Source organism: Capra hircus, chromosome 5 (genome assembly GCF_001704415.2).
Source record: "Capra hircus breed San Clemente chromosome 5, ASM170441v1, whole genome shotgun sequence".
In the NCBI taxonomy this organism is placed as follows: domain Eukaryota; kingdom Metazoa; phylum Chordata; class Mammalia; order Artiodactyla; family Bovidae; genus Capra; species Capra hircus.
In genome coordinates, this window is record NC_030812.1 from 20,807,045 (window position 1) to 20,951,223 (window position 144,179).

At 37.6% G+C, this 144,179-nt stretch overlaps 1 protein-coding gene, 1 long non-coding RNA gene and 1 other non-coding gene across 4 annotated transcripts; all 3 read right to left on the bottom strand.

The window, feature by feature from the left end:
* DCN (decorin) lies at window positions 18,929-55,628 on the bottom strand. Of its 2 annotated transcripts, none has more exons than XM_005679813.3 (8): window positions 55,242-55,628; window positions 51,195-51,441; window positions 39,141-39,253; window positions 32,565-32,778; window positions 31,645-31,758; window positions 27,223-27,316; window positions 23,255-23,393; window positions 18,929-19,330 (listed from the first exon to the last, which is right to left on the bottom strand). In XM_005679813.3, the coding sequence occupies exons 2-8, from the start codon at window positions 51,406-51,408 to the stop codon at window positions 19,136-19,138; spliced, it is 1,083 nt and encodes a 360-aa protein (XP_005679870.1). In that variant the 5' UTR covers window positions 51,409-51,441; window positions 55,242-55,628; the 3' UTR covers window positions 18,929-19,135.
* Window positions 73,422-73,493, bottom strand: TRNAC-ACA. The gene has a single exon. It is a non-coding gene; the product is annotated as a tRNA-Cys (tRNA).
* LOC108636127 lies at window positions 78,906-83,553 on the bottom strand. The gene is made up of 3 exons (XR_001918151.1): window positions 83,470-83,553; window positions 82,248-82,308; window positions 78,906-79,930 (listed from the first exon to the last, which is right to left on the bottom strand). It is a non-coding gene; the product is annotated as an uncharacterized LOC108636127 (long non-coding RNA).

Sequence of the window (144,179 nt, forward strand, 5' to 3'; positions counted from 1 at the left end):
CTTACCAATTGAAGTGGTGAAATATGTTCAAGACATTATTACATGTTTGCAGATGGTCACTCTAAAGCACCAAGTCTCTGTAAACACATCTTACTGTATATGCAGAGCTCCTTAAACAGCTTATTTTTTAAAATTTAATTTTATTTGTTTTAATTGGAGGCTAATTACTTTACAATATTGTATTGGTTCTGCCACACATCAACATGAATCTGCCACGGGTATACACGTGTTCCCCATCCTGAACCCTCCTCCCACCTCCCTCCCCGTACCATCCCTCTGGGTCATCCCAGTGCACCAGCCCCAAGGATCCTATATCGAACCTGGACTGGCGATTCATTTCTTATATGATATTATACATGTTTTCATGCCATTCCCCCAAATCATCCCACCCTCTCCCTCTCCCACAGAGTCCAAAAGACTGTTCTATACCTCTGTGTTTCTTTTGCAGTCTCACATACAGGGTTATCATTACCATCTTTCTAAATTCCATATATATGCATTAGTATATTGTATTGGTGTTTTTCTTTCTGGCTTACTTCACTCTGTATAATAGGCTCCAGTTTCATCCACCTCATTAGAGCTGATTCAAATGTATTCTTTTTAATGGCTGAGTAATATTCCATTGTGTATACATACCACAGCTTTCTTATCCATTCATCTAAGCAGTGTATTTTAATGCCTTATTTCTTAAGAGTCTTTTGTGGTAGTGATATCTAGAGAAATTCACCACTTTACCGTTCTCGACAAAGCTAATCAAGACCACTAATGTCTTAGTGATTTACAATTTAGAGAGCCCTTTCTGTATGTTATTTGAACTGATCCTTATTAAAACTCAGTGAAATACAAATTACTAAGTCTATGTTAAAGATGAAGAAAATCAGACCTCATATACATGAGGGTCCAAATTCCTTGACTTCTCATCCCTGAGAGAGGAGATACTCTCTCATGTTTTCCATTTCCCGTTGGATACTCATTCTCTCACCAACCCTTGCCACCACTCCCAGCTCAAGTCTTCCAACGTACATGCTTTTTATGCTGTTGTTTTCACTGTAATACCTCCAGCATCTATCACAATGTTCTGCACAAAGTAGGAATTTAAATATTTGTTGAGTGAGTGAACAAGTAGATGAAGATAATGGTTTAATCTACTCACAACTAAAATATTATATATGCTGAAGAAGTCTGAATTTGATTCAGAATCTGATGAATATCTTTTAGGAATTAAACCATAATGTAGGTAGTTAGTCCTGGGATTATGTAAAGTTTTCCAAAAGACTCTGTGTTAATCCAAAATTCCCCACACTTCTTAGGCTGTGTAATGAAAGCATTTAAGTTGGGTCCTTTTGCCTCACAGTACATGGAAGCCCTGTGGCTCTACTCTCTGCAGGCTGTCTCAGTTACTCTTTAGCTTTTGTCATAATGTTATCAGAAGTGGGGTCTGGCTGCTTGCTGCTCTAAAGCCAATAAACAGGCAAGGTTAGTGGAAAGAAAAGGTTGATTATTTCAGAGGCCAGCTATGATGGGGCAGGGGCAGACTCCCATTCAAAGGCCAACTCTCCCCAACCCACTACCCCCACTCCCTAACAATCAGTGGGCAGGAGTGTTTATAGGCAGAGGGAGGGTCTACATGTAGAAACAGCACAGTCAGCTCTGACAGTCATCTTGAAATTGGTCACGCAGTGATCAGATCAGCGTCATCTTGACTGTTAAGTGCAGTTAATCTTCAGTTTCAGGGTTGATTTGTTCTGCTTTCTTAGAGGCCAGCTCTTGGAACTGTGGCAACTTATGTTATGGCTACAGTCTGGTCATCACGTAGTTAACTTCTTCTACCTGATGGGGTTTCAGAATTTGTGAAACAGCTCAAGGGATATAACTCAGAATATTATCGATAGCCCTTGAGGAGGCACTAAGGGTTCTTAACTGCTTAATGACTAAGCTGTCGTTATTCGGTCTTATTTGACTGCTTTCCTTTGCTTCTGCATTTTGTCACTTCTCTGATTAGACTTATTAAAGTTTTTCTACAGACAAAAGGCAGGCGGAAGACATGGAGGGACTGACTCTAGGGTGCTGCTCCATTTCAATAGCACCTATTACAATTTGCCTTTTATTTATTTCTCCTCTTACTCTGGGAGAAGGAAGTGGCAACCCACTCCAGTGTTCTTGCCTGGAGAATCCCAGGGACGGGGGAGCCTGGTGGGCTGCCTTCTATGGGGTCGCACAGAGTCGGACACAACTGAAGCGACTTAGCAGCAGCAGCAGCCGCTTATTCTGTGTGTGTGTGTGTGTGTGTGTGTGTGTGTATTCCTCAATGGAGTGTGATCCTACTTGCTTTTTATGCTGTTATTTTCACTGTAATACCTCCAGCGTCTGTCACAATGTTCTGCACAGAGTAGGAGTTTAAATATGTTGAATGAATGAACAAGTCCATGAACATCATGGTTTAACCCACTCACAGCTAAAATATTATATATGCCAAAGGATTCTGAATTTGATTCTGAGTCTGATGAAATCTTTTAAAAATTAAACCATAATGGAGGTAATTAGTCCTGGGATTATGTGAGGTTTTCCAAAAGGCTCTGTGATAATCCGAATTTCCCCATACTTCTTAGGCTCTGTCATGAAAGCATTTAAGTTGGGTTCTTTTGCCTCACAGCAGTATTAACCTTCTACTTCTCAACCAATTTGTGTTTCAATAATATCCTTACTACGAATCTCACAGATTTAAGTTTCTTATTGCCAGTTTAAAACATGATATTACCATAAATTTGCATGTAAATGATAAAGAATATAGGACTTGAAGACTGGGGCAGGATTATCTCCTTCATTAATTTGCTGGTTTTTTCCTCTTTTCTAGCAGTTTTTTTTTTAAACTTCTTTGAATTTTATAATCTTTATCATTATAATGAAGTCAGTAAAGTGTAACAAGCTTAAAAAAAAAGAAAAAACAACAAAAGCAATAGTAAGCAGAAAAAAGAAGTTACCATTTTAGACCTATGAAATACCATTTAAGAAAAATCTTTTCTTTGGCAAAATGTAGTGGAATGTTCAAAGCCTTTGATCCAGTGATCTCCATGTCTAGATATCAAAATAAGTGATTTATAATCAGGACAATAAATTTTTATACAATATATAATTTTTAAACATTATATATTATTTTATGGTAATAGAAAGTTGGAAGAGCGTGTGAGCCAATTCAAAGGAAGAATATTTTTAAAATTTTGTGAGCAAAACTAAAAATTGAAAGGTTCTTCCATAAAAAAATAAAAGAAAAAAGTTAGAAGAAATTCTAATTTAAAGGAAAAAAAAACATGTTTAAGTGACTATGGTAAATAAGTTCATATAATGGAATATAACATATTGCTAAAATTATACCCATACCCCAATACAAAATGTTTTCAGTGTTAATTTAAAAGATTAAAAGTTAATAAATAATTTTTTTAAAAGCAAAGAAAAAAGAAGAAACATTTTTATTCAGTAAAAGTGCAATATAAAAATTCATAATCTCTCTTTGCAATGATATAACTGTATGCTCTTGCGTCAGAATACATACCTAACAACGACGTGTTAAAGTGAAGTCACTGACACAATTATCTCCTTGAACTAAAGATTTCTTTATCTCTAGCCACATGATTTTACATAACCTAATATCAAAATAATCATCTAAGAAAATTCTTAATAATGGCAAATTCCTAAATACAAATACAGAATCCATTATTCTATGGGTTCTTTTTGTACTTTTGATCTAATTCTCTATCTTATTTATGTATTTTTATTCCAAAATTTTGTATTTTATTCCAGAAATAAAATGCAAAGTGTGCCTGTTAAAGTTATGTGGGCATTTTGGATAAAACCTTGTGTGTGTTCTCAGTCACTCAGTTGTGTCCAACTCTTTGCAGCCCCATAGATTGCAGCCTGCCAGGCTCCTCTGCCTGTGGAATTTTCCAAGCAAGAATACTGAAGTGGGTTGCCTTTTCCTTCTCCAGGGGATCTTCCTGACCAAGGGATCAAACCTGCGCCTCCTCCATCGGCAAGCGGATTCTTTACCATTAGCACCACATGGGGAGCCCAAAACTTTCAAACTTTTCATTTAATTTTCATACTTTGACAATCATAGTAGTTTCTAAAAATGAATTTATACTTTGTATTTCAAATTTGAGAAAAGATAAATAATTAAAATTTTTAATGCTATAAATTTCTTCATATCCCATTTTCAAATAATATGATAAATATGATACATTTTGTCAAGAATATCTTCCCTTATTTTCAGGCCCATGTTTATTTTGAAGAAAGTACTCTGGGTGCTCAGCATTTCCTCACCTCAAAAAAATGCTGTTTTAAATAGATGTACCATCTGATGACCAAAGGAAGCTTTTCAGACATTATGCCTCATGTAAACAGAAGCCAACCTCAAACAAATCCTGGCTCAGTTTGCAAAATGGAATCTTTTAGGTGACTGTTTTTAAACTTCATTAACTCTAATTTTCCATTTCATCAGTAATGATCAGAATTCCTGAGCACTGTTCCCTAAGGTATCTGTCTATCTAACCCACCAACATTTATAGACCCCAGGACAACAGATGTGATTTCCCCTCATTTTGCTTGCTGAAAATAATGTGGTGTTTCACCACAACTGCAGCTTTCTAGTTTCAGAACCCAACCCAGAGAATTTCATTTGGTTTTCTAATTTAATCCAGCTGTTGAAATGGAGACTTCTTTCTTCTTTGTCTCTTCTCCTTCCTCCCTCCTTTCCTTTCCTTTCTTCTTCTCTTCCTCTTTCCTGTCCTTCTACTACTACTATTTTTTCCACTCCTCCTCCTCCTCCTCCTTCTTCCTCTCTCCCTCTCTTCCCTACCCCCTCTCTTCAGTCAATTATTCTTTGGAAACTTCTGGCTAAATGGAAGTAATCTAGTTAAAAAAAAAAGTGAATTATCAGTATCACAAATCCTACCAGGACACACTTGTTTCATACAGCAGATACAAGAAGTGATGAAAGCTTTATTAAATGCTAATCTTATGTCACCTTGAACCTATTCCATACCCTGCCTTCTAGAATCCTGGCTACTCCCTCAGATTCTTCTGGAAGATGGTTAAAAAATACCTCTATTAACTGTTCCACTCTGAAGACCAAATTAAGGAAAAGAAGGTGAATAAAAACAACGAGTTTGCACAGTTTTGAATAATAATTTCAAACTTTCTGAGTAGCTAGTTGTGAGTGAGAGTGTATCATTAAACCAAATGGTCTTTGCTCTAGCATTCATTCATTAAATTAATTTTTCATTCATTTGCTCAAGATATAGGGAATGTCCAACTGTGTGTTTTCAATTAGCCCTTGTTCTTGGCATACAGCAAAGAACAAGATGGACAAGGTCCCTGCCCTCAAGGAGCTTGTTTGGGGGAAAAAGTAAACAGGACAATGTCAGAAGATAGTGTAAGTACTATGAAAAATAAAATAAGGTAAACAGATGGAAATTGATGAAAATATATCCTGTTTTATAGATGATGGGCATGAAAACAGCATTTGAGCACGGATAAAAGTGTCCTAGGCAGAAGAAAGAGCATATATAAATGCCCTGAGGTAGGACCAGCTTGGCATGTTACTAGTGAGAGTTAAGTGAAGAAATGTGGACAAGAAAGTATTCATGTAAAGCCTTACAGATCGTGTAGAAGTGGGATGGGGGGGCAAGTAGAAGCATGAAGATCACTCAGAATATGCCACATCTAAGATGAGGGATGATGGTATTGAACTGGTTGGTAGCAGAGTTGATGAAAAGGGGGCTTACTGAGAGGTACTTCGGATGTTATGTTTGTGACTTCCCTGGTGGTTCAGACGGTAAAAGCGTCTGCCTGCAATGTGGGAGACCTGGGTTCAGTCCCTGGGTCAGGAAGATCCCCTGGAGAAGAAAATGGCAACCCACTCCTGGATTCTTGCCTGGAAAATCCCATGGACAGAGGAGCCTGGTAGGCTACAGTCCACGGGGTCCCAAAGAGTCAGACACGACTGAGCAACTTCACTACTATTGATGGATTATCATAAAAGCTTCCCAGACTTTGGGTGAACTAATCAATGACTCTCTATCATATTGACAAGAAATGTTTATCTCAATAATGTGGAAGGAATGAAAATCATATTTCATTCTTTTGGACAAAAAGAAGTTAAGAATATTACTAATGATTAGTTGAAAAAACAGGTACACTAATTCCTACGTAATAAGTAAAACTGATACTCCTTGTTTAAAATTCTGTGGGTTTATTACAGTACACTACTGTGTTCCCTAGTGATTTTAGAAGGCTTTTTCTACTCGTATTTTTATCTATTCCTTCTAAATGCAGTTAACAAATATTTATCAATTGCCAAGCCTCAGGGAATTAACACAAAAGGGTACATAGGCATAGTCAGAAAATTTTCAAAACACTGAAAATTTTGCTCCATGTTCTTCTGGAGTCTGGTGATGTAGAGAAATCCAAGGCACATGTAATAGTTTTCCACCTATGGAAAGACTCTTATTTGTTGTTTGTCCCACATTATACCTGTGTGATGTTTTTGTGGTTGGTGTTATGTTCATTTTTGATATCCAAGTACATTACCAGGTTTCTTAAAAAGTCTTAAAAAATTTAACATTTTTTTTCCATTCATATTTCATGCCCTGGTAAGCTTCAGATTCCAGTCTTCAACTCAGAAGATGTTTCTCCTATTCTGCCTTTATTTTGGACTGTTTGACTTAGTTCATTTTTAAAGAACAGCACTTACCTATGGAATAGTTTCCTCTTTCGGTTTTTATCTGTCATCCCATTGATCTATTCACATCTTTGTCTTTTTCCTTTATTTCTGCAGTGTTGATTTACATCTTAACTGTTTCTAAAAATATCTTATTTTTCTCATCATGTCTTTTCATTTTTTAAGCTCTGTCCACCACCCAGTTCTCTCTTTCTCTTTGTCTTAGCACTGAAGAATTGATGCTTTCAAATGAGAAGACTCTTGAGAGTCCCTTGGACTGGCAAGGAGATCAAACCAGTCAATCCTGAAGGAAATCAACCCTGAATATTCATGGAAGGACTGATGCTGAAGCTGAAGTTCCAATACTTTAGCCCCCTAATGTGAAGCGCCAACTCACTGGAAAAGACGCTGATGCTGGGAATGTTTGAGGGCAAGAGTAAGAAGGGGATGGCAGAGGATAAGATGATTGGATGGTATCACCAACTCAATGGATATGAGTTTGAGCGAAGTCCAGGAGATAGTGAAGGACAGGGAAGCCTAGAGTGCTGCAGTCCATGGGGTTTCAAAGAGTCAGATGTGACTTAGCGACTGAACAGCAATAATATCTCCAGTTTCATACATGCTTTTTCAATTTCTATTTAGAAGTTTTCAGTTTCTATTTTCTTGATAAATGATTTTCAAAGCAGTGATCCCCCATGCCAATTCAGTTCTCCTTTTCATTATATATTGCAGAATATTTTCCTAAAGTTCTAGCTATTTTTACAATGCTTTTTCATCCTTGAGTATCCTCCATTCAGACTGGCATTTTGCCCATCAACAAACACTTCATATTCTTCTTCTTGTCTTTTTCTTTCTTTTGGCTTTCTAAAAAATAATTCTTTTATATATTGAGCAGGGAAACTAAGTGACATGCAACATTCTGATCTTTCATAATGATTTTTAGAATATGAACTTGCTGAACTAAGGAAGAAATTTCTGGTTCCATCATTTGGTCATTGCATCTTTCCAGGTACAATAAAAAGAGGAAAGTTTAAAAAATTACTTTGAAATTCAAAAGCGCATCATTTGTGTGTCTCTACCAGGAAACAAAAACAAAAAGCCTGTATAAGATGTTAAAGAAATGAATTGCCTCTCCATTTCCAAACTTACATTGCTGCACATGGAATACCATTTTTGCATGTAGCTTATTGAAACTCCAATCCATAAGTTCGTGCAAAAAAAATATTAACTAAGGCAAAAGTTTAGAGACTATAAAAGCTCTTGCTCTTTCAGGAATTGACTCTAGATAAATAATAGTGTTGGCTCTTTGACAACAGTCTTAGCAATATTTTTTTGGATCTATCTCCTTTAGGCAAGGGAAATAAGAGTAAAAAAAAAAAAAAATGAGACCTAATCACACGTAACAACTTTTGCACAGTGAAGGAAACCATCAACAAAATTAAAAGATACCTACTGACTGGGAGAAAATATTTGTACATAATATGTCTGATAAGGGGTTAATATCCAAGATATATAACTCATACAACTCATATTAAAAACAAAAACAACAGTCCAGTTAAAAACAATGAGCAAAGAATCTGAATAGGCAGATTCTGTACCACTGAGCCACCAGGGAAGCCCATACACATACCTACACACACGTATATACACACTCTGGGTAAAAGCACTTTGTTAAATATATGTATTGTAAATGTTTTATCTCAAGCTATCTCTGTAGCTTTTTTTATTTTTCTTATAATGTCTTCTGAAGAGGAAAAATTTTAGTTTTGATAAAGTTCAGCTTGTCAACTTTTTCTATTATGGTTCATGTTTTTTGTATCTTATCTAGGAAATCTTTGCTTACCTCAAGTCACAAAGACCTTATCCTATGATTTTTTCTAGAATTTTGTAGTTTTAGTTTTTACATTTATGATCCCTTTTGAGTTAAGTTTTACGTAGAGTGTAAGGTGGGCTTCCCAGGTATTCCCAGTGGTAAAGAACATGCCTGCTGATGCAGGTGACATAAGAGACACGGATTCAGTCCCTGGGTGGGGAGGATCCCCTGGAGGAGAGCATGATACCCCACTTCAATATTCTTGTCTGGAGATTCCCATAGACAGAGGGGACTGTCGGGCCACAGTCCATAGGGTTACAAAGAATCAGACACAACTGAAGTGACTTAGCATGCAGAGTGTTAGGTAGTGGTCAATATGCGTTGTGTTTCATGCCAGTATCCAGCTGTTCCGGGACCGTTTGTTAAAGCCTCTGTCTCCTTTGAATTGCCTTGTCACTGTTGGTGAAAATCATTTGGCTGTATATGCATGGGCTCATTTCTGGGCTGATCTCTTTTGTTCAATTGATCTTTATATCTCTCCCTTCACTAACGCCACACCACAGCATCAATAGAACTTGAAAAAATAAATAAGTATAAATGTCTGACACTTTCCTTGAAAAAAAAAAGCTTTTTATCTACTTGGTTATTTGTATTTTCATGTACACTTTAGAATCAGCCCATATATATATACGGGCTTCCCTGGTGGCTCAGAGGTTAAAGCGTCTACCTGCAATGTGGGAGACCTGGGTTTGATCCCTGGGTCGGGAAGATCCCCTGGAGAAGGAAATGGCAACCCACTCCAGTATTCTTGCCTGGAGAATCCCATGGACAGAGGAGCCTGGAGGGCTACAGTCCACGGGGTCGCAAAGAGTCGGACACGACTGAGCGACTTCAATTTATATATATATATATATATATATATATATATAAAACACCAAATCATTATGTTGTACAGTTGTCCTTGGTTTTCATGAGGGATGAGTTCCAGGACCTCCCACAGAAACTAAAACCTGTGGAGACTCAAGTCCCAGTCAGTCCTCTACATCTGCTATTCTGTACCCATGGATTCAATCAACTGTGGATCATGATATATGTTTTTATTGAAAAAAATCTGTGTGTAAGTGGACCTGCATGGTTCAAACTAATGTTGTTCAAGGGTCAATTGCACACATTAAATATAATGTCAATTATATCCTCCGTCCATGGGATTTTCAAAGCAAGAGTACTGGAGTGGGTTGCCATTTCCTTCTCCAATGTATCAATAAAACAGGGCAAAGATACATGTTTGCTCAGGTGAAAAAATAAGCTGAAACAACTTCTAATCAGTTTACTATCTGCAGAGTCAAAAAGACCAAAGTCAAAAAGTTCTAGCAACCTACAAAAAGGCTGTGTTTATATTATTAGCTGATTTTTAATTTTTGCCCACTAGGGTCAAAGGCATTCTTTCTCAGAAAGGAGTCCAAGGGGGGACGCTAGATATCTGAGAAAATGTAGGCCTTATGGATGTGACAGCAACTTTGACATCCCAGCTGTGTTGTACAGCTCAGTAATGAGTAGTTGTTTTCTGCACTAACTTCCCCGTTTCAGAATCTATGAACTCTATTGTCCTTCATCTTAGGTAAACAGATTGCTAGTATCTTTATCAATGAGAGTTTCTGAAGCTCGAGAAGAAATACCAGAGTGGGGAAAAAAAATCCATGTATCAGTCCAGCTGGTATGAGAAGGATCTTAATCAAAATAACAACATTCATGAACATCTGGTCTCATAAGCTTTGTTTATCATTTCCTAGACCTCAGAAAAAGCTTTGTGAGTTGTAGGTGGCCTGGTGTTTCTCACAGCGTTCCAGATGTTTTTTCCCCAAAGTCAAAGGCAGCCACAGGAAATTTGTTTAACATTATAATTTTTAATCATGAACAGAGACACAATACTTTTGACTTTCATTTCCTCTCAGAATCTTCTCAGATATTATCCTTTTATTCGCTTTTAAAGTTTATTGAAATAATAATATCTCACTTTCACATCCCATCGTTTTTGACTGCAGGAAATAAAATATACATTTTTTGTTTTTATTTTCTCCAGACCTAGCATAGTTCCAGTCATATTCTAAGTTTTCAATAAATGTGTGAATCAAGTGAATACATTAATGAATGAGCAAATTAATCAAAATTTTCCTTCCTCTCTTGGTGGTGATTTAGTCACTAAGTCATGTCTAACTCTTGCGACCCGATGGACTATAGCTTGTCAGGCTCCTCTGTCCATGGGATTCTCCAGACAAGAATACTAGAGTAGGTTGCCATTCCCTTCTCCAGAGATTCTTCCTGACCCAGGGATCCAACCACATCTCCTGTATTACAGGCAGTCTTCTGGGTTGCTGGTAGATTCTTTACCACTGAGTCAGCAGGGAAACCACGTTCTCTCTAATAAGCATGTTAAGATTGCAAGAAGATACCACCCCTCCACAGACAGACACACTCATACACACACACATAACTGGTGTTGCGGAAAGATGAGAAAAAGTAACTTGTTTCACAAGATATGTTTTATATTTTTCACGTGTCAATGCCAGAACAAGTGACTTCATGTGTTCTTCATAAACCGGTGATCAATATAAGTTATAAAAGAATCGTCTATGCTGGGATTTCATGAAATAATGACCAGTTGTGGAACTGGTTTGTGTTTTTGTGGTTTTCTAGTTAGATGTGCTGGTACAAGGCCTGACGCCCACTGAGACTGCCTGTAGTTTCAAAAATATACTTTCTTTATGGCACAGGACTGTTTACTCATAACTGTCAAACCACCAGCAAGTTATTAATCCACATTCAAGGCAGGCACCAAGCTGTATTTGTGTTAATGTGAACTCTTGAGAGAAACAGAAAGTAGACTGTGTTTTTATACAATTTTAAACACAGAAGAGAGAACACGGGAATTTTTTCAAAAAAATAAAATGCTTTCTCCTCAAGAGGTTTTTCCTTCGTGGTGTTGTTCAAGCAAGGACTGTTTTGGAAATGCTGACAGGATCTTAGCAAAGGCATCCAGAGGGAAACGTATAATATGTTTATTTATCTTAGAAACCACAAGAACATTGCAAGAGGCCAGAACTGGCCCTATAAAATGTGTTGCTAAGATGTACAGTATGACTGCTTTGTTTGGGTAAAGTCAAGCCATTTCTGTGCTGATAAAGGAGAGTAATCTATATTCTGACGTCTCCCAAATTTATGTCTACAACCCAACCCTCTCCCTGGAGCTCCAGATGCCTAGATCAAAAGCTTCTTTTATACCTCCTCGTCGAAACTGAATAGCCATCTTAAAAGAACAAGTCCCAAACCAGACTTTTCATTTCATCCACCCCAGCCTCCTCAGTGTTTTCCATCCCAGGCAAGGGTGACTTCATCCTCCCCGTGGCTCAGGCCAAAATTCTTGGACTCATCTCTGTCTCTCTTCTTTCTCTCTCACACCCCATTTGATCTCTCAGCCATCCAGTCCTCTGTAGCTTCAAAACATTTCCATATCTCGACCCCATTCTCACTTCCTTGTCTGATACTGAGCAGGTCAAAACCATCATCACTTCTTTCTTGATAAATAGCCCTCCTAGGTCCATCCCTGTTGCTCTACAGCCCATGCAACTTGAGGTACCCTTTCATAGACAGTTGATTCAAGTCAGTTCTCTACTGAAAACCTTTCAACAGCCTCCTGTCTTGCTCAGAGGAAAAGATAGTCTTACAGTCCTGTAAGATTTAGGTTCCCGTTGCCTCTCTGACCTCATGCCGTATCTTGCCTCTCTTTATTCATTTCACCTGCTCACATTTGATCTCTCTGGTATTACTAGAACCTACCACACATCTTCCTAACTTCTGGCTCCTTTTTTTTTGCTTTGCTTCCTTCCATTTTTCATAGCTCTGCTCAAATGTCACTTTATCTTAAGGTCTTATTCTGACCATGCTATATAAAATAGCAATTTCCCTTCTCATACTGCCTATTCCCTGGTCCTTGACTTTCCTCTGTTTTATTTTTCATGTGCAGAAAGTCTCCTCCCACTGTGACGTCTGCTGTCTTTGAGTGAGACATCGTTCATTGCTCTATGTCAACTACTAGGGCAATGTGAAACACACAGTAGGTCTTTAATAAATATGTGTTGAATAAATAAGGTGATATGTGTTGGCAGATATATCAGACCTGGATAGAAGGGTTGGATTATTTGATGTCTGTGTATATTTAAAAATTGATTTGTGTTCCTATACTTGTCTGTGAAGGCCTGGGAGTATGAACTTAGCTCTCATAGTCCCTATTGGAATAAGGTGTCTGGGGAGCAAGTTGTCTGTTCGTCAATGGTTAATCAATAGTTGAGAGTCGTGTACTTGGTAAGCAACTCATTCAGTCCTGTTCTGGTTATCTTGTATTGTGGAGGCGGGAGTGGCAGACATATGGACTTTCTCTTCAAATTTAACTCTATTGGAAGATTGTTTTACATTCCTGGATGTTTATGTTTGATTTTTAATAAGTTTAGTGTTTTCCCTCTCTTGATTTCTCTTTTTTTTCCACTGTTACACCTTGTAGTATGAAACTGACAGTCTGTCAGAGACCTGTGACTCGAAATAACTGTGATAGGTGGTGCATTGGAATACATGAACAGATCCCCTAAAAGAAATTCTTTTAGCAATGAGTATAGGAATTAAAAAATGAGCAGCAAAATCAGAAATGAAATATCAGCTCAACAACCTGTAACATGTGTGTTGCAGGAGGAGAGTCTGCAGGGCGATGAAGTCTTGTTAAGAGTGAACAGTGTACATTGAGGAGCAATCTTGGAACAGCCCTCACTGGAACTCTGGATGAGTGAGAAAGTGTTGTATAAGTGTTTTTAGTTTTTAGTTTACTTAAGGGATCAGGCGTTTCTTTGCCTGGAAGACAAGGCAATGAGATCCTGCAGCTGCAGCCAGAAGAAAACGTGGAATGAGGAATTGTATTATGGAGAAGGAGGAGGACAAAAGAGAAGGAAGGTGCAGGCATGACTCAGTAAAATGAGTGACCCAGGAGAAAAAGTGGACATCCAGGTTACTCCTAATTTATGTGATGAGAAAGACATAGGTTCTTTCATTGCCAGGTCAAGGTCATTGATGAGGAGTGCATTAGAAGAACATAAATACTGTGTTCTGGAAATTTGGGGGCACTTGAATATGATGAGATGACAGCCCTTAGGATAAAAAGGTGTGCAGCCTAAGCTAGCAGAATGTGTGGTTTACCCAGCCACAAAGGGTCAGGAGCAAATTCATACTTTCCAACCTCTTAGGTAAACCACACACAGTCAAACAAAAGTCTTAATAGAAAGACAAATAAATTAAAAATTTTATAAAGATAAAAAGAAAGCGAATGTTAATGGTTTAATTACATCCCCTCAAAGACAGTTTCAAGATCTAACCCCTAGTACCTGTGACTGTAATCTTCTTGGAAACAGTCTTTGCAGACACAATGAAGATAAGGCCATACTGAGTTTGAATGGGACTTAACCCAATACTGTAAAAACAGACACACAAGAGAAAGAGGCCATGTTGGAGACAGAGACAGAGATTAGAGTTATATTGCCTCAATAAGAAGGTTAAATAACTCTCCTAAGTCCTGTGAACAGAAAATGTTGAAATCAAGGAAATGAACTACATTTTTCCCTATTTCAAAGAAAAGATATTCAAAAATAAGTTGTGCTGATACCAAACAGTGGGATTCTGAAGGGTCAGGCCTCTTTCCTATGAATCAGGAAAAAAATAAAAATAGCTTTACCACTGGAAAACGTAAGTTTGAGCATCTGCCTTGCAGAGAAAAGTCCATGGTTCTCTTTCTATCCATCCCTCCCCCAGCTGTCGGTTAAGCAGCAGGGTAGCTGCAAACATTTCTTCTCTAAGAGGAAGGTCACAGCATGAGGGAGGCGTACTTGAGAGGACAGTATAGCATTCCAGCTCTGAAAAAAAATCTCCAGAGAGGACCTGGAACACCAAATTCCTTCCAGTAGAAATGAACTTTTCACTGTAGTCATGGGAGTAGGACCTCTTGAGAAATATGAGAGAAAAGAAGAAGAAGAAAGACATTTCTTCCTTCCTATTGAACGTTCTGGGAAAACTGGTATTTTGTGTACCGATAAGACTGTGGAAAGAAAAAAAAAAGCCTCTTTCCCTAATGTTATCCTCAGCTCTGTGTATACCATAGGTAACTATAAACCACTGCCTCTGCTTCAGAAGAAGGTAAAGAAGTAGCAGGTAGCCTTCCTTTATGCCAGAGGATCAGACAATGTGCTAGGTATACCTCTGAGTGGTTGAACTTACTCTCTGCCTTGAATAGCCCCCAAATCTCCCTGTGGAAGGCTCACACAATCATCAAAACCCATTTCAGTCCCTACCTGTGAAGTTTTTCAGGCTCCTCTGTTCTTATTCTCCTGCTCTTAGAAGAGGTGACCATCCCTCTTGTGAGCCATTGCTGTAATTTGCATACATTCCTATGATAAAATTTATCCCTCTGAATTTCTGTTGTTTGGTTAAAAGATTGTGTCCTTTGTTAAACTCTAATCACCTTAAAGTCAAAGATGGTGTCTTATTACTTGTATCTCCAGTGTCTGACACGGACCTAGTAAATATTTTTCCAAGAATAGAAATTCACTCTGTACCATGAAAATCATATTTAAAATCATTGTGATTGTTAAGAATATGATCTCCGTTATGATATCAACATATGGCTATTAACTTAAAATTCATTAAAATTACATAAAATTTAAAAGTAAGTTCTTCAATCCTTTTGCATTTCTCATGCTCCACAGTCATGTTTGGTTAGTGGATACAGGCCTGAACAGTATTGATACAGAACAGTTTCAAATTTGAACAGTGTTGTTGAAGAATATTTTCGATTTTTTATGAACAAATGTATCCTTTTTGAAAAGTGAAGACATGAATTTGAACTAGGAAGATTGTCCATTATTTTATATCCCTACATTCTATGGGAGATGTTCAGTGATTCCTCATTGTTGGGTATGATCTATTTTAAAGTATCAGAAGACAACATATTAAAGTGATGGATAATTTGCCTTTCTTACTTACAAGCTGTGCATCCATGGGAAAATTACTTGACTTCTCTGGGGCTCCATTTGCTCATCTGTAACAGGGATATTAAATAACCAGAGATAGTTCCCAGAGCTGTTGTAAATATTAAATAAGATGCTTTGTGTGTGTGCGTGTTAGTCGCTCAGTTGTGTCCAACTCTTTGCAATCCTATGAACTGTGGTCTACCAGGCTCCTCTGCTCATGGGATTTCCCAGGCAAGAGTACTGGCATAAGCAGCTGTTCCCTTTTCCAGGGGATCTTCTCGACCCAGGGATCAAACCTGGGTCTTCTGCTTTGCATGCAGATTCTTTACTGTCTGAGCCACCAAGGAAACTCCAAATAGGATGATTTATATACAGTTAAATCATAATATTCAATAAATTACAGTGATTATTTTTATGGAAACTGCACCTCAATACTCTAACCCATTAACACAGAGGAGCTTCTGAGAACCATGAATAGATTCCTTTCTTAGATTTTAAGACTATCACCTTTGGTTTTGACATGCTATAAACTATATAAATTTTTGCAAAAGCAAAGGTGATCAGCAAATTCTAACCTGATCAGGACAGTGATTCTGACTCTGCATTTCCAATATCTCAATTTCATCATCTGTGAAATGGAGTAACACAGACTTATGGAATTTTTGTGATAAGTAGACATGGTCCCCAAACAGCCAAATACAAAGGCTGGCAATTTGTTGTATGCACTGAATAAACTCCAGACGTACATGCCTATTTCTGCTACTGTTATTGTTGTCCTTATCTTTCTGCCAAGATGTCTGCAATACATTCAGTGCTAGTTGATTGAATAAATGAATGAACAAAAGAATGAATAGAGTATGATAAAGCAGTAAATAGCTCCTTCCAGTTATGGACTGATAACAGATTATGAATACAAATCACTAGCATAATCACTTCATGGGAGTCTGCCACATAATTAAACCGGTCCAACAGAGCTTTGTATATCCCAGGCAATAACTGGTATGAGGAGAATATGATTTTAACCAAAACAGCTTAGAGCTCAAGCTTTGGTTCTTATGACCCTCATAATTATGCAAATATTATTTTTGTTTTCTGCTATATTTATGTACAATACATAATTGACTGCCCATTAATGTTGACAGTGTGCGTTTTCTGTTTACACTTCGATTTTTAACACTAACCACATTTCTTTCAATAAGTAAACTGCTTTAGTCAAAGCCATTATAAAAGCAGCCTAGTGTTTCACAACGGAAAATCAGATTTAGCTGATCATTTGACAAAGTTTTGTCAAATATTTTTTTGTATTTATTAACACCTCTGCATTAGCACCTCTGCTCAATGCAGAAAAGTCTCAAATAATTAGGGTCAGAAAAACTGCCTGGGATGACCTACAATGCAAATGTAATGCTAAGTCGCTTCAGTCGTGTCCCACTCTTTACAACCCAAGAACTGTAGCCCACCAGGCTCCTCTGTCCATGCAATTCTCTAGGCAGGAACACTGGAGTAGTTTGCTGTGTCCACCTCCAGGGGATCTTCCTGACCCAGAGATCAAACCTACATCTCTGATGTTCCTGCCCTGGCAGGCGAATTCTTCACCACCAGGGAAGCTCATGCTTAGCTGAGGCTGGTGGAACGTGTTCAATGACCCTACAGATACAATTACAGTGTTTGGGCTAGTTATTCTCTGAGTGTCCTGAAGAGATCCATTCCCCTCTCCTCCCCACTGGGCCCAGGAGGAGGCTTAATCTCTCTAGTTTTCTTTAAGGGTTGTCTTCCCTTTAGGTTTGATCAGTGGGAGGACCTGAAGTGGGAAGGAAAGGTAGTTACCCTACTTCAGTTCTTCACCTCTGGTGAGTACTGCATCCCACCAGGATGGCTCCCTGGACGCATCCTCTCACTTAGCTCCAGGAATTCAGTTCTTCTCCTGTCCATCAGCCACATGGGTGGGAAGGCCTTTCCTCCACTGCCCACTCCTAGGTGCCTCACCATCCCTTGTTTCCTGTGGCTAACTCTGGGCACACTCTAGAACAGCCCTGTCATCAAATTGCTTTCATTTAAATTCTCTGGGATGAATACTGTTTTCTACCAGACCCTGACTTGTACAAAGATTAAAAGATAAAGCTCTGTTGCCAGGTATTTCCCAGGTGTTTGACTATGGGAAAGTTACTAAATTTCTCCTAATTTTAGTTGACTTTTCTACAAAATGGGGATAATGATAGTATTTACTCTACAAGGTTGTGAAGTTTGTATGTAATAGTGAGGGACAATCTCATGACTTTTCCTGGAATTTTGTGTTAATATGCTCTTGTCTGGGGGTCAATGATGGAGGAAGTTCATATTTCACAGCCATAAGAGAGGCCAGCCTGAAAACGTAATGCAGGAAGGCAAAGCTGAAAGAATTGATGAGAAACTCTGATAAAGGCTCATCTACTAACAAGACTGTTTTGTATTCCTCTTCATAGTTTAAACCAGTTTGGGTCGCAGTATTTACAATCAGAAAACATACAAGGTTATACAAGACATAAATTGTTCTCATGTGTTTGCTTATTAGACACTGATATCATACACGTACTTTTTGATAAATATTTACTCTTGGTAAAGCAGCCCATTCCCCAGGCTTGTTGAATGATCTGCTTTGATAGCTATTTTTAAATTCTACACAAAAGAATTTATAAAACCGAAGATTTAGCTAAGTGCACGAAATATTTCTAATACATCTAGTAAGGACAGAAATGTTTATGTGAGCAGATTGATTATACATAAAGTTTTAAAACCGATTTAGTGTTCAGTAACTGAAAATATTCTTTTTTAGACCAATAAGAAAAAGTCAGTTTTGTGCCTTATCAGCTTAACACTGAATATAGATTAAGTAAGTTATAATACACAAACATCAAAGGACAGGGGTAGAGTACAAATCTGAGAACTTGAAAAGATGTGCTGTTTTTATCAAGAAAGCAATGTCTATTCTCTTCAGCAGATTGAGTTTAGGGAAGATTTAAAATTACGCCTTTATACAATGGTAATTTTAAATGTACTTGTGAATTTATTTTTTTCAAAACAATGACATTAGCAAAAATTTTACATAGCCTGGATTGAATTCACACACTCAAATGAGGCTTTATCAATACTAATGGGGATGAATACATTGCTAGACTATGTCAACGGAGCTAATCCCCCGTCGTGAGTTACAGAAGATTGATACCATCTTTATTTGATTCTTTCTGGAAATTAAATGCTCTACTAAAATTGTTTACTCCAAATTTTACATTTAGTAAAAGAATAATATCTGCAATAGCTCAGTTAACATCAATAATAAGCTTCAAAAAAGGATTCTGAAAATGGCAGGCAAAATATTTTTTTATTGTAGGCAATTATTTAAACTGCATATTTGGCTTTATGCATAATAAGTCATGTGGGAAAAACATCCACATTGCAGATAGATTTCCAGTATCTAATTTTCTTTCTTTTTTTTTTTTTTGTATTTTTTCCGAGCAATGACATTAATGGGATTTTGCCAGGTTATAAAAATGAGGGTTTTCTTGGGAGCTACTTGTAGTTTCCAAGCTGAACAGCAGCGCGCACGTAGACACATCGGAAGGTGGATGGCTGGATCTCCCAGTACTGGACTGGGTTGCTGAAAAGGCTCACTCCTGAATAAGAAGCCTTTTTGGTGTTGTATCCGGGTGGGCAGAAGTCGTTGGAGCCGATTGCAGAGATATTGTTGTTGTGAAGGTAGACAACCTGCAACCCAAATAATGGCACATGGTTATTTTTCTCTAAATATACGGAGACTGTACAGGTAAACACTTACTTCTTTTTTAGCATGCTCATCCCTCAGTTTAAATATCTTAATACTAATCAAACCAAATGTTTGATTTCTCTCTCCCTTTTTAATCTTGTTCTTCCCTTCCTTAGTCTTCCTCATCTCAGTATATGGCATTTCAGTCTTTCCAGGTGATTCAGGCTAAAAACATTGTCATTATCCTTGACTCTCCCTGTCTTACACTTTTTGCCCTACCATCAACAAATCCTGCTAGTGTAACCTTAAAAAAAAAACCGTGTAATCCAGTTCTTCTCCCCATATCTACTCCTACAACCTCATGCAAAGCCACTATTATCTCCTTTTAAATTATTGAAGCTGCTCTGATCTTCCTGTTTCCTCTTTTGCCTTCTTGAAGTCTGTTCTTTCTTTCTCTTCTCTACCTTCTTACTTTCCTTCCTTCCAACCATTATTTTAAAAAGTAAGCAAGTTATGTCATCCTGCCTCAGTACCCCAGCAGCTTCCCATCTCACGCAGAGTAAAATCTAAAGTTCTCCCAATGACACATCCTACTTGATCTGGCCATCCTTCTGCTATGAGCTCATGCTAGAACAGAGTAGATGGTCAATAAATATGTGTTGAATGAATAAATGAATGATTTCATGGTTATTTCATAAATTGTGTCCACATGAAATATCTTCAGGGCAAAGATAAAATTTTAGACTATTTAAAGAATTACCTGAAATAAGGAAGGAATATAGTAAAGTATGAGAGGGTATAGAGTATTAGAATCAGAATTAAAAATCACAAACTCTAAGAAATACTTGAATGTCACCGTATTTGGAATAAGCAGACCTAGAAATTTTTAACAAAAATGTATTCTCTGTTACAAGTTCTATTCAATGAATATAACATTATAGTTCATTAGAAATTTTTTCTGAAATATATTTTATGATTATGTTTAAGACAATGGCAATTTGTTCATAGATTTTTTTTTTTAGCAAAACTAAATATCAGACTTAAAAAGAAGTTTGAAAATGAGTTTTTACTCAAATTATTTATATGTGAATTCTGAAGAATAGAAGTGATTGACCATAAACCAAGGCAAAAATATAATGGTAAAGCAATAATTCCTTAAGCAAGCTATGAAATCTATGAGGTCCTTCCTTAGAATAACTGACTTGAATTATTGTTCTACCCACCAGAATATTTATATTCATATCCTGGTGAAGAGTCTTAAGAAAAGGTTTATGAAGAGAACAATAGATGTCTTACAAAAACAGAAACAAGGGATATTAATATCAAAACAATATCTGTAAGGTTTGTGTGTGTGTGTATGTGTGCATGTGATTCTCAAACTGAAAATTTCTTGTTGTCATTTGACAGTCTCCATTGCTTAACAATAATTAAAAAGAAAGGAGAGGTGCTTGGTGAGAGTCTATGGATAATAGTTAAAATAAGAGAAGGAAATATCAAGTCATAAAGCAAGTGTTAGTCTGTGTAAAAAGGAAATTAAATTTCCAACTCATTATATGAGGTCAATATTTTCTTATAGCTAAACAAAAATCACAAAAAAGAAAGCTATAGTCAAAATATCACATATGAATATAGACAGAAAATTAACAAAATATTGGGAAATTATATATCACAACATTAAAAAAAAGACTTCACCATGGTCAAAACCAAACATGATTTTTTTCAAGGATTTAAATTTATTTAACTGGAAATCAATTAAGTTAATATAGCATATTAAAGGAATAAAAGCAAAAATCACATAATCATCTCAACAGAAAGAGAAAACATTGGGAAAAAACACACATTTCTGATAAAAACTTTCAGTAAACTAAAAATCAAAGGAAATATTTTTAACTTGATTAAGAACATGTACAAAAGACCTATAGCTAGCATCATGCCTAATGACAAAAGGTTGATTGCCCTTGTAAAATAGGGATAAAACAAAGATGTCTAATTTCTGGTTTTTTTAATTGGAGGTCACATGTACCCCAGTGTTCAAAGATGTCTAATTCCATCACTTCTACCAACATTGTACCATAGATTCTAGCCAATGCAGTGAAGCAAGAAAAGAAATTTTAAAAATTCAGATGAGAAAGAACAATTAAAATTCTCTTTATTTACAAATTACAAGATCCTGAATGTAGACTATCCAAAGGAATGTATTAAAAGTACTACAACTAAAAATAATTTTAGCACAGGATACTAGCACTAAGACAGAAGATAGATGCACAAAAATCAACTGAATTTCTACAAACTAACAAAAAGATTCAAAAATAAAATTAAAGGAAACCATCCATAACAGCACCAAAAATACACAAAATTTAGAAATAAACTTAATAAAATGTAAAACTTGCATACTAAAAATGCCAAAATATTGCTGTGAGAAAATAAAGACAAAATAGAGAGATATTCCATGTTTGTGCATTTGAAGACTCAAAGTCATTGCAAGGAAAATTCTTTCCTGAATGATCTGTAGATTCAACACAATTCCTATTGAAGCCCTAGCAATCAATCTGAGAAGAAATGAACAAGCCAGCCCTAAAATTTGAATGGAATGCAAAGAAACAAGAACAGCCAAAATTTTGAAAAATAAGAACAAGGTTAGAGGAACTTCATTTCTCATTTCTAAACATAATCAGAAGTTACAGTTATCAAAAGGTATAGTACTAGCAAAATAAAATGTGGTATATCTGTACAATGATGTGCAATTCATCAATAAAAATGATTGAATTACTGACACATGCTGTGATATGGATGACTTAAAATTACTCTGATAAGTGAAAGAAGCCAACCACAAAAGCCACACCTTGTATGATTACATTTAGAAATGTCTAGAAAAGAAACATATAAAGAGAAACCAGATTAATGATTCCCTGTGCCTGAGGACGAGATTGAGAACAACTAGAAATAAATATGAAAGAGGCCTATTTGGGAGGTAATCAAAATATTCTAAAACTATATTGTGGTGATAGTTGGATAATTACATAATTTAAAAATATTTGGACTATATGGATATAGAACAAAAAAGTAGAGTAGGTGAAACCGCTAAGAGCCTCGAGAAATGTAGGTAATATGACTACACGGATGCCAATTGGAAATGGGAAACTAAGAGCAAGGTCCTTCTGAATGCGGGGCCCTGTGTAAATGTCCATGAAATTTGCTGATATTCAAGAAAGATTTCAAAATGGCATGTTTGATAATTTTATCTCTGTGACCACAGTAAGACACACTATATATTGAGCTTTTCATATATATAATCTTTTAAAAATACACAATTTAAACAACATGTTTGTTTAATTTCCTCAAGATAACAATGGAAATCTTATATTGTTATATATGAAATCACTATGACTACTTAAAGTAATAAGCATGACTTACATTTACAGATTTATGAACTGTAAAGCTCTATTAGCATAGTGAACCACTGAACCATATCTTCTTATCTTTAAGAATATATGATAACTGATAATTTATATGAAGTTAATTCAGTCACACAGCTAGGTAAACATTGTCTTTTGACCTACAAGATGTTTGTTGAAACTCAAAGTTAAAACTATTTTATTTCATATGCATAGATTACAGATGATATCTAAACACTATGTATTTGTAACACTGATCTGTGACTTGAAACTACCCTGCTTCAAAAAAAATAAATTACATTCTGGAAGCAAGTAATATAGTAAGTTCAAGGTAGTAGTCCTAATTAAAAAAAAATTAATACTAATTTAAACCTATATATCTCACAGAACCAGAATGAAAATTCATGTAGAAACATTAAAAATATCTCTCTGCAAAAACATTTCTAAGCAGAATTTCCTGCCTCCAGGCATCCCAGTAGGGATGATTTGCTCCCTAGATATTCCTCACAATAGTTAGTGGTTTTATATTACCTGGATGTACTTATGGTCGGCCAGCCCACCGGGCACTTTGACAAGCTTGTTGTTGTTCAAATGAAGTTCCCTCAAATGAGGAGTGTTGGCTAAAGAGCCATTGTCAACAGCAGAGATGCTGTTGAAACTCAGTCCCAACCTGCAACAGAAAACAGAAATGAATGGATCACTGCACATGGATGCCTTCTTACAATAGGAAAGGCATTTTTTTGTTGTTTTGTTTTTGTACTATTACCTCTGCCTAATGTGATTTTCCCCAAACTATCTGAGCTTGGATACAGCCGATTTGTTCTTAAGGTTTCATCTCAGATACAGTCTGCCCCTAGTGAATGCTCATAGAGCACCCTGTTGTCACCCTCTTGTAACACTCAAGGGGCTGTGTACTTGTGTGTCTTGCTTTGAGAAGAGTGACTGTCTTGTATATCTGGTACTAACCCAGAGCTTGATGTGATCAAGAGTTGATTGTATAATGAATGCAGTTTACTCAACTGAGGCAAAATGAAAGGGACACTATTACTATCTGGGTCACTTTGTAAAGCAAGCAATTGTATTTGTATTAGACAAATTTATTTGTTGTAAATAAAAAGTGAAAGTTTGTAATGTCAACAAATCTACCTGCCAGAAAGCTCAACAGAAAATATGGTTAAAAGAGTCTATCAATGACAATCTGTTACTGTCAGAATAGGCCTGGTATCAATATTCCCGGCTTCTGACACTGATCTCTGAGCTATGAGCCTAGAGCCCTGATCTCTGACCCTGATCTTGCCCCTTCTTCCATTTCTCATACAATGCCACTCAAGGTTCTGGGTTGTATTTTTTTCGTTAAATGTTTAGCAAGTGTGAGTCTGCAGCTTTGATGTTCCCTCACAGTGCATGCTAGGTCACTTCAGTCATATTCAACTCTCTGCGACCCTATAGACTGGCGCCCACCAGGCTCTTCTGTCTATGGGACTCTCCAGGCGAAACTACTGGAGTGGGTTGTCATGCCCTTCTCCAGGGGATCTTCAAGACTCAGGGTTCAAACCCGTGGCTCCTGCCTTGCAGGCAGATTCTTTACCACTGAGCCACCACGGAAGCCCTCCCTCACAGTCAACCAGACTCAAAACTCAGAATAAGCTGACTTGAAGACAGAACCACTGGACCCAACATTCTCAGAATTAGTATCTGTCAGCACCAAGGTGCTGTCAATCCAAAAGGGCAGAGAGAGATGAGGCAACCAAGTAGTGGAAGAGAACCAGAAAGCTCAAAGGGAGAGGAAGCAGAAGAATCTCTAAAGTCCTTCAAATTTAGTGAAAAAGACTTGGCCCTTTTTGAAGAATGATTCCTGCTTGCCTTCAGTGAGTTGAGATTTTTGAGCCCTTTTGGGATTTAGATGTTGATATAGGGCTTCCCTGATGGCTGAGCTGGTAAAGAATCTGCCTGCAGTGCAGGAGACCTGGGTTCTATCCCTGGATTGGGAAGATCCCCTGGAGAAGGGAACTGCTATCCACTCCACTATTCTGGCCTGGAGAATTCCATGGACTGTATAGTCCATGGGATCTGCAAAGAGTCGGACACAACTGAGCGACTTTCACTTTAGGTAACCAAAGTCTTCCAATTTTCATCATGACTTGGTATTTGAAATAACTGAGATTAAAGTGTGCTGACTTTAGGCTATTGATAACACAGGCGGCTTGCCTTACTTGTTGATTATCAGCCTAGCACCTTGTCCCATAATATTTTGTCTTTCCCTCAGTCTTACACTTTCATCTGTTTCTGGTCTTTCCTTTTCTATTTCAGAACCTTGACTCTTAGTTCTTATAGCACTCCAAGTCCCATACCCGTTTGGACTAATACATTTCTTAAAATATAATACTCCTAATAATTTAATTGAAGGAAACTACATTTTCAATGGTCAATTTATATTCACTCATCAAATGTTTTTTAGAACCTATTATGTGAAAGACTTTTGTTCTAGGCTTGTGAGGACAGAGGAGACGTGGCTCAAAAACCATGATTCTTTCCATCAAAGAAAATTAGGAGAGAATATGGTTATATATGCTTAATAAGAAAAGGGCAGTTCACCTGAAAAACCACTTTATATTCTTACAGAGGGACATACAGGATTTTGGCCTTACTTGTTCCTAATAACTAACTGGAATATTTGCCCTGCAATAATATTCTGAGATTAGTGGCTGCTTTTTTCTCCTTTTCACAGTTTTGATTTTTAGCACCAATGTACCTCTCATGTTCCAGAATCAGGGAGGAGCAAACAACATAAGGATTTGATAATTTATGAGATAGATTTTTCTGAACTTGATTCCAAACAGAAATATATTTAATCAATTCAAGAATTGAGAAAGTTTTTGCCTGGCCAGTGAGGCAATTTTCTCTTATTTAATGACTGGAATTAAAAATCATTTTAAACAAAAATCTTCATTCCTATTGACCTTTTCAAAGTTTATTAGCTCTTTATGCTTCTGTTTGATAAAAAGTATGTGATGTTAATTTTAAAGTGTGGAATCGTAAAGTCTCCATACCACTTTCAGTACAAAATAAATTTACTTTTCTAAAATGGCACAATATTATGAATGATTTACCACATTTAGAATTTTATACTATTGCCAATCCCTACTACTTATACTCCTCCTAATACTACTAATAATAATCCAAGGCTTCCCTGGTAGCTCAGACGGTAAAGCGTCTGCCTACAATGTGGGAGACCTGGGTTCAATCCCTGGAGAGGTGTCGCGAAGATCCCCTGGAGAAGGAAATGGCAACCCACTCCAGTATTCTTGCCTGGAAAATCCCATGGACTGGGGAGCCTGGTAGGCTACAGTCCATGGGGTTGCAAAGAGTCGGACAGATCTGAGCAGCTTCACTTTCTTTCAAAGACACTGCTACACAGTGAGAAATGCAACTTATCTTCCTATATTTCTCTCTAGCTAGAGAGGCTTAATCAACATAGAAAGGTAGGTAACACTATTTTGAATATTATTTTCTCCATTAGAGACTAATTAAAATTGCTTTAGACAATGGATTTCTTATCATTTGAGGCACCAGGGTTATATATTGCAGCTACAGTCACATGCATATACCACCTTCATCCCTCACGCTCCCCTGGGTCACTGGGGGATACCCACAGACACAGGGGAAATCTGCATTACATAGACATCTGCTTTTACGTATTTCTCAAAGATAAACGATACACTTTGTATTTATTAATCCATGATGAAATTTATGTGCAAAAAAAGGAGTGAGCCAATTTGGCATAACACTATGCTTCTCAGCAAGGACATTCAAGTACATGTGAATCAGGAGCAGACTGTTCGTGAAGACAGTTGAAAGGGTCTGCCAATACTCTCTTTTTACTGCTTCGCCAGATTACAAATATAAAAAAAAAACAAAACTGAAATTAGGTTAGAAAGCAGAATGGGCATTAATGATCATCTATAAGGAAAAAAAAGTTTAGAAGGCTCAGAAAAAAATTTGAGAGTACATTTGTCCAGAGAGACATTTTAAGTTCTTCGGAGAACAGAAGTTAGAAAATCACATGATATGTATTCTAATACATGCAGTAAGATGCCCAATATTTTCATGCCCTGGTAGCTTTCATTTTAATATGTTTTCAAATTCTGAATACTATGTTATAATTTCTTAGACTTCAGTTTGATACAATCAAATTAGAACATATTGAATGAGAATACAGATTTAATCAAATACTTGGTACATATGATATATCTTAATCTAAAAACAGTATGGTATTCATAAAATATAAGGCTGATGTTAGTGGACTTATGATAAGTACACTATTTCATTAGTTTTTTTTTTTAATAATTCAACAAAGCTGAAGTTTGTGGTTATTAGTAACAAAAACAAAAATTGTGGTACAGGCAAAAAATCAATCATCATGTTTCTAATTCCGAGCGTATAGGCACTAATATACTGATCCATTTCACTGATAGAATATTATGAAATAACGTTATTACTTAGCCAAATTATTCAGTCCTTTCAGGCTAGCTGCATCAACTTTGGTGATTTTGTTGCCATCGAGATGTAATTCAGTAAGGGAAGGAGGAAGACCTGCAATATGGAAATACAGGAGGTTAAATTAGTAGAGAAATATAATTAGAGAATGTATGAAGACAATGCAGACACATGTCATCAATTTTCCAAATGACATTCAGTTTCAAAGGATTTGCTTTGCATCTTATTCATCAGTTTTGCTTTTCATCTTTTTCCTTCATCCCTTTTGCAATAATACATGTTTTCGGAAGTAGTACAAGCCATTTCTACTTTTCTCCTAAACTGATTTTCACACACTGTGTTTGCTATGTAGTAGACTATCATGAAGTAGATTTTTGTCCTAGACACTGTCAATACAGTTGTAGACGTGAAGTCAAACTTTGAATCTCGTTAGTTTCTCACACCTTTGCTAATGGGTTCACACTGCCATTGACAAAGGATAATGACTCTAAAATGAAGCTTTTGGCATTTGAAGTATAAATAAGTAATTATGGATAAGTTCAACCTATAAACAACCTTAATCATGTATTTCCTTACTGAGATTCATTAATAACTAACACTTATATACTGTGCTGGCTTTACTTTTAATAAATTTTTCCATAAAAACATCAAATGTTTCCGAACATGATGTGTAGAAAGAGCTTACTTGATCCTTTTAAATTAAGACTATTTCTTTATACAAGAGGAATACAGAGTCCTATAATCAAGTGACCTGCCATATGTAGGGCACCTGGGGAAATAATTTGAAATCCAACACATCAACTAAACCTCTGGATAGTACCTCATGAATGGCTGTGACCTCTAAAAATGTAGTAATGTAAGTATAAAAGTTTCAATACTATATTTTCATTCCCTCTTGCCATCTGAGGATCTATTATGTTTTTATACAGTTTTTTAAAAACTACATATTGTTCCATTTACAAGAACAGCAACAACTACAAAGAAAATAGCAAATTGGTTACATGGAGAACTAGCATCTGCTTAGCAGATAGGGTTGGTTCTTTGTCTATAATGAATAAAATTGGAAAATCACAGGTTATGTTTGGCTTGAAATTTTCACTACATCACACTGAACTCAGTCAAAACATTCCATGTAATGTAAAAGTTTATTCCATATTTTATTCGAAAATGACTATTAATTTCTCAACAGTAGTATGATTTATGTGGGAGATACCAAAGAAAGGAATTTCTGCTTTACTGTCTATTATGTGCTGAACACTGAGGTTAGCATTTTCCTAACCTAGCTCATGTAAGTTTTTTCAATATATAAATTATTTTTCATTAATTCTGTTTCATTGATGAAGAAACAGAGATTCACAGTTACCCATTTTGTAGGTTATCTAGCTACTAAGTGGGGACTGTGGTATGCTCCTAGACGGCCAGAGAGAATAACATGCTCTTCACTGAAGAAAATGAAATAACAATGGCATGATTCTTGCAAATAAATGTCAGGAAATCACAGTCAATAAGGACTAAGGGATTTCAATCACTTTAGTCTCAGAATATACAAATGTGGATTTTTAAAATGCTCCCATAGATAAAGCAAGTGAGTGTATAGCAAAGCAGTGAAGGTACATCCTTTCTTCCCTGTCACTATGAAAAGCTGTTTTTAAAAATGTAGTGTCTCTGGAACAACAATCATCACCACATCCCTCATTCTTACCTCATTTCTAAGTGTCTTCCCTTTGGGGACATCAGTTTCCCAAAAGGAAAGTTATGGTAAGTTTCACTGTGAAAGAGAAGTTTGCAATAGGAGGGTAGAGAGATCAAAATTTATAAAAAACATCATTAGCCTCTGCCACAGTAGCATTTAGCCAAAGATTCTACACCTGTTACTGTTTTTTCTTTTCCTTTTCCATTTTTAAGATAAAATACGCTGAGAGCTTACTTTGGGCCAGATAATGCGTGTGTACAAGTCTTATTTATATCTATTAATCCTCACAAATATCCTACAAGAGAGGTGTCACTAATACCACCATTTTATAGGTAGCAAAACTGAGGTTTTGGAAGTGTGGAATAATAAGCCAAAAGTCACAGGATAACTAAATGAATGAGTCAGTCCTCTCACCCAGCAAGGTCTGACTTCACAGTGTGAACTTAAAATCTCTCTACTCTACTCCACTGCCTTTTGACGTGACTCTGAGCGGAGATAACATGTGGAAATTAAGACTCCTGGAAAGAGGCTACGTTCAGGCGTAAGGGCACCAGTCTAGGAAAGGTAGACTCTTACATGACACAGGTATAGATATGCACAGGAAGAATGAAATGGTCAAACACGTGAGTTATGGCATCAGCCCAGCACAACCCAGCTGTGCCACTGCCTAGCTTGGAGGCTTTGGTCACAATTTACTTTGTGCCTTTCAGATTTATTTTCCTCAATTATAAGACAGGTGTGATAATACTACTTAAAAGGGTCATTTTGAAATTCATATAACGGAGGCCAAGAAAAGCATTTGGCATAATATTATAGAATTCATGAAAAGCATTTGGTATAAGTGCTTAATAAAACTGAGTTATTATGATTTCAATACTATTAAGAGTTTAGTAAATAAAAGCAAGTAGAAAAGATGAGAAAAGAGCCCTAGCATAGTAATAAATAGATATAAGAAATCAAGGAAAACTGATCACTAAGTGATGAAATGTGTTATTGAGATATATTTAGGAGATGTAATTAGAAGGACAGCAAAATCAAAGAATGTGCTTTAATGCAAGTCATCTGGTAGCATGAAGTAATAAAAAATACCTGGACTTTAAATTCCAGCTACTTTACCTCCTACAGCTCTGAGGCTTTATAGATTATATATATATATATATATATATATATATATATATATATATATAAAATAAAATGTACTATTGTAAATGTAAATTAAAATATATTTACAAATATAAAATCCCTGCATTGGTGATGTAAAAATTACCTATTACCATGTAACAAGTCAGAGACCCAATATGAAAGTACTTTGTGAACTATAAATCAATTTCCCTTCTTCTATCTATCAGTCTATCATCTGTCTATTGATCTATCATCTATCTATCATCTATACCAGTAGTTGCTATCAATGGGTATCAAAAACGCTTTGTAGCAAAAATACTATAGAGAGGGCAAGGGGTAGTAAGAACCATCCTATGGACTAAGTACTCTCTAGACCTGAAATTTCAGTAGAAGCACAATAAAGGATAACTGTTTTCTGTGGGCAAGTACCTATATTTTGTATCAATTCAAGAATAAGACATCTAAACTGAGGAAAGGCCAGATTGAGGAGAAAATTTGAGAGTACGGAGGAGGTTTTGTGTGACTGAAGTGAATACCTGAGACCAGAAAAATGTGAAAATTAAAGAAACTTATTTTTGCTGATTTGTTGGCTTAAAAGCCTCTCCTGACTAAACCTTAGAATGTGAGCTTATCCCTGTGACTATGATGATTGCTGTTTCCTTGCCGGCTTTGCTCTAGGTAATAAGCTTCTTGAAGGCAGGCCTATATCCTATTCACTGCCCTTTCTCCATGCTTATACTTTGCCTAAGCTAAATGAGTATTTAAAATATTTTTAATGAATAATAGAAGGTAACAATAACCCACTACTTATTTACAGGCCAGATATTTTCCCATTTATTTAATTTTAAAACAATCCAATTAAGTGGATACTAATATTATTACCACTTTATGATTTTACAAATGTGTCATAGGTGTTGAATAACTTGTCCAAGATCATAGCCAATTAGTGACAGTCTGAACTCAAGCAGACTTCAAAATCCACACTCTTTACAACATATAACCACCAGTCTTACAGCGTGACCATTGTGGATCCTGTTATTCAGAGAGTAGAGACTAGAATGTCCTAAAATGCAATGGAATTCTCTAAGGGATTAGAGACTCAGTAAAAATTGGCTCAATTTCAGACGTTCTTCCATGGTATCATTTTTTAAAACAAAGTATTACAAAAGCAGTCTATTTTTTAAACAACTATAATTTTTTTCTTTATGATATCACAATTCTGTAATATAAAATCATTGTCTGTTAATTTGCATCTTACATTAGATATAAGTATCTTTATAGCTGAAAGAGTCTAGCCATTATACAGTCAGCCTGGATGGCCCAGTGGCCAGCTAGTTTTGCTGGAACACTTTAAGGGATAGAGAATTTACTAGAAATAATGTTGGCCATTTGAGTCACCATCCAAATTTTCAAAGACATACTTTTTTTAGTGTCAAAGCCTTTGGATTTAGATATTCAAATTGCTTTGAAGACCCGTGGCTGATTCAAGTCAACGTGTGGCAAAAACCACTAAAATATTGTAAAATAATTAGCTTCCAATTAAAATAAATAAATTAATTTTAAAAAATCAAATGAACAAAATGTATATTAAAAAAAGAATTTTCATCACCTTGAGGAATGGTAGTTATATTAGTGTCAGCAATGCGGATGTAGGAGAGCTTCTTCATTCCCTGAAAGGCTCCATTTTCAATGCCTGAGCTCTTCAGTGGGTTGGTGCCAAGTTCTATAAATGCAATAAGTGCAAAACTTTTAGAGGACAACCTGAGGAAATTGCAAGCCAGAGCAGTGGCTGCTCAACAAGAAAAAATCTGAATCAATAACAACTTGACTGAAAATACAAAAGAGAAATTAAAGGGCTTGTGTCTCAAAGGGATGGCAAAATGTGGTAAAAGTTTCCGTTATTAATATAACCAAAAACAATAACAACAACAAAAATGACTTAGGAAAAAGTAATAATATGAAAAACAATATAACAACAAAATTATTTAAGGTCCATACACAGGTTTTCCTAGAAATCAACAAAAGTTAGTGTTTATAAATCACACTTGTTATGGGGCAATTATTTAGATATATTAAAATATTGTTAAATAATATGAATCTAGCTTTTTGTAAGCCAATTATAATATGACAAATATTTTATCTCATACAGAGAAAAACATTAGAACACATTATTTAAAGCAATGATTTATAGATGTTCAGACTAGAACAAATTCCTACAATGAAAAGGTATTCTCCAAATATCTCTAATTAAGCACAGCTTAATTACATCCTGCATCTTGGGCCTGCAGTAGGTAGTGAAGCATCAGCCCTAGAGACTTCTTCCTACATTTTCAGATCCTCAAGTTCAAGAATAAAATTTTTGTAAGACACAGATTCAATACCCATTTCTCCTGGCCCAGCTACTGTTATTTCTACATGCTTTAAGAGCTGTAAATTCTAGCTAATTTACCTTCCTGTAGCTAAAGCTTACTTGTAATCTCTTAAGGTGAACCTTGAATCCTGGTTTAAGAGCTATAAGAATATCTGTACCTACGACGATCATCTGGTTCAATCCATTGAACACAGACTTTCGCACTTTGGTGATCTCGTTCTCATGGACACGCAGCTCCTGAAGAGTTTTGGGCATTTTCTCTGGCAATTCCTTCAGTTGATTCTTGGAAAGATAAAGTCGTTCCAATTTCACCAGAGGAGCAAATGCCCCAGGGCTGATTTTGCTAATTTTGTTGTTGATGAGAATCAGTGTCTGTAGATAGTGAACAAAAGCAACATCTTAATTCCAGAACCTTCCACTCATAAAATATGTATGTCAAGCAAGTGTGTAATTTCATTCCATTTATGGGACTAGCAGAGAAATCTGCAAAATTAGAAGAAATTGGAAAAAAATTAAACTGAAATACTTGAAAAGCGCATGAGAACCTGAACTTCAGGAGAAAAGGGGAGAGAAATTTGATAAAAAGTGGATTATACATAGAGAGATATAGCTATTTAATTTTTAAACAATAAATGCTCCAAAATATTGAAATTACTAGAGTGACCTGGAAAGAATCTAGTGCCACAGACCTCCATTCTCCAGTCAGCTTTTCAACCTCTTAGTCTGTCTTCACTGGCTATTGTCATGGAATCCACTACAAAATGGTGGCACTAATTTATACCATCACCAACAATGCAAGAGAGTAAAATTATCTCGCAGCCTCATGGAATTTAATATAATCATTTTCCAAAAGTTTGAAAATCAACACATTATGTTGTAGTTCATTGCTTTACTTTGCATTTCCTTGTCTTTTGAGAGGTTAAAGAAATTTCCTTTTATTTTGCTACCATTAGCTTTATTTTTTGGAGGAAAAGGGTTGCTTGGTCACAAAACTTCTCATTTTTCTTAATGTTTAATGTATTTTAATAAATGATTTATGGATACATTGTATTTTTCTTGTTTCTGCTCATTTTGCACGTAATGGTTTTATGTAGTCAAATATGTTAATTTTTTGTAATTTTAAAATGTGTGTTTCTAAGTTCTCCTAATAAAAGAAATTAATTGTAAGCCATTATTATTATACTATAAATACTGCTACACCTACTTTTGGACTACCTCAGTTATCTTCCAATGATCTATGTATATACAGAACCACACTGCATTATGTCAACTTGGCTTATCATGAGGAATTTAGGATAATTTTATCAAGATCGAAGAAACTTCTATTTTCAATTGTGGTTTGTTTCTAGGCACATGTGAAAATGCAAAGGGGCAAGAAAAGAACAAAAGGAATAGAACAGTGGGAACTTTCCATCTCAAAAATATAAGACTATTTTTAGAAGGTAATAGCTAGTTTAATAACCCATGTACATTCTCATGTAGTTCACATTATTTGATTAATTAAAACTTATTACAAATAATAAGTTCATCTTTTTAACTAATCCTCACAGGTGAATTGTTTGATTAAAATGAAATCCTAGGAAATTTCAGTAACTATTACAGAAAGTTAAAAAAAAAACATGAAGGTTAAAGTCTTAGGAAATTGATATTAATAAGCAAATGTCCAGAAAAATCAGTAAAAGCCAGAGCTAGAGGAGAGAAGAGAGGACTTGCATCATTAAAAAACAGTCAAAATGGTGGATGCTTAAATGTAAACACAGGATGTCCTTAATTGCCATCCATGGAAGGAAATTCTGAAAGGCTGATATAATTAAATGCATTAAACCTGGTCTGAAAAATCTGTCTTATTTTATGTTGAATGTTAAACCTATTATGAACAGTCAACCTGCTGATGTATTACCTGACATTTCAGGTAATAAAATATTACTTCTTTTACTAGATAATAACTAGACAATGTCTCTACTGGTGAGTATGCTATAGTAATAATTGCTGCTATATTTTGGAGGTGGTGTGACATTTGTCCCCAGTTTTTTCTTCAGTAAAGCAGAAATAATAACAACACCTACAGGGGCTTGTTGTGAGGACTAAAAAAATCAATCTTGTATATAGACTGCTTTCTTGCAAAGCAACTTTCAAATAGCATTGTTTGTAGAAAAGGTCTAGTCCAGCAAAAAGAATCTCCACTGGAAAATAAATAAACTACAAATTTTGATCATCATGATATAAAGTGAAGTGCTAGTTGCTCAGTTGTGTCTGACTCTTTGTGACCCCATGGACTATATAGCCCTCCAGGCTCTTCTGTTCATGGGATTCTTCAAGCAAGACTGGAGAGGGCTGCCATTCCCTTACCCAGGGAAGCTTCCTGAACCAGGAATGAACCCAGGTTTCTTGCATTGTAGGCTCCAGTCCATGGGGTCGCAAAGAGTCGGACACGACTGAGCGACTTCACTTTCACTTTTCTTGCATTGTAGGCAGATTCTTTCCCATGACCTGTATAAATTAGAGTTTCATATAAAACAGATCCACGTGTGAAAAAAGTTACTCATGTATACATAGTACTGCTGAGCATGGCTAACATTAGTTCTATACACAGGGATAGGTATTTAAGAAAGCATAGTTTATAACATTATATGGCAAATGTTGATATGGAAAAAAGTGGACTAATTACATTGAGTAATGACAAAGCCCAAATAAACCAGAGGAAGAGTCAAAGATAAACCACATATACTGTTCAGGAGATCAGCTGATGAAAAGAAGAAAGACAAGCAGAAATGGACTATCATTGTTTAGATAACGGGCTGAGAGAAGCCGAATTAGGAGGGACACTGTTGCTTGAGGATCAGAAAATGCCCTGAGTGCCGTTTAACCTAAAACTGAAGCACAGGCTTTAAAAATCAGAACTACCTACTTCTTTGTAACTAAAGAAAAAGTGATGTAGCCTGGTAGGTAGGGGAGAGATGATGAAAAAGTGAATAGATGAAAAAGTGGCAATAGAAATAGGGTGGAAGGAGGAATAAAAGCATTTTCTCCACCTTCATTAAAGGAAGTAGTCAAAAGGTCCATACTTCCGGTCTTAAGACAAGTAAATACTGGGAATGTAATGTACAAAGTGACGACTATAGTGAACACTGAACATTGCTGACAGACTAAATCCTAAAAGTTCTCATCACAAAGAAAACATTTGTTCTTCTTCTTTTTTAATATCTGTATGAGATGATAGATATTAATTAAACACACTATGGTAATCACAATATATGTATGCCAAGTTATTATGCTGTACTCCTTAAAGTTGTATGAAAATTTAAGTGTTAGTCGCTCAGTTGACTCTTTGTGACCCTGTGGACTGCAGCCCGCCAGGTTCCTCTGTCCACGGATTTCTTAGGCAAGAATAGTGAAATGGGTTGCTATTTCCTTCTCCAGGGGATCCTCCCAACCCAGGGATCGAACCGAGGTCTCCTGCATTGCAGGCAGATTCTTTACTGGCTGAGTCACCATGGTATCCCTGGTGAAGATATATAGTGCTGTATATTAATTATAGTTTAATAAAAGTGAAAGAAAAAATGTTGAAACCCATCTTAATAGTATGTTCAACTTTCCCCAAAGCCACTAATGTAGGGCTCATACTATACCAGAGGTTTTTTTTAAGGAATTTTATTGTTATTATCATATTTATAGGCAACTATAAATGCACAGACTTGAGCCAGACTGCTCCTGAGCTTAGATCTCAAGCTCTGGCTATCATTTGCTGTGTGTCAATAAGCAAGTAGCATAACTTCACATGTCTGTGTGCCCTCATCTGTATTAAGGTGTTGTCTAGAGTGTCTACTTCATAAGAATAATTATAAGAATTAAATAAGTTAATGAATAAAAGATATTAGAAACAGTGCTTAGTATGTGGATGAAAGTCGCTCAATTGTGTCTGACTCTTTGTGGACTCCATGGACTATACAGTCCATAGAATTCTCCAGGCCAGAGTACTGGAGTGGGTAGCCACGGGATCCCCTTCTCCAGGGGATCTTCCCAACCCAAGGATTGAACTCAGGACTCCGGCATTGCAGGTGGATTCTTTACCAGCTTACCCATTAGACAAGCCCCATAGTAATGATTAAACAAGTGCTTTGCTTTTTGAAAATTAAAGCACTATAGAATTTAAAGACTCTTTCAATCAATTAAAAAAAAAACACGTATCTATTAAATCCAAAAAAAAAAAAACAAATGTTTGCTATTATTCAACCCTTGATGATGTTTGTTCATTTTAACTTAAAACAAGTTTTTTACTAGATTTATTTCCCAGGTGACCCAATGGTAAAGAATCCACCTGCCAGCACAGAAGACGCAGGAGACATGGATTCAGTCCCTGGGTTGGGAAGATCCCCTGAAGGAGGAAACGGCAATCCACTCAACTATTCTTGCCTGGAGAATCCTATGGCCAGAGGAGGCTGGTGGGCTACAGCCCACGTGACTGCAAAGAGTCAGATGCAACTGAGCGCGAATGCAACTAAACTTTAACTCAAAGGAAACACACAGAATGTTGGATTAAAATGTTTAACTTTCCATTATTTATAGAATAATTATTTGTTTTTATGCTATTTATAAGAATACAGCTACTCTCAAGCAGTACATACCGCTCATAGGGAGGTGCAGTTGTAAACTGAAAAAATTCAAAATCAGACACGACTGAGCAACTGAACTGACTGAGGGAAAAAAGCAACGTTTTTCTCCTAAATCCTTTCCATTTCAATCCTTGGTAAATTTTTATTTCTCTCCCTTCTCATTCAAGGGTGGCTTTCTTTGCTAAAATTATGATGTTTATTTGCATAATAACAAGGATAGAAATGATCATGAATGAAAGAGTAAGAGAAAAATAGCTGTTTAACATCCTCTAAATGTTTAGAAGCTCTAATAAACTCTCTCTCTTCTTCCAGTATATACTTTAAATTAGAAAGAAAGGGATTGCCAAGATGATAAGTTGCCTACAAACATACTTAGGAGGGGATCAAGCAAAGAAAGGACACATTATTACAGACATCAGATTTAGTGAGAAGGTCACAGAAGCTAGGTATCTCTTATTTAAGGTATGAGGAGTTTAAACAAACTTTTGAGATAATATTTAAACAAACAGGAAGTTGAGATCAAGAGACTTTTCCTTTCTCACAAAGCAGCTTGAGGGTAAATTTATGCAAATAAAGTGAAGCATTTGATATTTTTGTTTACTGAAGCTAATATATTCACTTTTTTATTATTGCCTCTTTTAACTTATTCAATAGTTAGTTTAAAGAATCACTAACAAACTTTGTTGTTACTCCATCAGCTCACTCCCAGTGAAATCAGAACATGAAAAAACAGAGGAAGATGAGTAGGGTCCCACTCATCTTCCTGTGTCCTGTGTCCTGGCAGTGGAGAAGGATCCCACTTGTCCAGCGTTCATCTCCACCTCAGGCCTTAGCTTCCACTATTTTGGAGCCTGTATCTTTCACTTTAGCCATCTTCTATTCTTGTCTCTCGCTCATTTTCTTCTGCCTTTCCTTCCTCTTGCACAGAAAACTCTCTTCTTTCAAAATTCTGCTAATCCTCTATGACCCTTTTGTCTCATTATCTCAAAACACTATCTGGGTAACCTGATGTAGGAACATGTCTCTTTTTTTCTCATCATTAGTGCCCATAATATTCACTACTTATATCATAATGTGCTTACATTACTTCAGTAATTTGATGATATTTTATTTATGTGCTATTATTTTTATTAACTGTTTCATAAGCAATCTTAAAATGTCAAGGAAAAATTTTTTGCTTCCTTTTGAAAGTCTGGTAAATTTTCTCCTACTAGGTAAATGTTTATTGCTTTTCTTATCTTGGCTGTCTGAAGGTTGATAAGTAGATACTGTTTTGATTATAACATCCCTTTTCTGTTGGAATCCTGACTGGTAGACTGTGTTATGGTATAATAGATTAGAGGGAAGTGAAAAATCAGAATACACACACAGATACAGATAAGGATTCAGCATGTGCATGCTCAGTCCCTCAGTTGTGTTCCACTCTTCGTGACCCCATGGACAGAGTCAGCCTGCCAGGCTTCTTTGTCCATGGGATTCTCCAGGCAAGAATACTGGAGTGGGTTGCCATGCCCTCCTCCAGGGGATTTTCCCAACCTAGGGATCAAACCCATGTCTCTTGAGCCTCCTAAAGGAAACAGAACAATGAAATAAACTAAGATCAGTCCATTTTGTTCCCCTGTTGAATGTTCTGGAAAGATACTGGAAAGAGAAAGATTTTTATCAATGAAATGTGAGAAGATTAAGATATAATGTATCTTTTGGACAGCCTATACTAAAGCTATATAGGAGTTGCTGCTCTCAGTCATGTTTCACTCTTTGTGACCCCATGAAATGTAGCTCGCCAGGCTCCTCTGTCCATGGGATTTCCCAGGCAAGAATACTGGAGTGGGCCAGGGGATCTTCCTGGCCCAGGGATCAAACCCAAGTCTCCTGCATTGGCAGGCAGATTCTTTACCATCTGAGCCACCTGGGAAGCCTATATAGGGGTATATGTGAGAAAATTGCCTCTGATTTTTAGGGGTTAATATCCTGCTTTACTCCATCACTCCCTAAAAAGAGAATTTAATAAACACTTATGTGGTTATTTATTACCATGGAGCACTCTTGACCTCACGTACGTTTTGCTTTCAAAAATACTTTGCAGATCTTGTTATAGCTCAAGAAAATAGCAATTCTTACATGAAGGTTCTTCAGGTTCTTAAAGTCTCCATCTTTGATCTCAGTTATTTTGTTGTTTTGCAGGTCCAGCAGCGCGGTATCAGGAGGAAGGTCTTTGGGCACTTTTTCCAGACCTAGCAGGAGAGGAAAAGCAACATGCAGTCATTAAAAAGGGACACATGACCACAGAGTCACAAAGAATGTGTTTACAAAGACATTAGTATTTCAGTGATAGTTTTCCACTATCATATTTGTCTTCTTCTAGGAATTATATCAACTGTTGTTTAAAATATCTGCTTTGCCTTTTCTAACAAAGTCAAAGGATTTATTAGAAAAAATCATAAACAGAGCAAACTATTTACCCATGTAATTATTCTTTTGCATAAAATAAAAATTAATATTTTGCCAGGTATGGTTCAAATGTCTCAGTACACAGTCTGTTTCACCTCATTGTTCTTATTTTAGAGAGTAATTTCTTTGATAAGTGGGAGTGATTTGTAAATCTATACCTTTCTATATAAACATACTTTCAGTAGAGAACTTTAACCAAATCATCAAATATTCTTTTGATAAACTTAGCCCTGTCACAGATCTACATATAAAATTTAAATTATGTGAATATGTAACCATGCTGTTGTGTCAACAACTTGAAAATTTATTCAAACTTCTGGGAGAATGGTTCTTTCAGTTTTAACTCACAAAACAGTATCAATTTTATGACTATTAATCAGAATAAAATGAATAAAATTTGTGATTGTAACTTCTCTAAAATGTATTACACAAAGCATTACTTTCAGACTTAAATTTGGATCTAAATAACTGAGGTTTTAGTTTATAAATGTAAATACTTTGAAAAACTAAACATTCTATGGTATTAAAAAAACATTTTCATAGTCATTCCACTAGATGTATAAGGATAAATTGCTTTCCTACAAAAGGTACGGCATTTAAAATAAATTATCATGATGAATGTTAATGGAGATAATATTAAACTACAGAGGATGAGATGGCTGGATGGCATCACCGACTCGATAGACGTGAGTTTGAATAAACTCTAGGAGTTGGTGATGGACCGGGAGGCCTGGCGTGTTGTAATTCATGGGGTCGCAAAGAGTCGGACACGACTGAGCGACTGAACTGAACTGAACTGAGGCCTTTTGCCTTACTTTGTTCCATGGGCTTTGTCCCATATTAATATAAGATGATATTTTATTAACTCAAATTCATATGATCATTTTCATATTAATATTTTAAGACTGTATAACAAATCAGAAATGCTTTTTAACCTCTTCATCATATGTGAAACTTGAAGTGCTGAAGATCATTCTTTCATTCATTCAATAAAGGCTTATTGAATATTTTTAGACATCATTACTTTATTAGGTAGGCCCTGCCTGAGGATATAGCAGGCACAAGATAGAAATTGACCAAATTCTCATGGAAAAAAGAATTCAATCTACAGTTTTCAATTAAAAGGAAAATTATAACAGGGTATACAATAACTAGGTTGGGAAGATATCTTTTTGATTTTTATTATATAGAAGCATATGAAGGTAGATTATCAAGGTAACTGTATTTCTATCTTCATATTTCCTTGGAACTTACAGAAAATGTATCTGAAATCACCAACTTCTAATTTCTTTCCAAATAATTTTCACATTATTACTGATCTAATGATAGTGGAAAAAAGTCTATAGTTTCCAATTCAGTGGTTAGCTATGGTTATAAATTTGAATATAAAATGCAGGTGATTCTGCACATGCATAAATATATTCTAAGAATTAACTACGGAAATAGTTCACAGAGGAATAACAGAAATGAAGTGTTTTCAGTGACAAACAGCAAACCACAGAACAGCTACCTTGTAGGAGGATATTTAACTGTACTATACACTCATGATCATTGCCATTTTCAGAAATGTCAGTTTGCTAATTTCAAGGAATTAAGGAGTGTCAGACTTCTGCCAAATCTTTGATAATTAATGTTCTTTAACGAAGAAAAGACACGTTTCCTTTCATTTGGAAAAAACTTACTGCCTACATTTTATTATTACTTCATGGGCTTCTTTGTCCAAGTCTTAATTTCCACTTTTGCTTACTTTTATACATAGTTGAATGTGAATTCTAGTGTTCAGTGTCAAAGTTGCCTTAACAGTTGTTCAGTCCAAAGTGCAGGTTCATTTCAGATGTGGACAAAAAATGATATATCTGGATGGCTGATCATTTTGATTATGTTGTCATTCTAGAAATTTATAATAACAAGAACTATGTGGGGTGAATTATATACATTGTTCCCCTGATGATTTATCATTAAAAAAAATCAGTTTTGTGGCTTTTGCAGCTTAGTTGTTAGAGAGTCATCTTAATGATTAAAATCATAACCCTACAATTTCTGAATTGCTAGAAAATTCATATTCACTTGAGAGACTTAACAAATTTATATTCTATTATTAAAACTTTATATTTACATAGCTTTACAATTTATAAAAAATGAAAATATGTTACCTCATTAATCTCACAGCAATCAAATGAAATAGGTAAGGCAGTATGAAAATTTCATTTTTTCAGATGATTTTTAGAAAAAGTTAGGTGACATGAACAAGCTCATGTAACTGGAGTGACAAAATGCAGATGAAAAGACTATTTGTTGGTTTCCAACAGTATATTATTTTTTTCCTGTCATCCCGATTCGTATCCCTAACAAGAACTGTTCTGACATCAGACTCAATAACATCCTGAAAAGGGTTAGACAAGGCATCAGAGTGCTAACTAAGCTCACTCAGAAATTACAGGAAGAATATCAAGGGGGAATAATCCTAGTTACGTATTCTTACAATGTCACAACGGGAAGGACCATTAAATATCAGCTAGTCTTTGATTCCTAAATGCTGATCAGGTAGACTCTATGATGATCTTATTAGTCTGTGTCAAAATCAGAAACCTATAGGGAACTTTGGTTAGTTTTAATGTAAATTATCAGATACACATATATATGTGCACACACACCTTTGTGAGGCTAGCTCCTGCCTCCATTTAAAACAGACCTTCTTTTTAAAAAAGGTAATTACTTGGCTGCTCCAGGTCTTAGTTGTAAAACTCGGGATCCTACATATTCTTATTCAATACACACTTGCCCAACCCCATTGAAAGATGGAGTCAAATTCTTCTCCCTTCAAATTTGGCATGGCCTTATGATGTCTCTCAGAACTAAAGGTGAAGGTGACATGGTGCGGCTTTTGGAACTAGGTCAGCAAAGGCTGTTTCTACCCAATTCTTCCGGCATGCTTGCTCTGGGGACAGTGTGGGGTCATGTAAGTTGCGTCTGTCTACATTGAGACCACTGTGCTGTTGAGGCTACCGGAAGACACTCCAGATGACAGAAGAGCTGAGCTCCCAGGCAACAGCAGCACCAACTGTCCGTCACTAGAGTGAGCTGTCTTGAGCTGACCCAGTCTGGGTCAGCCTCACCATGGTTATGGCCTCAGCCGACATGCATGTGTGCTAAGTCACATCTGACTGTGCGACCCTATGGACCATAGCCCGCCAGGCTCCTCTGTCCGTGGGGTTCTCCAGGCAAGAATACTGGAGTGGGTTGCCATGCCGCCTCCAGGGCATCTTCCCACCCCAGGGATGGAACCTCATCTCTTATATCTCGTGCACTGGCAGGTGGGTTCTTTACCACTCAGTGCCATCTGGGAAAACATGGCCACCTGATTGCAAATGCCTGAGACCGCAAGGGAGAGCAGCCCTTCTAAGACCTGCTCACATTTTCTGTAGCTTAAATTATGAGCAAATAAAATTATTTTTAAGTCACTAAGTTTTGAGGTAATATTTATTCAGAATAGTAACAGGAACAAAGTGGTTTCCTAAATCCAATTATTTTTCAGTGAGCATTCTTTAATAGAATTCTAAATCTTCTGTTAAAACGCAATTGTTTTCAAGGCTAGACTGAATTATTTAGCTGCTCTTCCAAATTCAATAAAGGAAACTTTATCTTCTTTAAAATTGGGTTATTAATTAAAATAAATAAAACTCTATTTAAGACATTACCAGGAAATCATTTCTGAAATAAATGCAAATAAGAAGTATATTTTTAAGAAGTGTATTTTTTTTTCTAGTTGTCTCGGTGATGAATGGTATTGTTGTGCTAGTAAATTTCAGCAATCTGGTAAACATCATGTTGGACAAAGGCCAGGATGTCCTAAAATACCATGCCTTTTTTGTTATTTTCTGCCCTGTGGCAGGGGTCCAAACTGCAAGATTTATTCTTGTTGACTTCCAACACTTTTTTAACATTTCTGTCTCCCATGTAATAATCAAGACAATAGTGGTACACTTAGTTTTGACACATGACCAGTATAATATAATGGAGTCCCAGGTCCATCAAAAAACATTTCGGCTAAAGGCATGCACGTTTCCTTCTTCTCTTAAAAATGGCAGTTTAACACTGATGGCAGCGGATTCAGAAATACGAAAACTTCCCTTTAATTTAATTCTCTTTCCAAATAACTTAAGGAAAGTTTGAGCTTCCCGATTCTGTGTGTGTGTGTGTGTGTGTGTGTGTGTGTGTGTGTGTGTGTGTGTGCTCAGTTCTGTTCAACTGTTTGGGATCCTGTGGACTGCATCCTGCCAGGCTCGTCTGTCCATGAGATTTTTCAAGGCAAGAATACTGGAAGAGGCGGCCATTTCCTTCTCCAGGGGATATTCCTGAGCCAGGGATGAAACTCGCATCTCCTGCGCTGGCAGACAGACTCCACCCCTGGGATCCCCCCATCACAATGATTCGGGGAACATTTGCATTCGATATTTTTTTCAGGAATCTAAAATGAATTAGTTACTGCCCTGCTATAAAGTCAACCTGGTTCTATGTGTGTGTGTCAGTCGCTCAGTCCTGTTCTACTCTTTGCAACTCCTTGCACTGTAGCCCGCCAGGCTCCCCTATTCAGGGAATTCTCCAGGCAAGAACACTGGAGTGGGTTGCCAGTCCCTTTCCCAGGGGATCTTCCTGACCCAGGGATTGAACTCAGGTCTCCCACATTGTGGGCACATTCTTTCCCCCTGAGCCACCTGGGAAGCCCACTCCTGGTTCAATAGTCATCCTCAACAAGAATAACAAAGGATACACTACAGTTTCATGACTCCTAATTTCTAGTCAGTCATGTTCTATCCTGTTTCCAGCTTGATAGAGTCAAGAAAATAAAATTAAGCACTCATTCAGGCACTAAGTCATGTATATGTTAATTTAATCATATCAAGCATTTACTGATGTTTGAGAACCTACCAAGTATAAGACACTTTTTGGAGTGGAGGGCCAAAAGATAAATTATCACCATGCTTTACTTCTGGTAGGGAAAACAGAGATTTATTTTTATATAACAATCCAATTACATTTTGTTTGTTTGGTTTTATTTTTTTTATTTTTTGTGCCATGCTGTGTAGCATGTGAGATCTTAGTTCCCAGACCAGGGATTGGATTCTTGCCCCCTGCTTTGGAAGCACAGTCTTAACCACTGGACCACCAGGGAAGTCCCAGAAAGTAGATATTTAAATAGATGATTAAAGGTAATGAATAATTATCATCTATTAAATGTAATTAATTGAATTATTGTCATCATCAAGGCAAATATAGATTACAGTGAAATCATGGAAGCAGACAAGCTGAAGAAATTGCCTGAAAACCATCTCCAGACTAAGTCAAGGGTTAATTGAATCTTGAGTGTTACAGTATAGCTGCTACAGGGCTTCTTCCTTTTATTAAGACTGGATTGCAAACTGAGTTTATTCTCCTTTGTGCCTATTTTCAAAGAAATACATAACTTTCTCACTACTCTTTTGAAGGAGAAAATTAAGATTAGAGGGTCTTCTGCATTTCCTCTTTCATCCAGGAAATTGATATTCTGGCTAACCTATTCCCATCCTGTCCTCTGGAGCCAGGAATGATCTTCCAGAGGAGAATGCATCACAGCTGCAGTCTAACCAAATGCCTTGATCCGACACAGCTGCCTCCTTCTCCCCTCTGGGACTAAGAAGGAAACCAGGGATATGTTAGTTGTCAGTCAGATCAAGGAGACAGATGCTTCCTTTGGCCTTCTCTGACTCCTCTCTTCCTCCTCCTTCTCTTTAACCCCTTGAGTCAGAGGCTTTGGTTATCTGGATCATACCTGAGCATTCCTCTTGCTGCATCTGAGATCTGTCATACTCTACTCCTATCCAAACTACTTTAGGCAGCCAATGGGCATGCTCCGTGCACAGCCTCCTGTGTAGAGATACCCTTTCGATGCATCTGAAACTCTGAATGAGGGTCATCCCACATCCCTGCTGATGTGAAGCTAGATATAAACTATGAAAGCAACTAAGCTGCCAGCATTCTCTCTGACCCTTGACAAAGAGGACTAATTTATTCTTCCAAGATGATTTCATGGAAGAAGTCTAATGGTTCATTTACCTCATGCATAAGATTTGCTTCTCAAAAAACAGCTTCCCCTTAGATGTTGTAGTATCTAAGTCCCAAGTGGTGACCTCTGACAAAATTTTCCTAATTGAAGCAATGATTTTAAAAAGAAGAAAAGTATGCAATTTAAAGGGCTGGGCATTTTCCTGAGATTTTAGACAAGTAAAATATTATTTGCATCAAGAGGTACATTTTAAGAACATTAGTTATTCATAATGCTTTTGCCTGGAAAAGTAAAATGTTCTACCTTCTGGCCTCTTCGTTAGAGGGCTACCTATATAGGTTGTGAATCATTTATGATTATAAAATAACCAAACACTTTATTGTTCTCTACTAAACAAAACCAATTCAGTTCAAAGGAAGAGTCTTTGGAGACTACTATTTTGATAATTATATTAATTTGATAATTACACAATTTTCTAATTTTTGCCTATTCATATTTGGATGTGATATGGCTTTCTTTGGGAGAGGAGGGAAGAAAAGGTGCTATTTTGTATCCAGCTTGGCAAGCCATATACTTAGTGTTTCTTAATTTCATGTAAAAATAAAAATGATGCAGCCATGAAATTAAAAGACGCTTATTCCTTGGAAGGAAACTTATGACCAACATACAGGGCATACTCAAAAGCAGAGACAGTACTTTGCCAGCAAAGGTCCATCTAGTCAAGGCTATGGTTTTTCCAGTGGTCATGTATGGATGTGAGAGTTGGACTGTGAAGAAAGCTGAGTGCCGAAGAATTGATGCTTTTGAACTGTGGTGTTGGAGAAGACTCAAGGAGATACAACCAGTCCATCCTAAAGGAGATCAGTCCTGGGTGTTCTTTGGAAGGAATGATGCTAAAGCTGAAACTCCAATACTTTGGCCACCTCATGCGAAGAGTTGACTCATTGGAAAAGACTCTGATGCTGGGAGGGATTGGAGCAGAAGGAGAAGGGGACGACAGAGGATGAGATGGCTGGATGGTATCACCAACTCGAAGGATGTGAGTTTGAGTGAACTCCGGGAGTTGGTGATGGACATGGAGGCCTGGCATGCTGTGATTCATGGGGTAGCAAAGAGTTGGACACAATTGAGCTACTGAACTGAACTGATGAGAAATAGCCTCATGTTATTAGCTTACTTAAGTAGTAAACTGGACATAACATTTACTATGAAAAACAGTTTGTATAAATATTTTCTATTCTTACCTAATGAAGTAAGAGATATTCCCATTTATCCAGTGAGGAGACAGGCTTTGAATGTTTCAAAGTTATAGGTCTCAGTCTCCATGTTAGTTATTCAACCATGTCCAGCTCTTTGCGACCCCCATGGACTGTAGCTCACCAGGCTCCTCTGTCCATGGGATTCTCCAGGCAAGAATATTGGAGTGGGTTGCCATTTCCTTCTCCAGGGGATCTTCCCAACCCAGGGATCGAACACACATCTCCTATATTGCAGGCAGATTCATTTCTGTCTGAACCACCATAAATGGTAAAGCTGAACTTGAGTCCAGAGATGTTGAACTTCATAACCCAAGATCTTTCCATGATCAAGTGTTTTTAAGGGTATTTCAAATCTTTTGAAAGTTGTTTATAATACAAATTTTAATAAACATTGCTTTAATTTGGAAGAATAGTCAAAAAGCAATACTTATGCTTATTTCACCAGTTAGGGCTGATCTGTCTTTAACAAATAAGATGAAAGTACCAAATAATGCTTCTTGGTGACACTTGATCCAAGGATGAATGGCTGGGCCAAAGAGTACATAAATAAGGGAACCGTCTTCCCTTAAGGTACTAGGTATGTAAAATAAAGCATCTTTTCAAAAGATCTGACAAGAATGAGTTACATTGTGGGTTTATTATTTTAAGGAAATCCATAGGTTTCTGAATTTGCTAACCCTACATTTATTTTTATATTGATATTTTTATAAATGCTATAATTATGAGTGTATTTTTATGCCTTAAGAGGATAGATAATGAAAAGAATATATGTGTCTCATAAAATTATGGTTCAAATTACAAGTTAAATACAAGCTCAGCCAAATAATTTGGTTACTATCAATGGAGAATTCATAACTTTCTTAGGCTAAAATATATGTTTACTTTTTCAATTCCCCATGCCCTAGAAAAACACATGATACTATTCAGATAAGTTGCAACTAGGAACTATAATAGTCAACAAGTCTTCTTGAACACTTCAAGCTTCCCATGGGCTGATTATTCATTTTTAACTTCACAGTTTTTACATCTCAGCTTTGAAAGAACTGTTTAAAGACACGTTGTTTAACTTTGTCAGAAATACTTCTTACGGCAAAATAATCAGACATTTTAATAAGAAATGTTTGCTTACATTAAACACTGTTTGGACAATAGGATGACAAAGCACTATTATCCTTCAACACTGAAGCTCCTCCCTGTTCATTAAAAGCTCTGGTAAAAATGATCCTTAAGAAAACATTAATTGTTTATATGATAAGCATTCACATTTCTTATCCCAAAGTGCACTGCGTTTTTTCTTTGCTTACCAACTGAACAACAACAAATGATAATAATTCAAGCTTCATGTTCAGCTCACTAGAGAATTTAAAAAATAAACTGCATTGCCTTTATTTTAGGCTTCCCGCTGTCTTCCCTGGTGGCTCAGAGGTTAAAGCATCTGCCTGCAATGCAAGAGACCTGGGTTCAATCCCTGGGTTGGGAAGATCCCCTGGAGAAGGAAATGGCAATCCACTCCAGTAATCTTGCCTAGAGAATCCCATGGATGGAGAAGCCTGGTGGGCTATAGTCCACGGGGTCACAAAGAGTCGGACACAACTGAGCGACTTCACTCACTCACTCAGGTGGTGCTAGTGGTAAAGAACCCACCAGACAATGCAAGATCCCTGGGTCAGGAAGATCCCCTGGAGGAGGGCATGGTGACCCACTCCAGTATTCTTGCCTGGAGAATCCCATGGACAGACGAGCCTGGCAGTCTACAGTCCATAGGGTTGCAAAGAGTTGAACACTACTGAAGTGACTTAGCATGCTTGCTTTTACTATGAATGAGATTGTCCACTTCTCTGCTTTTTCCTATGCTTCTTTCATTTTTACTCCATATAATCATCACACAGCAAAAACCTATTGAACTTCTACTATGGGCCAGGTACTTCACACAGATAATAGGATCTTTAGGACTGTGATTTCTTTGCAGATGAAAATGTTAAGACTCTGAACAGCTTACCATGATCATAAAGGGAGCAGAGGCTATGTTGCTGTTGAAAATGTGAATACAGTGTCTTCTTTAAAAGCAAGTGGATTGCTTTTCTTTTTAAAAAAATGTATTTTCTGTTTTAGAAATACCAACTTTTTGAATGTGTATTTAATTACTCATCTGTGAAATAAAAAAAATAATAAAAGTAACTTGTATGAGACCATTCATTGCTCACTCGAACTCAGGGCTCCTCTTCAAACATGGCTCCCCAAAATGAATCATTATTTCAGTCTCAGCTACTTCTTCTGTAAAAAGATCATTAAGCCCAAAGGAATACTGTACTCTCTGAGATCTTAGAGAAAAAGATAACTCGGAAAACTTTCTCATTTGACAACAACACAAAATAAACAAAACAATCTCAAGGACAACCAAGAAACTGTATCACGAAACAGCCACATCAATGACTTGATGTTTCCCACGGTTACATTTTTCTGTTTAGTTTTGAACCATAGGCTTGGGAAATATTCATGATAGACAATTAATAAACTGTCCCAATGCTTTCATCAGAGTCAAGCTTTATGAGTTATTTATCAAGAAAGCAAAGTAAAACTATATGGAAAAAAATAAAACTTCAGTGAAGTGACTGGACCCATCTTCCTTAAAAATATCAGCTCTATTGTTGATAATATATGTAGGAATTCCCTGGTGGCTCAGATGGTAAACCATCTGTCTACAATGCGGGAGACCTGGGTTCGATCCCTGGGTAGGGAAGATCCCCTAGAGAAGGAAATGGCAATCCACTCCAGTACTATTGCTTGGAAAATCCCATGGACAGAGGAGCCTGGTAGGCTACAGTCCATGGGGATTATGGATCCTTTTAAACTTGTGCTCAGGCAAAGTGAGATTCCATTTTCGTCACACTTCTTAGGAACCCAGCCATTTTTGCAACACTTGAAAATTTTTACTACTAGTATATCCATCACACGTTTATTCTCTTCTTTAGATATCTTGTCTAAACCAGTTATAGAGATTATCTCTAGATGCTATAAAAGTTTCTGTAGAATTTGGTAGTAATCCTCTTTGTCTCAAATATACAATTCAAAAAGAGGAAAATCATCACCAGTAGAATAACAGACCCACAAAAACTGGGACCATATTTGTCTTCCTCATTGCTTTTTCCGCAGGGCCCAGAACAGATCTGACCCATTATAAGATCTCAAAATATCTGCTGAATGAAAGAATAATTAATTAATCTAATGGTATTATCCTGTAGCCTTTTAACAATCTCCCTTTACATTTTTTATTTGGGTTTAAATGGCTATATAGTTCATGTTAGCATCGAAGAATCTAGCTCAAAGTGTTTGCATTTCAGCAGCTGTTACTATTTAACATGCTTCATGTTTTCCTGGGTTCCTGTATGTGTTTATTCCAGCTCTAGGAGTTAGTGGCAAATTTTCCTGCAAAATACCACTAGAAAGCATATTCTGAATAAGTATAGGATTTCTAAAATAAGTACTCTACAAAGCTACAGGGTTTATTCTATAAGAAAAATGCTCCATGGCAGAATCATTCTGTGAGGTTTTTTCCTTCTTTTTTTCTTTCCAGTAAGAAAATGAACGAAAAGAAAAGAGAAATGTGAATCAGCTGCCATGTAAGCTAAATTCATTCCCCTTTGGCTCATCTGCTGGGGCTCCAAGCTTTCTGGAGATTTATCTTCTGAGTATATGGCTCTTGGAATTCCCAGGCCAACTTTTTCTTGAAAGATAATAAATCAAAATGCATTTGCAGTGTTAGGCTAAAGATATAGGCTTCATGAGCATATCGAATATTTATACCATGACTTAGTTATAAAGATTTTCTTTGAAACTTTCTAAAGAATATAAACAGCTAGATTACAAAATTCCAAAGGCAGAGACAAAACTAAGACCCAGGGATTATGAGAGTATTTTGGTACTTGAAAGATAAATTTTTGTTCTAAAAGTTTACTGGTTTTGCTTTTGATAACACTGCATACTTACAGTTTTGTTCAAACCCTGCTATCTGGGCTAAGCCAAGAGTAGAGCGATCACCCAGGTTTTCTTAATATCTAAGATTTCATGGGAGCAAATCACAGACTTCAAATAATCTATCACCTTGGAATCATAGAACATAATATATTATTTGTTCAAAATTTTATTTTACATAAGGGGAGCCATGAAGCTTAGAAAAAAATTTTTTTAGTGATTTGTCCAAGACTGCAGTGATGCTTCTCTGACTTAAAGAAAAGAATCAAGTCCCCTAACTTCAAAGTTAACTTCTTTCACTCCTACTCTGCTTCCCTAACTCCTCATTAGGTGGCACTGTCTCTCACATTTGGAATTGCAGGAATTAAAACTGAAAACGCTGCACTCCCAGGGAAGCCATTCCCATGAATAAAGCAGACAAGGTAGGTAGAGAGCCGGCATGCCACTCACCCAGATCAGAACACTGGACAACTCGCAGATGGCACTGACAGCGGAAGGGGCAGACTGGGCCCATAGGCTCTAATTCAGGAACTTCATGAAAGCGCTCTTCCGGGCCTATCCCAGAAGCCTCATCTTCCAGCATAAAGTCAAATAAGCCTTTCTGTTGAAACGGTCCAGCCCAGGAAACTTGTGCAACCAGGAGGAAGATGATAGCTGCCTTCATGATTTCTCTCGTCTATTTTCACAACCGAGGAACCTGGGAAATAGCAGAAGGTTTAGAAGAATAGCCTTGCCTAATGTATGTGTTATGTAAGCGGAGTGCGCATAGAAAAAAAGCACTAAAAAGTAATATTTTATATACTGTTAGGAGTAGAATATTAGAAATATATTGGAAGGTAATAAGGTTCAGTAGAGATGAACTTGCACTGGTTACTTATGAAGAAAAATTTAAATAGTATTTGAATCGCTTCGTTGAATTTGGGGTCTGAATTAAGACCACAGATTATATAGTCAACCTGCAAAACTGTTGCGATGATAAATCACATTGGAATTTTCAATGCTCACTCAACACAAGCCGTGCCACAGTTAAACAAGTTTTGTCTGTACACACGAGAGTTCTCCAATTCCTGCTCAGAAATATCTCTCGAAGCCAATCTGACTTCTCCATCCCACTTTATTTATCCCAGTCCAGACCCTTCTCATCACTCCCTGAACAAGAGCTTTCAATTAGTCTCAGCCTCGAATATTTCTTCCACTCCAGGCCATCTTCCACTCTGCTGCCCAAGTCATCTTCTAAAAATTCAATTTCATTGTATTAATTTTCTACTGCAAATCCTTTGCTGACTTCTCACAGCTTGCCAATAAAGTCTCCATCCCCTTTGTTGCAAATAAGACCATGCATGATTTGACACCAACTGATAATAAGCCATATTTCTCTCCATTTTCTCTCTACTCCCAGTCCCCACTTTAACCCTGACGCTCAAAGCTAATCACCATTTAAAATACCTACCTTGTGAGAGTGTTGTAAAGGCTAAATGAGATAATGGGCTTCCCTTGTGTATTCTCGCGCATCCAGGCAGGATGCTGCGTCCTCCTTCTTCTGCGCTCCCAAGGCACGTTGCTTACCTCTTTTAAAGAACTTATCACATTATATTGTAATTTGTTTTGCGTGCTTGGTCTGCCCCCCCACTCGAAGATGTACTCCTTCAGGGCGTGTCTTATTATCCTTTGCTCTGTACCAGGGCCTTGCACAACATTTTGCCCATAAATGACTCAGTTGACCGTCAATTTATTAATAATACAAGTTATTCAATTTGTTCTTAGCAACCAAATTTGATTTTTTTTAAATATGGTTATCTTTGTTTAAATATTAAATTTCTAGCATAAGAAAGATATCAAATTGAAAACCTGAGCTTGATATAAGCATGATTCAGTTTTTAACATAAATCTTTTGGATGGTTTCTCAAATGCATCCTTTGTAAGGACTGTGTAAACCAGGAAACACATATGGAAAATCCTATCTGATTTTACTTTATTTTATATGACATATGTTATCTAATTTTATAGGATTATTTTGTAAACAAATTGATAAACAAAAATATGATTTCAACTCATCTATACCATTTTTTCCATTCATTTAACAAGCCCTGCTAGATATATATACATCTCTGTTATTGAGTTGGTTGTTTAGATGGCTGAAGTGAACTAAATGAAACTGAATAACAAAATCTTAATAAATCTGAATAATGAAAAGTAGTTGATCATGGAGAGAACAGTCTATTTTGAGTTGTTATATTTTCAAACTCCATTAAAACTGCTCAAAATATTCCCCAAACACATTGTAGATGTTATCTTTAGTCTCATCATCTTTAATTATGTTACTTCCAGTCACTATCCAAATGATAGCAATACAGAAAAGATAAAGTCTTCATATATGCTAATTTTAATATATATTCTGGAAATGTTTGCCTAGATCCACTAAAGGGGAAACAAATGTTTTAAAATTTCTTACACTTTTATTCTTAGTTTATATTTATTACTGAAGCACGTCAAAGGCAGCACATATGCAATACAGGCTAGTGACTTTAAAATAATACCACGAAGATTATTATTCACACTGCCCCTTTAAATTCAGTATCAGATTCTCTCTGGAAACCCATTCCCACTCAGTTACAGCATTGCCTTTTAAAGGAGACCCTATTGTTTTGGCAGGGTTCCCTTGGACTGGATCTCAGGGAGTGGTTTTCTGTCTGTTTCACATTAAAATGCAATGTTTACGGTTTACCACAAGTTTGCTAGCCTTGCATATTTCATGTCTTGCAATTTTTGAGAAAAAATGAAGCAAACTAATTGCAGATTTAATAAAGAGCAATGAGAAATTAATGCAGATGTCTGTTTCTGATCTTTTCTCCAGGAAAAAAAAAAGGCCTGGTTCACTAATCCAAAAAAAAGAATATTAAACATTAGCTCAGGGGAATATTATCATTTACATTTGTTTACTCTTGTTAAAATGGTACAAATTCTCTACACAATATTCTTTTTGGTTGAATCTGAACTCAGACAGACAGTTTTTAGCTTCCATTACTTATCATTTTCTTGTGTGTGTGTGTGGGGGTGGGTGGGTGTGTGTCCATTTTAACCCTGAATGTCCTGGGTAAAAATAATATGGCCAGGTATTTTGCACAAATTCCTCAATGAAATAACTTCTTCTAGATTAGTATCATAATACTTAAAACACAGCATCTTAATTAATCTAGGCTACTGACAGTGATAGTTTCTTTATCATTTCCTTCCTCTCTTAATAAATCAGGAAAACAAACAAACCTATAGCAGTAGCCCATGTGGACATCAAGGAGACTGTTGTTGAGATGATATACTATTAAAATTTCATTTCAACCATTTTAAGTATTCTCAAAATGTATGCCTATTTCCTAAATACTAATTGCTAAGAATGCCACTACTTCAGTAAAGTTCATTGCCATAATTTAATGTGTTCTATCAAAAATAATAATTTTAGTTTTCTTAAACGACATCCCATTAAATTATACCATTCAGATCAACATTTGTATGATGTCATTTATGCCTTTGGTGTGAATTTCAAAGTCAAAATTTAAACCTCAGGAGATAAGCGAAGCTATAAATGCAGAGCAAATTAAACCCCCCAGGACTGGGTGAATTAAAAACCTCAATAATAATAGAAATAAGTTAAAAGTAAACCATAAAACAGTATCCATCTATCAATGAGGGGTACTATAGGGGGCATCTGATTCTTTCTCTGGTCAAAATAGCAATTTGAAGAAAAAGCCGCAGGTATTTATATCACTGGGAACCCACTTAATCAGTGGTCATCATATTACCCTGTTTTGAAATTAGAAAGAAAAATAACCCACACTTTCATTCTATAGTGAATGTATCTTATGATAAAATTTCATTTGCAGCAAAAATTCTGCAGTCTCTTCTTTACGTTTTAGTAAATATGTAGCTAACTGTGAGATCATCTTAGTTAGGTCCTGAATAATCAGCATAAATAGAGCCAGTGTTTGTTTTCACCTCTCTGGTGACAGTTTCTAGTATTTTCTAAGTTGTAGAAATATACACTAGACTTCTATAACTAATCACCCAAGTTCATGTCTCTGAAGTTTAGAAGTTCTTAAATGTACAAGAATTCAGGAGGAGAATAAATTCTTAAATATACAATCCAACTATGAATAGCATGCCAGTCTAATACTTTTCTATAAACATTTCCTAAACATTTAATTAGTAAAAACACAAAATACATCAATAAAGAGAGTCACCGTGTTAGATTATAGTTTCTCTAAGAAACATCTTTGTAAAAACAGAGAGCAAGAACTAAAACAATGCATCACAACCATTTTACCAAATACTTCGTTTCTGTTTTCAAGCAATATTTGTTTAAAACACTGCAGAAACATTACTAAAAGTTCAGTACACATTTTTTTTTCTCGTTTTCTCTTACCAAATAATTCCTTTTTTCTTAACTTGATCAAAGTTTTATTAGTCTGTAGCAGAGTTCAGGACAATTATTGAAAACCATACCTTTTAATCCGGGGATTTGCCACAGGAGCCCTCAAAGCTGAGATGTAATTACACTAAATATTCAGCCCAAGCAAGAGTTTGCAGGTGTGGAAAGGAGGAGGGGGAAGGTGCTGCTCTGTGACTGTCACTAGGTTGAAAACCTCCTGCTTCTACTCCATAGCACAGTTAAAAAATAAGGTTTCCCTCAATGAACACAATCCGGCTGACACCCACATTAGATCATATGGTAATGATATGTCTCTTGTATTGTAGCCAGAAACTTTATCGGCCTTTTTTTCTCCCTATTTAAATGCTTTATTCCTTTTGCATCTGCTTAAAATTCTAAACTGCTTCTGTAATATAGTAGTGGAGCAACTTGACTTGGAATTTGTTTCATTGTGTCGACTCATTTCCCTGAAATTGTAACTAAAGGGTTTATTTCCCCACCCCCAACCCTACTCCTTTATCCTCTCTTTCTAGTCTTCTTTATGAGTCACATTTATCATACTTCTGAAAATGACAGTTTGTTTGTTTTTGGTTTTTTTTTTTTTTTTTTTTTTTTGCTTTCAGGATGTGTAAGTCTGGCAAATGGAATGAAATTATTTTAAGTGTGGGCTATGAAAATAAATGAGTACTCATTCGGATTCTTACTTGCCTTGGGCTATTTGTGCAAATTCAAAAATTCAAGTACTATGATATGGAGGTTTTCTATATATCTTGAACATAGTTCTAAAGTTCCCTGGAGGAAAGCCATGATTTTATATGAAAAGCACACCATTTATTACTTCCCTTACTTATAGTTTAAAACCTTCCTTGTTGTCTACCAATTATGTGTGTTTTTTTTAAATAAAGCACATAGATACCAAAAGATGATCACAATTTAATTTAGCCTGTATATGAAAAATTTTATTTTCGTAGGCTATATTTTTATGTAATCCAGAACTCTGAAAAGGCAATAAAATCTATGGCTCTTTCCAAATTCAGTAAATAGAAAAAAGAAAAATAGAAAAAAGAAAGTGCAAATACAAGGAAAGATATTTATTCAGCCAGTGAAAGCTTTTTTGAGCTTTTGTAATTCCCTTGCTGGATGCTGTCAGTTCTCTGTGTGTCTCTATGTTTTGACTTGTATCCTTATGCCCTGGCCCCTAGGCTGTTACCAGGTGGAAACTTGAAATCAACATCTGTGAAACATGAGAGGATAACCCTTCCTTTCTCCAACCTCCCTTCTTCCCTTCTCTAGCCATCTAAGTACACAATTCTACAGTAAATATATTTTGCCTTGATGAAACTTGAAGGGATTAAATTTTTATGTGTGTTATCTAAAGAAGAGGGGGTAAGGCTGTTATCACATGATATTTTGCCTTATTTTCCAAGCCCAGTCTTCATAATGTTAACACCTTAGCCCACTCTTCTCCTTGGCATTTAATAACCCCATGCCTGGTTAGTCTGATGATTTAAAAGAAGGCAATTATTTTCCCTGGACGTTGGTGCAAAATCCCTGATCCCCTTGGTGGTGGTTTAGCCACTAAAGTGGTATCCGACTCTTGCAACCCTGTAGACTGTAGCCCACCAGGCTCCTCTGTCCATGGGATTCTCCAGGCAAGAAGACTGGAGTGGGTTGCCATTTTCTTCTCCAAGGGATCTTCCTGACCCAGGAATCGAACCCAGGTCTGCTGCATTACAGGCAGATTCTTTACCAACTGAATGTCAAGGGAAGCCCTATGATCCTCTTGAAAGTGAAGTCACTCAGTCATGTCTGACCCTTTGCGACCCCATGGACTGTAGCCTACCAGGCTCCTCTGTCCATGGGATTTTCCAGGCAGGAGTACTGGAGTGGATTGCCATTTCCTTCTCCAGGGGATCTTCCCTATCCAGGGATCGAACCTGGGTCTCCCACATTGTAGACAGACGCTCAACTATCTGAGCCACCAGGGAAGTCTGGAATCAATTAATTTTTTCCTCTTGACCTTCTCTTACATTTATCTCATTCTTATAACATGCAATCATTTGTTCATAGTAGGGTTATTTATGTACATCTTTCATCTCAAGGAATAAAGCACATCCTCTTCATACTTGTGTCCCCACTACCAGCACAAAGTAAATTCTCAAGAAACACTTCATGAATGACTATAACATGAAGATAGATCATTGACTGAGGATGATTATTGTTTTGCCCAGGTCTGGTTCACTCTTTATCAAAACCCAATCTGGGCTTCCCTGGTGGCTCAGTGGTAAAGAATCCTCTTGCCGCTGTAGAAGACACGGATTGCATGATCCCACATGCTCGGAAGCATCTAAGTCCACGTTACAACTACTGAGCCTGTGCTCTGGATCCCTGAACCTTAACTTCTGAGCCCCTGCGCGGTAACTGCTGAAGCCTGTGTACCCTGGAGCCTGTTCTGGGCAACAAGAGAAGCTATCACAGTGAGAAGCCCACACACCAGGACAAAGCCCCCGGCCACTCGCCGCACCTGGAGAATGCCCATGCACAGCAAGGAAGACCCAGCACAGCCCCCAAATAAATAAATAAATGAAAATTAAAGCAAAGAACAAAAAAACAATCTACTATAGTACTATCTGGTAGATGATGAATAACAGCAGCAGTTGTTACCAGAGAGAGAGGTGAAAGGAGAAAGAGAAGGGGAACAGGGTATTAAAGAAAAAGAAGAACAATTAGAACAGGAGGAGAATACACGTTATCTTGATATGCGGACCATCTTAATTTTATAAAGCAGAACTGTTTTATCTAAGTTTCACATCCAGTTTCTTCCCTCTTATAGTAAGCTATATGAACTCAGCACACTCAACCTCTCTGAGTTCCCATATCTGTAAAACAGGTTAAAAGTATTACCTAATTCATAATGTTGAAATAAAGATGGAATGAGGTAAAGGTTTAGGGCATGTAATTCAGAGCATGGCTGTTATCCCAGGAAATTAAGCTTCCTGTAAATGTTAGCTTTTATTGTTTTCTGATATATATCATAGCAATCGTTTAAGTTGGGCAAGGGAAATCATTTTATTGAAGTCCAATGACCTGCCCAAGCTCACAGAGCCAGTAAGAAGCACAACGGGAGTGAATATCCAAGTATTCTAGTACCTAATCTACTTTACTGTTAACTATACTTCATTTTAAGAACGCTCAAACTCTTAAGGTATAGAAAATTAATAATAAAAAATTTTGAATAACATGTCTTTGTAGACTTGTTTAAAAACTGTGACCAGTTTTACAATTTTCTTGAAACTTTATCTTTGTGGAGGAACAAATATTTCTATCTTTTAAGTTCTAGTAAGAACCTCGCCTCCAAAATCCTAAGGACTTTACTGAATGTTAGTTTATTTCGAATATGTGCCTTTAATCAGATGTTAAATTGCATCTGTTGTCATACCTATTTTCAGATAGAAGAAAAGAAATTACAAAAAGTCACACATAGCAAGTCATAAAGATGCCATAGGGACCACTGTCAAAATCTAGGTCTCTTGCAATCAACTGGGAAATGAAACAATTTTGAGGCAAGAAGCCATGCATGAGCGGAAAAGGCTGAAACTTATCCTGGCTTGGAATGTTTGGGGGTAGGGTTCACTGAAACCTTGGCTGCTGTTATAGATATTTGAAATATTCAGATTCAGAGCAGATACCACATCTGCTGTAAAAACCACTTAAACGGTGATTTCTACTGACAACTCACTAGTTAACTGGGTAACTATATTCTGCATGTTGTCAATGTTCATTTCAAGCTAGTCACTGTTTCCCACTGACATCAAACACAATTGGTCTAAACTGTACCTGCATACTAAGATGTGAAGAATGCCAGAGCTTCGAAAGGTCTTCTTCTGACACCCTTTATTTTCGAAGAGGTCTGGAAGCAAGTGATTATCTTCACAAAACGGTGACTGGTTTATTCTTAGACTGACTCTTCAAAGTAAGGTCAGCAGCTGGAATGGGTGTCTGGCTCTTTATTAGCTACCCTAGACAGTTTTTCTTCTTTAGCCAAGAAAGAAAGCTAAGGTGGAATTCAGGCTAGCCTAGCATGCAGGATGGACTGGAACATTTCTTCTTTCTTCCCCATATTACTCCACTCCCCCACCCTATCAACACTGTGTTTAGTGTCCCTGGGCTGTGCATATGAGTAACTTTACCTCTCTGTGTTTTAGAGTTTTAATCTATAAAATATACCTAACCTTAGTACTACTTAAGGGCCTCCTCCCTTCCTTGCCTGGTGGCTCAGACGGTAAAGCGTCTGCCTGCAATGCGGGAGACCCAGGTTTGATTCCTGGGTCGGGAAGATCCCCTGGAGAAGGAAATGACAATCCACTCCAGCACTCTTACCTGGAAAATCCCGTGGACAGAGGAGCCTGATAGGCTACAGTCCACGGGGTCGCAAAGAATTGGATACAACTGAGCGACTTCACTTCACTTTATTACTACCTACCTTATAGGTTTGTTGTGAGGTTTAACAACAAAAAACACACTAATACATCAAGCATTTAGAGCTGCATCTGACATATCTCAAATAATATATAAGTGTTCATCATTGCTTCTGCTGTGGCCACTCCTGGGGGCGTGGTTGTTACAAACCTTTCCTTGGACATACCAGTTTGGTGATTGGATCGCATCCCTGTCCTAGTCCACAGATGTTATCTGCCTAGCAACTCAAGAAAGCCTATAAACGATATGATATAATAAATGATATAGCTGGAAAAACAGGGACTTTTCAGCCAGATAAACTTGGGTTTAAACCTCTACTTGTAAAAAAAACTGTCTAGTTTTCTTCTTCTATCCTAGAATGCATGAGATTTTGCTGGCTTCCAAAACGTGACAAAATCCATTTGTAGGACTGTATAAGGATCCAGAGATTCCAGGTAAAGAATCTCTACTCTGAACAATGAAGGCAAAATGGCAATAGAGACAAGGACTGGGCAAGAGATGAATTAAAATAAAGCTATGGAGATACGTGCCTCTCTTTCATGACAAGGAAGCATTCAGTTGCTTTATTTTCTGATGCCTGAATGTTCAGGAGCATCTCTTTCATCAATTGCAGTCAAGAGATTTATTATTTTTTTCATAGTATTGATCAATGAGTTGTACTGGGACACCAAGCCAACATATTAAATATCTGAATATCTAGTAACCTACTAAATAATCAATGAATCAGCCAATATTGACTGAGGAACAGCTGTAGGAGAAAATGTTGATCCTAAGACCTGTAGAGGGTATTAATAAAAAGAAAATAAAAAGCGAAAGGCATGACCTCAAAGGACTTTCACTCCAGTAAGGAGGTAGGGTATACACTATATTATGTTATATATACCTATATATCAGTTCAGTTCAGTTCAGTCACTCAGAGTGTCTGACTCTTCGCGACCGCATGAATCGCAGCACGCCAGGCCTCCCTGTCCATCACCATCTCCCGGAGTTCACTCAGACTCACGTCCATCGAGTCCGTGATGCCATCCAGCCATCTCATCCTCTGTCGTCCCCTTCTCCTCCTGCCCCCAATCCCTTCCAACATCAGAGTCTTTTCCAATAAGTCAACTCTTCACATGAGGTGGCCAAAATAATGGAGCTTCAGCTTTAGCATCATTCCTTCCAAAGAAATTCCAGGGTTGATCTCCTTCAGAATGGACTGGTTGGATCTCCTTGCAGTCCAAGGGACTCTCAAGAGTCTTCTCCAACACCACAGTTCAAAAGCATCAATTCTTTGGCACTCAGCCTTCTTCACAGTCCAACTCTCACATCCATACATGACCACAGGAAAAACCATAGCCTTGACTAGATGGACCTTAGTCGGCAAAGTAATGTCTCTGCTTTTGAATATACTACCTAGGTTGGTCATAACTTTTCTTCCAAGGAGTAAGCGTCTTTTAATTTCATGGCTGCAGTCACCATCTGCAGTGATTTTGGAGCCCCCAAAAATAAAGTCTGACACTGTTTCCACTGTTTCCCCATCTATTTCCCATGAAGTGATGGGACCAGATGCCATGATCTCCGTTTCCTGAATGTTGGGCTTTAAGCCAACTTTTTCGCTCTCCTCTTTCACTTTCATCAAGAGGCTTTTTAGCTCCTTTTCACTTTCTGCCATAAGGGTGGTGTCATCTGCATATCTGAGGTTATTGATATTTCTCCTGGCAATCTTGATTCCAGTTTGTGTATATATGATATCATTTTAGAGTGATATATACACATATTTGGGCTTCCCTTGTAGCTCAGCTGGTAAAGAACTTGCCTGCAATGCAAGAGACATGTTTTCAATCCCTGGGTTGGGAAGATCCCCTGGGAGAGGGCATGGCAACCCACTCCAATATTTTTGCCTGGAGAATCCTGTAGACAGAGGAGCCTGGCGAGCTACATTCCATAGGGTCACAGAGTTGGACACGACTGAGAGACTAAACATAAACACATATATATATATAATAACATTTTAGAGTTATTTATGTGTATGTGTATATATATAATAACATTTATGTATATATATACATAATAACATTTTAGCATTGCAGTATCGGAAAAAGTATAATGTACTGTATAATTATAACTCCTGGCGAAAGTAAAGTATGATGTAATTAAAAATAATTGTCTTAGCAAGTCAGAAGAAGAATGGGGGAGAGATCAGTTTACACATGGGTGGTTAGGTAAGTGTTTATGCAGAATAAGGAACAGTTCGAGCTGAATCTTGAAGGATAAAAAGAGTGTGAAAGTTGAGAGGCAGCTTTTTAGGCTGGCAGAACAGCACTATCAAAACCTTGGCAAAGGGGAAGCAAGAGACAATAAATCAGTCAATTTGGCTTAAAAGGACTCTTTTCAAAGAAGCTCTAAGCTCTTTTCTCATCCTTGAATATTCAACAACCAGTCTGGTATCTGACATGTGGATGTCACACAGTAAATGAATGTTCCGTGTTTATGGTAATAACTAAAGGCAGATAAGGAAAGAAATGAGTGCAGAGTCTGACTGTGACAGGACTTGAAAGTCTCCCTTGGGGCACTTATTTATTCATTCATTTGTTCAGCAAATATTCATTTGATGATTACTGTGTGCCAGTTTCCTGTGCTAGCTGCCGGATGTCATCAAAGGTACTTGAATGAGATATAAGATGATAAAATTTCATTGTAACAAATCAAATCTAGCAAGTGGATGCAGTGTGATGAAACTGGAATCAAGAAACTAGTTAGACGATTATTGCTTTAGTGTTCAACACTAAAGCAACAAGAAAAAGAGTTGGCAAAAACTTAGGCCACTGGTCACAAAGCTGATATGATACATTAAAGATAAATGTTTAGACCATCTGTTTTGTGCCAAGCACTGGGTATGTTCTCAAAATTCATTAACTCAATTGAGATTCTTGATAACCTTATCAGTTAAGAACTATCACAGGTAATTTTCATCAGTTCAGTTCAGTTCACTCGCTCAGTCGTGTCCAGCTCTTTGCGATCCCATGAATTGCAGCACGCCAGGCCTCCCTGTCCATCACCATCTCCCGGAGTTCACTCAAACTCACGTCCATCGAGTCAGTGATGCCATCCAGCTGTCTCATCCTCTGTCGTCCCCTTTTCCTCCTGCCCCCAATCCCTCCCAGCATCAGAGTCTTTTCCAATGAGTCAACTCTTCGCATGAGGTAGCCAAAGTACTGGAGTTTCAGCTTTAGCATCATTCTTTCCAAAGAACACCCAGAGCTGATCTCCTTTAATTTTCATAATCAGTTTCAAAAGCCTGGAACTAGGGCTTGTAGAAGCTCTGTATGTGGCCTTTGTCATGTAAGCAATCCAGGAAAATAGTTAACTTCCTTGCTACATCTTTATCTGTAGGAAGAACATTGTTTAAATGGAAAAGACCAGCAGAGATGATTAACTAAAGCTCTTGATGTCTGCAAAAGTCATGAGAAATTAAGCATTTTATGTGAGTACAACTTTTAAGACATTAAGATAATCAGTAGTCTTGATAGAGACGTTAGTGTGAGTAATTACGGAGAATCATGCAATCTGAAGTATGGAAATAAAAAAAAAAAAGAAAGCATTTGCATCCAACATTTCTCTGTGAATTCTCACATGGGAAACGCCCTTGGGTTGCCAAAGTCTTGCTTCCCACAGAGTGATGGCAAAAAGGTGACATTTTATAGTTGAGAGCACCTTTGGAGATGTACTTATGAAAAGTGAGTGGGAACTCCCAAAGAAAGAGATAAAAGAAAGACCACCCCCAAAGAAAGAGATAAAAGAAAGACCACCCGCTAGCCATGCTCCAGCCTGTGTACTTACTAGTTAACTAGTGCTGCTGGAAATAAGACCTGCTACTGCAAACACACCGAAGTTTGGCAATGCTGTCCTTTCTTTTCAAGCAAAGAAAAACATTCTGCCTAGACAAAAGTAAGCCAAGTAGAAGATGAGACAGACAACAATAATGTGTAATGCCTGAATCGTGAGTTGAGCACACAGGCCCTGGGGCCAGAATGCTCAAGTTTTGATCCTTGGCTCTGTGATCTCATTGATTATCTGTGTGACCTCATGCAATTTCCCCATTAAGGACCACAGGTTATCACACAAGGGTAGTGGTCGCACGTTATTACACAGAAGGATAAAATGAGTCTGTCTTTGCAAAGGGTTTAGAACAGGACCTGTCCTGTAGGATAAGCTTTGTGAGTTTTTGTTGAGCAATGCAAATGTCAGAACAAAGTGAGAATTTAAGAAATGTTCTCCTTCGTCTTGCCTTTTATTCATGCTCTTGCCTGAAAGTTCTGTCCTATTTAGTTTGGAGCATTCAAATGCTGGTCAGGTCTGTGCAGTGTACAGACCTATTTGGTCTGTAAATATTCTACTTTGAGTTTACCTTGTATCCTAGGAAAAATAAATGCTCCACCACAGGATACAGTCCTCTAGAATTTAAGTAGGCAAATGAATGAAAAGTTCGATTCTAATGTCTGTACTGTAAAATAATGGCTTTGCTTAAGAACTTTTTCTGGGATAATTATAGCCTCTTAAGAATTATTTGACTTGATTCAAGTTATCCTTTCAATAGCAATAATTCATCCCTTGTAATTTGTCTTATTTAGGTTATTTTTAAGTAATTCATGAGATGACTTCTTTGATGCAGATAGATATTAACATGAAAACAAAGTGAACTATGCTCTCCCATTTAAGTCTTGTGAGTGGTTTTTTTTTTTTTTTGAACCAATTCTTTTTTATTTTGGATAAGTCCACTTTAACTTCTTGAAGAAATATTGTTGTTTAGAGTAATTTATGTGCCCATTTTTTGGAGAATGGTGTCTGAGCATATTATTGATAAAAGCAATAAATCACCAATGTGTGAGCTTACTTTAAAACGATTATGAGTCTATGGGGAAAAAATGGAAAATTGGAGGCATAATCACATTTGGTGCTTCAGGTTTAAATCTCTTTGGAGCTCTCTGTATCAAAAGGTTGGCTTCTTATGAAACATCTTCATTCCTGGAGGCCAGTTTCGATAACTTCTCTGGCACTAGTCACTGGTCTAAGACAATACAAAATTTAAATAGAAACAGAGTACTTAATTCTTCCCATAGGCCAAAATTCATACAAATTGGTTTCTATACAGTTTCCTACCTACTAAATGATAAGAACATTATGTGCCTGTCTGAGAAGAGTAAAACCATAGTGAAAGCTGCTGAGAGAGAACAGTAAATACTGGGAAGATTTTTTTGTGTGTTTGTTTTTAATCTATGTAGTTGCAAACATTGATGGTTGCCAGCTGGCAATTGAAACCTAATGGCATCAACATTATACTAACAAGTACTTAACGATGCCATGGCAGATCTGGAGTGTCAAGAGCTTTTTTTTTTTTTTTTTCGGTGTGTTTTTACCGTCGTAAAAATATTCCTAACATAAATTTTATCATGTTTACATTTTAAGTGTTCAATTTAATGTCATTAAGTACACCTACAATGTTGTGCAACCATCACTTCTTTCCATTTCCAGAACTTTTGCATCTTCTCAAATAGAAACTCTGTGTCCGTTTAATAATAACTCCACATTCCCTTCACCCTTCTGTCCCCAGTAATCTCTGTTTTACTGTCTCCATGAATCTGCCTGTTCTAGATACCTCACATAAAGTGAAATCACAACAAATTTGTAAGTTAGGGGAAAAACTAAGCTTTTTTATTTGTTTTTTTTTTTTTTTCCTTTTTTTTTTTTAAGTGTATTTAAATGGAGGGAGAGTAGAATGGGAAGAAATGAGCAGGGGCACTGAAACAGCCGGAACTATGTTGCTTCAAGGGATGGGTTTCTTCCAGGAAGAAATCCCTGGCCTCAGTCATTAAGCCTGATAAATGGGCCTGGGAGCTTGCTAAGTTTATGTCAAATAGGAGCTACCCCACATCCGAGGTCAGGGGCAGTGGCTGAGAGGAACTACCCCATGTCAGAGATCAGGGATGGTGACTGAGAGGAGCTATCCCACACTCAAGGTCAGGAGGGGCAACTTGTCCAGGGTAAGGAGCAGCGGCTGTGCTTTGGTAGAGTGGCTGTGAAGAGATACCCCACGTCCAAAGTAAGAGAAACCCAAGATGGTAGGTGTTGTGAGAGGGCATCAGAGGGCAGACACACTGAAACCATAATCACAGAAAACTAGCCATCTGATCACACAGACCACAGCCTTGTCTAACTCAATGAAATTAAGCCATGCTGTGTGGGGCCACCCAAGATGAGAGGGTCGTGGTGGAGAGGTCTGACAGAATGTGGTCCACTGGAGAAGGGAATGGCAAACCACTTCAGTATTCTTGCCTTGAGAACCTCATGAACAGTATGAAAAGGCAAAATGATAGGGTACTGAAAGAGGAACTCCCCAGGTCAGTAGGTGCCCAATATGCTACTGGAGATCAGTGGAGAAATAACTCCAGAAAGAATGAAGGGATGGAGCCAAAGCAAAAACAATACCCAGTTGTGGATGTGACTGGTGATAGAAGCAAGATCCGATGCTTTAAACAGTAATATTGCATAGGAACCTGGAATGTCAGGTCCATGAATCAAGGCAAATTGGAAGTGGTCAAACAGGGGATGGCAAGAGTGAATGTCAACATTCTAGGAATCAGCGAACTAAAATGAACTGGAATGGGTGAATTTAACTCAGATGACCATTATATCTACTACTGTGGGCAGAAATCCCTTAGAAGAAATGGTCAACAAGAGTCCGAAATGCATTACTTGGATGCAATCTCAAAAAAAGACAGAATGATCTCTGTTCGTTTCCAAGGAAAACCATTCAATATCACGGTAATCCAAGCCTATGCCCCAATCAGTAATACTGAAGAGCTGAACAGTTTTATGAAGACCTACAAGACCTTTTAGAACTAACACCCAAAAAAGATGTCCTTTTCATTATAGGGGACTGGAATACAAAAGTAGGAAGTCAAGAAACACCTGGAGTAACAGGCAAATTTGGCCTTGGAATATGAAATGAAGCAGGGCAAAGGCTAATAGAATTTTGCCAAGAGAATGCACTGGTCATAGCAAACACCTTCTTCCAACAACACAAGAGAAGACTCTACACGTGGACATCACCAGATGGTCAACACTGAAATCAGATTGATCATATTCTTTGCAGCCATAGATGGAGAAGCTCTGTACAGTCAGCAAAAGCAAGACAGGAAGCTGACTGTGGCTCAGATCATGAACTCCTTATTGCCAAATTCAGACTTAAATTGAAGAAAGTAGGGAAAACCACTAGACCATTCAGGTATGACCTAAATCAAATCCCTTATGATTATACAGTGGAAGTGAGATTAGATTTAAGGGACTAGACCTGATATAGGCAAAGTGCCTGATGAACTATGGACGGAGGTTTCTGACATTGTACAGGAGATAGAGAGCAAGACCATCCCCATGGAATAGAAATGCAGAAAAGCAAAATGGCTGTCTGAGGAGGCCTTACAAATAGCTGTGAAAATAAGAGAAGTGAAAAACAAAGGAAAAAAGGAAAGATATAAGCATCTGAATGCAGAATTCCAAAGACTATCAAGGAGAGATAAAAAAAGCCTTCCTCAGCACTCAATGCAAAGAAATAGAGGAAAACAACAGAATGGGAAAGACTAGAGATCTCTTCAAGAAAATTAGAGATACCAAGGGAAAATTTCATGCAAAGATGGGCTCAATAAGGGACAGAAATGGTATGGACCTAACAGAAGCAGAAGATATTAAGAAGAGGTGGCAAGAATACACAGAAGAACTGTACAAAAAAGATCTTCATGACCAAGATAATCATGATGGTGTGATCACTCACCTAGAGTCAGACACCCTGGAATGTGAAGTCAAGTGGGCCTTAGAAAACATCACTACAAACAAAGCTAGTGGAGGTGATGGAATTCCAGTTGAACTATTTCAAATCCTGAAAGATGATGCTGTCAAAGTGCTGTACTCAATATGCCAGAAAATTTGGAAAAGTCAGCAGTGGCCACAGGACTGGAAAAGGTCAGTTTGTATTCCAATCCCAGAGAAAGGCAATGCCTAAGAATGTTCAAACTACTGCACAATTGTACTCATCTCGCACACTAGTAAAGTAATGCTCAAAATTCTCCAAGCCAGGCTTCAGCAGTACATGAACCGTGAATTTCCAGATGTTCAAGCTGGTTTTAGAAAAGGCAGAGGAACCAGAGATCAAATTGCCAACATCCCCTGGATCATGGAAAAAGCAAGAGAGTTCCAGAAAAACATTGATTTCTGCTTTATTGACTATGCCAAAGCCTTTGACTGTGTGGATCACAATAAACTGTGGAAAATTCTGAAAGAGATAGGAATACCAGACCACCTGACCTGCCTCTTGAGAAACCTGTATGCAGGTCAGGAGGCAGCAGTTAGAACTGGACATGGAACAACAGACTGGTTCCAAATAGGAAAAGGAGTAGGTTAAAGCTGTATATTGTCACCCTGCTTATTTAACTTATATGCAGAGTACATCATGAGAAACACTGGGCTGGAAGAAGCAGAAGCTGGAATCAAGATTGCTGGGAGAAATATCAAGAACCTCAGATATGCAGATGACACCACCCTTATGGCAGAAAGTGAAGAGGAGCTAAAAAGCCTCTTGATGAAAGTGAAAGTAGAGAGTGAAAAAGTTGGCTTCAAGCTCAACATTCAGAAAACGAAGATCATGGCATCTGGTCCCATCACTTCATGGCAAATAGATAGGGAAACAATTGAAACATTTTCAGACTTTATTTTCTTGGGCTCCAAAATCACTGCAGATGGTGACTGCAGCCATGAAATTAAAAGATGCTTACTCCTTAGAAGAAAAGTTATGACCAATCTAGACAGCATATTCAAAAGCAGAGACCTTTGCCAACAAAGGTCCATCTAGTCAAGGCTATGGTTTTTCCAGTGGTCATGTATGGATGTAAGAGTTGGACTGTGAAGAAAGCTGAGTGCCCAAGAATTGATGCTTTTGAACTGTGGTGTTGGAGAAGACTCTTGAGAATCCCTTGGACTGCAAGGAGATCCAACCAGTCCATCCTAAAGGAGATCAGTCCTGGGTATTCACTGGAAGGACTGATGTTGAACCTGAAACTCCAATGCTTTGGCCACCTCATGTGAAGAATTGACTGACTGGAAAAGACTCTGATGCTGGAAGGGATTGGGGGCAGGAGGAGAAGTGGACGACGGAGATGAGATGGCTGGATGGCATCACCGACTCAATGGATGTGAGTTTGTGTAAACTCCAGGAGTTGGTGATGGACAGGGAGGCCTGGCGTGCTGCGATTCATGGGGTCGCAAAGAGTCGGACATGACCGAGCGACTGAACTGAACTGATGTAGTTTGAAGGCATCTAACATTCTTTAGTTAAAATCAGCACCGAACAAGAATATAACAATTAAGGTATATTAATTATCTGTAGAAAAAGTTCACCAAGGCAGCTTTCTTATCACCAAATTTTGTTTATAAACATTGAGAATGTAATTTGCAGGCCAGTTAATGCATTCGGAATGATGGTACTGACACTCCTTAGCAAGCATTTATTTTCAGTTCTTTGCTCAGTGCTGGTAACTGAGCTTTAGAAGATATCTGTGTCTTGTCACATCAGTTCTGTGAAATGAGGAACAAAAGGGTATGTTTTGTGAGTATAAAATACATTTAAACTAACATGGCATAGCCAAATAAAACCTTTAATCTTGGTCTTACTAGAAATACTTTCTGCACAAACTAGCTATTTTTATGAAAATACTAAAGATAATATCTTCCTGCAAGAGTAGCATCTATTTATGTAAAGTGCTTTTAAAACATTTTATATATTACAATTAAACACAAACCTCTTAAATATTTAATTTGAAACAACAGAAATCATGTGTAAAGATTTTTAGGAAAAATTCTCAGTACCAGACAAAATCTACCTTGGGAAATGTGAAGTTACTCTCATTCACAGTTTAAAACTCATAGCTCAGTTCCTTCCGAATTTAATTTATACTAAGGCATCCTAGCTGTGGGTGCCAGAATGAAAATTCCACCAAAGAGGGGATATTTGCCCTTTGTCTCACTGCAATATTTCTCATGTTTAAACAGGCATGGCCCATGGCAGACCTAAGTAAATAGTTGTTGAATATTGGCCCTGTAGGGTCTGATGTTCCCCAGCTTCAGGGCATACAACACTCAATTCTTCCATGCTACATCCTTAAATACCTAGAAGAATCTGTCTTCACTGGTAAAGACCCATAGTTGGCACAGGATCAAACTCAAGTTGTTCCTTTCAGATTGATAATTTTGGAGATTTCAGTCCTCCCAGCTTTCCCTGCCATGTTCCAGGATTCAGACTTCACCATCCCTAGTTGCTCTCCAAAGCCCCACAAATGATCCCCAGGTACCCATACAGAGAATTGCAAACCTCTTCTGTTTAAACTTTCTTATGTTCTTCTTTACTTCCATTTCTCTATCCAAAGTTTTTTTTCACCCTGCCTCTCTCTTTCAAGACTGTCATTTCCCCTATAACTCAGTGATTTTCAAAATTTAGGAAGTTGATTACGGACATCATAGCTTTCTATGCTGTTTTAATCAACGATTATTAATTTTACTTGATTATTAATTATTCACTTAATGACTATTATTCCAAATAATAATAAAGTCTGAAAAACCACATGATAGTTATTTTTTTAATATATTTAAAGAAACAGCATATTAAAAAACAGAGACATCATTTTGCCAACAAAGGTTCATATAGTCAAAACTATGGTTTTTCCAGTAGTCATGTATGGATGTGAGAGTTGGACTGTAAAGAAGGCTGAGGGCCAAAGAATTGATGCTTTCAAACTGTGATGCTGAAGAAGACTCTTGAGGGACACTTAAACAGCACGGAGATCAAGCTAGTCAATCCTAAAGGAAATCAACCTTGAATATTCACTGAAAGGACTGATGCTAAAGCTGAAGCTCCAATACTTTGGCCACCTGATTGGAAGAGTGACTCATTGGAAAATATTCTGATGCTGGGAAAGATTTAGGGCAGGAAGAGAAGGGTGTGACAAAGGATGAGATGTTTGGATGGTACCACTGACTCAATGGTCATGAATTTGAGCAAACTCCAGGAGATTATGAAGGTCAGGGAAACCTAGTGTGCTGCAGTCCATGGGGTCACAAAGAGTCAGACACAACTTAACAATATGTTTAAGTAAATCACTAGTATAGTTAACTCCTTAAATTCGCATTGCTTACTATCAATGAGAAAGGCTTTACTCTTTTGGAAAATATTTAGTAATCTTACCCAGTGCTTTTGAAACCAAATTTCAATACTTATACTTAATTTGATATTAGTAATAGTTAATCCATAACAGATAATGGGCATATAGATATTTGAGGTTTTCCTATGTGAGGCCCCATTTGTTCGTTGGGACCGGGTCAGAAACATGTCCCTAGTTTTCCATGTTTGTGAAGTCATTCAAATCTCTTTCTCAGTGTCACAGACATCCCCAATAACAGCAATCTAATGGCACCCCACTCCAGTATTCTCACCTGGAAAATCCCATGGACAGAGGAGCCTGGTGGGCTACAGTCCATGGGGTTGCTAGGGGTCGGACAAGACTGAGCGTCTTCACTTTCATGCATTGGAGAAGGAAATGGCAACCCACTCCAGAGTTCTTGCCTTGAGAATCCCAGGGACAGGGGAGCCTGGTGGGCTGCCATGTATGGGGTCGCACAGAGTTGGACACGACTGAAGCAACTTAGCAGCAGCAGCAGCAAAGACTAGACTAGTCTTACTTTCTTTGTGTTAAATCTACTCTGTATGGATCCTGGGCTAGTTACCTACAATGCTCTTATTGGATAAAGTTACCTGGAATGTTATATTCTAATACTTTGTAAATCCAGCATTGGTGGTGGTTGGTTAGTCACTAAGTCATGTTTCACTGTAGTCTGCCAGGCTCCTCTGTCCATGGGATTTCCTAGGCAAGAATACTGGAATGAATTGCCATTTTCAACTACAGAGTATCTTCCTGACCCAGGGATCAAACAGGAATCATCTGCAGTACAGGTGGATTCTTTACCAACTGAGCCTCCAGAGAAGCCTTAAATCCAACTTTAGACTTGCCTAATAGATTCCTTTAATATTGCTTTATCTTATTTACAAGGTTGCCCTTTAATATTTTCTTTAACAGTGAAGACTCTTACCTATACATATACTTAGAAATTTCTTAGGTCAGTTTCATCAGAAAGTAGATCCTAAGACAAATCTTTCTGGCATGAGGTTGATTGGAAAAATATCTCAGAAACAACCCTTGTAAATGAGAGAGGGAAGCAGAGTTGTAAGGGAGAAAGGGAAGACACCCTTATAAGGGAGAGAGGGCAGACAGAAAAAGCTGAACTGTGTTGAGGTCACAATTGCAATACTGGCAGATCCAATGAAAAGCTCTAGAGCTGAGTGAACTTTAGACTTGACTCCAATTCAGCAAAGCAGCTGAACTCCTGTACCCCAATAGCAGCCAGATAGTGTGTAAGCTGTCTTTGAGAAGTGACTTGACCTTGTGCAAGGTAACTTCACCATAGGACCACCTTGTGGACCATCCGGTGACAAAAGTTCTGGCAGTGAAGAAATCAGTGCCTCTGTACTAAAGGGGAGACCTGAGCAATGACTCACAACATCCACCACAAGAGCTTCCTATCCTATAATATAGGAAAATGCAAACTGAATTTTTATATGAATCAAGTTCACATTTTCCATTATTTTGAAAGCGTCTTTGTAATTGTGTATCTCACTAAGCCACGAGTTGATTGAAGGTCAGGGACAGGACTTTTCCACTTTTAATTTCTGACATCTGGCACAATATGTATATAGCTGTTCAAAAATTGTTAAAATATTGAAACTAAAAAACTGGACATTTGACACAAGTCCATAATTAAGCAAATTACAAAAGATTAATGATACAATTGAACTTTGAGCAAACATTAGGGTTACTGGGCCCTCCATATACTTGGGTTCTCTGTACCCAAATTTCCTTTACATCTGCAGATTCAATGACTCACAGATAGTGTGGTTAAGTTATATGTATTTATTGAAAAAAATAATGTATAAGTAGACCCTTGAAGTTCAAACCTCTATTGTTCATGGGACAGCTTAGCACAGTTCAGTCACTTAGTTGTGTCCAGCTATTTGCAACCCCATGGACTGCAGCAGGCCAAGCTTCCCTGTTCATCACTAAGTCCTGGAGCTTGCTCAAACTCATGTCCATGGAGTTGGTGATGCCATCCAACCATCTTATCCTCTGTCATCCTCTTTGCCTCCTGCTTTCAAGCTTTCCCAGCATCAAGGTCTTTTCAAATGATTAAGTTCTTTGCATCAGGTGGCCAAAGTATTGGAATTTCAGCTTCAGCATAAGTCCTTCCAATGAATATTCAGGCCTGATTTCTTTTAGGATGGACTGGTTGGATCTTCTTGCAGTCCAAGGACTTTCAAGAGTCTTCCTCGGCACCACAGTTCAAAAGCATCAATTCTTCGGTGCTCAGCTTTGTTTATGGTCCAACTCTCACATCCATACATGGCTACTGGAGAAATCATAGCTTTGACTAAACAGATCTTGGTCAGCAAAGTAATGTCTCTGCTTTTTAATATGCTGTCTAGGTCGGTCATAGCTTTTCTTTCAAGAAGCAAGTGAAGTGGCTCAGTCATGTCCAGTTCTTTGCGACCCCATGGACTGTAGACTACCAGGCTCCTCCATCCATGGGATTTTCCAGGCAAGAATACTAAAGTGGGTTGCCATTTCCTTCTCCAGAGGATCTTCCTGACCCAGGGATCGAACCTGGGTCTCCTGCGTTGTAGGCAGGTGCTTTACCATCTGAGCCACCGGGGAATTTCATGGCTGCAGTCACCATCTGCAGTGATTTGGGAGCCCAAGAAAATAAAGTCTACACTGTTTCCATTGTCTCCCCACCTATTTGCCATGAGTGATGGGACTGGATGCCATGATCTTTGTTTTTTGAATGTTGAGTTTTAAGCCAACTTTTTCACTCTCCTCTTTCACTTTCATTAAGAGGCTTTTTAGTTCCTCTTCTCTTCCTGCCTTAAATGTGGTGTCATCTGCATATCTGAGGTTATTGAAATTTCTCCTGGCGATCTTGATTCCAGCTTGTGCTTCCTCCAGCCTGGCATTTTGCATGATGTACTCTGCATATAAGTGAAATGAACAGGGTGAACATATGCAGTCTTAACATACTTATTTCTCAATTTGGAACCAGACCATTGTTCCATGTCCATTTCTAACTGTTGCTTCATGACCTGCATACAGATTTCTCCAGAGGCAGGTCAGGTGGTCTGGTATTCCCACATCTTTAAGAATTTTCCACAGTTTGTTGCAATCAACACAGTCAAAGTCTTTGGCATAGTCAATAAGGCAGAAGCAGATGTTTTTCTGGAACTCTCTTGCTTTTTTGATGATTCAGTGGATGTTGGCAGTTTGATCTCTGGTTCTCTACCTTTTCTAAATCCAGCTTGAATATCTGAAAGTTCACAGTTCATGTACTGTTGAAGCCTGGCTTGGAGAATTTTGATCGAGCATTACTTTGCTAGCGTGTGAGGTGAGTGTAATTGTGCGATAGTTTGAGCATTCTTTGGCATTGCCTTTCTTTGGGAATGGAATGAAAACTGATCATTTCCAGTCCTGTGGCCACTGCTGCATTTTCCAAATTTTCTGGCATACTGAGTGCAGCACTTTCACAGCATCATCTTATAGGATTTGAAAGAGCTCAGCTTGAATTCCATCACTTCCACTAGCTTTGTTCATGGTTATCCTTGAGTTCACACTCAAGGATGTCTGGCACTCTGTTCAAGGGACAACTGTATATAAAAATCACAAATTTAGTTAAAAGACTTATACATGACTGTTTATATATTATAGCATTTTGTTATCAAATGTGGTGAACTGTAATCTAACCCAAGGATTTTCAAGCATGCTAACACTTAAGGGGTGAGGAAAGAGGTAGCTGATTCTCTCCTAATCCTCCCCTGCATCTGTAACGATGCTGAAATTTTATGTCCACATCATCCCTTCACTGAAAAAAAGTCCATAAAGAGCTAATGGTTCTCAATAGTTATTTCATATAACTGTTGAAAAAAACAGTGCTTTAACCTGTGAAGGCTGCTCTAACAAATGTCGGAGACTGGATGGCTTATAAACAACAAACATTTATTTCTTACTCTTCTGGTGGCTGGGATGTCCAAAATCAAGGCTCCAGAGACCGTGTATTTGGTGAGGACTTGCTTCCTGGTTTTTGGACGATTGTAGTTTTGCTATAACCTACATGGCAGAAGGGGCAAGGGACCTTCTCTGTCACTTAATTTATGAAAGCACTAATCCCCGTCATGAGGGAATCACCCTCATGATTTAATCACTCTCAAAAGTCCCACCTCTTAATGCCATCACCTTGGGAATTAGATTTCAATATATGAGTTTTGAGGGGCTACAACTGTTGAACTTATAACAGGCTTTATTATAATTTCTCATATTTACAAACAGCTCTAAAGTAAAACAGTTATAAGAATATACAAATTAGATATTAAACAGGTCATTTTTCAAAAAATGGCTGCTTACAAGTTTCACAAACATTTTAAAAATATTGTGTCTAGTTTCTTAAGATGAAATACATGCACTTAATGCTATAAATTTCTTCCCATCACTGCTTTTTACTGCATTCCACAAATTTTCATAAGTTGTCTTTATATTTTCATTCTCTTCAAGTAATTTTAAACAATTATCTTCTTTGGCTCAAACATTTGTCTTCTCAAACCTTAAAGTTATTAAAAAGTATGTTGTCTAAACTTCAAATATTTGGGGACTTGACATGTATCTTTCTGTTTGATTTGTACTGTAATCCCTTTGGGTCTGAAAGCATACTCTGTGTTTTTCTATTCTCTTAAATTTGTTAAGACATATTTTATGTCCTCCCAGAGTGTGGTCAGTCATGATGAATGTTCTATGTGAGCTTGTGAAGGATGTGTAGGCTGAAGTCATCCATAAATGTCAATTGGTTCACATTAATTGGTAGTGTTTTTCAGGTAAAAGATATTCTGATTTTCTGCCTGATGGTCAGTCAGTTGCTGAAAGAACAGTGTTGAAGTCTTCAGCTACAGTAATGAATTTGTCTATTTTTCCCTTTCATCTTATCAGTTTTTGCCTCATTTTTCTTTCTTTCTTTTTTTTTTTTTTTTTTGGACACACTCTTGTTAGGTATACACATTAAAGAGAAATTAAAATTGACTTCTTTATCATTATATAATGCCCATTTATCCATGATAACTTTCCTTCTTCTGAAGTATGCTTTATTTGGAATCAATACAGTTACTTTAGTTTTCTTTTGATTATTGTTGGCACAATGTCTATTGCTCCATCCTTGTTAACCAATTGGAGATTTTATTTTTAAAGCTGACTTCCATCAGACAACATAAATTGAATCTTGCTTTTATACCTATTCTGACAATCTTTGAATTTAAATTGGTGCTCTGACCATCCACGTTGAAAGTTATTCTTAATACAGTTGGATTAATATCTAACATGTTTGTAACTTTGTTTTATTCATTCAGTTTGCTCTTTTCCCCCCTTTTCTGCCTTGTCTGCTACTAAATGAACATCCAATATGATTCCCTTTTTCTTCATATCTTAGCACAAAAATTAGTTTTTTAAAATGTTTCATTTGCCTTAGATTTTCCAATATACATTGTCTTTAACTGCCCTATCTGATAGTCTATATATATATATATATATATATATATGTGTATATGTATATATATAATTTTTTAAATTTACTTATTTACTCATGGCTGTGATGGTTCTTTGTGGTTGCTGCTGCTTGGGCTTTTCTCTGGTTTGGGTGGTCGGAGGCTACTCATGGGGCCTCCCTTTAAGGTAGCTCCTCTGGTTTCTGAGCCCAGGCTCCAGGTCATGTGGGCTCAGTAGTTGCAGCTCCTGGGCTTTAGAGCACAGGCTCAACTGTTGTGATGCTTAGACTTAGTTGCCCCATGGCACGTTTGGTCTTCCTGGATCAAGGATTACCACGTTTCCCACCTTGGCAGGTGGACTTGTTTTTTTACTACTGAGCCATCAAGGAAGCCTCCCAATATGCATTTTTAATCAATCTAATTGTTATTAAAATGATACTAGACCACTTCACTTGTAGCAACAGAATATTTCCAATCCCTCTTTCTTCTCCCTGTGACATTGCTGTCATTCATTATTTATCCATAGGCTATACTCACAGAGAACATTGTTACTATTATTACTTGAAACACAGTTATGTTTTATATTAAATAAGAATAAGAAAAATAAAATATTTTTTAATTTTATTTTTAAATTTTCTCTGACATGTTCTTTTCCTTCAAGTAGATTCAAGTTTGTGGTGTATATCATCTTCCTCCTGATTAAGAAATCTTTTAACATTTTTTTGCATACAGGTATGCTAATAATCGGGTTTCTCTCATAGCTCAGTTGATAAAGAATCCGCCTTCAATGCAGGAGACCCTGGCTGAATCCCTAGGTCAGGAAGATCTGCTGGAGAAGGGATAGGCTACCCACTCCAGTATTCTTGGGCTTGCCTTGAGACTTAGCTGGTAAAGAATCCACCTGCAATGTGGGAGACCTGGGTTTGATTCCTGGATTGGGAAGATACCCTGGAGAAGGGAAAGGCTACCCACTCCAGGATTCTGGCCTGAAGAATTCCATGGATTGTATAGTCCATGGGGTTGCAAAGAGTCAGACATGACTCAGCAACTCACACTATGCTAATGATGAATTCCTTCAGTTTTTGTTTGTCTTAGGAAGTTTTTATATTTCTCTTTCACTTTAGAGAGTAATCTTTCTGGATACAGAATTCTTGACTGGTTCTTTTTATTTTTCTTTTAACACTGAAGATTTATCCTACCTTCTTTCTTGCATAATTTCTGACAAAAAGTCCATTGTATCTTTGTTCCTTTGTAGGTAAGGTGCATTTTCCCTTCTCTAGATTCTTTTAAGATTTTTTTTTTTTTCTGTCTTTCTCTCTTAATTTTGGAGGCTGCTGCTGCTGCTAAGTCGCTTCAGTCATGTCCGACTCTGTGCGACCCCATAGATGGAAGCCCACCAGGCTCCCACATCCCTGGGATTCTCCAGGCAAGAACACTGGAGTGGGTTGCCATTTCGTTCTCCAATGCGTGAAAGTGAAAAGTGAAAGTGAAGTCGCTCAGTCTTGTCCGACCCCTAGCGACCCCATGGACTGCAACCCACCAGCCTCCTCCATCCATAGGATTTTCTGGGCAAGAGTACTGGGGTGGGTTGCCATTGCTTTCTCCATTTGGAGGATGAGGGTTTCTAAATATTACGTATGTGGAAGTAGTGTTTTGGTACTTATTTTGTTCTGACTTTCCTGGATGTGTGGTTTGGTGTCTATCATAAAGTTTGGGAGCTTCTCAGCCATTATTATTTCAAATATTCTTTTCTTATTGTGGTATGCCAGTTATGTGTATGTTATATCTTTTGACATTATTCCACAGTTTTTGGATGTTCTGGGTTTGGGTTTTTTTCCCTTCTTTTTGAATTTCATTTTGGGAAATTTATATTGATCTGTCTTCAAGCTCACTGACTCTTTCCTCAGATTTATCTAGTTTATTGATGAACTTATCATAGGCATTCTTAATGTCTGTTATAAGGTTGGGGATTTCTAGCATTTCCTTTTAATTCTTTCTCAGAGTTTGTAGCTCTGTGCTTACTTTACCCAAGTGTTCTTGCACATTATCTAACTTTTAAAATTAGAGCTCATAATGTTTGGTCAAGAGTTTTTAAAAATCTCCTGTGATAATTTTAACATCTGTGTTACATTTGAGTCTAGTTCTGAAGCTTGCTTTATCTCTTTAGACTATTTTTTCTTGTCTTTTGTCATATATTAAACAAAGATTATACATCCCCCTCCCATTCCAGAGACTTGAAGGGACCTTCACCAGATCTTCAACTGAAATCTGGTAGAGTTTCTAGAGGTAAAGCCCACAAAAGGTCCCCTAAGACCTCAAAACCTAAGACTTTCTCATTTTCATGCTAAATCACAAAATTATTACTTAAATGTTGGCCCTGATGCTGGGAAAGATTGAGGGCAGGAGAAGAAAGAAGTGACAGAAGATGGGATGATTGGATGGCATCACCAACTCAATGGACATGCATATGAGCAAACTCTGGGAGATAGTGAAGGACAGGGAAGCTGTAGTCCATGGAATCACAAAAAGTCAGACATGACTTACTGACTGAACAACAAACAACAACAGTTAATTTATAGCTACCTCTGCTTCTGATCTAGTTAGCAGACTCCAACTGCAAATCCCCAAATTCATCTGTCTAAGGAAAGAACAACCCACTCCAGTATTCTTGCTTGTGAAATCCCATGGACAGAGGAACCTGGCAGGTATAGTCCACAGGGTTGCAAAGAGGCACACATGACTGAGAAACTAAACAATAGCAACAAAGCCAGTATAGTATTTTCCCTGAAACCTGCATTTTCTGATGGGTTCAAGAAAAGTCATCAATATTCTTTTTAAAAACTGTAAGAGCAGTTATTTCCAAGCTCTTTACATGTTATTGCTAAAACTGGAAACCTCTTTGTTCTTTTAGGTGAGTGAACTTTGTCTTTCTTTCTAGTTTCTAAATTTCTATTGCTGTAGTCTTAGTTCTTCTTTTCATTGTCCTTTTTTGATGTTGACTCATTTTGCTAACATTTTTATGGGATTTGGTGAAAAGTAGAGGTTAATACATTTGTTCAATTTCCCACCCAATTATTTCAACTTTACCATTATATTCCCTCAGAACTCCATGAGTCATAGTTTCCTCAACTAGGTCAATAAGTATATTAGTTCCTAGAATCATTACTTTGATCACTTTTGTATATTCAGGGCCAAGACAGTGCTTGGTAAATAGTAAGTACCTCAAAAATTTGTTCTAAGTGAATGGGTAGATGACTAAATGGCTGAATGAATGAATGGCTACTTTCTTGACTGCAGTTACAGGTATGCCAAGAAGAGTCTTCTCTTCAAACCACCTCATCATTGGTCTGCTTGTGCTGGAAGCTCCTTTGGAGTTTCATAGGTGTCGGTCTGAAAGCATTTTCTTGTTTCTGGAGTTATGTGTTCATGTTGAATGATGGGAGAAATGACAGAGAAGACAATATCATGTAACATTCCAGTAGAACATTTGCAGGAACCTAAACAAAATTGTTTGAAAACTGTCAAAACTGGCTGAAGTCAAATATTTGTCTTGATGAGATATTCTTCTTGTAATACCTGGAAAGGAAAGCAAAATGTCTTTAATGTTATCTTTTTTCTTATCACAATTATACTTGCAAATATTTTTAAAATGCTAAATTATTACTTTTACTGAAGAATTTCCATATCTCATTTGTTACTCTAATGTCTGGCAAATAGAGGTTAATACATTTGTTCAATTTCCCATCCAATTATTTCAACTTTACCATTATATTCCCTCAGAACTATTATTTAATAAATACTATTTTCTAATTGATCAAATGCGTGCCTTCATTCACACCTTGTATTGAGGGATGTGTACTTATTATAGATTTTTGCTCTAGAACAGAAGTTAGCAAATTTCTTCTAGGTAAAGGGCCAGGTATTAAATATTTTTGATTTGTGGGCCATAAATCCCTGTTGTAAGTGTTCAGTTCTGATATTGTAGAGCAAAAGCAGCCACAGCCATGTGTGAATGAATAACATCATTGCATGCTAATAAAACTTCATTTAAAAAATTAAGAAGTGGATTGGATGAGCCATGTACCCTGGCTTGGCTATCCCTACATTAGAGTCCAGATATTTGACCCAGGTATATACTCTATAATTTTATATTCCTCTTTCTACTGAACATTCCTTCTGGGATGTACATAGGTACCTCAATCTCAGCATGCTGAAAACTGATTTTCTCATTATTTACCTGCTTAAGTGTTCCCTGTATATTTTCTACCTCAAGAAATGACAAAACTTTCTCCTCAACTAATAAACAGTCTAAGATTTCCTATGTTTACTTAGGTGTTTTTTTTTTTTTTTGGTTTTGTCTTGTTCCTTCATCTAGAATGTTTCTTTACTATCTTACTTTGTTTAATAGAGACCAATATCCCTTTCATTTTATAGGATAACGTTTTAACAAGTGTGTGTGTGTGTGTGTGTGTGTGTGTGTGTGTGTGTGTGTGTTCAGCTGCTCAGTCATGTTTGACTCTTCGTGACCCTATGGCCTGTAGCCCACCAGGCTTCTCTGTCCATGGGATTTTCCCAGCAAGATTACTGGAGTGGGTTACCATTTCCTCCTCTGAGTGATCTGCCCAAGCCAGGGATCAAATCTGTGTCTCCAGTATCCCCTGCATCACAGGCAGAGTCTTTACTGCTGAGCAACCAGGGAAGCCCCTGTTTTAAAAGGTAAGATACATGAAAATAGGATTTGAAATCAGCTATGTTTTTAAAGACACATGACCGTGATTTCCTTTAAATTTCATCACTGTGTTTCTATGACAGTGACTATGACTACATTTGGAAATAGTACAAAAAGTCAAAATTTGAAAAGTTGTGAATGTCAAATCTATACCCAAATGATCTTACCATACATCTTATCCCCATAATGAGTTTTGCTTTTTATATATGAAAGCATAAAGATAAGGAATATATTTATTCATGCATATGTAAAATTTTTATTTTTGAAATTTTATGTTTTATTGAGGGAACATAAAAATTGGTGGGTTAAGATTTTTATAATATCATTTTGAGCATAACATTATATATTATTTAAATTATCAACTTGAGGTACCATATTTCTTACCAATTGGTCATCTTTTTCCCTCATTGCTTAATTTTGTAAGTAATTATTGACCAAACCTGCTTGTTCTCTAAAAGAAATCCATTTCCCCATGATGTTTGTGTGAACTGAACATGATGTTTGTGTGAGGCTATTAATCATGAAGACACATAATTTACGTATTTGGGGCGTGTGTGTGTGTATCTCAGTCACTGAGTCATGTCTGCCTCTTTTGCAACCCTACAGACTATAGCCCATCAGGCTCCTCTGTCCATGGGATTCTTCAGGCAAGAACACTGGAGTTGGTTGCCATTTCCTCCTCCAGGGGATCTTCTGGACCCAGGGATTGAACTTGCATCTCCTGCACTGGCAAACAGATTCTTTACCACTGAGCCACCTGGGAAGCCTTTATGTATTTGGACAGATGCATTAATGCATGTTTTTGCTTGAAGTTAAATTTAAACCCAGAAGATAACAGTAAATTTACTCAGCTGTATTTTTTTTCACATACAAAATTTGTAAAGTAAGCCTTTTAAAACATAAAATTCATGTTAAAGGGCCTAAAAATACTCATGGGTCATGATCTGGAGTGAGATATTCCTGGAGTCAGGGGAACATCCACATTCAGCTTTCAGTTCTTCAAAAATAGCTGTGAATTTGTGAAAACAACGTCTCCTATTTATTAATACCACCTTTATTTACCCTGTATGTGTTTTTCCTGGATGATTGCTCAAAATTTTGCAAGTTAGTCTGTGAATGAATACATAAGAAAATATTTATCACTAATCACATGCGCTCACTCACTTCAGGGAATTTCCATTTCATAGATGAGTGTGTTCCAGACATGTTTCATAAGTTGCTCCTCCTAGAGACATTGGTAGAGAAAGAAAACTCAGAAAACTCAGGTTAAATTGCCATCCCAGAAGTCCATGTTTTGTCTGAGAACAGAAGTAGGGGTCTTAGAGGGCAGAAGCCCTTTGAAATTCTTTCCAAATTTTAGCTTCCAGACAGCAAGGAGAGGCAATGGTGGCCAGAGAAGGGTGAATGAGCATAAGAAAACATAAGGATCCAGAATTCTGGATCAATGCATAGCCAAACATCTCCCACAAACTGGTTTTAAAGAAGCAGTGAAAAGAATTATGTACAGATAAACTTCTGTAAAGTTCTAATGAATCACTGTAAATTGCTTTGAAGAGACCAAGTTTGATTCATATAATTTACAGTTTCTTAACACTATCCCACCTGAAGCCCATGATATTTTACATTCTCTGGTTGGTGCTGGTTCCCTTCCAGGTAGAATCCAAATAAAAGGTACAATTTCAACTCAGGGGAATGGACACAAGGCAGCTCTACTTCAAAAGGTTAGCTTATGTCCTAAAGACCATAATTAGCCTAAACTATTAACAGTCATTTTTACTAGTTTCTAAAATAGAACAAGTTAGTCTTACTGTTGGATTTCTTCACAAAAGACTTTGGTTTAGTGCTAGATTAAAAGGTAGAGTTAAATGGACATGATATGTTGCTTTGGAGTTCGTTTGCATTGGAGTAATCTGTATTTTGGTAACCAGTTTTTACTGACAGAGCCACAGAATGACAGTGTGGTTTAAAATTGCCTACAAAGCACAATGTGTTCATGAAAAAATGTTATAGAAATACTCTGCCTTAGTCATTTTATTCAGGGTCTCCAAAAGCTGGCATGTCACTGAGGTAAAGGGTTGACTCTTCCATTGTCTTTTCACCAAAACCTACTATATAATATTTCTCAAAGTATATTAGTGGCAAACAACCCATTTACATCAAGATATCTTTCTTGCCACTCCTGCACAACTGGAATTCATGCCATGTCACTTTCTAATACAGCCCTTAGATATTAGCCTTTGATTCAGTGCTTATTCACTTAGGTACAGGAAGAGTGTGCTGTGGGCAAGAAGGGTTTGCCTTTCACATCTCTATTAGTGCCCTATTGTTGCTGTAACAAATGACCACAAATCAAATGCCTTGAAAGAACACAAATTTATTATTTTACCATTCTGGAGGTCAGAAACCTGAAATGGTCTCACTGGTCCAAAATGAAGATGCCAGCGGGGCCGTATTCCTTTCTGAAGACCCTAGGTTAGAATGGAAAAATCAGAACATTTGTGCCTTTTAGTAGTGCTATGGCTTATTAAACATCACGGGCTGTGTCTGGCATTGTGCTCGATTGCATGTTGTTGTCGCTAAGTCAGGTTTGACTCTTTTGTGACCACCATGGACTATATAGCCCACCAGGCTCCTCTGTCCATAGAATATCCCAGGCTAGATACTGGAGTGAGTTGCCATTTTTCTTCTCCAGGGAATCTTTCCAACCCAGGGGTTGAACCCATGTCCCCTGCATTGACAGTCAGGTTCTTTACCACTGAGCCAGGAGGGAAGTCCCTGTGCTCAACTAAATGGAACTATATGACTCTTAGTTCATAGGCACTGGGGAGTGCTGCTCTATCCATTCTGTTTCTTTCCACTTTTATTCCAGACCTGCAAGTGGCAGCAAGTACTGATACGGGGGTTTGCCTCAGTAGACCTCAAATTTTCTTTCGATGGACTATGCTAATGTCTTAAGAGAGGTTGAGGGTGTATATAAAGAACAAAAGGCATTCCCAAACCTATTTGCCCATTATCCTAAGCCACATCTTCCAATACAGTTTTTACTAGCAATAAAATTGGCATATCCATCCTATCAATTTATCTCCTATATGTAAGATGAGTTTTATTTGTGACTCTCATAAACATTTAATATCGCTTCTATGTAGAAGTTCTGGATCTATTCATATCAGCAGCTGGGACTCAAACATAGATCTGATACTTGGTAAGGCCTTCCTTATTCTTAACCACAGTCACCTTTGGCTGCATACTATAATTATTTTAAAGTTTAAATAATTTCATTAGCTATATTCCACACATAAAAGATGTTCAATAATTATGAAATTTTCTCCTCCTGTTTTATGAGTAAAAGGAGAATCAAATAAACTAGAAATTTTAAAATATTGCATAAGGTAACTTTTATATTAACCAGCCCTCAGCAAATAATTTTCAGTCTAAGAGGTGCCTGATTTTTTCATTCACTAATTGGTCCCTTTATTTATACATTCAATTAGCTTTTACTTTTTCAAGATAAATATAAGGTAACATGAATTAGACCAAATTTAGCTTTGAGAAGAACATTCATGTTTTTAAATCAGCAACATAGAAGAATGGAGTTCAGCTGTGTCCCTGTAACTCTCAAAGCTAATATTTCTATTTTTCCCTGATATAGAATAATGTAACCAAAGAAGATGAACTGCCTGAAACTTATAATAAATAATACCAACTCAGGTGTATAGCCATAACTTTAACTTCTGTAACCCCAACATAAATTCATCCTTGTATCTTTTGACAGTAACATACTTTGGCAAAGCTCTGACTGTCTGAATATTATAACCCCTATAATAATAAGTCAGTAAGACAAAATTTTGCTTGATTTAAAAAAATTTTAGACAGGATACTCGCCAGTATTATTAGGCTCCCATTGCAAAGCCAACTGCAACACTTACTGAACAACTAATGACAGATTTTCTGTGTTGCAGCTGGCAAAAGTTTTATAGATCAGTAGATATTTCTCAGGACATCAAATGCAGGATGAGATCAGTCTGTCTCTTTGGGATTAGGCTGCAAAGCTATTGGCGTTTCTGAGGAAAAACAGTGACAGATGTTGTATCATTCACTTTGTTGTTGGGCAGATTTATATAGGCATCTTACTACCACGTAGCTAATGTTAAAACCAGAATTTCCACATGTGAAAATATACACTGTTGGCTTAGCAAGTATGAATACTTGCTGTATCATCTTATGGTGTAACAGTTAAGTAGAATGTGGAAATTTTACCCTTTTGGAAATAAAATTTGGAAAGCCAGACCTCATTTGATTTTTTTCAACTATGAAATTTTCTAAAGCTTTACCCATAGGCTCTTTTGATATTCACTAGAGGGTGCGATGATTTACAATGTAGATCACATAATAAATAGACTAAACTCTAGAGTCAGAAAATCAGAACTTGAATCCTGGTTCACCCATTTGAGATGCATGACCTTGGTGGAACCAATCAACTTTTCTAGTGTTTATTTGTGAATAATGTATATCAGCCTCAGACATTTACTATAAAATTTTATTTCATTTTTACTTCTAATATAATATTTGGTATATAGTAATACTTACTAGCTATTATTATTACCTTATATTAAGTTTTGAGCAGCAACAACATATCCAAAGTATTGAATCGAAAAAGACTTTATAACGAAGGAGCCGGACAGAGGTGTGTTCAGGAGATGAAGTAGAGAGAATGATTGATTATTCCTAACAAGCAACAGTTGCAAGCAATGACCAACCCTGTAGGGAAAAGGGAAGGGACTGGTATCATCAGAATCAGCATGGCGGTAGAAGCAGAGACACACGGCCATTGAACCAGCCAGTTAGTGGGGAGAAAGTTGAAGGGATTCAATTCTCCGTCTGCCTGGCAAGTTACTCTCATTTGTCCAACCCAGTGAAAGCCAGAGATGAAGGAAACAGCATAAGGAGGTCCATAGGGGACAGCCCATTGGGGCTCAGGACAGGGTAAAGATGGCAAAAAGAGGATAGCCAGCATGATATTAAATTTAACCATCTCCTGAGGCCCATGTCTCCTCATGAATTGTGACAATTTGGGCCTGCTTGCCAAGCAAAACATTTGCTCTGTCCCATCCAGGATACAGCTGTGGCCTCCTTGGAGCCTCCACTGCTCTGGAGGCCAGTTTCTCTCTCTCTCTCAGCCACGTGGAATTCTTTCAAATCCAAGGTCTTGAGGTCAGAAGTCCACAGAACTTCCCTAAACTGGAAGCCTTCTCAACCTGGCCTCATAATGGAAAATCATTGCCAAGAGTGCTCTGATGTGAAAAGGTGGAGACATAGCTGTGTGATTGTACCGAGTCATTTCCAATATCAGCTCCCAGACCACCACCACGTTTTCCTCTCCCAAAGACACACTTTTGAACACAAGTAGTTTTTAACCTTTTTCCAAACAGAAGAGGGTAAATTCATCAAATATAAGACGTTTGTCAGTAGTTTCCCCTTCTACCAGTACGTTTAATTTAGGAACTTCTTTCATGGGAAATAGTTGGTGATTTCAGACTGTTCCATAACAGTATCTCAGGGGAATAAGGTACTGGTATGGCATATGATTAAACAGAATGCATGTTTTCAGAATATCTTTCCTCTCTTTCTTTAAAGTAGCTAGATATAATTTAAAGCAGAAGATTGAGATCAGTTTCTGACTCCACCAGCTCAGAGAGCTCCCTTAAGCTTACTGGGTGGCCATACTTTCATCTGTGACATTAGCATATGAATATTTTCCCTGCTCTTGAGTAGAAATTACATAACAGATATGAGAAGCTTTATGTAAGTCATAATTTATGTGAGAAATTCATTCTTTTTTCTTTTCTTTGTCTCTGTCCCCTTCTCTCTCTTTCTTTTCTGGTAATATGAACTCTGCTGTCTTCTAACTCAGGGAAAGCCTCGGGTTTTGCTCCAGAGTTAGACAATGACCAACTTTGAGACTCTGAAGAAGTCACATGATGCTAAACAGAAAACAGATACTTTAAAGATATATTATTTTAAAAAGCCCTTTGAATAAAATATATTTAACTTCGTCTTTAATTCTGAACTTTAACTGTACAAAGTTATTTAACAATGATCATATTCAAATATTAATTCTTTTTTGAGATACAGTTGGTTTCCCAGTTCCTTGCCAAGTTAATAAAGAATAATATTATTTCAAATAATTGATTAATAGTGTTTAATTCAGTTATGCTGTTAGTATAACTTTTAAAAAATGCTTACCCTCATCACAGAAGAAGAATGATATAATATACCAGATGGAAATCCACTTACTCCTTAGGGGTCAGGAATGCAAATAAAATAACTATGTAATAATATGGTCCAGCTGCACTTTGGATTTAGCAGAGGCCCCAGTTGTGATGTGACATCTGAAAGATTTTTCATAACATATTTTTCCAGCTGAAATTTGTCTTGTCCAGATATAGGATCTGCCAAATTACAAAAATTTACACAGATGCTAGATTTTGAAAAAGAAGGGACTGTACAAGTTAGGAATTTTTCATAACTACTCCTTCTCTCATCCCCCTCAAAATGCAATACAGCAACTCAGATAGGCTTCAGTGAATCAATCAAATAAGCAGGTTCTACCTTGCTCTGAGCATATTTCTTTATAGGAGACACATCAAAAGCCCCTGCCAGAGAGAATTTGTAGTTTGCCTGTGAGCACGTTTTCAAAATATGGACCATTACTGGAAAACCAAAAAGCACATGGATAATGTACACTTACATTTTCACTGCTGTTCAAAGGACCTCAAACTTTGATCTGTATCATTGATCCTTTTACAACTACAGTCAGTTGGTGTACTGAAGAGTGTTATGAACTACATGTCAAGTAAACTGAGTCCAAAGCCAGGTTCTCCCATTTGCGTGTTTTGTGGCCATGGGGACAGGCATTAGACTTCCTGAGTGCGAGATTCTGAAGTGAACACAGTCATGCTTAAACCTGGGCTTCCCAGGTGGAGCTAGTGGTAAAGAATCTGCCTGTCAATGCAGGAGATATAAGAGACATAGATTCTATCCCTGGGTTGGGAAGATCCCCCAAAGTAGGAAATGGCCTCCCACTCCAGTATTCTTACCTGGAAAATTCCATCAGCAGAGAAGCATGGCAGGCTACAGCCCTTGGGGCCACAAATAGTCAGACATGACTGAGTAAGTGAGAAAATGCTTTACTAGAGAATCTCCAGATTCCTTCTAAATTCTGAAATGTATTGAAACTTATGCTTCGAATTTTAGAATTCAACTATCCGTGGCATATGCTGCCCCAAAATGGCCTCTAAATAATATTTTTCTTTAAATTTTAATATATTTAAGTTTTTAAGAGTAATTTTAGGTTTTCAGGAAAACAATGTTCAGAAAGTACAAGGAATGCCTATATACTCTCTGCTCCATTCTCACGGTTTCCCTTATTATTGACATATTGCATTAGTGTGGTGCATTTGTTACAACTGATGAACCAATATATTCAGTACATTAGCTGAATTCCATAGTTTGCATTAGGGTTCACCTCTTACGTTGTGGTGGTGGTTTAGTTGCTAAGTTGGGTCCAACTCTTGCAACACCATGGACTGTAGCCTGACAGACTCCGATTCTCCAGGCAAGAATACTGGAGTGGGTTGCATTTCCTTCTCCAGAGGATCTTCCTGACCCAGGAATTGAACTCAGGTCTCCTGCATTGTGGGCAGATTCTTTACTGACTGAGCTATGAGGGAATACCCTTGTGTTGTAGTTTTGACAAATGCATAATGGTTTGTGATCTCAGTATAGTATCACACAGAATACTTTCATAAACCCTAAAAGTACCCTGTGCTCCACCAGCTCATTCCTGTTTCCCTCCTCCTGAACTTGGGAAACCATTGATTTTTTTTTTTTTCCCTCTAACTCTATAGTTTTGCCTTTCCCATAATATCATATGGTTAGGATGGTACAGTGTGTAGCTTTTTCAGGTTGGCTATTTTTTTTTAGCAGTATGCATTTAAAGTTCCTCCATGTCTTTTTGTGGCCTGATAGCTTATTTATTTTTTATCACTGAAAATATTCCATCACATAATTTTGTTACTAGTTTATCCATTGTCCTATTGAAAGGCGTGTTCATTGCTCCCAATTTTTGGCAGTTGTGAATAAAGCAACTATAAACATTAGTGGGCAGGTTTTTGTGTGGACATAAAATTTTAACTCATTTTGGTAAATATCTAGGAGCATGATTGCTGGCTGTATTTTAAGACTACGTTTAACGTGTAAGAGAGTGCCAAACTGTCTTACAAAGTGGTTGTTTCATTTTGTGTTCCCACCAAAAAAGAGCGAGAGTTTCTATATACAAATGCTTTTACTTTAAGAAATATAAATATAAAGTTGGTACAAATAGCTCCTGAGTGTGAATAGTTTAGTAAATAAGTATCAATTAACTTCTACTTTATATCATAGGAATTCTTGATTACACAAGATAAAAAGAGCTTGATGTATGTTTAATAATGTTGTTTTACAGACTTTACTATCCATTAAACTATCCCATGTATACAAAACACTTTTTGCATAATCTCCTTTAAGAACACTTTAGCTACATGTGATAATGTTTATTACATTTCATGTATATTTATATTACTATAAGTTAGATATGCAGCTGATGAGTCCCAGGAATTTCTACAGCACTTCTGAGATAATCACAAGTCATGTGGGTTTTATTGAGTCTCAGTATTTGACCTCTGCCTGATGCAGATGTTTTCTGGCGATCAGATACATCTTGGTGAGATCCCAGATTATAACATTTAGAAAACCATTGTTTAAGAAATTAAATTTTTTGGCCTGGAATATAAGCTTTGGAGCATGAGACCCTTAGTATAGCTCCTGATTTCCTCTTTGTTTTCGTTTATTTCCACTCCAGCTCTTGTCCAACATTCCAGATATAAAGAAATATTGTGCTGTGCTTGTTGTGCTTAGTCACTCAGTTGTGTCCAACTCTGTGTGACCCCATGGACTGGAGCCCACCGGTCCATGGGGATTCTCCAGGCAGGAATACTGGAGTGGTTTGCCATGCCCTCCTCCAGGGGATCTTCCCAACACAGGAATCGAACCTAGGTCTCCCACATTGCAGGTGGACTGTTTACTGTCTGAACCACCAGGGAAGCCCAAAGAAATATTATTCAACATGAAAATGTTTGCTTTATGGGTCCTGGCAGTTCAGGGGTTGGGACTTTGCCTTCCCATACAGGGGTGCAGATTCGATTCCTGGTCAGGGAGCTACAAAGCTAGGATCCCACAAGCCTTGTGGCCCAACAAAACAAAACAAAGCACAAAAGAGAAACAATATTGTAACAAATTCAGTAAAGATTTTCAAAATGGTTTGCATCTGAAAAAAAAAATCTTTAAAAAAAGAGAAAAAAAAATAAAAAATAAAAAAAGAGAAAATGTTGGCTGTAGTCCCAAATTCTGGAAGCTGGTAGCATATAGTGGATTCAGACGTGGGTCCTACAAAGTGTTGATTCAGTTCCCAGGTCTGCAATTTCTTAGCTATTTGAAAATGGATGGTCATATAACCTTTATCTTCCCCAGTGGCTCCATTGATATAAAGTATTTACTTCATAGAGTTGTTCTAAGGATTAAATGAGACAGTATCTGTAAATATTTGAGCACAGCAGAGAGATAGCAGACAAGAAAGGTTAGCAAGTACTATCGTTAAGTGCTGGACTTGTTACTTTCCACTGACTCTCCTTTTTCTCTGCCTCACTTATTTATAAAAAGCATTCAGGGATCATCTCAAAGAAATCCTCTTTGTCAATCTGTCATTGACCCTCACCACAATCTGAGTGAGTTCTCCTTGCTAGATGGGGCCTTCCCTTTCTCTTTATCCCAAAATATCACTCCATCTAGTTTGCTTGTTTTCTGTTTGTTATTAACATGTCAGTCCCTTGCAATCACAGACTCTGTGTTACCCCCTTGTTATCACCAGTACCGGGTACTTAGGAATCCTTTCGCTGAAGTAACAGAAGACTTGACTCAGACTCAGGCTTAAAAAACAGAGGAATCTAATGGGCTAAGTAAGTGACCACCAGAAGTATGTCCAAATTTAGGCAGAGTTTGATCAAATGTTCTTGATAATGTCAAAAAAGACTCTTCATTTCCATGCCTTCTTGGCACTTATCTCGTGCTATTTCAAGGCTGCTTTTTCTTGGGGTTGCAAGATGCCAGCCAGGGTCTGCTAGTGGCTACCAGTGACTCATTTACTGTGAGCAGACAGAGAGAATGTTGGTCCAAGAAGCTCTCTGGGGAAAACATGAAAGCTTCTTTCTCAGAAGCCCTCAAAACCTCTCCTCCCATCACACTGACCTGAAATGGATCATGTGCTTATCCCTGAAGTCCAACAGCATGGGTTGTGCCTATTGGCTTAGGTCAGTTGGGTCACACGTACAGCTGGGTTTGGGCTATTTCAACTTGCCTGCACTACCCCCTGTCACATGAGCTGCGCAGAGAGAGAAGAAAGTAGGATAAAATTAACAGACTGTTACCAAGAAAAAGGAGGAACTACTGTGATAAACACAGTTACACCCTCTCTTTTCAAAGACACAAAACTGGATCAGAAAATATCTTGTGATCATTAATGCTGTGGCGTCTATGAAAGAAAGTGTATGCCTAAGTATAATTTTCCCCATGTCTACCTCTTTGAAATGAGATTCAGATTAAGTGTGTAGAAGCTAACCTCCCATATGTACTTTGTGAATTGCACATATTGTTTGGTATGAGCTTCATGAGAGTAAATTCCTGATTTACTTGGTTTCCTACTAAATCCCCAAGTCATAGAACAGTGCCTGACACATAGTAGACATACAATAAATATTTCTTTAATTAATTCATATTTCTAATGTTAGAGGTTTACCAGTGTAAAGACTACAAATGCAGATGTTGGAGTAAAAAAAAATCACATTTGTTCTGTCTAGATTATTAAAGTGTCCAAATCTCTTCATTATGACTAATTTACATGGCATCAGACTAAAGAGAACAAATAAAAACCATGTGCTCCAAAAAACTTGCTCAAATCATGTGAGCAGCTTCATCATAAGATGACTGATGAAGAAATTCAAATTCGAGGCAATAAGGCAAGAACTCTAGACTTGCATGCTGGGGGAGAGCAGGATTAACCCCTTCAAGGCTATTCTCAGTTTAACAGTCTGAGTGAGGTGTTAAAAAAATCTAATTCACAACATACAACTTCTCTTTACAAAACACTTACACTGGCTCTGTATTTCTATTAAAAAGTCAGCCCAAAATTTGAAAAGACCTATGAAATTTTATAAACAACCCCTCTCCCCCAACTTCCACTATAACTTCTTAGATTTATCTTGTGATATTCTCTCCCTGGTTTAAAGAGATCAAATCAGTCAATCTTAAGGGAGATCAACCCTGAATATTCACTGAAAGGACTGATGGCTGAAGCTGAAGCTCCAGTATTTTGGTCATCTGATGCGGACAGACGACTCATTGAAAAAGCCCCTGAAGCTGGGAAAGACTGAGGGCAGAAGGAGAAGAGGATGTCAGAGGATGAGATGGCTGGACTGCATCATGGATGCAATGAACATGAACTTGGGCAAATTCTGGGAGATGGTGAGGGACAGGGAGGCCTGGCATGTTGTAGTCCATAGGGTCACAAATAGTCGGACATGACCGGGCAACTGAACAACAACAACAACAATTCTCTCCCTCATTCACTCCCCTCTCTCTATTGTTAATACCTTGCTGTTGCTCAAATAATACAGGTAGTGTCTTGCATTAAAGCCTTGGCACCAATAATTCCATTTGCCTGAAAATCTCTTCCGTTATACTGTACGACTCTGCACAGCGTTACCCCTGTGATACCTAACGGTGCTGTATTTAACAGTGTATCCTAGTCCTCCCTTCTGCCTTGACACTAGACCTCCATATGGTGTTCTACCATTATTATTTCCATAGCATGTCTTAAGTTCTCACATACAACATAATGTACTTTTATCATTATTATTCATTTTTCATTTCCCCCATTAAATGCAAACTCCATGAGTACAGTGGTTATTATTTTGACCACTGCTTGATTCTGAAGCATAGAATAAGACTTGGAACATAATATACTAATATTCTCAATACATATGGTTGAATGAGCTTATGTATTGAATGAGTAGTCATGTGTGTGTAGTCGCTCACTTGTTTCCAACTCTTTGCGACCTTTTGGACTGTGGCCCACCAGGCTTCTCTGTCTACGGAAGCTTTAAGGCAAGAATATTGGAGTGGCTTGCCACTTTCCTCCTCCAGGGTATCTTCCCAATCGGAGGATCAAACCTGTACCGCCTGTGTCTTCCTGCATTGCAGGTGGATTCTTTACCTGCTGAGCCACTGGGGAAGCCCATACTGTACTAACCATATATTCTAGCCAGTAGTTCAGGGTTATCCTGTATAGAATAGTATTATCCTATATAGAATAGTATTATCCTATATAGAAGAATAGTATTATCCTATATAGAATAGTAACCCAATAAGGCAAGCTGAGTGTCTGTTTTCATTTTCCAATATGTTGACTATTATTTATCTAGAAAATATGTTGGAAAATATACTTGCCAAGCAAAATATATATTAAGCATATTAATACTCTGAATTTTTTCTGCATTTTAATAAAACCCAACTGTCCGGTGAAACCAAACAATGATATGATAGGCATAACAGTAACTATATCACAGCCAATTTTGGATTTTTGAGTATTTGCCCAAGGTCCAAATATTTAACAAAATTTTGACAGAAACTCAAATATATACTTTATTGATTTATTGTGTGACCCATAATGGTTGAAATGAGTTTTTCCAGCAGGACACTGCTAAGTATGAAGATTGTATGTTTTTCACAGAATGGCACTTACCTTTTTCTACAGAATAGTAATTTCTAACAAGTTTTATGATCCTACATTCAAACTTTTTAAAAAAGAGCTAGCCAATAATTAATCTCTATATTAGTGAAATATTAATTGTACAGAAACTAGCATGTATGTAAGAGAAATAAGTTCTCCTTGGTATTTTTTTCCTGATTGGATTCTTTCTTTTAAACTTTACTAATTGATACTACTGATATCTTTTTACTTGGAAAATAGCTATTTTTATGGATGTGATTCTCATTTCATCCAGGCTACCATAAAAAAAAAAAACACCATAAACTGGGTGGCTTATGAACATTTATTTTGAAGACAGGAAAATCCCAGATCATGACATATTTAGTGTCTGCTGAGAGCCTGCTTTCTCACTGCTAACCTCACATGTAGGAAAGAGTGAGGAATCTCTCTTGGACCTCTTTTATAAGGGCACTAATCACGTTTACCATGGCTGCACCCTCATGACCAAACACTTCCCAAAGACTCACCTTCCAATATCATCTCTTTGAGGGTTAGAATGTTAGCATATTAATTTTGAGTCATCATGGGAGTGGATACTTATTTGGTGTTCCTGAGATTAGCTTCTGTAGCTGGAATCACCTTGATAGAAACGGACCCCACTGACCCTGGCCCAAATGGGCAAATGGTGTTCAAGTAGAAAAAAGGATCGCTGATCCTCAGTGATAAGTGCAAAGAAATAGAGGAAACCAATAGAATGGGAAAGTCTAGAGATCTCTTCAAGAAAATTACAGATACCAAGAAAACGTTTCACGCACAGATGGAAACGATAAAGAACAGAAATGGTATAGACCTAATAGAAGCAGAAGATATTAAAAAGAGGTGGCAAGAAAACAGAGAAGAACTATACAAAAAAAAAAGATCTTCACAACCCAGATAATCACAATGGTATGATCACCAACCTAGAACCAGACATCCTGGAATGTGAAGTCAAGTGGACCTTAGGAAGCATCACTATGAACAAAGCTAGTGCAGGTGATGGAATTCCAGTTGAGCTGTTTCAATCCTGAAAGATGATGCTGTGAAAGTGCTGCACTCAATATGCCAGCAAATTTGGAAAACTCAGCAGTGGCCACAGGACTGGAAAAGGTCAGTTTTCATTCCAATCCTAAAGGAAGGCAATGCCAAAGAATGCTCAAACTACCACACTCATGTCACATGCTAGCAAAGTAATGCTCAAAATTCTCCAAGCCTGGCTTCAATAATACCTGAACTGTGAACTTCCAGATGTTCAAGCTGGATTTAGAAAAGACAGAGGAACCAGAGATCAAATTGCCAACATCCACTGGATCATCGAAAAAGCCAGAGAGTCCAAGCAAATCATCTACTGTTTTATTGACTATGCCAAAGCCTTTGACTGTGTGGACCACAACAAACTCTGGAGAATTATTAAAGAAATGGGAATACCAGACCACCTTACCTTGCCTCTTGAGAAATCTGTATGCAGGTCAGGAAGCAACAGTTAGAAATGGACATGGAACAACAGACTGGTTCCAAGTAGGGGAAGGAGTACAGCAAGGCTGTATATTGGCACCCTGTTTATTTAACTTATATGCAGAGTACATCCTGAGAAATGCTGGGCTGGAAGAAGCACAAGCTGGAATCACGATTGCCGGGAGAAATATCAATAACTTCAGATATTCAGATAACATCACCCTTATGGCAGAAAGTGAAGAAAAACTAAAGAGCCTTTTGATGAAAGTGAAAGCGAGTGAAAAATTTGGCTTAAAACTCAACATTCAGAAAACGGAGATCATGGCATTTGGTCCCATCACTTCATGGCAAATAGATGGAGAAATAGTGATACTTTATTTTTATGGGCTCCAAAATCACTGCAGATGGTGACTGCTGCCATTAAATTAAGACACTTGCTCCTTGGAAGAAAAGTTATGACCAGCCTAGATAGCATATTAAAAAGTAGAGACATTACTTTGCCAACAAAGGTCCGTCTAGTCAAGGCTATGGTTTTTCCAGTAGTCATGTATGGATGTGAGAGCTCGACTATAAAGAAAGCTGAGTGCTGAAGAACTGATGCTTTTGAAAAGTGGTGTTGAAGACTCTTGAGAGTCCCTTTGACCTAAAGGAGATCCAACCAGTTCATCCTAAAGGAAATCAGTTCTGAATATTCATTGGAAGGACTGATGTTGAAGCTGAAACTCCAATACTTTGGCCACCTGATGGGAAGAACTGACTCACTGGAAAAGACCCTGATGCTGGAAAAGATTGAAGAGAGGAAGAGAAGGGGATGACAGAGGATGAGATGGCTGGATGGCATCACCGACTCAATGGACATGAGTTTGAGTAAAGTCTGGGAGTTGGCAATGGACAGGGAGGCCTGGTGTGCTGCAGTAATGGAGTTGCAAAGAGTTGGACATGACTGAGCGACTGAATTGAAGTGAAACAAAACGATTGGTGTTCTAAGGCACAAGTGTTAGGGTCAATCATCATTTGGCAATAGATAACCAAAACACTGTGGGGCCCTAAATGGGAAACCTTAAAAAAGATGGGTTAGCTTTGTGGTCAGAAACTAAGATGGCGCCTGGCAGAAGAGAGAGGGGCGTGGTCTATGTTACAGTTTTTGATTGGCTCTCTTGATTTCCGTGCACGTGGACAGCGGGTGATCACCATAAACTCCTGTTATAATGAAGGCACATGATGATTTGACCTTTAACGTGATTGGTGCAACTATGGCATATTACGATTTGACCTTTAACGTGATTGGTGCAACTATAGAAAGTTCCTCGCAAAACCCCCTTACTTGCCTATATAAACCAAGAGTTTGTGGCAATAAAGCAGAACTGCTTAGACGGAACCCCTGTCTCGTCTGATAGGGAAGTTCCACTGCCTCTCTCTTTCTGCAGGAGTGCCCCCAGCAAAAGACAAGTTAGTTTCAGATAAGGTTAATTGGAAAAAAGTCCAAACTCACCAAATATCACCACCCCAAATGCTGTTATTAACAAATTTGTAGGAAAAAAATGCATTTAACAGCAAACATATAAGAAATAACCACATCTTAAAATATCATCCACTTGTATGTATTTATGCATTTATCTACATGTATATGCATATACATGGGCTTCCCAGGTGGCTCAGTGGTGAAGGATCTTCCTGCCAATGCAGGAGACACAGTTTTAATCCTTGCTTTTGGAAGATGCCCTGGAGAAGGAAATGGCAGACCACTCTGGTATTCTTGCCTGGGAAATCCCATGGACAGAGGAGCCTGGCAGGCTATAATAATCCATGGGGTCACAAAAGAGTCAGACACAACTATCGACTAAAACTATAACAACAAATATGCATGTACTCACACATACTTTGACTGCTTCATTTATTCATATCTATTTTAATAATAATTGAGTACCAAGTTAGTACCAGGCACTAGATGTGAAGTAAACTATTGAATAAAACTAATGTATTTCACAGAAACTGTGAAAGATAGTAAATATTTGCAGCATTAAGCCACTATGTTTTTGGTAATTTGTTACAGAGAAATAGATAACTGATTGGGGAGCTTTATTTCTAATAATCCCAGGGCCCACAGCTTTGTCGCTTACAAAACATGGATTCTGAAATAAGACAGACCTGATCTCTGATTACAAATTCATGACTTCTTATTCTTTTGTTCTGGAACAAGTCCCCTGACAGTTTTGAGTATCTTTCTGCATGTTAGAAGAATTGGGCTGTAACATTTATTTCTTGTGAATACTTTGAGGGCCTGATAAGACAAACATTAATATAAGCTCTGTTGTCATTTCTGCTCACATCACATGTCCCTTTAGAAGAATTTCTCTAACTGCTAAATTAATAGTGAAATTAGGGAGTGGGGATCAAGAACTGATGTGAGAAGACAAGTGATTAATTGTCTCTGGGGCCCAGACAATGCATAATGGTGGCTCAGGGAGGGTTGGATCAAAATAAGACCCAATGAGAAACTAAAAGGAACAGAAATTCTTCTTGATGATATCCATTAATTAAAAAAAAATTTATGTTCCTTTAAATAAGCTTTCACATCTTTAGGCTAAATTTTTCTACTTCCTTTAAATATTTTGGATATACCATTTTAGTCATTCATCTATAAATGCATTTTAATCCTTCTAAATGTTTCTAAATGAAGGTGCCCAGAACTGACTGAAATAGCCTGAGCACTGACTAATCAGTACAGAGCTGAAGTGTTGCTTCCCCAATTTTAACTACAGTACACTTCCCTTAGTAAAGTTTGAGATGCTATTATCTTCTTGGTGACAAAAGCACCCCTTTATTTGATATTGAATGTGCTGATAACTATAAAGTTGCCAAGTCATGGCTTCCTTATTTTGTACCAGTGAATCCTGTTGACTGAACATGCATGGAAGTCTCATATTTACCTTTGATAAACTTCACTTTGAAACACTTCTTATATCCTCAGTCCATCACCATCTTTTTGTAGACACATTTGTCCAGAGACATATTTGTTCTCTTCCTTACAAGCTCACCATTAATTTCAATTTGGTTAATTTTACCAAAATTATAGCTAAATGCATGGATGTCTTTATCCACGTGTAGATGAGGAAATATTAATGACTAGAATATGATCAGCTTCAAAATGTATTTGAATATATATCTAAAAATCACCTCAGTAAGTGAAAATGAAATAACCAGGTGTGAGTGATTCATATTATTATGTTTATATTTCTTTCATATAATACACTGATGAGGAATTTATTTATTTACTCATTTTTTTAGTGTGTGCTGTGTTCTTTGCTGGGTGCTGGAGATACAGCAGTGAACCAGACAGGCTAGGTCTGCGGTTTTACAGATTTCATGACAAGCAAACAATGGCAACATGGAGTAGACTCTATTTCACTGACAGCCGTCACATGAATTCTGCACGTGTAATCAATTTTAATTGTCAGATTAATAGCAACCTCACGTCATTAAAATAAATTTCAGAACATTTTCTTCTACTGCTGAGATGAAACTGCTTGGTTTATAATTTGCAGTCATTTTTGAAATGCCATCAGCCTATTTCAGAATGTTTTATTTTCACAGCACACTTACAATATCAGTCTTGGTTTTCATGGATTGCGCGTGTCTATTCAAAATATATCTAGCCTGTGCCTCTGCTTTGGTACATTAGCTTTTTAAAAGAGTTAATATCATTATAATGGTTAAATAGCCATGTTTAAAAGAACTACTCCATTGTAAATTCTATTTTCTTTTTTTAAGTTGGTTATAATTTTGCCTTTGTGGTGTAGATAGATTACATCCAAGTGTCTATTTAGAAAGAGAGAGATCACTGAAGATGCAAGATGCATTCAGTGGATAACACTGACCCAACATATACTACTACAGCCTAGTGTGTAAAACTAGACGGTGAAGAAAGCTTAAAGATATTTGGTTATATATGCCTCATGTTGTAAATGACTTATGGAGAAAATAGAGGATGCCCAGGATCAAGCAAAGACCTGATCCCAGATTTTATGTCTTCCATTTAGTGGTGTTTCCAGTATGCCATGTTTCATGCTTATACCAGGAATGCTAGGGATGTTTATACTAGGACAGACATAGAGGAAGCAAGATTGGCTGTGTCTTAGTTCTGGATCATTGTCCAATATGGTAATCTCAACCTTTGTTAGAAATTTTCTATAGAAGACATTTAAAAGTAAGTATAATAGAAAGAGATCATCTCTCATTTAGCATGATACCATAATTTATAATGTAGAGGCTACTGAGTATTACATAATTTTTGAGGATAAGTACAGATTAGAAAATATTTGCCACTTTTGGGCACATATCCAAACAAAATCATTCTAGAAAGAAGAAAGTAGAGGGACCTCCCTGGTGGTCCAGTGGCTAAGACTCCACGTGCGCTCCCAGTGCTGGCGGCCGGGGTCCACTTCTTGGTCAGAGAACTAGATCTCACATGTTGCAGCTAAGAGTCTGCACACCACAGCTAAAGATCCCACATGCTGTGTTGAAGATCCTGAGTGCTGCAACCAAGGTCCAGCACAACCAAATAAATAAGTAGATACATGTTTTTTAAAAAAAAGAAACTAGAAGCTGTTCTAGGAAATTGGCATGCTATAGAATCATCCTTTCTGCTATGGTAGAAACTTGTTTTTGTTTTCATGTCCACTGGATTTAGTACTGTTGATAAATTGCTGTTTCTGCTGCTGCTGCTTAGCTGTTCAGCCGAGGCCAACTCTTTGCAACCCTATGGACTGTAGCCCCCTCAGTCTCCTCTGTCCATGGAATTCTCCAGGCAAGAATACTGGAGTGGGTTGCCATGCCCTCCTCTAGGAGATCTTCCCAACCCAGGGATAGAACCATGGTCTCTTGCATTGCAGGTGGATTCTTGTAGCTGTGTGCTACTAGGGAAGCCCTTGCTGTTTCTGTGATGTCGAAAATGTCAATACTTGTGGCATTTTATATAGCATAGTGGTTCATTTCATACTCAACCAAGTAAAACATTAATCCAACAGGATTCAACTAATTGGGACTCTACATTAACATCTTGTCCAATTTTCTGTGCAAGAGTAAAACAATCACAAATAGATAAAGAAGATATGTTCATTGAAAAATAAATTCTAGGACATGTCTTGTGATTTCTACAGACTTGGTACACCTCTTGGTACACCAAGATTTTATTGCAAGTAAGATGGTCCTAAGAATCATAAAGATACAACATTACTAAAGGAAAATTGTGTTGGTAGTTACAGTAAGGGCTTCCCTGGTGGTTCAGACAGTAAAGAATCTTCCTGCAATGCAGGAGACCTATTTCGATCCTGGGTCAGGATGATTCCCTTGAGAAGGGAATGGCTACTTACTTCAATATTCCTCCCTGGGGAATTTCATGAACAGAGGAGCCTGACAGGCTATAGTCCATGAGGTCACAAAGAGTGACGTGACTGAGTGAAGTTACAGTAAATGAATTCAGGTCACAAAGTATGTTAAATACATTTTATTTTTTTTTTTAATTTTTTATTTTTTTTAAATTTTAAAATCTTTAATTCTTACATGCGTTCCCAAACATGAACCCCCCTCCCACCTCCCTCCCCACAACATCTCTCTGGGTCATCCCCATGCACCAGCCCCAAGCAAGCTGCACCCTATGTCAGACATGGACTGGCGATTCAATTCTTACATGACAGTATACATGTTATAATTCCCATTCTCCCAAATCATCCCACCCTCTCCCTCTCCCTCTGAGTCCAAAAGTCTGGTATACACATCTGTGTCTTTTTTCCTGTCTTGCATACAGGGTCATCATTGCCATCTTCCTAAATTCCATATATATGTGTTAGTATACTGTATTGGTGTTTTTCTTTCTGGCTTACTTCACTCTTAGAAAGTTGCTAAAACAAGGATAAAAGGGGGAAAAGATTCCTTTGTATATTTTTGCTAACTAGAAAATTTTACAAAGAGAACTAATTATATTATATGAATTGGGGTTATTCAGTGAGCTTCAGGGTACTAATTCTATAGGATAAAGTGCATGACTCCAACAAATGCAGTGCTGATAATATCCCTGAGTGTCAAGAATGCTCACAAAATTTTCCTCATGGCTTATCTATAGTTTATGGCAGAGAATAAAGAAACGGAAAATTTTTACCAATGACTCTAAAGATAGTGGATTGCTAAACTCCTTCCCAGATTCAGGACTATTCTTGTTGCTTAAGATACCGCAATTCATATTTTTTTAATTACTCATTCTTAAGAGCCTGGTGTGTCATGAAACTTGTGGCTGTAACTTTGAAAATTTATTTTTTCCAGAGTTTTCAAAATAAGCAAAAATATTATAGTAAGCCACTGAACTTTCCAGACTTCTTTACAACCACAAACTGCCAGCTCTCTATATTTCATCTGAAATGATTCAAAGATTGCTCACCCAGTATACATCCCCAAATTCCCAGTTTGAGCAAGCAGAGGGCAAGGATAGACATTTGATGAGGAGTCAAACCCAGAAGAGCATGCCTAGGCTTTTTTGCACATGAAATTGCTTAAAATTAAGACCAGCTCATTCAGGGACCCCAGAGCAGGTAACAATTCTTTTACTCTTCGATCTCTGCCACTGCAGGAGAGATATTGTATTCATTCATTCATTCATTCATCTGTTCAATTGTTCATTCATTTACCAAGTACTTATTCGTAGAAACCAATCCCCCTTGTTACCATATGAGACACACTCTGCTGGGTCTGACCAACAATAGTATGTAAACAAAGAAGCAAGGTGATTTCAATAGAAATAAATGAAAATGTATCCCATCTGCTTTCTTCTAGTTGTGTGAATTTGATAATTTCCTAACTTTTTTGATATATTAATTTTTAAGGTGTTAATGTTAGCATTTCTCCTAGGCTTTGTGAGAAGATTAAATTAGATTAGGCAACAAAGTTCTTGGAAAATAATATGTGGTTCATTTGCATAAGATATATGCTAGGATGTCTGCAGTGCTACTTTTAATGCGGGAAAAAATGGAAACAAGCCAAATTTCCCCAGAGGAAAATGGAATGGATAAATGTATGTATTATATTTGTATGACGCTTTGCTGCTCGGCTATTGAAAGCTACATAGTACTTGATTTTTAAAACTATAGACCTTAAAATATAATTGAATTTTAAAATGTGGCATTAAAAATAGAAATATAAAACATTCATTTACATATAGGTATGTATGCAGCAATATTTTAAAAGGAAAGAAAACATATATATCATATTTATGATGGTAAATATACCCAGAAAGAAGGAAAAGACACTATGACCAGGAAGAGGATAGAGGAATTCAGAGTTCTATACTTTATCTGTTATGTATTTTTTATTTTACTTTGAAAATAAAGCACGTGATAAACTGGGTTAAAAATAGTAATAGGCAAAATGGTAGAGGAGATAAAATCAATTGTATGAATAACTGAGATACAATATGAAAAAAATATTCAGTAAATCAGCCCTGAATATTCATTGGAAGGACTGATGCCTAAGCTGAAACTCCAATACTTTGGCCACCAGATGCGAATTGACTCATTAAAAAATACCCTTATGCTGGGAAAGATTCCACACAAGAGGAGAAGGGGACGACAGAGGATGAGATGGTTGGATGGCATCACTGACTCAATAGACATGAATTTGAGCAAGCTCTGAGAGTTGGTGATGGACAGGGAAGCCTGGTATACCACAGTCCATAGGGTCACAAAGAGTTGGACATAGCTGAGCAACTGAACTGCACTGATATGAAAAAAAATATGGTCTTGTGAAAGGAAAATTCTTTGTATATTTGTGGCCATCCCTTCTACAGCCAGTTACTTTAAGTTTGAAAGCTCTTTTTCTCTGACTTAGCAAAATTTTGTGAAATGGATGTGCTATTAGGTTTTAACTCCCATTTTTGAGTTAAAACATATTTACTTAGGATAATCAAGAAGATTTTTCTTGATATTTAATTTTTTGTTATTGCATTTTTTTTACTTAATGTTTTACTTAAGTAAACATTTTGGCACAATGTTTTTTGCCAGGGACTTCAGCACATCTGGGTAATGGCACAGAACTCCTGACTGCTATTTTTGATCTGAAGAAGAAGTCAGGGTGTTTCAGTGAATTTTCACAGAGTAGCTGGCACATGATTTCTCCCTGCCTCACAGGGAGACTTGATTGACTTGATTGACTTTTACAGATTCCAAATTGTCATTCTTCATGGCCTCATTGTATTACTTAATATACACATTTATCTATCATTGCCAGCCTAAATTTTTTCCAACTCTGATGGTTTTTAACTTTCACTGAGTACTAACAGTCCATGCACATAGTCACTAAGTGAGATTGTTAAATTTCCATTTTCCATCTGACATAAATAGCTACTCAAGCAGATGTGGACTGGGATGGGTATTCCCTAAACCAAAGCTATTTGGCAGAGATCCGTCTTTCCTTACACAAGAGAAGAAAGGGTTTTGATGACTAACATCTTGACTCACTCCATTAATACTTCATGAAAACAGATCTCCTCAAAAATAGTTTTTGGGGGACTCAGGGTAGGGAGAAACTACTTCTAGGTGGGAATCAAGATATCTATGTGGAGAAAGTAGAATTTGACTTGAGATAAGTTTTCATTCATTCATTTAACACATATTTTTTCAAGCAGCTAAAATTACTTTGCATTGTGACTAACACTGGGCTGAAGAAAATTTTACTAGGTGAAGAAAAACGGATAAAAATCAATGAGCAAATAAGTAGTTTGAGTAGTTACAAGAATGTTTGAGCAATAGCAGTGGGTCAGTCTAGTGTTCAATTTTCTGTTAATACATTCAGCAAACAGTTATACCATTTCTATATGGGCTTCCCTGGTGGCTGAGCAGTGAAGAATCTGCCTGCAATGCCAGAGACTGCCTGCAATGTAAGAGGCATGAATTTGATCCCTGGGTTGGGAAGATCCCCTGAGGGAAGGCGTGAAAACCCACTGCAATATTTTTGCCTGGGAAGTCTCATGGACAGAGAAGCCTGCCAGGCTACAGTCCATGGGGTCATTAGAATTGGACACAATTTAGTGACTAAAACCACGTAGTTGATATTGGATTAACTTCTTGGAAAACAAAAATGACACAGAACAATACTGTCTTTTTGCAAGAATTCAAAATGAAGTGAGACAAATAAAAATTTTTCAGAAAAACATAAGATAATCAGTGTACATAAGTAGACATGCCCCCAGAACTAAGCAACACCAAAAAAAAAAAAAAAAAAAAAAAAAAAGGGAAATCTCCTGTCCTTAGTGAGAAACAAAAAAGGTAGGATAACTGGTATAATAAATATTGAGATTAAGGAGAGACACAGGTAATATGTGCTTTGAGGGATGTGAAAAAATGTTGGGAAAATTTTAGGAGATCATAGATTATAGGAGAAAGAGACCATAGCTAGATATTGGATTAAAGAAAAACAAGAGGTCCAGATCAATGAGGGCCAGGTAGTCTGAACTTTAGGATATAACCAGTGGAAATCTTTGAATTTTTAGTCAGAGATGTGATCTCAATGGCCAGTTTTGATGGTCAGCTTTACTTGTGACATAATGCAAAAGAATTATGGGACAGTTAGCAGTCCAAAATTTCCAAGGTTGGTTTAAAAATGAGGCTATGGTAGAGGATACCACAAACATTGAAGTAGGCAGGGAAATCAATAAAAACTTGCTGAATAATTGATTCAACAATTCTTTCCTGGTTTCTTGCCTGAGAGAAGAAAAGCACAAAACTTGGAAGATTTTACTTATATCTCAGTCCAAATTCCGCTGGAGAGGAGCAGGGACACAGGAGGAAGGAAGGGCACTGGGCCACACCACATGGGCCACGGCTGTCGGCAAATCCGTGTCCATCTGGTCAAAGGGGAAATTGGTTGGCCCAAGGTAAATAAATGGCCCGAGGACCATTTATTCAGAGTAAAGTAACAATTTTCTTTTTGGGAAATTTACCTGTTATCATAACTAAAAAGTAAAGTTCCACATACAGTGGTTCACAGCTTCACAGTAGCTCTTCACATAGCTTCTGTTCAACATTCCAGAAAGCTCTGCTTTGCTTTTCCAGATCCTTTCTTACTGAAAGTATTTGCAGGTAATTGAGAGTTGGGAAGTCTGCATTCTGAAATCTCCTCTACATATTCCTTTTTGCGAAAACACTGGCATCTCAAATTCTGTGGTTTCTTTCTTCACTTGAAAACATATCTCCAGGTCCCTTTTGGTTTTAATATTTTATAAATCTCTTATACTAACCTATGACAATCATTTTACTTGAGAAATCAAGTAATCCCAAATACTTTCAACATCTCCTTTTAGTTCTTACTATTTTATCATCTTAACTTCACTCAACTTACATGCTCAGTTGATCTGTTGTGTCTGACTGTTTGCGACTCCATGAACTATAGCCCATCAGGCTCCTCTGTCCATGGAGTTCTTCAGGCAAGAATACTGGAGTTGTTTACCATTCCTTTGTCCAGGGATTGAACCTAGGGATTGAGCCAACATCTCCTGCATTGGCAGGCAGATTCTTTACCACTGAGCTACCTGGGAAGCCCTTCACTCAATTTACCATTTTTTTTAAATTATTTATGCTTTTAAACTGTGGTGTTGGAGAAGGCTCTTGAGGGTTCCTTAGGCTGTGAGGAGGTCCAACCAGTCAATTCTAAAGGAAATCAGTTCTGAATATTCATTGGACGGACTGATGCTGATGCTGAGACTCCAATTCTTTGGCCACCTGATGACAAGAACTGACTCATTGGAAAAGACCCTGGGAAAGATTGATGGCGGGAGGAGAAGGGGACGACAGAGGATGAGATGGTTGCATGGCATCACTGTCTCTATGGGCATGAGTTTGAGCAAGCTCCTGGAGTTGGTGATAGACAGGGAAGCCTGGCAAGCTGCATTCCATGGGGCTGCAAAGAGTCAGACACAACTGAATGACTGAACTCAACATTTGACTTTTTATGTGTTCCTATTGTTTCTTTGTTTTATTTTTCTTAAACTAACTTCCCTTTATCATTGACAAACTTTTCTAATAACTTTTAATATATCATACTTTGGGTCCCAAATCATTTTTCTTGTCATTTAAGTCTTAGTGAAATTTTATCCTGTTAAATAGATGATCCACCTCCCAGAATTCTGGAAATAAAAGAAAAAATAAACAAATGGGACCTAATTAAAATTAAAAGCTTCTGCACAACAAAGGAAAATATAAGCAAGGTGAAAAGACAGCCTTCTGAATGGGAGAAAATAATAGCAAATGAAGCAATGGACAAACAACTAATCTCAAAAATATACAAGCAACTTATGCAGCTCAATTCCAGAAAAATAAATGACCCAATCAAAAAATGGGCCAAAGAACTAAACAGACATTTCTCCAAAGAAGACATACGGATGGCTAAAAAACACGTGAAAAGATGCTCAACATCGCTCATTATTAGAGAAATGCTAATCAAGACCACAATGAGGTACCACGTCACACCAGTCAGAATGGCTGCGATCCAAAAGTCTACAAGCAATAAATGCTGGAGAGGATGTGGAGAAAAGGGAACCCTCTTACACTGTTGGTGGGAATGCAAACTAGTACAGCCACTATGGAGAACAGTGTGGAGATTCCTTTAAAAACTGCAAATAGAACTGCCTTGTGACCCAGCAATCCCACTGCTGGGCATACACACCGAGGAAACCTGAATTGAAAGAGACACATGTACCCCAGTGTTCATCGCAGCACTGTTTATAATAGCCAGGACATGGAAACAACCTAGATGTCCATCAGCAGATGAATGGATAAGAAAGCTGTGGTACATATACACAATGGAGTATTACTCAGCCATCACAAAGAATACATTTGAATCAGTTCTAATGAGGTGGATGAAACTGGAGCCGATTATACAGAGTGAAGTAAGCCAGAAGGAAAACACCAATACAGTATACTAACACATATATATGGAATTTAGAAAGATGGTAATGATGACCCTCTATGCGAGACAACAAAAGAGACACAGATGTGTAGAGCGGACTTTTGGACTCTGAGGGAGAGGGAGAGGGTGGGATGATTTGGGAGAATGGCATTGAAACATGTATACTATCATGTAAGAAAAAAATCACCAGTCTATGTTTGATGCAGGATACAGGATGCTTGGGGCTGGTGCATGGGGATGACCCAGAGAGATGATATGGGGTGGGAGGTGGGAGGGGGTTCATGTTTGGGAACTCATGGACACCCGTGGAGGATGTCAATGTATGGCAAAACCAATACAGTATTGTAAAGTAAAATAAAGTAAAAATAAACATTTTTAAAAAATAAATAAATAAATAGATTCTCCCTGATTTTTTGTATGACCATGCAAAACTACACACCAAAATGTTGCATCTGAATTCATTTAACTTGAATGAGTTTATTAGTGAGGCTAAATGTATTATTCAATTAATCATGTATTCAAAGCTACACACACACATACTCACCCCTCTGACATCGTACTCATTGGTCTTATTTATCTATTACACTATTAAATGTCTGAGGACAGAGATCTATCTAACTTAATTCTATTAAAATAATGTAGAACTAATATAATCCACATTTATTCTAAGTGTGAACTAAATATAGGATAATGATGACGTTATACGTTGTTATAAGATCTGTGTCCAATTATCAGAGTGATTGAACTAAGATACTGTCAAACTTCTTATACAAATATGAATAAATGGAATTATATGTTTAGAGGGAAAATGTATACCCAAAGAGATTTTAAGTATTAAAAAATTATCCTTATACCCTTATACCATTTCTTTCTAGGAGTAATATAATTTTAAGGAACTATCTGAGGAATACACAATAAATGAGATTAAAAACAAGAAATTAAACATTTAAGTACATATATTATAGTGCTAAGGGGCCTCCCAGGTGGCTCAGTGGTAAAGAACCTGCCTGCCAATGAAGAAGACATAGGAGACGTGGGTTCGATTCCTGGGTTAGGAAGATCCCCTGGAGAAGGGAATGGCAACCCACTCCAGTATTTTTACCTAGAGAATGCCATGGACAAAGGAGCTTGGCAGGCTACAGTCCGCAGGATTGCAAACAGTCCGAAAGGATGGAGTGAATGAGCACGGATTATAGCACTAAGTGTTAGTCACTCAGTCATGTCCAAGTCTTTGTGACCCCATGGACTGTAGCCCATCAAGGCTCTTCTGTTCACGGAATTCTAGGCAAGAATACTGCTTTGGGTTGCCATGCCCTTCTCCAGGGGATCTTCCTGACCCAGGGATGGAACCCAGGTTTCCTGCATTGCAGGCAAATTCTTTATCATCTGAACCACCAGCACTAAAGAGCTACATAAAATTTCAATTATAATATTCATTAGAAAAAAGCTATTTTATTTTTCTCTCCCTCATTTATTTCTGAGGGGGTTGATATATATCTATACGATGGGGGATAAATATTAAATTTTGTACCCAAACCAGACTTTATCACTAACAAGATGTCAGTGGAACTCTTGACGTGTCAGCAGGAATCCCCAACTACAGATTCAGTTCATTTTATCTGTCTCTCCTTTTGTTTTTTTTCTGAATATGAGGCTGTCATTGGCTCTAGGATAAGTATACATTATTGGGGTTTGGTTTATCCAAAACAGCATATGCTCAACTACGCTAAGTAGAGGTTTAAACTTGAAAATGATGTGGAAACACTACTTTGGTTGTAGACACGTGGGAGAAAAAAGAAGAATTTGCCTTTCCATTGCCAATGTTTTCCACATCAAGGAGACTGGGCTACAGTTGTCACTGGTCTGTTTCCTTTTTTATTTTGCACCTCAGAAGCCCTTTCTCCCTTCTTTTCCTCACTTTTCCTCATGTATGAGAAAGGTCAAAAGGCCACAAATGCTTTTCCTTTTAGACTGAACAGCCATGGGCTTCTTTTGTAGGTTAAGAAAGAGATGTAGTATCTGGAGAGACCCTCTGCTTAGCTCTGACTTACCAATGAGTATCATGGTAGAGTCAGGTTAATTCGCTAAAACAGTAATTTCTGTTTTGTTCTTGTTCTGAATTCCCTCTGTTTGAACAAGACAAGCAGACACTTTGTACTCTCTCACCCCAGAAGAGTCTGTGTAGTGCACTCTGCCTCAAATATTCCTTTCTTTTTTTTAGAAAACGAAGTTATTTAAAAATAAGATTATAGGGATGAAAGGAAAGAGGGAGAAATGGTCAAAGGGGAGAAAAGTTTTCTTCATTCCAACGCAGGGACTAGAGGCTCACTGCCTTGTGAACAGGGCAGACCAAAAGCCTTGAGGCACCCAGAGAAGTGGGAGGAACAACATATTACTGGAGGCGTCACTTGACTTCCGGCACAAACGAATTATGCTTTGCTCAAGAAATGTAGACATAGCCTGAGCATTGGTGCTCAGTAAAGTAATTTATGAGCTTGGACAATGGATATCTAAGGGATAACTCAATGTGAACAAAAGGCCCTTAGAGCTTAAATAATCTGAATGGGAAATAGGCAATAAGTTAATGATTCAAATTTAAGTTTTTGCTGCATCTAAGGGACAGAGCCTTATCATCAGATTTATCATGATTTAAAGGGTGGTTAGAATCCTACCCTATTTATATAATATACATACTAATAAAGGGGTTGAAAATTAAAAAAATATAATATTAATATAAGAATTCATATAGCAAGTAGATGCCTCACAGCAGGTAGTTAGCTAATAATTGCATAACTCTTAGATATAATTGCAGAAAACTGTCTGATCCTTTAAAGGACTAGGTTCTGGGCCTTAAATAGTTAATATATTAAGTCCATTGTTAATTTCTGTTAATATGACTTTGGAGTTTCACAGGATGGTAAATGTCAAGCCTGAATGTAGAAATATTTGTAATAAATTACTGAACAAAATAAGCAGTGGAGAGACCTTGTGGAGTTTATAGTCTAGGAGGCAATTTATCCATAGTGAGATACTTTTTTGGAACAACATAAGAACACCTAATTGTTAACTATAAGTCTAACTAGAAATAGCAAGCTCTGAAATAGTAAAGGAGATAATAGTCTGTCCCAAATAATCTGTGGTTGTTTGGACCTGGAATTTTGAGCTGCATCTACATGCATAAGGATCATTTAGCATTTATTCTACAGTTTATTAGACCCTGATAGACCATGTGCTAGCTATTGCAAACACAAAATGACGACGTCCCTGCAATATAGACATAATGGCTTATGAGATAAATGTTATTTTCACCATTCATTTTGAAGATCAAGAATAAAGATGGTGTAGAAAAGAAAGGATAATAAAGAAAAATAGAGAAGTCCCTATTTATGAATCACATACTTCAGGCCTGATACTATGCTGAGCATTTTATAGATTACTTCACTTAAGATCTATAGCAGCCAAAAAATATATTATTATTCCATATTCATGATGAGAAAGCTGAGGGTGGGTGAGAAGACATGTTACCTGCTAAAAACTATTTAGTTAGTTAATAGGAAACCTAGAATTTGAAGCCCAATCAGTATTATTTTTTCACCTATATCTTAAATCTTAGCGATAGTACAAATTTATATTTGTCATGAAAATATTTTAAAATGTCTAGTGCATTGGAATCACAAACTAGGTAAAATGTGAACTCCATGGTTGAAAATTGCCAGTATATATTCAATTTGAAAATATTTTCTGGGAAATAAAAGAGCTGCTATAAATGACTGACAATGAATGAATAAATACATACATACATACATTATACATATATGTATATACACACACACATAAGTCAATCCATAAATTTAGAAAATTTAAAAATATCTCAGCACCTCCTAACTTAGTTTTAAATAGATTGTCTAGTTTTCACATAATTTTATGTTATACTCAGGCAAAGATTTTTAAATTTAACATAATCTGCTTCAGGGCAAATTAAACATTGTTTAATGATCAAAGAAAGTGATATATTTTAAAATCTAAATAAAAGTATACCTTTCGGGTACCATTTTCCTTGGGAGAAAAATCATGTTTATTTCAATATGAGTAACATATCTTATAATTAGCTTATAATTTTCATGTATTACTTTTTCTAATATTTGAGTTTTTAACTGAATCTATGAAAATGTGTCAGCCTTTGAAAGTTTGAAAAAAAAATCTAAAATTTTAGTCTCTGGTTAGCTTAGGCATAGAGTTATGCAAAATACTTTTCACTTCTGGCAAAAACAACAGGAAAAAAGCATTAGTCTCTCCAGGGTGATTTGGTACTTCCTACTCTAGGATAGTCCAGAAACAAAATGAGGTCAGAATTTTTCACTAATTTCTGGCCTTCTGTTCCTCCACATTCTGGCAATGAAATGTGGAAAACATATTTGTTCAAGGGCAAAGTGAACTTTTTCTGAACCTCTCAAGACATCCACTCTTAGTCATAGGAAAACAGAACTTTTTGGTTCTTTTTTAACTTCAACTACTGAAACCACTAATGAATTGTACAACGACTTCTCCCAGTCTCCACTGTCAGCAATCATTTTCCTTTATTTACTTACCACATTATAAGTAATATTATGCCAAGGTGTGGATTTACAAAATGCTTGATCAGAGACAGGAAATCAGTTTTGTTGTCAGAATGAAATAGCCGATATTCTTAAAAATGTTCCCTCTCTGCCTCCTAAGCTATTTAAGCCAAAATTACTAATGAAACAGAAAGCATGGTTAATTGACTAAGTAGGATGAATTCTTTTCTAAAAGGTGGGAGCCTATTACCATGTTTGTCTCAATTAGCCTCCAGAGTTATTTGCTTATTTGAGGGTGGTCATGGAAGGGAGTTTGAGACTGTTTTTTTATTTTATGAATGAGAAAAGAAAACTGACATCAAAACAGAAGGCAATATTTGTTTAAATGTTACACTACTGGCTGGAGTCCCAAGAGTTTTTCAAATATTAAATGCTTCTTCTAACACAGTGATTAACAAAAGTAGGAATCTGCACAATGTCTAATTGCAAAATAATTTACATATATATAAACTAAAAAGTAGGAGCCCTTAGGGAAGAGACAAATATGCTGAAGAGAAGTCAACGGTGTCTCTGAAATGAAGAAACAAGAAAAGAAAGCAAAGAGAAATTACCTTTCCATCCATCTTCCCCCAAATCGTCTGCTTCACTACTTGAAGGGGTGTTGAGTAACTTTCAGCGATTGCTATTACAAGTACTCAGCTGAGGATATTATTACAGGTTGTGAAATAGAGCCTTAGGTATACGAATTTTTATTTTATTTCACTCATTTCTTCAGTACTTCATTTTAAGAAAATGCACTGATAGCATTACTGGTAATAAATTTATTTAAATTCTTTTCAGAAATACCAACCTAACGTTTATATTTTTGTTTGACTTTTTAAAAAAGTGAATTTAGAGCTTAATATTATAGAATATAAAAGGTGAGCTACATGATTTGGGCACACACTGATCCAGACCATATGTTCTACCCAGTTTAAATGTCATGCTCCTTGCTGTTTCTATTGTGTTGTGACTTGAGAAACACCAGGTTTCCATTCCAATTTTCTTATATAGCTTCAGGGCTTAAAAGCACAAAGAACAATTACTTTAGAAATTCTTTGAAAAGCTATTTAGTTTGCTTTCCTATTTTCAAGAATTTTCTAAAGTCATGAGAGCATATACCTTGGATTACAATACACCAGAGAAGAAACTCTCTTTAGTACATGAGGTGTCTTTGTGCATGCATGCTTGCTAAGTCACTTCAGTCGTGTCCAACTCTTTGCAGTCCCAAGGACTATAGCCCACCCACCTCCTCTGTCTGTGGGATTCTTCACCCGAAAATACTGGAATGGGTTGCCAAGCCCTCCTCCAGGGGGTCTTCTCTATGCAGGGATCGAACCAGGGCTCTTCCATCTCCTGAATTGGCAGGTGAGTTCTTTAGCATTAGTGCCACCTGGGAAGCCAGGCTTTGTGCAGTGGCCAGTAAACATTTTCTGTAAAAAAAAAAAAAAAAAAAAAAATTAAAGCTTTCTGCATAGTCACCTATTTGCACTTCAAAGAACTTTCACTTTCCATAAAGTATTATTATTTTTTATTTTTTTAACCTTTAAATGATTAAATATATAAAATTATTCTTAGCTCATGGACCATATTAAGAAACCAGGCTGAAGCTGGATTTGCCCCTGGGTTGCAGTTTGCTGACCCCTGACTTGGTGCATTGGTTAGAAATCTTAGTCTTGAAAGTAGCTAGTCTTGAATATAATGAAAATTCTACCATTTATATTACAAAATAAAACTCTCTATATATCCATTTTTACAAGCACAACATCTATTTTGCAATATGAGGGTTAAGTAAAGTTCTTATTGTACACTCATTGAAGTAGGTTTATTATTGGGCTATAACTTTTTCAAGCAGTGGAGACCTGCATCACTCTGCTTCAGTCTCCATATAAACAACAATAGCCAATTACTATCACTGGCAAATAATATTTTGCAAAACTTGAGACTTCTCCATGTCATTCTCCTTCTTACCTCAACCAATGCTGATTCTTCCAGATTTAACTTGGAGATATTTTTCTTCCAACTCTTTACTCATGTTCTGAAATTCTTGTAAATGCGCTAAGATGATTCATTATCCTCTGAAATTTTGACATCAAGAAAAGACTGAATTTTTTGACTAAATATGAAGCCCTATTCAAAGTCATTGCTTAACCACATGAAACATTCCCAGAAGAAGAATTGCTGGTTGGTATTTCCTGAAAATTTAAGTTACGTATCTAATGCTTTATATTATTAAGCTTTCATTTTGCTATTTATATTATAGTAATATTTGCTGTTTTTATACAAATTCAAAATCCTGTTGATGTTTAAACGGATATCTTGTTTGATTTTTTATTTCTTCAACTAGTTACCAGTAGTGCTCTTGAGAATCTCCCTTTTGCCTTTATTTCCTCCTTACTATTTCAAATATAACTATAAATTATCACTGCAAGGAGGGCTTCCCAGGTGGGGCAGTGGTAAAGAATCCTATCTGTCAATGCAGGAGGCACAAGAGACTTGGGTTCGATCCCTGGGTTGGGAACATGCCCTGGAGCAGGAAATGGCAACCCACTCCAGTGTTCTTGCCTGGAAAATTTTATAGACAGAGAAGCCTGATGGGCTACAGCCCATGGGGTTGCAAAGAATCGAACACAGCTGAGTGACTAACACTTTAATTTTTTCTCTTTAAACTTATTAGTATGATTGATTACATTGATTGATTTTTGAATTTGGAAACAACCTCCCTTACTTGGAAAACACCATTTGGCCATGGTGTGTAATTCTTTTTATGCATTGTTGGATTCAATTTTCCCTTATATTTTACACATTTATTCATGAATAATATTGGTCTGAATTTTAAACTTTATTTTGTTTTGATTTGTACTGTTTTTGTCTAGTTTTGCTCTCGGTGTAATTCTGGCATGATAACATGAAGAGACATTTCTCCTCCCTTTCTTCTTCTGAAACAGATTGGGTAGAATTGGTGATCATTTATCTTTAAATGATTGATAGAATTCACCACTGAAGTTTTTGGTCACAGAGATTTATTCTTCATGAAAGGTTTAATTATGAACTCAATTTCTTTAATGGTTATAGGACTATTCAAAGGATCGATATCACTTTAATTAAGTTTTTTTTAAATATTTTTTGGCTTACAATGAATCGGCCCATTCATTAATCTAGATTGACTTGTGAGCGCAAGTTATTCATTGTATTCCCTTCTTACCCTTTCAATGACTGCGGGAACTGTACTTAGAGCCCATATACGTGTAATTTGTATTTTTTCTTGTCTCACTTTTGTCAGTTATGCTAGAAATCCATCAATTTCATTTTATTTTCAAAGAAAGAACTTTTGTTTCATTGTTTTTCTCTATTATTATTTTCTGATTTTTGGTGTCATTGATTTCTGCTCTTGTCTTTATAATTCTACTCTTTTCCTGCTTTGCATTTATTTTACTCTTGGTTTTCTAATTTCTTGAGTTAGTATTTAGGTTTGCTCTTTTTTCAACATAAATATTTTGTGTTATAACTTTTCCTTTCAGAATAACTTTACCTGCATCCCACATATTTTGATATTTTGTAGTTTCCTGGTTGTTCAGTTCTGTGCATTTTATTTCCTCTGAAAATTTCTCTTCAAACAATGATTATTAAGAAGTATATTGTTTAATCACTAAGTGCATGGAGATTATCTTGTTGTCTCTATATTTTTAGTTTTTGTTTAATTCCATTATGCTTATTATTGTTAGGTAAAGATGACCAGGACACCGAAAAGAGTGTCTAACAGGCTTTTTAATGACGAAGTGCTCCCGGGCGGGGGTTCCCGGACCCCAACGAGGCAGGTCGAGGAAGTCCGTGCCCGGACCTTGGAGGCGGCTTATATATGTTTGTTGCGAGGGATGGTCAGGTTAATGAACGGGGGTTCGGATAGGTCGCCAGGCGAGGCATCGCGGGCTGTTAGGTCCTTCTACGTGGCTGGGGTGCGGCGGCTTTAGCTGGCAAAGTGTGCTGTCATTGGTCCCCAGGATCTGGGAGGCGCCTTCCGTTAGGGACCTCCCCCGCCGCCGGGGCAGAGAAGGGGCGGCCCATCATGGCCCTGGTGTCTGGCCTTACAATTATGATTTCAGTTCTTTTAAAGTTGAGGTTTGTTTTATCACCTAGTATTTGATTTTTCTTAAAGAACGTTTCATAAGCCCCTAAGTAAAAGTATGTATCTAGGTGTTACGTCCTATAATTGCCAATTATACTGTTGTGTTGGTTGTTTGATTGTGTTCTTCAGATTTTCTATATCCTTGTTAATTTTTTCCTTAGTGTGTTTGTGCTTAGTTACTCAGTCGTGTCCAACTCTTTAAAACCCCATGGACCATAGCCCATCGGCTCCTCTGTCCATGGGCATTCTCCAGGCAAGAATACTAGAGTAGGGTGTCATGCCCTCCTCCAGGGGAGCTTTCCAACCCAGGAATCAAACCCAGGTCTCCCACATTGTAGGCAGATTCTTTACCGCATCTGAGCCACCAGGGAAGCCCTTTCTCCTTAGTAGGTCTACCTGTTTCTGAGAGGGGGATTGATTGAATTACCTAACTATAATTATGGCTTTATCACTTTTTGAAGAGCATTTATATACAAGCTTAATCACTTTACAATTCTTAGAATTATGACGGAATGTGATTTTTTCAAAAATTGAGGCATATTTGACATATGACATTGTGTAAGTTGAAAGTATACAGTATATTGACTTGGTATATTTACATGTCATAATATGATTACCACCTAGAGTTAGCTAACACCTCTATCATGTCACATAATTGCTTCTTTTTTGTGGTGAGAACATTTAAGATCTAGTGTCTTGGCAACTTTGAAGTGTATAATACAATATTGTTGGCCTTGGGCTTCCCTGGTGGCTGAGCAGTAAGGAGAAGCAAGTTCAGTTCCTGGGTTGGGAAGATTCCCTGGAGGAGGGCATGCAACCCACTCCAGTATTCTTGCCAGGAAAAATACCATGACCGAGGAGCCTGGTGGGCTACAGTCCATGGGGTTGCAAAGAGCGGTGCATGACTGAAGCAGCTGAGCATGCATGCATATATGCATTGTTGACCATAATCTCTATACCGTGTTTTAGATCTACAGAAGAATGTAATCTCAAAAGTTCTTTTACCACTGCAAGTTTCTTACTCAGACAGTAGAAGGAAACAAAATAACAGAATTTTGATATATTCCACATAACTAGTGACCAAACACAGCAACTTGGTGTTGGAAAAAGTAGCAAATTTTAACCAGTTGGTGGCTAGAAGTCCAAGCATAAGCTGAAGAAGTCAGTTCTCTGTAGCTCTTCTGGTCCTGTATGATATGCATATATATGTGGAATTTGCATAGCATTTCTTAATAGGCAAAGTTGGCTTGACTTTTTGTAATAAGTAAATACGGAGTAACAGTAGTTACACTAGGGCATATGACAAAGCAATCACTAACAAAGTTGTGAGTGTAACCCAGTTTATCTAGCATTTATTAGACTCAGTGGCCTTACATATGTAAGTCTATTTTACCATCTCATTATAGAAACTTCTATTAAATTTGAAACGAGAAGACTTTTCTTGTTTGGGCCTTTGTTTTCCATAGTCACGAAAGACCTATAACTAAGGGAAAACAGGAACATTCTTCCTGCTAGTGCTATTATCTAATGAATCACATCTGATTTTGTCTCAGAAGAAAATTTTATAATGTATCGAGAGTTTAATAATTGCTGATTCAGTACATCTTTATATAACAGGAAAATAAGAAAACTCTGCCGTAAGCATGTTGAACAAGGTTTTAATTAAAAGCAGTCCTACAGCTGGCAGCAGACTCTGCCCTAACTGCTCTTTTACAAAAGTCTTCAAAATATTTTAAATTTCTACCTTTACTTATTATAAAGCCTATTTTGCTTTCTTCTGACTGATATAAATAAGAATCATTTTCAGCTCATGTAATTAATGGAGTAATAAATTTACTTATATATTAGAGTCAGCCAGCAATGGGTGTGTGTGAAATAAAAAGCCCACTCCTATCTCCCTAGTGTATGACCTCAACTTAGGAGAAGATAATAGAAATGGCTTATGTAAGAGATTAGTTCCTGATGTTTACAGACTTAAAATCCACAGAATGTGCTCTTTGTTCAAAACCAGAAATGGGAGGTTGCTGTTGTAGTCGATGCCTTATTTACATGTATACATGTGTTATGTTTTTAAATATGTCTTCAAGTATAAACTCTATTTTGCTTCCAACTTCCATCTCACTGTTGTCTTGTGACAAATTTTCTTTCTCATCCGCTCTTACTCCTATTTATGGCAAGTGGTAATCTGACATTACAAGGAAAAGGCTAATCAAAAAAGCCTGCAGCTTTTTCAATTTTTAAAAAGAGAGCACTGTTTGAGGTTTTATAAGCCATGTTAAATGTCCTCAGTTCTCCAGTGACTTTGACAAATGACTTTTAAAAAGTTTTGTTATAACAAAACAAATCCCCAGGATATACATTTCTCTTGTAGCCTCATCTCCTTATTTTTCTCATAATTGCCCTGGGACTCTTTGAGAACATCTGGGAGAGCTCTGATTACAAAATCCAAACTGTTTTGAGCAACAGAGTAGTTTGTAATTCTGATTTGCTTTGTTTGTAATTTTGAATCTTGTTGTGTTCTCATACTTTCTTCTCTCTTTTCAGATAGACACCAAGTCCAAGATGTCTTTTAAATGGGTTAAGTAAACTTAGGTTCCATGGAGTTAGAATTTCTCATCACTTAAGGGAAATCTGACATTATCATTACATGTCAGTTGATGTCACGTAGGATGAGGCAATTTAATATAAAAAGGGACAAGTCCTGTACTACAGGGATCTTAGGTTGCAAAGCCAATTTCTTAATTTCAGTATGGTAGCACCTGGTGAAATTCCTGAAAGAATTGATTCATATACTTATTAGGACCTTTTACTCAAAACGTCATCTTGAAATTCATTAAAGTTAGAGAATGGATTTTGCTTTATTCTTATGTGAATTTCCAGTGCCTAACCCAGAGACCAGGACAGAATATTCAATAACTATTTCTTGAATCAAATTTATATACAATTGATATATAGATAAGAAGATAGATTCAGAAATAATTATCTTTTAGATTGTGAGTTCATTATCATTCTAAAGATATTTAGTAAAATTTAAAGCATCAAAAGTTAAATTTATAGGCATAATTTTTAAGAATCTGTTTTTGTCTATTATATGTGATATTAAGATAAAATTAGCATTATCAGCTTGATATATTACAGCCTTATACTGAGTGGTATAATAATCATCATAACTATCCCTTATTTGGATTTTACTCTATGTTCTTAGCATTTTGCAGCCATTATTTAGCAATCTCAAAACGAGCTATGAGTTATGGTATTATTATTTCATTACATGGCTCAGTGGTAAAGAACCCATTTGCCAATGCAGGAAATGCAAGAGATGTGGGTGTGATGCCTGGGTCTGGAAGAGCCCTGGAGGAGGGCATGGCAAGCCACTCCAGTATTCTTGCCTGGAAAATTCCACGGATAAAGAGGCCTGGCGGGCTACAGTGCTTGATGTCACAGCGTCAGACATGACTGAGAGACTGAGCACGCGTACTCACAAGAAAAGAATTCAAAACTGAACATTTTAAACAACTTTCCTAAAGCTCTCCAGCTGAGATTTGAATTCAGATGTTTGACTCTAAAACTTGACTCTTGAATCATTATTGATGAAACTAGTACTGGATTGAGAATGAGACCAAATTTTATACTAAGCTTTGATAATAGCTCTGTGTCACCTTGGACAAGTGATTTAAAATTTGCTGACCTCTTTCTGATTTTGAAAATAAAAGTAGAACTAGCTAATGTATAAAGTCCTTTTTAGTGTTAAATGTAATTATTCAGTGATCATAGTTGTTGTTAATTTTAGTCACTATTATTTCTTTTCTCTGGTGGCTCAGATGATAAAGAAGCCACCTACAATGCGAGAGATCTGGGTTCTATTCCTGGGTTGGGAAAATCCCTTGGAGGAGGGCAAGACAACCCATTCCAGTATTCTTGCCTGGAATCACCATGGACAGAGGAACCTGTTGGGCTATAGTCCATGGAGTCACAAAGAGTCTGACACGACTGAGTGACTAAGCACAGCACAGTTCTTTTCTACCAAGGACAGCAAAATCATGACCAGGGCAATGACGCTGCAGTGATTCCCGTTGACTTGTGAATACAGAGAAAATAAGTAACTTAGGAAATAAGTAACTTCTGACTACAGAAGTGAAGTGAAGTGAAGTGAAGTGAAGTCTCTCAGTCGTGTCCGACTCTTTGTGACCCCACGGACTGTAGCCTACCAGGCTCCTCTGTCCATGGGATTTTCCAGGCAATAGTCCTGGAGTGGATTGCCATTTCCTTCTCCAGGGGCTTTTCCACACCCAGGGATTGAACCCGGGTCTCCCACATTGTAGACAGATGCTTTACCATCTGAGCCACCCGGGAAGTCCAGAGGAAAATAAAATCGATTTAAGACAGGAAAGGACCTAAGAATGCACCCAGTTAAAGGCCCTCATTTTACAAATAAGGAAATTTGGGACCTATGAATTTATGACTTGCCTAAGTTACTTAGTTACTTTGCCAGGGACTGGACTATATCCAAAATCTTAATATATTATTCTTTCTGCTATGGTGTGATGATGACTTCATCATGAAGATCTTAATCAGAAGTAGGGATCGAAGCACAAATAGTGTCACACACACACACGCACACACACACACACACACAGAGTGAGAAATCTGCCTCCAAAACAAATAGATTCATCTGTGCATTCAGTCAAAAAACATTCATTGACAACCTCTGTCTCAAGGCTGCCTACATTAAGATGTGACACCTGAGACAACGAAGAGCTTCCTGCTCAATGGAAGAAGCAGATAAGTGAATAGACTGTTAAAAAAGTAGTAAATCCTATGGGAGAAAGCACAGGCTACTCCAAGATAGCACATCTTACCAAGATTGGGTGGTTAAAACACTGACCTACAGCATTTTTTCTCATTTACCCTGTAAAAAGATTATAAAATCCTGTACTCTCTTGTCTCTTTTAAATTGATATCTGAAATTTTCATCATCAATATTATAGTTACAAAGGATTTCATTTATATTATAAATATTGATTTTTAGAAATAAAACTATGTCTCCCTTTTAAGTATATTATATTCAGTGGAATTCAAATTGCAAAGCAGTATGTCACCAACCATGTTCCATTAATGTATACATGAACAAGCTGTTCTTTGACAGTCAGAAATTTTCCATCATTTTTAAAAATTTTTGAATTCATATTTCCTTTTCAATTCTTCTACTGAAGTTTTTTAAATACAGACTTAACGCCTAAAAATATTCTCTATTGTCCTAATATCATTTCTACAACCAAAATATTTTATAGATCATATAAATTTTAAGTAAATTCTAATGTATAATTTTATATATAAGAACACTTGGTACATTACATGCAATATAATTATATTTAAATAAAATAATGTATATAATAATATGGGGCTTCCATGGTGACTGAATATAAGTAAATTATAAAAATTTTAATTTATATATATGTTCAATTTCCTGGAATCTTACAGCAGTAAGGGCTAAGACATTTTGTCTAGAGTTATTTATTTCATTTTAATGTTTATTACTGCCAACTGATAAAATAACATAAATATGTGACTAATTTAATGACATGGATAAGAATAGTTTTCATTTAGTATTTCATATATTCATTCTTGAATATTAATTATTGCTTGAATAAAGCCGATTACAATGTGAATTTTAATTCTGATTTAAAAAAATTTATGTTTATAGAAGCTAACACTTATAAACACTGTTTACATAAATGCATATTTGCTAACAGAAAGAAGTTCATGGAGAAAAAGAACCAATTTAAAAAAAATTTTCTATTTATATGCCATGAATCACATAATAATGTATCATCAAATATTTTGAATGAACCAAAAGCTCAAATAGGCATTTCTCAACTTTGTCAAAGGCAAATAAATGAAAACCATCTGGCATTAAATGTATTTGTTATCAAAAACACTTGCTTTATTTCTGAAAGATATATGTATAAGGCTTAATCTAATCTCATCAAATTATTCCTTTATTTTGCTTAGTACCTTTTCGTTTCTAGGCATAGTTATTAAGCCAAAGTTAGTTAAAACTGAGAACAAAATTTCATAAAATAGGAAATTTCACGTTTTAGTGTTTTCCCCTTCTTTAAAATGCATAAGAAATGGACAGAAAAACAACATTTGGTAATTATACTAGTTATTTCTCCTTATGGTTGAAAGAAATCCTATTCATAATCATGCCTTTGGCAGAATTAATACCAGACCACCTAACTTGCCTCTTGAGAAATCTGTATGCAGGTCAGGAAGCAACAGTTAGAACTGGACATGGAACAACAGACTGGTTCCAAATAGGAAAAGGAGTACGTCAAGGCTGTATATTGTCACCCTGCTTATTTAACTTATATGCAGAGTACATCATGAGAAACGCTGGACTGGAAGAAACACAAGCTGGAATCAAGATTGCTGGGAGAAATATCAAGAACCTCAGATATGCAGATGACACCACCCTTATGGCAGAAAGTGAAGAGGAACTAAAAAGCCTCTTGATGAAAGTGAAAGAGGAGAGTGAAAAAGCTGGCTTAAAGCTCAACATTCAGAAAACGAAGATCATGGCATCCAGTCCCATCACTTCACGGCAAATAGATGGGGAAACAGTGGAAACAGTGGTTGACTTTATTTTGGGGGGCTCCAAAATCACTGCAGATGGTAATTGCAGCCAGGAAATTAAAAGACGCTTACTCCTTGGAAGAAATTATATTCAAAAGCAGAGACATTACTTTGCCGACTAAGGTCCGTCTAGTCAAGGCTGTGGTTTTTCCTGTGGTCATGTATGGATGTGAGAGTTGGACTGTGAAGAAGGCTGAGCACAGAAGAATTGATGCGTTTAAAATGTGATGTTGGAGAAGACTCTTGAGAATCCCTTGGACTGCAAGGAGATCCAACCAGTCCATTCTGAAGGAGATCAGCCGGGGATTTCTTTGGAAGGAATGATGCTAAAGCTGAAACTCCGGTACTTTGGCCACCTCATGCGAAGAGTTGACTCATTGGAAAAGACTCTGATGCTGGGAGGGATTGGGGGCAGGAGGAGAAGGGGACGACAGAGGATGAGATGGCTGGATGGCATCACTGATTCGATGGATGTGAGTCTGAGTGAACTCTGGGAGTTGGTGATGGACAGGGAGGCCTGGCGTGCTGCGATTCATGGGGTCGCAAAGAATCGGACACGACTGAGCGACTGAACTGAACTGAACTGAACTGATTATATTTGTAGATTCCATAGTATTCTATAAGTAATTAATAGGAATGAATAATGAACAAATGCATATATGATTACAAGGAATCTTGGAGATATGAAAAATTGCCTAAATTTAAAAAATAGATATACTAAATGTTCTTTAACTTTATAAGAAGCCACCACATATGTCTTTTTCCCCAAAGAATTTTATTATTTTTTATTCCTACTGCATAAAAGTGTCAGTTTTCCCAAATCTTTGTCAACACTTGGTATCACTAGCTTTTTAAATTACCACTCTTGTACGTATATAGTGTTTTATATCATTGTGTTTTAATTTATATTTCCCTGATGATTTATGACTCAGAATATTTTAATGGTTTAGTTTTTGTTTATATGTCTTGTTTGTCATATATTTGTTTAATTCTTTTGACTTAAAAATTTTGTTATTAGGCTGTAAGAATTCCTCATATATTTTGGATCAAGGTTTTTTCTTTTTGTTTTTGTTTCTTTTTTAATCAAGAATAAGCATTGCTAACATTTTCTCCCAGTTTATGATGTGTCTTTTCATTTTTTAAATAGCATCATTTAAGAGCAAAGTATTTCTAAATTTTATGGATTCAAATTTGTTGTTTTTCAGTATTTCACCTTTAGATGTTTACCTAAGTTTCAAAAATATATCTATTTTTACTTAAATTTTACAGCAGTTTTATTCACAATAGCCGCAAATTGAAACAACCCATACATATATTGACTAAATATTTCATATTCATACAATGGAATACTACCTAGGAATAAAAATAAACTACTGAGATACACATAACATTTATAAATCTCAATTGCATGAAAATGAAAAGTGCCCAACAGAAAGGGCTGTATGCTATTTGATTCTATTTTTATGAAATCCTGCAAAAGACAAAGCTACTCAACAGAAAGCAGATCATTGTTCCTAGAATGTGAGCATGTGTGTGTGTGTGTGTGTGTGTGTGTGTGTGTGTGTGTGTGTGCTGAGTCCCAGCTGACTTCTTGCAACCCTAGGGGACTGTAGTCCACCAGCCTCCTCTGTCCATGGGATTTTTCACACAAGAACACTGGAGTGGGTCGCCATTTCCTGCTCCAGGGGATCTTCCTGATCCAGGGATTGAACCTGCGTCCCCTGAATTGGCAGGAAGATTCTTTACTGCTGAGCCCCTGAAGAAGGGTTTTGACTACAAATAGGCACAAAGGGACTTTTCATAGAGATGCAGTTATTCAATATCATGATTATGGAGGCTTGTAAAAGGAATGAATATAGCTGTCAAAACATTGAATTGCCTATTTAAAGTTGGTGAATTCTATTACTCATAAATTATAAATAAGTTTTTAAAAAGTGAAAAAGTATAGATTTATATCACTTTATTATTTTTTATAAAAGCTAATGTAAAAGCTTCTGTAATGTATTGTAAATGTGATGAAAAATATCTTTCCTCCAGTAGATATTCTCTTTAACCAAGAACTAATAAATAAGGTTAACTGGTAAAAGTATCCACCAATGCATAACAAAGAAGAGTCAAATCATTAAAAAAAAAAAAAGTTATCACTTCCACCTCTTCACTCTATTGTATCTGAATTTGAAACATTTCTAAGGCCAACTTAACCCAGAAGGGAAATGTATTTAAGATAAAAAATTAAATCCTATATCAATTGATTAAGAATGATTCATCAACACCCAGTCTTCTAATAGGTTCTTTAGTGTTCTGAAGGATTTTATGTCCTGGAGCAAGATAAGCATAGATGCATGACCAAAACTGTCAAAAGCTCTTTTACTAAAAACTCTTGTTGGACATCAGGTTCATAGGATGTCATTGCCTCTTAATAGGATGGGGCATAACAGGAGGGGAAGACTATTTTACTCTGGAGGTCAAATGTCATGGCCTGAAAGTAATTCCTAACAGCTTCCATCTAAATTAAGTGAGAAGAGAGAGTACAAAATCCTTCAGAGGCTGACAGAAGAAGAAGCTAGAGCTGTTGATAAAACACTTCTGCTAGTCTTCAAAAACTAGATCCGAAGATGTTTGAAAGGGCAGCACACATAATATTGGACAAAAAGAAGAAAGATAACTTGAATTCTCCCCCTGTCTCTCTACATGTATACATAAAATTATTAAAAGAAAAAGTATATAGCCCTCCCAACATCATTAAAAGAGATGAAGAAATTTCAAATCATGCTTACTCCTACGTCTCTGTGTATTGCACATTTTCAGGACATAAATAGATTCCAAGCTTAATCTTTCTCAGTTGAAGACTCTGAAGGGTAAGGGTTCTTTATAGTTAAGCTATTTTGAATCCTTCATGTTTATTTACTAGCCAACTATGTGAGTGCAAGTTCAATCACCTCATTTTGGTGATGTCTTTCTCCTGCTTATCCAAGGTTGGCCTCTGCATCCTCTCCTTATTTCCTTACTATAGCCTGGAATTAGCTCAATTAAATTTTAATTAAATAATCATTTTCTAATTTGTTTTGGTTTCCAATAAAACTAATGAAGAATTTAATTTAGTAAAGATTAGCAAACAACTAACATGTTTAAGACCCTGAGCTAGACATTGTCCAGTATATAAAGGTGAAAAAGATGAAATTAATCTACAAAAGGACATCTAGTAAGAGATGGAGGATACATTTTTAAAAAATCTAACACACTGTATAATGTGATGTTTGTAATATGAGAGATATAAAATGCTATGAAAGAACCTAAGAGGAAGATATTATAGAATAAAGGTTTTTTAGATGTAGGAGGGACACTGGAGATCATCTAGTCTAGTGGTTCTCAAACTTTAACAGGAATTAGAACTACCTAGAATCTGTGTTAAAACACAAGTCACTTGGACCCATCTCCTGATTCATTAAATCTGGGGTCAGCACTAAGAATTTGCGTTTCTAACAAATTTCCAGGCGATGCTCATGCTGTTGGTCCAGGGACAACACTCTAAGGATCACTGATCTAGCTCATATAGTCTTAATTTACAGACGGGAAAAAACTGTCTGAGAGAGGTGTACTGTGTGCTCTGCTAAGTTGTTCAGTCGTGTCTGACTCTTTGCAGCCCTGCCAGACTCCTCTGTCCATGGGGATTCTCCAGGGAAGAATACTGGAGTGGGCTGCCATGCCCTTCTCCAGGGGATCTTCCCAGCCCAGGAATTGAACCCAGGTCTCCAGCATTGCAGGTGGATTCTTTACCATCTGAGCCACCAGGGAAGTCCCTGAGAGGCGAAAACTAGTCAAAATGTGAATAGCCTATTAGAGGCTTCCCTTGTGGCTCAGTTGGTAAAATAATCCGTCCGCAATGCGGGAGACCTAGGTTTGATTCCTAGTTTGGGAAGATCCCCTGGAAAAGAGGAAGGCTACCCACTCCAGTGTTCTGGCCTGGAGAATTCCATGGACTGTATAGTCCATGGGGTCGTTAAAAGTCAGACCCGACTGAGCGGCTTTCACTTTCACTTTATTAGAGACAAAATTGGGATTAAGATTCAAGGCCCTTGACTGAAGTTGAATTTTCCTTTTCTAAATGCGTACTTCTTTGAAACGAAGAGAAAGATTTCTAAAGATTGAAATTCATAACAAGGCCTTCCCACACCCAGGAGCAGAGGCCCAGGTAAATGGTACAAGCACAGTGTTTCAGTTTGGCTGAATTCGTTGGTTAGTGCATGAACTGTGACAGAATCATTCACTTAATCAGTTATGTACTGAGCAAACTGAGGGAGAAAACCACCTGAGAGCTAGGAAGTTTGCAAAATCTAGTTGAGAAGTAAAAAGGGCATAGCTAATATTAGAGCAACAATGAAGTAACAAACTGACTATGGTTCAGAAGGTAACCAAGTATGTCTTTTTGGCTAGAAAGGATCCCTAATTATAAATTTAGTGTAATACTGAAATTCAAAAGACCTTGAGTGTAAAGGGGAAAAAAAAGCATATTCAATTGAATTTTAAATATCAGGATTAACTCTCTAATGTTGCAGAAGAAATATACTCTGAATATCTCAACTCATAATAAATTAGAATGATAAATAATTTGAAAAGAAACATGAATTTCCTAAGCCAGGTCTAAAATCTTTTTATTAATAACTCAAAATAAACAGAAATGATATTCATGTCTTCTGGCTCCTGCTATCCATTTTAATAAAATAAAATAAAATAGAATAAAATAAATGGAAAAGATAAAAAATTGAATAAATTCTAAGTTCAGAGATCTAAATATTTCTTGTTTAAGGGGTTGAAAATTTTAAACTTTTGAGGCTGGTTTTAGTGAATATAAACTTCAAAATTATGCTTTGTCCAAAACTGCATGAAGAGTTTTATTTGAGGGGAAATTAAAAAGGAGGATTTAGCTCAAGAATTTAATTTCCTAAATCTGACTTTTATTCTTTTTTTTTTTTTCCCACAGAAGGTCAGGACAAAATTTCACAATTAGAACTCATCTGGCATTGTTTTCTACAGGAAAACGAAAAACTAAAGGATCTTTTGTGCAGCTAAAAGCCCATTTATTTATTTATTGGGGTTTATATTCATGCCTGTGGGATGGTACCTTAATGTTCTACCCAGTATTTTGGAAGACATCAAGAAACCAGGCGAAATCATGAGGTTGGAATAAGCATCTCTGATGTTCCTTGAATTAATGGATGGTTTTCAACCCTTCTGAAAATTCAGCAAAATTACTATCATTTCCTCTTGCTCCAAGGATCAGACTGTGCCATTCGTCATCCACCCCAACACTCTGTCAGGACAGCTGCTTCTACACAGTCTGGTGTGTCATGCAGATCATACCCTATGACTTCCACGGTCACTCCTGTGAAGTGGGTGCCTCGGTCAAAGGCTATTGTGCGAGAGTTCCCGTTTGTAGATCTACACTATATTAGCCCCGGAACAGTCACACTGTGTGAGGCTCTATGGAGATAAAAAGCAAATCTACATCTGAAATGTGCATACCTTTCTGTGAAGGGAAACACTGGCCCTTCTAGAATGAAGGGGACCAAAACAGATGACTTGCCATCAGTGCGCAGCTGGTCTCCTTGAGGAACAGTGTCTTGGTGAGTCTCAGCAATGGGTTCTGTGGTTGCTGGTTTGGACTTACAGAAATGTCTGTCGTCTGACTCAGTGGACGTCCATTGGGCCAACTGCGTAGCTTCCGATTTTGCCAAAACGGCCACCCTGTCCAAGTGCCCATCGTGTCAGTTGTAGGAGGGCTGAATACAAAGACTGGTGGCACCATTTTACCTACTCAGTATTCTGTGCCTCTCCAGGGTGAATGTTTTCTGGTGGATATTGACATGCAATAACACAGATCTTCACACAAGTCCTGTTTCATTACGTTCATTCACAAATCTCCACTCTAGACATCCTCGTCCCTGATCCCCCTGCAGGTTTCCTTCCAGTGTGCCTGTGACACTGGCCCTGTTCATCTGTGGTTCGTACCTGAATATCATGCTGATCCCTCCATAAACCAAATTTAGGCTTTTTATCCTTCTTTGATCTGGATGTACAAGAACCTTATATGGCCATGGGAAAATGAAAACTGAAGGACAGTCTCAGGAGCAACTCTGGTGGGTGATATGGGAATCTGGGCCATGCATCTTATTCAGGCCTTCTGATCTTGCTCAAATTCAGTTACATTTTCTTCTTATGATAGACCATCCGAGGCCCTTCTGACATTACGCTTGGCAGGTCTGACAGTACCTAGCTTATGATGAGCAGCTTCAGAGACATGGTTACTTGGCATGTGTGCATGTAAATGTAAGCTCAGACGCTCAGTGTTGTTCGACTCTTTGCAGCCCCGTGGACATTGCAGCCTGCCAGGATCCTCTGTCCATGGGGATTCTCCAGGCAAGAATACTGGACTGGAGTATGCTATGCCCTCCTCCAAGGGATCGTCCGAACCCCAGGACTGAACCCACATCTCTTGCATCTTCTGCGTTAACATCTGGATTCTTTCTAATAACCCCACCTGGGAACCCCTGGTTACCTGATAACTCTATGGAAATTCTTCTACATCTTCCAAGACTCAGTCACTTATAAGAGACTGCTTCTCAAAAGGAGTATAATTCCCCTCTGCTGTTAGCATGGCCCTGGTCTAGAACCCTAGGAGGTTGTGTTAGGATCCTTCCTCTGGGGCTCGTCCTAAAGCCACACTGAAACTCTTTTACCCACTTACTCTTCAGACACAGCTGGGATGGATCATCTGACCCAAATGGCAGGGCTGTTTGACAGCAGCCTGAATTCTCTGCTGAACCCTTGACTGCTTTTGGTTCTGCAGTTCTGACAGCCTTTTGTGTTCCCTGGTATATCAGTCAGAGAAGTAGACCTACATGTAAAACCTGTTGCTTCTAAAACCCAACAACCCCTTCAAGCATTGTACTTCCTTCTCTGTAATAAGGCATCAACATGCAGGAATTTAGTTTTTACTTTGTAGGGGTTACATCAGCATATCCCTCACCGTGTGTGTGTGTATGTTAGTCTCTTAATCGTGTCCAACTCTTTGCAACCCAATGGACTATAGCCTGCCAGGCTCTCCTGTTCATGGAATTCTCCAGGCAAGAATACTGGAGTGGGTTGCCATGCCCTTCTCCAGGGGATCTTCCCAACCCAGGGATCAACCCCAGGTCTCTTGCATTGCAGGCAGATTCCTTATCACCTGAGCCACCAGGGAAGCCCCAGCCCTCACTATAGACCCTTTTAAAATTTTGCTGAAGTTATCTTATTGCCTCTGAAGTGCACGTGTCTTACCCCAGCCTCCAGAATCTTAATAAATCTTACTCATTCTGATTGAATCACAGAATGTCATCAACCTAATGAATCAATGTGCTATTCTATGGGGTACTTCTTTCTTTCACATGGTATACATCTCCTTGGACTACATCATGGCAGAGACTACCCAAGTTAACCTATTTCTGGGGCAGAATTGTAAATGAATATTGCTATTTGTCTCCTGTGAAAGTGTGTATTCTCTGTTGATCTTTGTTAACTCCACAGAAAAGAATGCATTTGCCAAATGAATGGTCACATATCATATGCCTGAGACTCTATTAGTTGTCTCTTGCAAGCATATCATGTTTAGCACAGTGCTCTGATCACAGATTTTCATAGACTACAGCAATTCTTCAAGATGGGCCAGTTTGCTTTGAGACTGGAGTAGCAAGCTAAATGAATATATGATGAGAACCATCACAAGGGCATCCTTTAAGATCATGGGTCTTGTTCCATAGGCTTGAGGCCCAATAGGTCACAGTAAAGATCCATGTTTGCAGGTATCGTATGGGCTCAAATCAAATGTCCAGTGGTCTTTGAAATATCTAAGCATTGTATTTATGCCAATATGCAGACATCTGAATAAATGGCTGGAGTTCCCATTTCAGATAAAGACAAAATGGAAAGCAGACATAAAACTGGTGGTTTAGTCGCTAAGCTGTGTCTGTCTCTTGCAACCCCATGGACTGTAGCCTGCCAGACTCCTCTGTACATGGGATTCTCCAAGCAAGAATACTGCATTGCCACTTTCTTCTCCAGAGGATCTTCCTTACCCAAGAATCGAACCCAGCTCTCCTGCATTGCAGGCAGATTCTTTACCAACCGAGCTATGAGGGAAGCCCCTTAGGGAAAGCAGACATAACAAACAGCTAATTACTATCCTGGCTATAAATGGAATCATAACTCATGATACTCTTGCTATTTGCCTCAGTGATTCATTCATGCATACAAAAAACACAAAGGGCCTGTGTGGGGACTCTGTACTAGACGCTTGAGCTCTAGTACAAGGAATTCAGGTACAAGGCTAACAAGATCTGAAATTTGCCAAACTTCTCACTTGGCAGGGCAATCAAATTTAAGAAACAGTTTTTAAAGATAGTTGTTGTTAACTTAAATGGATATAAGCATATTTTACTTATGATATTAGTTTACCTTCTTTCAAGGAGTTTTAAGTTCTCACTTTTGCAATTATTTTATTATTCATTTTCTAAAAGGGCTCTCAGTTCAGTTCAGTCGCTCAATCGTGTCCAGCTCTTTGTGACCCCATGAATCCCAGCACGCCAGGCTTCACTGTCTATCACCAACTCCCGGAGTCCACACAAACCCATGTCCATTGAGTCAGTGATGGCATCCAACCATCTCATCCTTTGGCAGCATCAGGGTCTTTACCAATGAGTCAGTTTTTCGCTTCAGGTGGTGAAAGTATTGGAGTTTTAGTTTCAACATCAGTCCTTCCAATGAACACCCAGGACTGACCTCCTTTAGGATGGACTGGCTGGATCTCCTTGCAGTCCAAGGGACTCAAGCATCCTCTCCAACACCATACTTCAAAAGCATCAATTCTTCTGCGCTCAGATTTCTTTATAGTCCAACTCTCACATCCATACATGACCATTGGAAAAACCCATGGCTTTGACTATACAGATCTTTGTTAACAAAGTAATGTCTCTGCTTTTTAATATGCTGTCTACGTTGGTCATAACTTTCCTTCCAAGGAGTAAGCGTCTTTTAATTTCATGGCTGCAGTCACCATCTGCAGTGATTTTGGAGCCCCCAAAAATAAAGTCAGCCACTGTTTCCCCATCTATTTGCCATGAAGTGATGAGACCAGATGCCATAATCTTAGTTTTCTGAATGTTGAACTTTAAGCCAACTTTTCATTCTCCTCTTTCACTTTCATCAAGAGGCTCTTTAGTTCCTCTTCACTTTCTGCCATAAGGATGGTGTCATCTGCATATCTGAGGTTATTGATATTTCTCCCGGCAATCTTGATTCCAGCTTGTGCTTCTTTCAGCTCAGCGTTTCTCATAATGTACTCTGCTGCTGCTGCTAAGTCGCTTCAGTCGTGTCCGACCCTGTGCTACCCCAGAGATGGCACCCCGCCAGGCTCCCTCATCCCTGGGATTCTCCGGGCAAGAACACTGGAGTGGGTTGCCATTTCCTTCTCCAGTGCAGGAAAGTGAAAAGTGAAAGAAGTCACTCAGTTGTGTCTGACTCTTTGCAACCCCATGGACTGCAGCCTACCAGGTTCCTCTGTCCATGGGATTTTCCAGGCAAGAGTACTGGAATGGAGTGCCATTTAACTTCTGCATAGAAGTTAAATAAGCAGGGTGACAATATACAGCTTTGATGTACTCCTTTTCCTATTTGGAACCAGTCTGTTGTTCCATGTCGAGTTCTAACTGTTGCTTCCTGACCTGCATACAGGTTTCTCAAGAGGCAGGTCAGGTGGTCTGGTATTCCCATCTCTTGAAAAAATTTCCACAGTTTATTGTGATCCACACAGTCAAAGGCTTTGGCATAGTCAATAAAGCAGAAATCGACGTTTTTCTGGAACTCTCTTGCTTTTTCCATGATCCAGTGGATGTTGGCAATTTGATCTCTGGTTCCTCTGCCTTTTAGAAAACCAGCTTGAACATCTGGAAGTTCACAGTTCATGTATTGCTGAAGCCTGGCTTGAATAATTTTGAGCATTACTTTACTAGCATGTGAGATGTGTGCAATTGTGCGGTAGTTTGAGAATTCTTTGGCTATTCCTTTCTTTGGGATTGGAATGCAAACTGACTTTTCCAGGCCTGTGGCCACTGCTGAGTTTTCCAAATTTGCTGGCATATTGAGTGCAACACTTTCACAGCCTCATCTTTCAGGATTTGAAATAGCTCCACTGGAATTCCATCACCTCCACTAGCTTTGTTCGTAGTGATGCTTTCTAAGGCCCACTTGCCTCCACATTCCAGGATGTCTGGCTCTAGGTGAGTGTGAGTGATCACACCATCGTGATTATCTGGGTTGTGAAAATCTTTTTTGTATAGTTCTTTTGTGTATTCTTTCCACCTCTTAATATCTTCTGCTTCTATTAGGTCCATACCATTTCTGTCCTTTATCGAGACCATCTTTGCAAGAAATGTTCCCTTGGTAACTCTAATTTTAGACCCTTTAAAAATATTGCATCAGGGACTTCCCTGACAGTCCAGTGTTTAAGACGCCATGTTCCCAGTGCAACGGGAATGGGTTCAATCCTTGGTCAGTGAACTAAGATCCCACATGCTGCACAGTGCAGCCAAAATAAATAAATACATAAAATGAAAAGAATAAAAAGACTGAAAAAAAAACATTCAAGTTAATGGATTAAAATAATGTAGATATTGACTTGTGTTATTACATGCAACGCTGCACCACTGCATCACAAGGGCTATGACATGATTAATACCCACTATGTTGTGCAGCACACAGTCAAAAAATTGCATAGAAAGGCCCTATAGTTCTGTTACTTGCTATCATGACATAGCCAGCACCTATCATGCAGGAATTAGTAGGAATGTTTTGCCTCATTCTCACATTTGAAACCCTGGAATTTAACATTTGGGTAAACCCGAATCAGGTGATATACTCCATTATTATAATGTTATGCTCTATAAAGTTTTAGTTTGGTAAATGTAAATATTTAAAATGTACAATGAATTTTTAAAACATCGCTACTTTGTTCTTTAGCAAACAGAATTAGAAAGCAATTGAGCAAGCAACAATAAACAAACAGAAACAGAAAGGTCCAGGCTTTTGTATATGCCAGCAAGGTACAGAGATTATTACCATTACCATTTCCATCTACCTTAAAAAAAAAAAAAAAAGAAGTGAATTGCAGAAGACCAGGTGTTGAATTACAAATGTAGTTTCTTTAATGTTAGTTGATGTCGTGATGCATCACTATGAGGAGATAGGAAAGAAAACAAAAATTGCCTAACCTGGCAAGGCAGGTGTTAGCACTTTGTACTCCTGGGAAAATAACCGCTGTTTCATAAACGTTTATTCCTCTCAGTTGGGGGATAGAAAAAGGATTATATCTCCTTTCTCTTGAAACTTAGACTTGTTGAGAAAGACCAAAAATATGGTAATTATTTTTATATACTTTCTACATATTCTATACATAGGGCTTCCAGGTGGCTCAGCAGTAAAGAATCCACCTGCCAAGCTGGAGATGTGGGTTTGATCCCTGGATCAGGAAGATCGCTGGAAACAGAAATGGCAACTCACTGCAGTATTCTTGCTTGGAAATTTCTATGGACAAAGGAGCCTGGCGAGCTGCAGTCCATGGGGTCATGAAAAAGTTAAGTTGGACCCAACTTAGAGATTAAACAGCACAACAACAAAAACAATTCTGCGTATAATGCACCTGGGCTGTTTTCTCTGTATAATGAATGAAATTGTGTGCAGTTACATAGGTCACACACCCGTGATATGTTCCTGCATAGTGAATTCTTCCCTGAAACACTACTGAACCTATACTATTAAGCATTTTACTGACTCCTTGACATTAATTCCATTTTTTCCCATCCATTTGGTTAAGGTGGAATTGACGCCACCCTCAGATCCCAGTGGATCCTAATTGACATGAACCAATCATTGTAATCTTATCCCCTTCACCTCAGTAAAACATGCAATAATCTGAGTATAGGCCAAATAGTCTGAAGCCTAGATCTAGACCAAAGTGATCTGTTCAGATTGGTCCAAACTTATTGAATTCAGAAGTGTTATTTGACCGGGAAAGAAGGTCTTTCTCTTGGTGGTATGATGTGCAGAAATGAGGTTGAAATTTCTGTATGCCATTTCCCTTCCATGAAGAAAGCCAGACAGAAGACATAGGTCTCACATATCTTCATGCCCCAAGCTTTCAAGTGTTTGTTTATAAAGCCAGTGAAACTCCATCAAAGCTCCTGAGCATGAGGAAAGAAGTAGATTGGCCTTTGACAGGTTTACAGCAGGATTTCAAAATTTCAGAAAAAAAAAAGAAAGAGGAGACTACTGGAAGATCAATGTAGAGACAAGTCATGCAGACGTAGCAGCAAAAGAAAAAAAAAAGTTGTAAGAACAAAACAGCAAGTGTGAATCTGTAAACTGGCTGTTCTCAAGATTGAATGTTCCCCCTTGGTGCCTCTCAGGACTTTGAAGAGGGGAAAACAGCAAATCCTGAGAACTGATGCAGTGGGAAGAGGAGAGGGGAAAAATAAGAAAGAATACAATTAAGAAAGAAAATGACAAGAGACTACTTAGTTATTCAGTTATACTTCTGAGGTGGAAAATGACATAAGAAATAAGAAAAATTTATCATGACGAATTTATGATGAATAGGGCAAGAACACTTACTCTGCTCCACTTTGATACACTCCCTCTTTTTCCCAGTAAAACTGAATTCCAAATCTGCGCCCCGTCCAAAAGCCCCATCTAATCCCTGAATGTCCCACTCTATTCATTTAAATTACTTCTCCTACCACAGAAATGTGAGACCACCAGAGGTGAAATGACTCAGCATTCTGCCATTCTAATGATAATGACAATACACATCTCCATACACAGGAAGCTTTTCTTCTCTCAAGTCGCCAAAAAGAAGGTTCTGTGTATCTTTGTGCTCAGTCACTCAGCTGTGTCCAACTCTTTGCAACCCCATGGACTGCAAGCCTGCCAAGTTCCTCTGTCTGTGGGGATTCTCCAGGCAAGAATACTGGAGTGGGTTGTCATGCCCTCCTCCAGGGGATCTTCCTGACCCAGGGATCAAACGCACATCTCCTGTATTGCAGACAGATTCTTTACCCTCTCAGCCACCCAGAAAGCCCCTGTTTATCTATTACTGAGGCTAAAAAACCCATTCATACTCTTCACCTTATTTCTAAACCTTGGTTTATCTGTTTTCCCTTCAAACTCTCTCATTTTCTGCAGAATCCTTCCTTTCAGCTCAGATATGTGTTTAACCTCTCCATCTTTGAGAAATTTCTTCAATACATTATATTGCTTTCTAGCTAACTTTTTAGAAAAAATAAAACTTTACACTTGCTTCTTCCACTCATACAATATTATAAAAGCCGCATTGTCAGATAATGATCTGATGACCAAATCCAAAGTGTAGTCTCACTATGATGCTTGATTTTTCAATTACTCCTTCCATGCAGAAACCCTATGCCCTCTGTTTCTCTGACATTTGCTTTTGGTTCTCTTCCCATGTATGTGATTCATTTGCTGGGAACATTTTGCCTGCTCTTTAAATATCTATGTTTTTGACCACATATGTCTTCTCAGTCTCTATCTTCTTCCCTAGGGATCCTAAATTCCCCAAACCTACATGATGGTACCTTTCATCTTTATATTAACATCTCTAGACTTTCATGCAAAGTGTCTGACCCAGAGAAACTATTGCCTGCTAGGTATTTGCACTAACATATCTCACTAGAAGTTATATCTTCTCCAATAATCACTGAAATCTTATCTTATTCCCTGGCTTACTTAGGGACAGATAGTCTCCCAAGCAAGAAACGTGGAAATCAAGTCAATAGTTACCCTTCTTTAGTTGCTATGACTTTACCATCATATACATATTTACAATGCAGGAGACCGGGGTTTGATCCCTGGGTTGAGAAGATCCCCTGGAGAAGGAAATGGCAATCCACTCTGGTACTATTGCCTGGAAAATCCCATGGACAGAGGAGCCTGGTAGGCTTACAGTCCAGGGGGTCGCAAAGAGTCCGACACGACTGAGCGACTTCACTTTCACTTTCACGTACTGTTAATCTAGCCTTCTTACTTTCAATCTCAGCTTCTTCCATCCTTTCCTCTACAGGCTGCCAAGAAGCATATCTCTGATACAAGTAAAATATAAGTCTAATCATGTCATTTTCTTGTTCAAAATTTCCCAACAGCTTCCCATCACCTGCAAGATTAAAGCTAAATAATGGCTAAATGTCTTTGACAGGCGTGCAAGAACCTGCATGTCTTGATTCCTATATACTTGTCCAGCCACATCCAGCTTACCAGGTAACTGCTTAAAATTCTCTACTTGTTACTGCTTCCAGTTCTTGAAACTTCATGCATGCTATTCCCTCTGGTCTGACTGGCCATCTCTTTCTCTTTTCAACTCTGAAATGTTCTTATGTATCTTTTGAAACCTTGCTAACCATCATCCACTGACCCCTGTCTCTAGACAAAATCCATCGCCCCCCCCCCACTGTATTATCATTGTATCTTTAACTTCTATTCTTGTACTTTTCACAAAATACTGCAATGTTTATTCACTTTCTCTCCTGTTAGTCCATAACCTCTTGAAGATAGAGTCTTTGTCTTATCTATTTTCTATTCCCATAAACATAGAACAGTCTGATTCATATTTCATCTCCACAAAGACTGGTTCAAATGAATTACACTTCAATCCATTCAAGACTTTTAAAGAGAATATACGCATATGAATACACTCAAGTTAGTAAAGGAATGAGAGGAACGGCTACTAATGGGTCATTTAGGAACCTGAATTATTCTGTCATATTTAAGGTCCAAAGAATATTCTATGTAAGCTTCCAAAGAAGCTTTTATGTAAGCTTCAGAGGATGGGAGAACATGGATTTACTTTGGAGATTGTGCAATTACAAAAGGATTAGGGCTTCTTCCACATAGCATATCAAGAATAAAAACTTCTGTTCCGCATTTTCCCAGTTGTAAAGGAGCAACTGGGTCTGCGTAAAAGGATATCAAGGTATATGAATGGTTCAGGAAAAGAAACAGATGGATTAAGAGTTTTAGCTGCAGAATAAGTGAAGGTAAGAGAGTTGTTATAAGGGCAAGGTAATGAATATAGCCTAGCTGCCAGATATTATTTTAATCCATTTACAGTGAGAGATTTTGGTAGGAAAAGGAGCTAACTAAAGATACTCTATAGAAATGGCTGAAAAAAAAAATGGCTGAAGAAGTATATGAAAAATCAGTTAAGCATGGGTCATTCGGTAACTTTTATTTTATTGAAGAGCATCATTTATTTACAATGTTATGTTAATTTCTGCATATAGCAAACTGATTCAGTTATACTGATACATATATATTGTTTTCCATATTCTTTTTCATTACCATTTATCACAGGATATTGAGTACAATAGTTCCCAAGTAGGACCTTGTTGTTTATCCACCCTATACATAGTTTGCATCTGCTGGTCAAGCATGGGGCATTTTTACTTTATACAATAAAAGCATTGAATATGAGAGTGAATTTTAACTAAATCTTGGTAGAACTTTGATAGCACTGAAAATAAGTCATATACATAGAGGCAAATAGGACGTAAAGATTTTCTTTCAGAGTTGAGAAAGTGAAGTTGTGGGCATCTCAATAAATTGTGGAATAAAATTACAATTGTAAACAAAAATGACATATAATCAAGTTCATTTTCTACATTTGGTCTCTAAAGCCTTTTCCTCTTAGGTCATTTCTCCACCTGGTAAGCCTTGATGAAGACACAGATGGCCTCCAGTGGAAATGAAAACTCATTTTCCGAGACAGTCTCACCAAGGCTTCCCAGGTAGTGCAGTGGTAAAGAATCTGCCTGCCAATGCAGGAGATGCAGAAAACAAAGGTTCGATCCTTGGGTCAGGGAAGATCCCCTGGAGGAGGAAATGGCAACTCACTCCAGTATTCTTGCCTGGAGAGGAGCCTGGCCAGCTACAGTCCATGGGGTTGCAAAAGGTTGGACACAACTAAGTATACATTCAGAGCACATCCAGCAATCTCACCAGATTCTAACTTTTCAGTTCAAAGGTGTTAAATTCAAAGAAGCAGGCTAGTGAGAAATCCATGTAGGTAAGAGTAGGCCATCAAATAAAGATGCATAAAGTTTCAGAGCAGTCAATGGTTGTGATTCAGTCAACCTGTCCGAGTTCTAGCATTCATGATTTCCATAGTACCACAGCTCTGCCAGTGCACGACTGCACAGAGGTCTGTGCATGCTTAGTCACTTCAGTCGTGTCTGACTTTTTGTGATCTCATGAACTGTAGCCAGCAGGCTCCTCTGTCCATGGGATTCTCCAGGCAAGAATACTGGAGTGGTGTGCCATTTCCTTCTCCAGGGATCTTCCCAACCCAGGGATTGAACCAGCATCTTTTACATCTCCTGCATAGGCAGGTGTGTTCTTTACCACTAGTGCCACCTGGGAAGCCCGCATAGAAGTCTCAGTTCAGTTCAGTTCAGTCACTCAGTAGTGTCCGACTCTTTGCAGTCCCATGAACAGCAGCATGACATGCTTCCCTGTCCATCACCAACTCCCGGAGTCCACCCAAACCCATGTCCATTGAGTGGGTGATGCCATCCAACCATCTCATGCTCTGTAGTCCCCTTCTCCTGCCCTCAATCTTTCCCAGCATCAGGGTCTTTTCCAATGATTAAGCTCTCCACATCAGGTGGCCAAAGTATTGGAGTTTCAGCTTCAACATCAGTCCTTCCAATGAACACTCAGGACTGATCTCCGTTAGGATGGACTGGTTGGATCTCTTTGTAGTCCAAGGGACTCTCAAGAGTCTTCTCCAACACCATAGTTCAAAAGCATCAATTCTTCGGCGCTCAGCTTTCTTTATAGTCCAACTCTCACATCCATACATGACTACTGGAAAAATCATAACCTTGACTAGATGGACCTTTGTTAACAAAGTGATGTCTCTGCTTTTTAATATGCTGTCTAGGTTGGTCATAACTTTCCTTCCAAGGAGTAAGCGTCTTTTAATTTCATGGCTGCCGTCACCATCTGCAGTGATTTTGGAGCCCTGCTGCTGCTGCTGCTAAGTTACTTCAGTCGTGTCCGACTCTGTGTGACTGGACCCAGTTCTCTGATATCACTTTAGAGATTGTTCCTGCTGGTCTGGTCTGTAAGCACAAGTTCTAAATAGTCTTTCAAAATTAACTTTCTTTTTTTTAATATAAATTTATTTATTTTAATTGGAGGTGAATTACTTTACAATATTGTATTTGGTTTATGATAGCTAAAATGAAGAACTTTGACTGATCATCTACCTCACAAATCCAGAGCTGTAATCTCCTATTGAATGTTTGCTGCACACACAGGGAACTACATTATGTACTGGGCTGAGTGGGTGTGGTAGAGGTTAACACCAAAAATGTAAGATACAGGTGAGCTCTCAGGGGCAAGAAGCATAAAATAACCACATATTGGGGCAGGATGTAGTACTCCTAGGCTGTACAGGCTTGCAGTACAGAAGAAGTAATAATCATTGCTGACTGATGGAAGCATGGAGGCAACACGGAAGAGGCAGATCTTCAATAAAGTCTAAAATAAAGAGTAGGATTTTCAATATGGAAATGCTTGGAGTGAAGAAAGCAGGGTTTCCTATTGAGGAGTGCTAAGCTTAAGGGACATTATAATCAAAACCAAAGAAGAGGAAGTAGACGATGTGATGGATCAACAATGGAGGCTACTGGTTATAGTCCAACTATAACCAAGTACTGAGGAACATAGTCCACTTTCAAAGTATAGTCCACTTCAAGGTGGCCTAATTGTCTTTAGAAGCAAGAGAGTTCCCAGGCACACACATGGAGGGCCTGAGGTTCTGTCACAAGCCTCAGTTCTAAAGGTGCTGTTTCCAGGCCTCCAGGAGGTGTAAACCCAAGTGCCTTGTAAACCCAAGTTCCTTGGGTAGCTTCAGGTGTACTAAACCCACCTCAACCCGATGCTTACCTTGTGTTATTCAGAGTTGCACAAATCATGAGCCAAATGACAGTTTTCCTATTTTGGGGGATAGGAATAATTTCTTCAAAATACTATTCAGAAGCCTAACATTTAAAAGCAATAAATATCTTCTCTGGTGGATGGAAACATGGGAGAATCTCACAGCCTTGCTCTCTGCCCCTCTCCCCCTCCTCACCATATAATACTCTTTGATACTTCACCTTGGAACTTCAAAGAATTTGGAGAATTAAAGTTTCTAAACCACCAGGTTATGAAGAAATGGAATTCCATAGAAAAAGCCAGAGACTGCCTTAGGAGGAGATATGACGGAGGAAATCACACTGACATGTGCCTGGTTTCTAAATGGGCTGTCTCAAAGACACCTGGAATCACCTGATCTATATTGAGATAAAGAAAGGAGAATGAACAAATAAGTTACATGTACAGAGTTTATGGGAGCTCAATAAAATTATGAGAAAAAGAAAATATTTTATATTTTGGGAAATGAAGACATTTTTAGAAATAAATGATAATGATAATAAAGACCAAGATGCAACTCCAAAAGGGCTTCCCAGGTGGTGCTAGTGGTAAAAAAAACTGCTTGGCAACGTAGGAGACATGAGACGCAGGTTTGATCCTGGGTCAGGAAGATCCCCTAGAGGAGGGCATGGCAACCCACTCCAGTATTCTTACCTGGAGAATCCCATGGACAGAGGAGCGTGGTGGGGTACAATCCATAGGGTCGCAAAGAGCTGAATATGACTGAAGCAACTTAAAACATAGCACAGTACAACTGTGAAAAGCTTGTTGTCAATGGCTATAGAAGAGTTAAAAACATAGGCATAGATAGGTATTTATTGTTTTATAATAAAATCATCTGTGAAGATTATGCTTGAAGTCATCCTTTTAATGCTAACAATGTATAAAATAATATAATAAGTCAATCTTTGATTTCTTTGGGTTCAAGACAGTATGAAGAATACACTTAAGCTATCAACGCGAGGATTCTAGTGCCAGACCACCCAGGAGCTAATTAGACTCAATAAAGGGTGTGTTCTGTTTGGTTGGTTGTGTGTCTGTATTCCCGGAGAAAGAAGTTTTCAGAATGTGGTATATGAAATTATACACATTTGCCCTGAAGCATGTAGTGAGTTCAAGCATGTTTGTTCCCTCTTCTATGCCAAAGCAGGCATGGCAAGATGTTTCTAAATCTTTAAATCAAGGTGCTTTCCTGAGAAGGATTCTTCGGGGAATGGTGATCTAGGGTCCTGGTTTACCACTTAGGAGTTACACCACGTCACTTACAGATTAACCCTTTTTTTTTTTTTTTTCTTTTGCAGTAAGCCTCAGTTTTGCTTCTCTTCAAGAAGTAAGAAGACCAAAATGGAAGAGTAAAAAAGAAAGGGAACTAAAGTGTCATGGAGGATAGACAGGATAAATTAATTTTTCCACAATGTTGGGAATAATTTCCACCTATGAAAACAGGTATGGTTAAGTGCATAGGTATGGTTCAGAATGTTGCCTAGCACCGTTCTAGGGACAGACAAAGTGCCTACCTTCTAGTAGGGTAAGAAGGTCAATAAATAGGAAAACAGAAAGATGACCTCAAAATGCAATGACTGGTGTAGAGAAAATACACTGAGTGATGTAATAGTAACAAGGAAAGGGTTTTATTTCTTTAAGTGTTTTCATTTTCTTAATAATCTTCATTATAAAGAGTATTGTGAGGGAAGGCCTTTCTGAAGAGGTGCCCCTAGTGCACAGAGCTGAGTGAAGTGAGGTTGGGTATCACGTGAAAGTTCTAGGGGAAAAAACAGTTTAGGCGGAGTGTCAGCATGTGTAAATCTCTGAGAAGGAAATTGTTTGGTATGTTTGAGGGAAGGGTATGAAGTGCAAGGGCTTTCCCCTGTGGCTCAGCAGTAAAGTGTCCACCTGCAATGGAGGATACTCAGGAGATGGGGGTTCGATCCCTGGGTCAGGAAGATCCCCTGGAGGAGGAAATGGCAACCTACTTCAGTATTCTTGCCTGAAAACCTCATGGACAGAGGGGCCAGGCAGGCTACAGTCCATGGTGTTGCAAAGAGTCAGACACAACTGAGCACACCACAACACGAAGTGCAAAGAGTAAGGTAGATAATGGTGAAAGGAGGGTGGAGAGCTAAACAGGGGTCAGGCCGTGCATGACCTTTTAGGCCACAATTGTTCACTTGACAAGTCGTGTCAAACTCTTTCCTGCTGACCCCATGGACTGCAGCATGCCAGGGTTCCCTATCCATCACCATCTCCCAGAGTTTGCCCAAGTTCATAGCCATCGAATTGGTGACTCCATCCAACCATCTCATCCTCTGTTGCCTTCTTCTCCTTCTGCCTTCAATCTTTCCTAACATCAGGAAAGTCAGTTGTTTGCATCAGGTGGGCAAAGTAATGGAGCTTCAGCTTCAGCATCAGTCCTTCCAAAGAATATTCAGGGTTGATTTCCTTTTGGATTGACTGGTTTGATCTCCTTGCAGTCCAAGGGACTCTCAAGAGTCTTCTCCAACACCACAGTTCGAAAGCATCAATCCTTTGGTGCTTTGCTTTCTTACTGCCCAACTCTCACATCCGTACATGACTACTGGGTCACAATAAAGAGCTGAATTTAACTCCAAAATATCTGGAAGACACTTAAGGGTTTTAGTAGGAAAAATGACCTAACCTGGTTCACTCTGTCAAAGAACACTGTGGTTGCTGCGGGGAAAATGAAATATGCCAGTGGAATGTATGGGAGAAATGTGATTATCTAGAGGCTATTGGAAGATGGCGTATTCCAGAAGCACACTAGAGGTGAGGCTGATGAGCTTTCTGACAGTTAAAATGTGGCAAACAGGTCAGAGGCTCCCAAGGGGAAAGGGGAGGCTCTGTAACAGTCACAAGTTTGGCTTAAACTACTGGATGTACTTGCCTTCCATTTACCGCAATGGGGACGGGTATGGAGGATAATCAGGTTTGTGGAGGAAACCAAGAGTTCTATGTTGAGTCTGAGATGTTTCCGAGACAGCTAAGTAAGATGCCAAGGGTACAGACAGATCTACCAGCAGAGCTCTCTCATATGGTCCTTAGGCAGCTGATACATTACACAAAAGCACCCAGTGGCACATCCCCAGGGGCGGCACTTTTTTAAAAACTCTAACAATAACTCTGGATATGTAGATGCATCACGGCTTGATTTGGGTCTGGATTCTAATCCTCAGTACGTAACGTATCTTCCAAGTCTAAAATCCATTTGCAGTATGCAGGACTTATAAACCTTAGAATTGTCTTCCCTTTAAAAATTCTCATCTATAACATGCAGTATATTTCCATTATGTCCAATGGGAGATATTTTATTATTTACCCTTTACCTCCGATGGCCTGTCTGCTGT

Coding starts and splice junctions, on each gene's coding strand:
- DCN (XM_005679813.3), bottom strand. CDS start 51,408: ATGAAGGCAGCTATCATCTTCCTCCTGGTTGCACAAGTTTCCTGGGCT. Junction 32,779..39,140: donor AGAACCTGAAGAACCTTCAT/GTAAGAATTGCT, acceptor CACTATCTACAG/ACACTGATTCTCATCAACAA. Junction 31,759..32,564: donor GAACCAGATGATCGTCGTAG/GTACAGATATTC, acceptor TTGCATTTATAG/AACTTGGCACCAACCCACTG.